At 38.2% G+C, this 144,179-nt stretch overlaps 4 protein-coding genes and 2 non-coding genes across 11 annotated transcripts; 5 read left to right on the top strand and 1 right to left on the bottom strand.

The window, feature by feature from the left end:
- Window positions 1-43,165: 43,165 nt before the first annotated feature.
- Window positions 43,166-63,899, top strand: LOC134852840 (uncharacterized). 5 transcript variants are annotated; one of them, XM_063868667.1, is made up of 13 exons: window positions 43,166-43,381; window positions 43,451-43,705; window positions 43,850-43,876; window positions 44,104-44,535; window positions 44,728-44,927; window positions 47,433-47,601; window positions 48,170-48,326; window positions 54,506-54,629; window positions 55,540-55,735; window positions 59,842-60,039; window positions 60,333-60,512; window positions 61,187-61,252; window positions 62,889-63,899. In XM_063868667.1, exons 1-13 carry the CDS (start codon window positions 43,177-43,179, stop codon window positions 63,056-63,058), a joined length of 2,379 nt encoding a protein of 792 aa, XP_063724737.1. In that variant the 5' UTR covers window positions 43,166-43,176; the 3' UTR covers window positions 63,059-63,899. The 5 variants fall into 5 exon arrangements, with proteins under 5 accessions (XP_063724737.1, XP_063724742.1, XP_063724741.1 ...); XM_063868672.1 differs by lacking the exon at window positions 61,187-61,252 and having other exon boundaries at window positions 60,333-60,438; window positions 62,917-63,899; XM_063868671.1 differs by lacking the exon at window positions 61,187-61,252 and having other exon boundaries at window positions 60,333-60,438; window positions 62,911-63,899.
- Window positions 63,900-66,675: 2,776 nt separating this feature from the next.
- On the top strand, window positions 66,676-113,309 carry LOC134852873 (DENN domain-containing protein 5B-like). The gene is made up of 19 exons (XM_063868712.1): window positions 66,676-67,059; window positions 67,346-67,479; window positions 67,657-67,822; window positions 68,120-68,369; window positions 68,891-69,058; window positions 69,671-69,804; window positions 70,113-70,318; window positions 73,718-73,801; window positions 74,225-74,401; window positions 74,974-75,055; window positions 75,166-75,668; window positions 76,269-76,937; window positions 77,423-77,588; window positions 77,792-77,983; window positions 94,229-94,352; window positions 94,691-94,832; window positions 95,480-95,752; window positions 97,025-97,227; window positions 112,526-113,309. Exons 1-19 carry the CDS (start codon window positions 66,978-66,980, stop codon window positions 112,704-112,706), a joined length of 3,936 nt encoding a protein of 1,311 aa, XP_063724782.1. The 5' UTR covers window positions 66,676-66,977; the 3' UTR covers window positions 112,707-113,309.
- LOC134852966 (vacuolar fusion protein CCZ1 homolog) lies at window positions 78,603-94,097 on the top strand. Its single transcript, XM_063868858.1, has 11 exons — window positions 78,603-78,917; window positions 79,280-79,425; window positions 80,938-81,054; window positions 81,360-81,494; window positions 82,198-82,341; window positions 82,826-82,968; window positions 85,639-85,807; window positions 87,749-87,937; window positions 89,249-89,396; window positions 92,738-92,892; window positions 93,459-94,097. Exons 1-11 carry the CDS (start codon window positions 78,853-78,855, stop codon window positions 93,614-93,616), a joined length of 1,569 nt encoding a protein of 522 aa, XP_063724928.1. The 5' UTR covers window positions 78,603-78,852; the 3' UTR covers window positions 93,617-94,097.
- Window positions 87,032-87,192, top strand: LOC134853729 (U1 spliceosomal RNA). The gene has a single exon (XR_010164364.1). It is a non-coding gene; the product is annotated as a U1 spliceosomal RNA (small nuclear RNA).
- On the top strand, window positions 96,417-96,578 carry LOC134853731 (U1 spliceosomal RNA). The gene has a single exon (XR_010164366.1). It is a non-coding gene; the product is annotated as a U1 spliceosomal RNA (small nuclear RNA).
- LOC134852905 (probable serine/threonine-protein kinase MARK-A) lies at window positions 101,928-111,724 on the bottom strand. Of its 2 annotated transcripts, none has more exons than XM_063868762.1 (5): window positions 111,345-111,724; window positions 109,645-111,018; window positions 108,747-108,875; window positions 107,407-107,609; window positions 101,928-102,210 (listed from the first exon to the last, which is right to left on the bottom strand). In XM_063868762.1, exons 1-5 carry the CDS (start codon window positions 111,505-111,507, stop codon window positions 102,061-102,063), a joined length of 2,019 nt encoding a protein of 672 aa, XP_063724832.1. In that variant the 5' UTR covers window positions 111,508-111,724; the 3' UTR covers window positions 101,928-102,060. The 2 variants fall into 2 exon arrangements, with proteins under 2 accessions (XP_063724832.1, XP_063724833.1); XM_063868763.1 differs by having other exon boundaries at window positions 109,645-111,009.
- Window positions 113,310-144,179: the final 30,870 nt, after the last annotated feature.

The following is a 144,179-nucleotide window of genomic DNA, read 5'->3' as shown; positions in this document are numbered from 1 at the left end:
CCAAGCACCAGAAGCTGTACCGGGCTCAACAAAGACCGGGAATTGTAACACTGTAAAAATGATAACGGGAAAGCCATTCGGCATATCGAGAATCGGGGCTAGAATAATGTCGATAATCACAGTGGGCGGCCACGAGGTAACCAGAAACTTGAGCGAACCGAGTGACCAGACAGTAATGCATATTGATGTGTACGCAGATTACTTGAGTCGTATAAGCCCACAAACGACTTCTAGAGCGCTGAGGGCACATACTCCCCGGAGCGAACCGAGTGACCAGACAGTAATGCATATTGATGTGTACGCAGATTACTTGAGTCGTATAAGCCCACAAACGACTTCTAGAGCGCTGAGAGCACTACTCACGAGAGGGGGCAGCAAGTCGGTACGTGATGATAACAGGTATACTGAAGCTTATGGTCCACACGAGGTGATGCTAAATATAGATGGGATTAACATCTACACCAAGACGATGATAACATGTGACGAAGACCTAATTGGGCAAATCTACGTAGGGAAAGAAGAGTTGAAAGTGAGATCGATTGGACACTGCGCCATGCTTGAAGAAGATGCAATGCACATCGGAACAGAGGCAGATGTGACAGGGCACGTGCTAGATATAAGTGGCAAAAAGACTCAGTTGCGTGGGTTGCTTGACACGGGAGCAGTCTTGAGCGTTATACCAATCGAAACTTGGGAGAAGATGGGCTTTGACAAAGGTGACTTGATAGACTCGAGAATACGGCTGTCAGCTGCAAACAAAGGGGCCCTACGGGTGCTGGGCAAGACGCCGATAATAGCCCTCAATTTGGGGGAACGTAACCTGTGGATGAGCTTTATCGTGGTAGAAAACCTAGATGAATCTGACTAATTCATTTTGGGCAGAGACTTCATCAGGAATTTCGACGTAACGATTGATCTAAATAACGCAATGTTCAGGATACGGAACCCAGATAGGAGGTACGCAGTCAAACCGGTAAATTTAATAATGGCAAATGAAAACAAAGCACCGGTATTCTTGAGTAGGAGGGTGAGGCTAAAAGCTAATGAAGCGGCAATCGTAAGTTTGAGGATGAAAAATTACAATGAACTAAGTGACAACAAGCAAGTGTGCATAGTTCCGAATCCTAATAGTCAAAGTGCTGCTGTTTTAGGAAGATCATTTTCGATAACGAAGAGCGGCCTCTGCGTCAGTGTCTTGTTGAATACCCTTGATATACCGATCACGATACAGAGAGGGAGGAAACTGGGATATGCTTTACCGGTTAAAACTCGATATGAAACAATTGAGAACTCGAAACAAAATGAAGTTGTTGATTGCCCCAATCACAGGGACAAAATTTGTATCTTGAGACGATTGCAGAAAATAAAAGATTCTTCAGGTCTTATTAAATCACTTAAGTCAGAAACGGATGATGGTCTTTCGAGCTGTTCGAACTTTCCAGAGCGACCCACACTAGATGAAATGCAAAATGAAAAACCGGTCCTGCCGGAGATTGAACATTTGAGGGGCAAACTGAAAGATGAACAGCTCGAAGCCATCAAGGACGTACTAGAGCGGAACGAAGAAGTTTTTTCGAGGCATAAGGCGGATATCGGGTGTTGTAATTTCGTTGAGCATGAAATAGAACTTGAGGAAAACGCGGTACCACACAGGGAGGGGGCGAGGCGCATGACCCCACACAAATCGGACGCGTGTAGAAAAGAGATCGAGACGTTACTAGAGTATGACATGATAGAACCATCCAAGTCACCGTGGGCATGTGGAGTAGTGATGGCCAAAAAGAAAGGCGACCAGTTGAGGTTTTGTTGTGACTTTCGATACCTGAACTCCGTCACGGTGAAGGATGCCTATCCCATACCGAGGATTGATGAGAGCCTCTCGAAGTTAGGTGATGCAAAATTTTTTACGACTCTTGATTTAGGCTCGGCCTTTTGGCAAGTACCACTAAGGAAGCAGGACAGGGACAAGACAGGGTTTGCCTGCGAGTTGGGTCTGTTTCAATGGAAACGGATGCCGTTTGGACTTTGCAATGCCACAGCCACGTTTCAGCGGTTGATGGCACACGCGCTGATAGGCGTAACGAAGAAGTATGGCAATCTGGTAATGTGCTACGTGGATGACGTGGTAATAGCGACGCCAACACTGGAAGACCACATTGAGAGACTAGACGAAGTGTTTGCATGCATGAAGAGGTCGGGGCTAAAGTGTAAACCATCAAAGTGCGAGATACTCAAGGATACAATAAAATACTTGGGTAGGATGGTAGACAAGCACGGCATCAGACCTGATACGGACGCCGTGGAAGCAGTCCTGACCTGGAAATCACCGAAGACAGAGCACCAGTTGATGAGCTTCCTGGGTTTCGCTAACTATTATAGAGAGTTCATCAAAGGATATGCAGACAAGGTATACCCGATGCAACAATTAATGAGACACAAGGGCAAGAAGTTCACGTGGAACAACGCAGCAGAAGAGTCATTCCAGAGGATAAAGAAAGAGCTATGTGAGGCACCAGTACTGGGTATGCCGACCGAGAAAGGGATGTACGTGCTAGACACGGATGCGTCGGTAGTCGCGATTTCTGGGATTCTCCACCAAGAACAAGAATGGAATGGGAAGACAGTCTTGAGACCAATAGCGTACGGGAGCAAAGTCCTGAGTGACACGGAAATGAAGTACGGAGCACCGAAAGCTGAGATGTTCGCGGTGGTTACCTTTGTCGAGAAATACAGGGCGTACCTGGGCAGTGAGCCATTCAAGTTGCGAGTCGACAACAGAGCACTGAGCTGGCTGAAAACGTACTCAATGGACCAAAGTTACATTGGGAGGTGGATAGTTCGCCTGGACGGATACAACATGATAATTGAGCATAGAACGCGAGATAAACATCAGAATGCCGACAGCTTGAGTAAGAAGGCGGAGTTCTATGAGAGACAAGAGCAAAGAGAAGCAGAAAGACCTGAAATCAAAGATGGCTTCTCATTCATGAACAAGGAAACGTACGACAGTCTTCCACTCACGAGATGGCTGGACAAGTCAGGCAAACCGATAGAAGATCATCCTGAATTATAACTCAAGTCGAAGATCGTGATGGAGACGCTCAAGGCAAAAGGCTATGATCTTAGCCAGGTGGAAGCAGGAACTGCACAGATAGATGATGACTTAATGAGGTTGCTCGAGAAACTATCAGATGATAAGCCAGTGATCCAGGAGAAGGGTAAAGAGAAACCGGAATTCACTATACTTCGGAGAAAAGAGACAGTGAACGATACTGACTCATCAAGAGGAAGCGTCACTGACAGCAAAGATGTCGTGCGGTCACTAGTTGACAAAATCCCCGAAGACATTCTGGAGCAGACCAAGGTTAGGAAAAAGAAAGTGACGTTCAAGGAAGATACTGAACACCTGGGACTAGGTCAAGAGTCCGGGGAGTGTTCCAGGTTCACGGAAGAAGGAACCGGAGAAGGAAAATTGTCCGGGGAGCGTGAAGGATGGGATGAAGACTCGGATGAGAGCAGCGAAAACCAGGACAGTCTGTGCATGATACTGGCGGAAGAGAAGACAAGGCACCACGACAGGGAGTTACAGACGGATCCATCTTCAGGAACATACAACATGGACACACAGGAGATGCGAGGTGGTGAGGAACTTGAGAAAATTGCGGTCGCAAGGAAACCATTCAGGGAACTATCATGCAACTCAAACATCAGAACGAATCTGGTGCCAGAAGATGATATGAAAATCGTGAAAAGAATGATATGCGTGAAACTGAGTGATGACATCCACAACCCTGGTGAGATGAATGGACAGATCATGGCGCTAAAGGAGCATGTCAAGGCAAGATATAGGCTGTCAGACCTAATAAGAGCCCAGAAGAATGACAAAATGACAAGTAACCTCTCCAAATGGATCCAGTCGGGGGTCAAGGAGAAGGGGGAACTTGAGGAAGACAGCTACAAGATCTTGAGCCAGTTCTACAAAGAAAAGAAAGACTTACTTTACCACACAGCTGATGGAGTGGTAGCGTGCAAGAGGAGAGATGAGGAAAAGATATTACACAAACACAACCTCATCATACTACCACAATTGTACCAGACAGAGGTGCTTTTCAGATCACACGACCAGATGGGTCACCAGGGGATAGACAAAGTACAACAAAGGATACTTCACAGATTTGATTGGCCGGGAATGAGAAAAGCTTGCGAGAGATGGGTGAATGCCTGCCTGGCATGTCTCCAGGTAAAAGACCCAAGGAAGATGAAGTTTCCCCTCAAGTCCGTTGAGAGCTCGGAGTTCAATGAAGTGGTGCAGATAGACCATCAAAAAATCTGCATGACAGAGTCGGGATACAACCAGATACTGGTTATAATAGATCACTTCACAAAGTTGGCGGAAGCGGTTCCGTGCCAGACAGCCTCGGCCGAAGAGACATGTGATCATCTGATAACGCATTGGATATCGCGGTATGGTTGTCCAATGACTTTCCAGTCGGACAACGGCAAAGCTTTTGTGGGGGACTTGACAAAAGAATTGATGAAGAGATCGCACATTGCTCAAGCACACTCGACGACCTATCACCCGCAGACCAATGGGTTGGTAGAGAGACAAAACAGGACACTGGTCAACATGTTAAGGGTGTACTGCTCAAGATACATGACGGACTGGGACAAATACCTGCCACAGGTAGTAGGAGCCTACAACAGTACACAGCACTCAACTACGGGCATCAGTCCTTTCATGATGTTGACGGGCAGGGAGAGAGCAATGCCTCTGACATTCTTTTACCCGGAATACGAGGGGAAAAGGACGTCGCCTCAGGCATACGTGAAAGAAGCGATCAAAAGACAACAGGAGTTGAACGAGCTATGCAGGAGGAACACGGCGCAAGCGCAAATGAGGCAACGCAGGAAATATGACGAAAAAATATTACGAGCAAAGCCATATGAAGTGGGCCAATACGTGTGGGTCTTCCAAAATGTCATACCGCCCAAGGGAACAAAGAAACTACTCAAGAAGTGGAGGGGACCATTCATGATAACGGAGGTTCATCAACAAGGACGGTTCTATCGCTTGAGTACTGGGCGAGCGGCACATTATGAGAATCTGAAGCCTCACGTCCCGTCCCCAGAGGATTGGTGCATACCGAAGGACATGGAGGGTCTTGAGTACCTGGTGGTAGAGCCAGCGTGTGAAGTGAATGAGAAAGGTACTCGAGAGAAAAATGATGGTAATGAGAACTTGAGTTTGGACGACAATGAAAAGATAGGAGTGGGGTCTGATGCAGGATCATTTGTAGAAGAAGACTGGAACGACCCGGAGCAAGACGAGGTGCCGAAGTGGATGGAGCCGGATCGACCAACACCACCGGAAACCAGGACTGGCAATCGTAAACGCACCGGCATGAGGTACAACAGGTACGGGGATGACTTCTTGATCGATAAGATACAGCCAGACAATTTGGGCGAGGAATTACTGAAGGCAGGCGAACTGGAAGCCGGAGAGGAATGGCAGGTCATTGACGATGGTGGTCATTATCCGCAGGAAGACCACTCGACGCCGGAATTAGAGACGGATCTCGAGCAGAGTGAGATAGAGAGGAGGGAGAACACGAACTTGAGGATACTAGAGTGGATGCCCGATGTCAAAGACGAGAACCACGAAGGACAAAGCATTCAACAAGTCGATGTATCAGCGGCAAATTACATGAAGACAGAGGACCCTCTTTTCGGATGGACGGCAACAGACAGGCCACTGGACATTCCTCAGGACAATTCAGACCCGACAGTATCGACGGGGACGTCGATAAATTTTTTTGTCCGGGGAGTGGGGGTAGGACTTACCCACACCGAAAATTTGATGATAAAGAAGCTCAAGGAAGTGAGAGAAACAAGCGAATTGGAACTGGAAGAAGAAGAGCCGGAGCCTACCATAGGTCGGAATTTCAAAACGAAATTTGAAATACCCAATGAGTACTCGGAGAACATCATGATAACGGATAGTGACTTCATCCTGTCAAACAGGACTAGCGCGATCTGCATCACGGTGGACATGAGTTTCAAATCAAGATTGGAAACTGACTTCAGAAGAGAGTACCAGAACGTGGAGTTTCTGTTCAGACAGAGACCAGGACTGGGAGGGATGGCAGCGCTTCCACCGTCAGTGGCACAAGTCCCGGGCAAATATCTGTGCTTCCTAGTAACGAGGGTCAATGACAGGAACACAATCGATCCCGAACACGTGATATTGGCATTAACAAGATTACGAGACTTCATGATTGAAAGAGGGATAACAGAAGTCTCAATGCCGGTGTATGACCCAAACAGGGGCAAACTGAGCCCGAGGGAATTGTACGCTATCCTACATGTGGTCTTTGCAGAAACTGAGATAATGGTGTATCTTCATAAGAAGTACTACTTGAGCATCGCCTGAGTCGGGAACATGGGGGTATCGAGTCGGGTGTGAGGGAGGAGTCTTGAGTTAGGTACTGGGGTGCGGCGCAGGTAAAGGGATCTTAAGATATGATTGGCATGACAATTAAATTTTAAAACGAGTTAACGGTGCTAAAACATAAAATGAATCTGCATGCTTTTGAGGGAATTCCAATTGAATTGTTTTAAGTGATATGAAAATGATAAGATTTTAACCATACTGGTAAAAGGGGGGTCTCTAGGTTAGGAACATGACATGTCAAGTTTCAATATGCTTTCTGTTTTCAGATCAAGTTTGAAAAACAAAGTTGAAAATCCAACTATACTCAAGCGAGAAACAGAGAGAGAAACCTTGATTGAACTCGCGATAATCGGCACTTACAGCAAGTATTTGCAAGGGAACATTTCGAGAGAATTCTTGAGTTGGGTAATTCTTGAGCTGGTAAGGTAATTCTTGAGCTGGTTAACACATACCTGTATACATCCCGAAGTCACGAAGAATGGCAGACCGATTATGGAAATCCGTGCCCGCGGCCCTGAAGAAGCCCACTCTTGCTGAGCTATACAGACGCCTGAGGGACTTGGACTACACCCAAATAGACGAGAGAATGGCGGTGATGCTGAATGCCATCCTCCAGTTGGAGGACCAGGGTGAGTGCAGGGAGTCTGCAACGGAGGCTGTCTTGATGATCGGCTACACCACCGAGGGAATATCGGACCAAGAACAGACCATATGGTTGTCTTGGAATGTGGATGGAGGAGTAAGGGGTTTTGACTTGGCAAGGAATCCTGGCCTGAATAACAATACCGAATATGGCGCAGGGGAATTCCCACTACCGACTAGGCCAACAGTAAGATCCACAAGCCAGAGCTCGAGTAGGGTGCCATCGATGTCACGAACGCAACAGACGACCGAGGCATATCCGGATCTAGGTGTTCTAAAGAAAGAGCTCGAGAAGACGCAGAAGGAAAAGAATAAGGCGAACCTCGATCGGGATCAGGCTCAGCTGGATCGGCAGAAGGTTCAGCTGGAAAGGGACCAGGCGGTCAACGAGCGAGACCAGGCTCTGAGGTTGCTTGAGATACAAAAAGCTGAACATCAACAGGAGTTAAGGGTGCGGGAGAACGCCGCAAATCGTGATCAACTGAGGTCGGAATTTGACAGAATAGAACAACGACAACGCGAGCTTGATGCACAGAAGGGAGCCAGGCCGAAGGAGCGAGTGGTCACCAGCTCGAGGCCAGAGTCACGTATGGAGGTGGATGAGGCCCCCAGAGCAAGAGCACGGTTCAACCTTGACCGCGAGGCCCGAGAACACATGAGTGAAGGGTTGGAAGTTTGGATACCGAATGACGCAACGTCTTCCTTGCGTAGCCTAGAGACGCAACCCATACGCCCACTGATGGATGTGGAGCTGCCGGGATATACCCCAACCTCGACCTCGAGTGACAGTCAGGTGAGCGGTGGCTCATCGCGTCTGAGAGAACTGGGCGAGAGATTGCGACAAAAGAGTCGCGAGAGTTCGGCAAGACCGGAGCTTCCCCCGACGTGGAGGGAACAGCCGGTTAGGAGTGTCGTGATCTTGAGTTATAAGAAGAATACAGAGGGGAGGTACCACAGGCACAATCGGCTGGACTGGAGTACGGAGCAGAAAGCTAGGAGAGACTGCTTTCATGATGCGGCCTGGGTGCAGTACTTGGCGCCACCCCGGGTACCAGAAGGTGCGGTTCATCTAATCGTAGGGGACAGCCTGGTGCGGGTGTTGACCCGGATCCGATCGCACTGGCAGACGGGAATCTTGAGTTTCGCTGGAGCTGCCACGCCACAGATGTTGGCAACGCTTGACATGCTGGGGATGACCAAAGTATACACGGTGACCCTGATGGTCGGGACCAACGATGTATCAAGGGGTGAAGCGAGGAAAATAACAAGGCTGCACGATAAGGTGAGCTGCCTTCTTGAGGAACTGAGGATTCAGATGGACCCCATCCTGTTGACGATATGTACTGTCCCCTACAACATGATGTTTGATCAGCACGCCTTGGAGATGAACGAGAAGGTGCGGAACCTAAACAAGGTGATAAGAGACATCCACCGGAAGAGTGTGCTCCCTGTCAGACTGTTGGACGTGGCAGAGCGCATGGAGAAAGAGGGATTCCCTGAAGACACCTCCAGTGATGGAATCCATTTTGATAGACCGAGGGGAGCAGAGTGGCTAAACGACGTCTTCCAAGAACACATAAATGCGCTGGAGGCGGATCTGCTAGAGACAGCCCAATTCACATTAGGACCACCTCCGAACCCACCATTCCTTGCCTCAAGGGCCTTGTCTGGTCGCTTGGGACCGAGAGTTGACACTAGAGACAGTTCAAGGAGCAGCCAGACCAGATTGCAGAGTGCCACGCCAATGGAGTCTGAGGAGGTGACGTCATCAACACCTCCAAGCTCGGCGATATCCTCAGTGGTAGTGGCAGAGAACAAACGGGAAAATAAGTCTATGGAGACCGCTCGCTTGAGATATCCTGAGAAGGTGAAAGAACTGGATCTAGAGAGTTTGGAATGCAGGCAAGAATTGGCGGAAACCCTGGGGATCGAAGGAGTGTCACACGAGGATTTGAACAGGCATCATTGCGTGGACTGGTTGAAAGCTCATGAGGCGCACTTCTCGAGAGCGAAGTTGATGGAGACCACAGACCTGACTGGAATTCCCACAAAAGCGATCATGGGACCCATTAACTACAGACCTCTCAAGCTGCTGGGGAGTCCTGGACTTATAGCAGAACCTCCCAAGCACCGAACTAGCATCGCCAGGATCAGGTTGGCAACCCCGGCACAGTTGAAGGTGGTAGACAAGCTACTCAATCCGGGAGGAACGGGATTGCCAGATGCCGCTTACGAAGGCTCGAAATTGGCGGAAGATCCCAGGTACGGGAAGCCCTGTGGGAGTACCCAGCTGGCCAAAACCCTGGCAGTTTATGATAGAGCAGATCCAGCTGCTGCGAGAGTAGTCATTTTGGCGGGATCAGATTTCGAAGGAACGTCTCCCAAGTTGTTCTGGCCGGAGACTTTGATATACTCTTTGCCAGGAGCTGAATTAAATCAGATGTTAACTCTGGTAGTGGCAATAAAGTCGGAGATGCCCTGTGAACCTGAGCTGCTGTTGTTTGCAGGGATGAATGATCACCTGCACGCGATGGGACTTCTTGAGCAACTAAAGGGCGATGAAATTCCGACATCAAGGAAGATATGGGAAGCCATTCAAGCGTTGTTTGCGGCGATGAATGAAGTGCAAGAGAATGTTGTCTCGAGATTCGGGTCCAAGACGAAGGTGGTGTTCACCACATCCCCTGGATACGCGAATATGCCACCCGCCCTACAGTTCGTGTACGCGGTCTTGATCCTGATAGCAGAAGGGAATGAATGGCGGATTCTAATGGCAGCTCCCAATCGGGAGTTGGAGCCGTCGAACCTGAGGCTTCGCAAGTCAGAATTGGCGGCGGCATGGGCGGACATATCTCATGCGCTGAGGGGCTTTTATGGACTAGCCGACATCCTGATCGTATTAGACGAGGTGCTCTTGCTAGAGATATCGAACTTTGCCAGGCAACTCAAGTTCAGCCCAGTCATTGGGGACGATCACCCGGCGATAAGCAAATTAACGGCCAGCCTGTGGTTTCGGAGTATGGATGTGAAGATCACAAACTCCACCAGCAAGTCTAGAGGTCCCAGTAACGAGAGAAGAAATGTGACCGAGACGGAAAAGCAATTAGGATCGTTGAAATATCGTTTGACTCAAGAGAATGGCTGGTGGCCATTTTTGACACCAAGGCTGGAGAACGCCACGAATAAGACAAGGGAGGAAGCACCACTCCTCGTGAAACAAGTCTGGAGTTTTCTAGAGAAGCAACTGGAGCTGGCCGAAGTAAGAGACATGACGGTGGCTAGATTTGTCTCGGCCGCCAATGAAGTGACGATTGGAGGGTTCTGGAGAGAGCACGCCAAAGGCGAATTGAAGACTCGGAGGGATTACGAGATTCTCAAGTTCTTGAGTCCTTGCTGGGAGAAGGAATTCTTGGCAGGAATATTCGGTACCACGGCGACTATCTTTGGAGCCTTCGTGCAGGAGATACTGGGCATGCCCATCAGCCTGCTCTTGGCCCTGTATTTGGTCTACCCCAGATACTTGTTCAACATGGGCCCAGCATACATGTTTAGTCGGGGAGTGGAGACACTTCGAGTTGATGGGTACCTGGCACTAGTGCTCTTGACCCATGGGGAATTGGTGTCGTTTCATCGATTAATGGAATATGGAGAGCCTCTGTCTATGGGGAGAGTCCACACGAGCATTGAAACCAGCTCCTACAAGTGTGCCGCAGGGTTGAAGACGTTGCTAGTGCAATACCTCATGATGCAAAATCGGCACATGACGGGTGAAGATGAGAATCCAACTTCGAGAGAAGAATGGTAGAAGACGAACAGAGGGATGCCTCTGCTGACGGACCTATGCCTGGCAATGAGGTCGGACCCAATGGGGATAATCCGGGGCCTAGAGGAGGTGGTGACCTGCATTTATGGTCCAGCAGTGACGTACGCGTTCCCAGACCCCCTGGTGACAACGTATCGTCACTCTGTAACGCACTTGAGCCTTATCAGTATACTGGATGGGACGGCGTTAAATTGGTGTCAGCAGGAAGTGCTCAGAGGGCGAATGAGCAACACGGTACTCTTTGGAAAGGTGAAAGATGCCGAGCTAATAGTGTACAACTTCAGGGGGCAAATGCAATGTAGAATGGGAGGCAAGCGAGAGGGTCCCATCGAGATGTATCCCAAGTTTTGGAACTTGAACCCATTGACGGCCGACGGACGAGAAGTCTTGAGAATCCCCGCCTGGAAGGAGTGCTTTGCACTAGTTAAGAGGGAGCTGGAGGCCATAATGGAGAAAGAGATCCTCCCAGCCACCATGCCTGAGTTCCCGATAGTCAGGAGGATGACCTTGGGAATGAATAGTCCCTTGGTAGTTCCCTCCATAATGGCGAGGATGACGACGGAGGAAATGCAGAAGGATTTCACTGATGGCTGGGACCCCCTGTTCATTGGCTACACGGCGGCGGTCTACTTCCATACCAGCGAGATGAAGGTAAATTCGTGGACGACGCAAGCGAAAAAGAGTAGAGGTTCGCAGCCCCCAGGGTATGAGGTGCGGAAGGTCTTGAGAACTCTAGAGAAGGAGGGACTTGAGAACATGTTACCCATATGGGATGATGGCAGGATGATCGTGATGGAGGGGCACGTCGCATTGGTGGACGACATGAAATTTGCCACGAGAAAATATAAGGCACCCTATGGCTTGGAACAGGTGGAAATAAGACAGGAGGGAACAGAACTAGATGCAGCAGGTCAACTGCATGTAGCACTGACGGAATACAAAAAGCTGGATCCTACGACACCATCACCACTGTCCGTGGACACGCCTGGAGACAAGAGGAGCGGACCCGTCGAGGACCGATTTAAGAATATTCTCGAGAGAAGGAGACATGAGTCAGAAGAAGAGAGTATGGATGAAACTCTCAGTGAAGCCGGTGAAGACATGGAAGTGGGGAATACGCCTGAACCAGGGCCATCAGGGGAGGAGATCACCACTCAAGAGCTGTTGAAAGACTTGAGCGAGGAGAATTGGGTAGATACTGCCACACCACCCCTGATTCCGTCCCCCCGGAAGGATCTGGAATTGCCATTGGCAAGTGAGACCTTCATTATGGGGATGATACTCTTGAGCTCGGAGGAAAGGGAAAAGAACACTTTCGAAGGGAACAGGGACATATTCCTGGGATCACTGAAGGACGATGCTTGGCAGGAATTCTTGGAAGAATTCAATCAAGAAGTGGGCAGCGAGACGACGCTGGACAAATTCAAGGAGGAACTGTGGGACACAGTCGTAAGATTTGGAGAACCGCTTCTGATAGGAACGGGCCTGGATGAGAAGGCGAGAAAAGAGCTACTGAGCAAGCTGGTAGAGCTGAGGAATTCACGATCGAAGACTAGAGAAGAAAAATGTGAGGACAGCTCTACTCGGAGACAAAAAACTGTAGATAAAATGGTTGATGATATAAAGAGGGATAAGGTTGGGACTAGTAATATGATTAAAAGTACTAATATCCTTAAGGCTCGAGCAGGGGGGAGGCAAGAGTTGGAAGGAGTGGATGGAGAGGTCGAATCAGTGATGGTAGCCACAACACCCTCAAGTAGAGATGTGAAGACTCGCAAGAGGAAGAGAGAAGTGGAAGGATTGGGTAGTCCTTCAGTGGATGCTGTTTCGGAAGGAAACTTGAGAGAGACGGCGCCCATGGTTTTGGCTCGATGCAAGACGGCGGCATACAAGAGCAGCTCGGAGCTCAGAAGACCACTTGAAGTAGAGAGGGAAATAGAGGTTTCCACCAGTTCGACATCGGAGGAAGACTTCAAGCCTCAGAGGATAAACGTGAAGAGAGGTTCAACGAACGGACAGACATGGGAAGTAGATGTCGGCAAAGAATGGATCTCGAAGGCACACCAGGCCACGGGCAAGCGAGTGACAAGTGATCCATTGGAAAGGAACAAGACGAGGAACACCTCCCGGACGTGGTGGGTGGCCCTTGAAACATTGAAAGAAATGGAGGACTGCTGGAAGAAGTTGGACAGTGGAGTAGCTCGCAAGCGACGTAATTGGGCCACCCAGCAAAAGGCCGAGGTTAATAGAATAGAAATGGTAAATCATCTGAAGAGGTCCTGGCAGAGTTTGTTGAAGGATCATTTTGAAGAAGCAATGAGGACACCCTCATCAGCACCACCATTAATGGCGAATCCCTTCGTTAGAACTGCAGGACAATTAATGTTCACCTGGAGTCTGGTGGGGATAGAGTTGGAAACACTGACCTCGTATGACAGGCTGAAGTTGGGAAGCAAGAAGCTAGATGTGTATCAGGCACTGATGCAACACGTAGCCAGGGACAACTCAGGCTTGAGCCTGGCCAGAAGAAAGGATGCCACGTGTTTCTTGAGATGGATAATGTCGATGATGTCTGATAGCACCATCCTGGCATGCCAACAGAGAGCAAGCGTAAGCAAAACCATGGAAAAAAGAGTCTCAACGGTCATCTTGAACGTGTATCAGAGCACAGGAATAGAAAAGGAAGAGGGTTCCAGACTATCCCTAGAGAACCATAGGAAGCTAGACGAGGTACGGAGGTTTTATAATAAGAAGTTCGAAGAAGAACATGATGTTCACCGTAACCTGGCCTCGTCAGAGCAGTACTCGAGAATCGGCGAGAAGGGGGAATACCAATATGTGTCTGGAGTGATGGGAATGGCCTACAACCCCTTCTTAGACTCGGAAGCTGGAGGCGCCCACAGGAACCATGAGGTAGCGGAGATGGAAATAGACGCGGTGGAAAAAGAGGGGCCGAGTCTGGGCCTGATTCTTGAGAAAACACCAGAGGTGGTGAGCATACCGCATTCAAACAAGAGAGTTGAAGTGAACATGGGCGATGGAAATGGCTTGTTAACCACGAACCTGGGAGTGGTATGGAAGCTATTAAGACCCTCCTGGTGTCCACATCCCCACGCGAGTCTGATCGAAGAAACCACCGAGCGAGTGAGGTTAGCACCAACGGAAGATGAAGATCTGGCAAAGTTGAGTGTGCTGCATAAGCTAATTTCACCTCAGATGCAAGAGCCAGGCGAAAAGACTAGTAATCCCGGGTCAGCAAAGAAATTGGAGCCGGGTAGCTGTCTGGATTCGACGTGTGGAAACGGAGAGCACACCTGCGATGGACGGTCATGCGTTAGAATACTGTCATTTCAAAAAGAAGACCTGGTCACTTGGTTCGAAGACATAACAGAAAGGGAGAAAAGTGAAGTGCAAATAGTAGCGGAGTGTTACGCGAGAACCACGGTGAATATAGCGACAGCTCTCGGATTCTTCTCGAGAATGTGTAGTGTGCAGTCACTGGAAAGACTAGAATCTGAACATCATTTAGTGACGGCGTTGAGCGTAGAATCATGGCCCGGGGTGTTGCAGGTGACTCAAAAACACATCCGGAGCTGGAAGGTTGGTCTCGAGGCGGAAATGGGATTTCCCATGAGCGAAGCTTATGGCTTGCCATTGAACGCGAAATCGCTGATAGGGTCAATGATGGCCAACTTGTGCGGAAGTCACTACCCACTGCACATGGTGATGGTGGAAGCATCCAGCCAGAGAGTACTGGTGGACAAGGCCTTCTCAGTGCCCAAGTGCGTGAGGTTGGCTCGGATATCGCATCACTCGCACAAGTTGTTGAGAAAAATCAGAGGGACAGTACCAAAAGAATTGAGAGATGACTTGAGTGAAATCTGGGGAGAAGAAATTTTGAAGTTGGAGAGAGAGAACACAAGCGATCACGAGAGACAAAACGTGATCGGAAAACCTGTGGGAAGTGCTCCAAACCTGGAAGATAACGACACGATGCATGAGAAAATGATGGAGCTTGAGCCTCTCTTGGAAGCCTCGGGGGAGCGTAACCTCAGGAGCATTGAAATCACCCATGGAGAATGCCCATGCCACTGTTTAGCGCAAACGGTGTGGTATCCAGATCACAAGAACCTTTGCCTGGTGTGGGATATGGAAGAAATCCGGTCGATCGGACTACCGGATCACCGACAGAAGGTGACGATCTTGGTAGTGAGTACGATCTTGGCTCTGAGATGGATAGAAGAGAATATAACGAAGTATCGGGAAGCGGGGACGCCAACGGCAGAGTCAATATACGCGATAGACTACAGTAGGAGACTCGAGTTGTTTGAGACTGCGTGCAAGGTATTCGCCATACCAACGGAAGTCAGACATGTCTGGAGCCGTTTGAGGTATTTCCCATGGTTTCGGGCGACGCTGACGTCCTGGTTGTACATGACAACGAAAGATCACATGAGAAAACATCAAAAGGAGTATCGACAGTTCCAGGCCGAGATTGGGCCGGAAGCTTTCAAGAGACCCCTGTTAACCCATCGTAATGCAATCACGAAAGGATGGAAGAGAGTGGGTAAGATGTCTAGAGACAATACGAAGGCGAGGGAATCGATACTAGAGGAGGACCTGGCGAAGAACGTGAGCTTGAGCCTGCACAACTCTTTTTGTTTGAACCGGGAATCTAGGGTGAAGGCACTACCCAACCAAGCAAAGAGGTTGCAAGAGCAAAGAGAATGGATGCGATCCTACGAGCAGCTGAAGACTTGGGAGGAGATTGTGATTAGCTCCGATGATGAAGAGGAACTGTTGAGACAGTTTGCCGTATCTAGTACTTCAGGGTGCAGTACCTCCAAGGCGAAGAGTGCAAGATGAGCAGGTGGCTCGAATGGATCTTGAGTCTTGAGAGGGAAAGGGGGGCTTGAGCGTGGATCCGGGTGAAACTTGGATTCACGAAAAAGAAGTTTTAACAAAGCAAATATTGTTATTAATATACTATATTTATTATATAAATCAAAATGCTGCATGACAATTTCCTGATTGAATAGGACAAAAGAAATTTTAAATGATTGGCTTGGAAAGCAAGAATTCAAGGGTGCAGGTGTGTGCAGATTTTGATTGCTGTTTAGCGATAGTGTGAAAATTTTACATGGCTGTGAATTTTGGGGTGTAGATAAGCTTAAGTCTGCTGCAAACTTCTGTAAATGACCACTGGCACTGTATCTTGAGTAACACTCGGTTTTCTGGGACTCACTGGCAGAAGACAGCACGCGATGAGGACATCGATCTCGAGTCCGGGGAGTATGTGCCAGTCGGTCATATTCGGAAGTTTTACCTTGAGAGAAGCAAAAAACACTTGATTTTGGAGTGAAATTTAATTTTTCAAAATTTCGAATGGAACATGTCATGCACGATTTTCTCGCGATAACTGAAAATCAGAAAAGAGAAGTCAGAACAATCGAGTAACAAGCGCGGGAAAGTTGCTAAATAAAACGGTGGGAAATTGCTATTCGCAATTTCTGTCACAGCAATAACCTAGAGTAGAGCTGTCCCATTCGAAACAGAGACAAGAGTATTCCCACGAACTGGATTATTGTGACTTGACTGGAGTACTATTCTAAACTGGACTAGAGTGAACCTTCGGTGGAAAGGTGGACAGCTTGAGTGTCCCAATGGTTCACGAGAAATTATAGTCTAGAGTACGAACTTGTTCTTGTTGTTAAAACTGACAAACATTAAACTCATTTTAATTACATTATTTGATTCTCGAGTTGATTACCGACTTGATTACTCCCAGTTCTTGAGCGTGCTACAATGTGAGTACAAATTTAAATTTCTAGAGTGTGTTTTATAATTGTTATGTTGAGGTAAGGCGAGTTTTAGGTTGATCCATCTGAAATGGATCAAAGTTCCACTGTCTAATAAAAAGTAACTTAACGGATTGTTCCAACCCGGTTTTTAACGGCGTTCATGTATTTTGGGTATCTAGAGACCTAAGTATAAGGACGTTCTTAATTCTAGAGTGGGGGGATAATTTTGGTAGTAGCCTTTAAGCTGTAACGAGTCGTAGTCTCATGTCACAGACGAACCGAATTGGCTCCGACTGAATTGAGGTAGAAAAACACAAGAGATAGTGTCCCTGACTCTTGAGCCAATAGTTATAGGGCCTATTTTTCTTAAGCCTCATGTGTGACTGCAGTAGACGAATGTTACAAGTTTTAACTGACCTATACAAAACTTTTTGAGCTAAACTTGAAAACCCCATTTATACTAGAGGTACTTACTAATCAAGTTACTCAGTTATAGAGCTCGTGCAGGAATGTGAGTTCCGAAATTAAGTTTCTTGAGTGTTTTATATTGTTATGTTGAGTTAGGGAAAGTTTTTAGGTTGATCCATCTGAAATGGATCAAAGGTCCACTGTCTTTTAAAAACAACTATACGTAAGATTCCGACCCTGTTTTTAACGGCGTTCGCGTGTAGAGCTGTCTTACGAGAGTAGAGCTGTCTTATTCGAAACAGAAGAAAGAGTGATCGCGAGTAAAGAAGAGATATATTAGTAGTGGACCAGAGTGAACCTTCGGCAAAAAGTGGACAACCGAAGTCTCCCAATGATCCAAAACCAAAACTTGTCCCCTGAGTTAAAACTGACCTATTCAAAACTTCTTGAGTTAAACTTGATTACCCCCCATTTATGCTAGAGTTACTTATTAATTTAGTAACTCAATTCTAGAGCTCGTGCAGGTATGTGAGTTCAGAGTTTGAATTTCTTGAGTGTGTTTTATATTGTTATGTTGAGTTAGGGAGAGTTTTTAGGTTGATCCATCTGAAATGGATCAAAGGTCCACTGTTTAATAAAAAGTAACTATACCTAAGGTTCCGACATTGTTTTTAACGGCGTTCGCGTGTGTAACATTCGCCCAAATATCACACAGCGACGGAGCGTAGAAAAAGTACCTATTGACGACTGGCAGGCGTCAGTTACCTTAATTCCACTCGTTTTTCACCGTCTCGACCTTGCCAGTTGATTTTCTGGTCTGTCTAGGGCAAAGTAAAAAGTTACTATTTTTAGGCCATCAGTCAAACGACTTTTGATCAGCTTTCGTTTGCATGCGAACACAACCACATAGCTGAGTCTCGGATCCTCAGACTACGTGATTGTCATTAAAAACACGGCTCGAACCACCTATTTCTATATGTTTTTGTGTGACAGTTTTATATTAAATCCATTGGAGATGGATTGACCTTTTCCTTTCTCTATCTACTCATGCTCTGAAATATTAAATAATAACGGTGTTTAATTCAGATCTAGGACATTACAGCAACTGTTATGGCTAGTTTACACAGTCCCTTCACATATAACAGTCTCTGGGGGACCAAGCCTCCGCTCCCGTGATTTTCTTGAGACAACACTCTTATCTCCTATATTTCGTGTCCCGGGAGGGTTCCGTGGTATTTCTCTTCCCCCCACTGAAGCCTCCGTCTCCACAAATATCCGTCACTAAGGTCCTTATCGTGTGTTATTGCCACGATAAGAGGCTCCGTAATTTTCTCGTCTCGGATACAACCGTTCGTCACAAAATATGGCGTCGTTCTGTTTTTTCTCTATTTTATTCAAAATGGCCGTCTTTTTTCTATTTCTCAGAAATGTTCTCCTTCAAATCGAAATTTTAAAAATAAAAATTCCAGAACATTCTGACCCTCCGTCGCAACACTTTTCTGTTCGTAAGGCCTTTAGTCACTTTTTTTTCCGTCGCGGGAAGGTTATACTGTGTCATCCGGCGGAATGGCACATACTCCCCGGACAAGTCTCCATCAATGTCCCTATTGATCGCACAACATCGGGTTATCGTCAAGTAGGTATCCAGTTTTCTGTAACCAATCTTACAAATCGCATAAGAAAATGAAATTTATCTACTCCACCTCAACTCACTACGTGTTCACAAATGGCATCGTACTACATCTCACTGCCTTTCAACATTTTCACAAAAGTTGCACCATGAGGAGTGTCCTAGATAAAATTTCCTTTCTGACTACTTACGTCATCTCGCCATAAAACTTCTTTTCGCTTCTGATTAAAAAGTGGGACGTGGCACGGCCACGCACCCGTTAAAATTAACTTAACTTCACTCACCAAGTATAATTAGTCATTTATGCGGTCCTTTCAATATTAAAACTAAGAAACTCTGTGGCTAGGAAAGTTATTGAGTTACCCACCCTTCTCGAGCGAGTTTACTCAAACTTACCATGTCGCCACACAGTGAATTTGTGTCTTACACAGGTTAAAAACTTCAGTCGGGAATAAATAGGTAAATATACTCACCTATGCTCCTTATATACATACATAGATAGTAGTAACTAAAATCAACAAAATCAACAATTTTAACAATTGCAACAATTTTCAAAGTTTGGTCTGACCAAACTAAATCAAAACAAAAAGTTTCACAAGTTCAATAATCAAAACTTGGTTGATTTGTTCAAGTTTTTACACACAAAGACAATCAAGTTTTTTTCTCCTTCTCTTCTCTTCCTCCGTCATCTTCATTCCATCATTTCTCCATCCTGATGTTCAGCGTCACTGTCTTCCAGAACTTTCTCTAACATGTCCAGAGAGTTGCGGGCCGTGCCCCAACCCTCCTGCTCCAACAGCCTCGGTTTGCAACAAGGTAGTAAGTCCACATTCACCTTCTGCTCCCGGTTCCTGCAAAAGCTGTTGTGAAGACACAGGCTCACGTTTCGTTCTAGGTCAGCTCTTAAGACCTCTTTCTTTTCATCTTCAGTAACACAAGGCGCTCCAGCTACTCGCTTCACCGCAGTGGTGACCGCGTTTCTATGCGTCAGGAAAGCTCTCTTATAGGCTCCTGGTCCTATGTCTAGCTGGAAAGATTGATAGGCTTCCGTGTTCCTTGACATGTGACGCTTCGCGCGTTCATACATCCAAGATGTCATCACTGCACGGAACCAAGGCATCAATCTTTGCCTTGACCATATTCTTTCAATGGCTTTAGGTATTCTCAGAACCTTGCAAGTGGTTCTGAAAAGATCCAATTCACTACTCATTTTCACGTTGCTCAGCTGTTCAGGAGTCGGCACGGCCGTCTCCTGCTCATTTGTGTCCGCATAAGCCTCCAACCATCTCACTGCTAGCATGGCGCTAACCACCACGATTGACACTTGTTGATTCTGATCGGGCAACCCCGTGGAGTACAACTCCTCCACGTCCCAGACTAGGATCAGATTCCCGCGTTTAGGGTACCACAACGTCTGCGCCAAGCAGTGGCAAGGATACTCCCCGTGGGTTCTCACTATGTTCCTTCGGGTTCGATACCCTGAGGCTCCCAGCAACGGTTCCACTTCCATCAGGATTCTATGTAGATCGTCTTTCTCTTCTATGGTGGGGAATTCAGTGGGTAACGCTCCACTCGCTTTCTGCTTCTGGAACTCACTCACGTTGCCTTCGTTCAGTATCATGAACTCTTCACCCACAACGTCTTGCAACTCGCCTTCGGATCTCTTCGGGACTGCCCGAAAGATCTTTGCCAACAAGTCATATGACCTCTCTGACATTCTGGCCAACCTCACGCATTTTGGCACAGAGAAAAGCTGGTCAACCAACACCTGTTGCGTCCTCGCATCCATCACCACCATGTGCGTAGGATACTTGCTATTGCAGTATGGCGCGGAGCTTGAACCCACCATATATTTTGAACCAGTAGGTCTGTGATAGGCTTCACTATCCCTCAGATTCATTTCATTCTCTAGGGCTTCTCGCCAGCCTCCAATCTTTTGCTCTGTCTGTAATGCTCCAGGGAATATCTCCACGCTGAGGGACGCCACTAGCTCATGGGCACGCTCCAAGCGCTCGAGCGATTCTATCGAACTCGTCATGCTACAAAATCCCAAGGCTGTGATCAGGTTTACGTCCGTCACCCCATGGCAGTCTGCGACCAATTCCATGGCACTCTTATCTGACATGCTTAATCTTCCATACAATCGTGCCAGTTGTCGATGCTGCTCGCTCAGCGTAATCAGGCAGTGTCCCACGTTACAAACATGTCCTTCCATCCCACTGTGTTGAGCCAAGCATGTGCCTTGCTCCAACCAATCACTCGACGTACCTTCCTCGGACAGCTCCGTGGACGGGTCGCTCTTCTTCTTCATCAATCTCATGCTTAGCAGGTGATGTATCATGGCCAGATCATGTAAACTCGCATCATCATCCCTTTCCAATATGACATCCGCGGTCATGTCCCAAATTAAGCCTGCGTTAGGATGGGGACACCAGGAAGGCTTCATGAGTTCCCACATCACCACTAGACTGGTTTTCAAGGGACCGTCCCAAGAACCACAATCAAAACTCACTTGCCCTTTTAGCTCGGGAATCGAGGGTTCGACTACTCGTTCCTCCAAAATAATTCCCAGCTTGGGTTGTTCCACCATCAGCATTCCGATCTCCTTAATTCGTTCAACCCAGAAGTTGAGCACTGTGACTTGCTCGTAGTCGAAGTATGCTTCCCTGGCTTCTTCGTTCACGAAGGGATTATACGCCATCCCTGGTATGCCAGACACGTATTGGAACGACTTCAGTCTCCCTAGGGTTGCAAACTCTTTTTGTCCTCTGACCGCTTCAATCAAGTCTCGACTCACTTTCAATTCTTTGTTGGAGTATCTTCTCACTTCTTCCAACTTGCGATAGCTTTCCATATCATTCGACTCCTTGTTTGGCACGGTCAATGGCATGTCCTGATATAGCTCTAGGAGTGCCCTAAGGAAGTTCCTTTCGCAATCAACTCCCTTTTCCCGAATGATCTTTATACATTCTCCCAACACAGGAGTGGGGATGCGATCCACCACAAACCTGACAAAGCAAAGGGCATCCTTCCGTTTAGCCCATGCTATCGCTGAATCGTCTTTTGAGATCAATGTTCGTAAAGCTTCCATCAATTCTAGCTCCTGTTCTCGTGATTTCGAGTCGTTGCTGGCTTCATACTCCGCCCTTTTGATGCCCATCAAGCACCAAGCCAGTCGTACTTGCAGATCAGTTCTCACGCAAGGATGAGCCAGGTATGCTGCTACAGTCGCAGGTGCATTCATCGTCTCATCAAAGTATTTCTGGAGGGCCGCCCTCCAAGAAATCTCTAGCAACTTTTCTAATCCAATTTCGTTCGCTTCTGATGATATTACTGTCCCATATTCTTTTCGATTGAAGTTGGAGTTCTCCGTAAGCCCCTTCAAGTATTCTTGCATGGCTCGCTTCTCGTTCCAAGCCATCAGGTGCCCTCTCGCGGAGTTCCTCGCTTTCAACATTTCCACATAACCCCCTGCCGGATCTCCCATGTGGACCGATTCCGGCACAGTTATTCGACTGTACTCGACCACGTCGAGTTGTCCTTCCAGTTTCAACTTGGCCATGTTGATTCGCGAGGGCCTGTAATCTTCAAGTCCTCCAGATCCACATTGACTGATTACTTCCATTTCTAACTTGGTGTCTGCCAGGGTTCGCGCCGTCTTCTTCGACCTTGTGGCGGTCACGGTCAGACCTGCCAAGAGCATAGGGGGTATCAGATTCTCTTTTTCTCCCCCTGTCAGCGTTGTAGTATCTCCCTGCCCGCTCTCGCCTGAGCGACCTGCGCTCGCTAAAGAGGTCACCACTGCGTTGGCTCTTGACTTCACCACTTTCGGGTTCATGGCTCGACTTCCTGTCTTCCCTTTTAGTCGCTTCAGCCCTTTCCTGGCTCGTCTGACAGGTAATTTCTTTGCAACATGCTGATCATCGGCACTGTCTTCTGTTACTGACTCGGTCAGCACATCCGACTCCATGGAGCTCACTATTTTCTCCAGGACCTCACGCATGATGGGTTGGTTCAATCCCACCTTCATTATGGACTGCGTCCCATATCGCCTTATCACGTCCCAAGATTTCTCCATGAAGTTTACTCGACTCCAGATTGCTCCTGTCTTGCCTTCCAACTCCATTTGATATCTTTCCCATTCTTCTTCTGGTAATGTGCTGAGGAACGATATCTTCATAGACTCTTCGATTTTCCTCCTCCTTGGCGATTCATAAAGCAGCTTCTGTGGATCCCTGCTTCGGCACTCTCTAGCCTGGCTTATTGGGTCTATCGGAGATAGATCGGCTGACGCCTCCTTTGTAGGAGACATGAAGGACGATGGTGCCATCAACAATAGACTCCCATCGACTTCCCCATCGTCATCTTCGCTGAACCGGTACTCTAGCAAGTCCCTTTCCAACGCTCCTAGATCGGTCTCTCCCGATTTCTCCGTCTTGCTTCCGGTCCCTTCATCGTTATCGTCCTGATCCATCAATTCATCGTCGTCCGCATCAGGTTTCGGCCTAGGTCCCGAGGGTCCTTGTCGTGCGTCTGCGCCCGAATCCGGCCGAGCCGGCACGGCCATGTCTCCTGCATGATAAAACAACTCATCATCGACCAGGAACTCTACTAACTCCTCACCATGTGGGGCCAGGTCCTCTATCGTTACATATGAGCCACCTCTGCTCTCACTTGCCACCTCCAGCATCACCACCTTCGCTTCTCCTGACCACTTCAGTCTTGATAAGTCGTCCGCGGAAGAATACACTTCATTCCACGTTTCAGCCGAGACCTCTGGTCTCCTGGAGGGTAGTGCTTTGATCTTCTTCCTGCTCCAGGCATCAGGAAATGAGAAGTCGAACGTGTGCGCGGCAGCGACGTTCCAGCTGATGAAGCGCGGCTCCATCCCTCCACTCCACTTCTGCATTCTCTTCTCCGCGTCACGAGCCGCTCCGATACGAGGGGCAATGATGGGAGATGTGACTCCCAACAACATCCTCCTTATCGGTGGATATCGATGGCATTGGTCCGGCAGCGGCCTGGACCCAGGAAGCCATGTCTGTTGATTCTCTTTTGCATGGGCATAGGCTCCCGGCAATTGAGGTACTCCCACAGCCTCTCCTGTATCTTTCACCACTGGTCTCAGATTCCAGAGTTTTGGGTTGAACTGGATGTGGGACAGATCCTCACGACCCATTCGGCATTTGAAGTGGTTGTTGAAATCCATCAACACCCAACCTGGCTCTGCTATTCTTCCGAACAGCCTATCATCGCTAGCCAGCTTTCTCAGTTCACTCTGCTCTACCCAATTCAGCACTGAACAATCCACTACTGAGACCAGGTTGACGTACAACACTGAATTCCTGTACGCTTTAACTTGTACATCCGGGAACGCAAAGGACATCACCGGTCCATAAACCACTGTGACGAATTCCCTTAGTCCGTGGACCAGAGCCAACGGATCAATCCGCATCATAACAGCTAAGTCTGTTAATAAGGGCATGCCACAATACTGTTTGCACTCGCTTGCGTTCGTCGCCACTTTGTCCTCTCCTGTTACGCTTCTGTTCTGTTGCAGGAGGTATTGAAGTAGGAGAGTCCTCCAGTCTTTCATCTTCCTGAGCGAGGCGGTTTCCAACTGTGCATTGAACTCACGACTGGGTCCCTGCAGTTGTTCAGGGTAACGCAATAGCACAAGCAAGTCTCCCAGCCGACCATAGGTCATGGCAATCAGGGTCAAGAGTCCATCCAACCTCAAATCGGCCAACGCTTGGGTAAAGAGGTTTGCCGGTCCTTTCACAAAGTTTTCATGACCAAATGTCACGTATAAGGCTAACACCAGGCCAATCGACAACTTCCTGATGTCTTTGACAAAACTTGCGATCAGGTTCCTAGATGCCCTCGGGTAGCACGTCGATAGGAAAGATGGCGTCCATCCCACTCCCATTCCGCCCAAGATAGCATCCGATCGTTCGTACTGTGCTTTCGTGGCCAGCACGTCCGCTTGGAACTTGTCCAGCGACATCGTATTCACGTCTTGCATCAGCTTCAACATCTTGCCTCCAGCCAACTCCCGGGCATCAAGTAGACTCTTCAAATACGCGTGTATCTCTTTAATTATTGCCGGCGCATGCTCAAACGCGTCTTCACCCAAGGTGCACAGCCTCGGTGACAGATACAACCATATGTTGTTGTGTGGCTTCGTACGCAAAGCCATTGCCATGAGGTCCTCCTCTGCTGACGTCATGTTCTTCCTGATCATCCTTCCCTGCTCGTTCTCTTTATGATCCATCTGCCTGAACCAGAGATCATCAGCCACCTGTTGTACTAACAGATGATCGTCACCTACCCCTGGTCTTAGCTTCAATAATCTTGCGAAGTTGGACAGCTCCAACCCCAGAACTTCGTCTAGCACCAACCGAGTTGTGCTACAATCTCTGAGTCCCTGTATGGCATTCGAGATGTCAGACCAAACAGCGGGGAGCTCAGATCGGTGCGGATAATAATTGTCCGGGTCCACCACTCTGTTTGGGGCAGGAATTATCACGTTATATATCCCCTCCGCTATCGTCGTGACCATCGTGTACACAAATTGAAGGGGTTCAGGCAACGCAGCGTAGCCTGGTGACAATACAAAGATCACCTTCACCACATTCATGGTGAACCGTTGTCTTGCTGCTGCCTCTACCTCGGCCATCGCCGAGAGCAGTGTCATGATCGCTTCCCCTATAACTTCGTTACTCGGGATCGATCCATCCGTCAGACGTGACAATAGGCCTCTGCTTTGTAGATGATCATTCGCGCCTGCAACCACTATCACCTGCGGCTCCATGCTGACCACTCTCCGTACACTTATCATCATGCCTATCGCCTGTCCCCAGTCCAGCTTAGACGCCGTTAAGAAAATCACATCAGGCCAGAATAGAGAACGGGGTGTATAGAGATAATCGGAGCCGGCCACAACCAGATACTTGGCAGCCTTCATGTCCAAGGGATCATACGCTGCAAAAAGGCCATCACCTACTGGGGCCTTCAGATTCCCATATCTCTTGTCGTCTCCAAACACTGTTGTGGTTCGGGGATAATCCCTAGAATACTCGCCCGGCGTCTGACCGGGTGGCTTAGAGAATTGTCTAAACATCTTGTGATGCTTGTTGCTGGGTTTGTTCTCCGTCTGAAACTTGCCTTTGCGCACTGGTGGTGTCCTTTCCCGTGCCCTATCTCGAACGTCGGTGAGCGACCGGGTGTTTAGAGGTCCAAAGGTGTTGTCATGAGGCAATCCATCCAAGTCCGCATGTCGGAGTGATGTCGAGGAGCTGAATTTCTCCTGCTCTGCTAGCAGCCAATCTACGCCCGGTATCCGATAAAGTCGCGACACTGTGGGACTTTCACCGCCAGTCATTCTCATCACATCTTCCCGACACGTCAGGGTATTCATGTTCAACTTCGCCGACATGTCCGTCTTATACTGACCCCAATGGCTAGGATCTGAACTATTCCAAAGCAACCTGCTGCCGGAATCAATTCCCTCCGCTGGCACGGTGCTTGTCGACGATCCTGCCGTCGAAGCAGGATTCGTCGTGGCAGGCGAATCATTCCTCCTAGACGCGGTCTGGGAGTTGTTTCTATTACTCTGTTCCACCGATCTGCCGAGTCGGCTTCCAATCGATTGCGGCCTGGGAGGAGGGGCAGTCCCCAGCCTGTCTCTCACATTTGAGCTCGGAGCGACGGTTACGGCTCCAACCGTCTCCGTTGCCAAGGGCCCTAGGCGGTTGGCGAGGGATTCGGGCACGGTTGCCCTTACTCTACTCCCTCCGGTCGAATTGGTCCGAGCCAAAGAACCGGTCGCCCTTAATTCTTGCTCCACTTCTCTCAACTGCGTTTGAAACACATCGTTGATCCAATGTCTCCCTCGTTGGCTATTGAAGTGCACTCCATCTCTGGTGAGCTCGATGTGATCAGTCATACGTAGCATGTTTTCAAGATCCAGGAGTCGCAACTCGCCAGGATTGTTCCTCACCAGATTGCGGGTCATTTCATTCCACCGCGTTACGTTGCCATTCATAAAATCCGCAGCTGTAGTACCCACCAAAGGATTTGGCGGTATCGTACACAGGATCACGAGCCTGGGTCTATACTTTTCCTTCAATTCATTCAACAGACACACCAACAGAGGTTCCCACTTGTTTTCTGGGGTTACGGGGGCTCTCGAGACGTCATTAGTCCCCAGCATTATTATCAATGTATCCAGACGATCCTCGCCCTGGAACTCCATCATTTTGATCACTTGAGCCACTGAGGCTCCTCCAAAGGACAGAGTGGTAGTCTGGCCATAGACGGAGATCTCATTCAGATCTCTCACCAGACTGTCTCCAATGATCAAATGGCGACTCCCTGGGGGAATCACTTGGTCGCTCGTGGCGGGGTTCCAGCTCATGTCGTTCAAGCAGGCCCGAGGATGCTCGGCTGGCACTTGCGTGAACTGATGACGTGTCATCAGGTTCTTCCTGATATCTACCACGCGAGACTTCTTGAAGACTCCACCAGGCGCAGAGCACGCTATCGTGCGGGTTGCCCGCTCAGAGCCATCTGATGAATGATCACGACGCTGGGAAGGAACGATCCTAGCCAGTGTCCGTTCAGTGCCTCTGTTGATCTCATCCATCGCGGCTCTGGCCACTTGGTTAAATGATTCCTGAAATTGAGGAGCTAGATAGGTGTCAGAAGGGTCTGGTATCGTGAACCTCTGACTCGAAGCAGACGGTCGTGTCTGCTGAGGAGCCTCGTGCCCCTTTGATGCATGCAAATCCAGAACCTCAGGTCCTCTCGATGCGCACAGCTCCTGCGCGGTTGTCCTGGGGCGTGTGTCGTTAGATCCCTCCGAGGACCTCATGCTCGCCAGGATTTCCGGTGACACTTGGCTCACCTTCGCCATATACAGCTCCTTCAGGTGCTTTATCTCATCCTCCTTGTAGGCCACCTGCAGATCTTCGAATTTCTTTTTCCATTCGTCTCTCTCCCGAGCTATGGTCCTGTACTCCTGAAGTTTGGCACACAGCTCACTCTGGTCCCTCTCCTTCTTCTCCAGTGTTTCAATCGTTTCCGACGTCTGGATCTCTATCTCGCTCACTCTCACTCTCTTCAGGGGAGGAGCAGCTGTTGGAGAGTCGACCGAGTGTGACGGGCCTGGCCCATCACGCTGTCTCTTCGCTCCGATTAATGGCTGCGCAGGTTGGACAGGTAAGGGCATCTCACCTAGCCGGTGGTCCCTTTGCTCGCCTAGTCCCGGCTCACGAGCCAGGTCGTGGCCGGACATTTCTCCGCGCCTCCATCTCATCAATCGGTTTCGGCCTCTCTCGGCGGTCCCGGACTCACCGAAGGCCAACATCAACACTACTTCCGTAGGGCGATTCCCTCGACCCTCTCTTCCCAGTGCATTGAGGAGTGCGACCACAAACATCGCCAACCCCGGGTCTTCTCGTGTGAAGTCACAATCGATCAGCCGCTGATAGATCTCGTCTAGAGTCGCTCCTAGACTCGCTGAGAGGAATTCCATGAGTTCGTTAGTATCTCCCATTTCTTTTCGTGTTGATTCTTCGTGTAATCTCTTCTGATTCAGTGTCAGTAAACAATTTCCGATCAATCAAGATCTAAAAGACAGGTCGCGACTTAGAACCATCATTTTAAGATGCAACATCAATCAATTCTCTAAAACTCTCCATTGAAATTCTCTTTTTCAATTCTGATTTAAAATTTTAGCACCAAGGTGGATCGTCCACCTTTACTTTTGTCAGAGTAGCATGAATGTACGCTGTCACCTTGATGACCTGGGGTGCCCCAGGTCTTTTATGACACTAACATAAAACATAACATCACAATAACATAACATAAACATCACATAAAAACCTAATCCCTAATACTGTACCTAAGACCTAACCTAATCTAAAACTTGACTCTAATTCTTATCGAGCAACTTAATAAAAACCACTTATCGCCGAGCGCAATTCTTAGCATATGCTCAGATAGTATTTTTTATGTAAGTAAACCTCTATGTCAGTCTCTGAAAATATCACATGCACAAGAGCGTACAACTCTCTCGGATGTAGCTTTCCCCTATTAGGATCGTACACTGGCAACGAGAGAGAGGTCACACCTCTCTCAACCAGGAAATCCCTAAGTCGAGTCAAGGCCAACACCAAGCTCTCCGGATTCACGTGTTGCCTATCAGTAGCTTTCGTAACCAAAAAACACAAATATTTCCCTGGTATCTGTGATGCAACAGGGGGCAACGCTATCACTCCTCCTACACCCGGCCTCTGTTTCCACAAAAACTCGATATTCTTGTACTCCCTTTTAAAGTCGGCCGCTAGTGCTGTTTTGAAGCTTACGTCCGCAGTTATCGCTATGGCGCATGTGCGTTCCGTGAGTATGAAATCGCTGTCCGTTATCACGATATTGTTCGAATAATGGTTCGGGAGATCAAAATACGATTCAAAGATTCGTCCAAAAGGTGGTTCCTTAGCATTCTCGCCCTCTGTCTCTAGTTCTCCGGTTTCCCTTGCCGATTTTAATTTTTTTATCATGAGATTTTCGGTGTGGGTGAGTCCTACCCCCACTCCCCGGACAAAAATATCCATCGACGTCCCCGTCGATCGCCCAAAGTCTAGGAGACCGAGGTTGGATTGTGGAACACGTAGAGGACCATCTGGGGCGACCCAGTTGGACTCGGTATTGTCATGACTGATGTATCTGACGCCATCTCTGTCGACGTCCTGAATCGTCAGGATCGTCTCTTTTGGATCTGTCGGCAGATCGTGGAGCCATTCGAGCACGCGCAAGTTTGTTAGTTCTTGCTCATGAGTCTGTTCCGCTTCTGGTTCGAACTCCACTTCCGGTTCTGATCGATCGTCGATCCAATCTTGATCCATATCGTTCACAAGGTCGATTTCTTTTAGGATTGCTACTTCGTCCAGCCCCACCAGCGAGTCTATGACATCACTCACTACTATCCGGTCTACAACGAAGTCCTCGCCATACGGATTGTATTTCTTCTGGTTTTTTCCCCTCTTACTTTGGCGTGTCTCCATAGTGAGCGGAAAGTCAGGCTGTATTCCTTTGTCAATTTCGGTTTGTTCTGGGCAATCCCAGTCTTCTTCGGCATATGGTAGAGTTTCATCGTCCACCTCTACTCGCTCAGTCAACTCGAGATCCAGTGGTAGATCACAATTGTCCACCATCTCATTCCCGTCGTTCTTGTCGCGAGTACCCCTTTCATTCACTTCACAAGCAGGATCCACTATTAAATAGTCTCCCTCTTGCATGTCCGCTGGGATGCACCAATCCTCGGACGAGGCGTTGTGTGGTTTGATATTCTCGTAATGAGCCGGTCTTCCGGTGCTCAGCCGATAAAAACGACCTCCTTGATGCACCTCTGTTATCTGAAATGGACCACGCCATTTCTTTAATAGTTTCTTGGTTCCTTTTGGTGGAACCACTTCCTGGAACACCCAGACGTAATCGCCAACTGAGTAGGCTTTTGCATCGGCTGTTCTTTTATCAAACCTCCTTTTTTGTCTAATTTGCGCCTGTTGCGTATTCCTCCTGCATAAGTCATTGAGGTCCTGTTGTCTTCTAATAACGTCCCACACGTACGTTTGCGGTGCTGTCCTCTTCCCTTCATATTCAGGGTAGAAGAACGTTAACGGGAGTGCTTTTTCATGACCCGTGAGCATCATATGCGGACTTATTCCCGTGGTGGAATGCTCCGTGCTGTTGTAAGCACCCATCACTTGCGGTAAGTGCTTGTCCCAGTCATCCATGTAGCGTGAGCAGTAGACTCTCAACATGGATACCAGTGTGCGATTCTGCCTCTCGACTAGGCCATTCGTTTGCGGGTGATAAGTGGTCGAGTGGGCCTGCGCTACCTGCGACCTTTTCATTAACTCTTTCGTGAGATCACCTACGAATGCTTTGCCATTGTCAGATTGGAACGTGATGGGGCAGCCATGCCTTGCTATCCACACGTTTATCAAATGATCGCACGTTTCTTCTGCCGATGCTGTCATGCAGGGTGCCGCCTCCGCATACTTCGTAAAATGGTCGATCATTACCAGCACCTGATTATAGCCCGTTGCTGTCATGCAGATTTTCTGGTGATCAATTTGCACCACTTCGTTGAAACCTGACGATTCTATTGACTGTAGGGGGAACCTTAGTTTCCTGGGATCCTTTGCCTGTTGACAAGACAGGCATGCGGCTATCCATTTCTCACAAGCCGTCTTCAACCCCGGCCATTCGAATCGTTTTTGTATCCTGTTATACACTTTGTCCACGCCTTGATGTCCCATCTGATCATGTGAGCGAAAGAGCAACTCAGTCTGGTACAACTGTGGTAACACTATTGAGTTGTATTTATAAAGGACCTTGTCCTCCTCCTTGCGCTTACAGGCTACGATTCCGTCCTTATTCAGGTACAACAAGTCTTTTCTCTTCAGGTAAAACTGCTTCAGGATTTTGTAGCTGTCTTCTTCCAAGTCTCCCTTGTCAGGTGCTCCATTCTCGATCCATCTTTTCAGACTGCTCGTCATTCTATCATTTCGTTGAGCCCTCAGGAGATCCGACAGCCTGTACCTGGCTTTCAAATACGTCTTCACCACGTTCATTTGCCCACTCATTATCTCCGGAGCATGAGCATCGTCCATCAACTTGACACACCATATCTTTTTCAAAGGCGTCGCTTCTTGCACAGATGGTTCCAGATTGGTACGGACGACCGTACCATGTGGCAGCAATCTGGTTGGGCGTTTTGAAACTGCTATCAGTTCGAGCTCGTCTGCGGCATTGTCTACCACAGTGCCCTCTTCATCTGAGGTGTATCTGTCCCTGTCTGGATCCTGATGTATTTCCCGGTCCAGCCCACGCTGCTTCCAGTCTACCAATAAGGAGTGGATCGCAATCTCTGACACATCGGAATTGGAAGTTGTTTCAGACGTGTTGTCCCAGGACTGGGGTCTCGAGTCACCACTTGAAACGACTGATTCCTCAACATCATATTCCAAGTTGTCTGAGATGTTTCTTGACTCCCCGGACAAAACTCTGTCCATCGGTCGCTTTGAACCCGACTCCCCAGACAAAATTCTGCCCCTAGGTGGTCTAGTCAACCTCTCCCCGGACAAGTCGTCCTGCACGGGCTCAAAGATGTCTGACTCATCAGAGGAGACGTCCTTGACTGGCTCGAAGGTGTCAGACTCCCCGGACATTGTCTCGTCCATGGACGAACAATCTGGGCTTGGCTCGTATTCCTCTTTTGCATCCGTGAAGTGCACTCTCCTCGTGAAGCTAGATTTCGATCTGATCCTGACTTCCTCAGTAGCTTGGTTTTGATTCGATGTTCCATATTCAGTGAACGAAGTTCTCAACAATACTTCTTTCGGCATCGAGGTCACCAGCTGGTTGACGATCGACCTGCAATCCCGTTCAACGCCTCGGCTGCGAATGGACACTGGCCTCTTCTCCGTTCTCTCGGTGACAGTCAACCTCTGCATGGTTTCCCTCCATTCACGATCATGCCTATCCACTTCCCTATCCAACAAGTCACGGAGTTTTCCCATGACGTCCGGCGCCACGTTCACCGTCTTATTCAATAAAGCGATGCTGTTTATACCCAGCCTGGTCAGTTCTTGCTGTACCAAGTTGGATCGGACTAGCAGATCCAACGGAACGGGTTCGCCTCTGGCTAAAAGCTTTATCTCCGCAGCCGTCTCCACTGGAAGGTCAGGGTGTCCAGGTATAGGATGTCCTGATTTGTCTAACCACCTAGTAAGTGGCAGCTCATCATAGGTTTCTTTGTCCAGAAAGGAAAACCCGTCTTTGATCTCTGATTGGTTAACTTGCTTCTCTTCGAGGCGCTCATAAAATTCTGTCTTTTTGCTGAGGCTATCTGCGTTCTGGTGCTTGTCACGGGTACGGTGCTCTATGATCATGTGGTATCCATCCAAGCGCACGATCCAACGACCAATGTAGCTCTGGTCCATCGAATAGGTTTTCAGCCAGGCAAGGGCACGATTGTCCACACGCAACTTGAAGGGAGCACTCCCCAAGTAGGCCCTGTACTTTTCCACAAACGTGATCACAGCAAACATCTCCGCTTTTGGTGCGCCGTACTTCATCTCAGTGTCACTCAGGACTTTACTTCCATAAGCTATCGGACGAAGAACCGTTCTCCCGTTCCACTCCTGCTCTTGGTGAAGTATGCCTGATATCGCAACCACTGATGCATCCGTGTCCAGCACGAACATCCCCTTCTCCGTTGGCATGCCGAGGACCGGTGCCTCGCAAAGTTCGCGTTTGATGTTTTCAAATGAGACTTGTGCCTCATCAGTCCAGGTGAACTTTTTGCCCTTATTTCTCATCAACTTCTGCATGGGGTATATTTTGTCAGCATACCCCTTGATGAACTCGCGATAATAATTGGCGAATCCCAGAAAACTCATCAACTGTGTATCTGTTTTAGGTGCCTTCCAGGTCAGCACCGCTTCAACCGCTTCGGGATCTGGTCTCACTCCATGTTTGTCAACCAGGCGGCCCAGATACTTTATGGAATCTTTGAGGATTTCGCACTTAGAGGGTTTGCATTTCAGACCCGCCTGCTTCATGCAAGAAAACACCTCTTCCAACCTTTCGATGTGGTCTTCCAAGGTTGGTGTCGCGATCACTACATCATCGACATAACACATGATGAGATTCCCATACTTCTTAGTAACGCTCGTGAGTGCCTGAGCCATCAGTCGCTGGAATGTGGCTGTCGCGTTGCACAATCCGAATGGCATCCTCTTCCACTGGAACAGTCCCAGCTCACAAGCGAAACCTGTTTTCTCTCGATCTTGCTTTCTGAGCGGCACTTGCCAGAATGCTGAGCCCAAATCCAACGTTGTGAAGAACTTGGCGTCTCCCAGCTTGGATAGGCTCTCATCGATGCGGGGAATCGGATATGCGTCCTTTATAGTCACTGCGTTCAGATAACGGAAATCGCAACAAAATCTGAGTTGTCCCCCTTTCTTTTTTGCCATGACCACGCCACAAGCCCATGGGGACTTCGACGGCTCGATCATGTCGTACTCCATTAACATCTCGATTTCCTTCCTACACGCTTCTGACTTGTTTGGGGTCATTCTTCTCGCCCCTTCCCTATGAGGTACCGAGCCCTCTTCTATCTCAATCTCGTGCTCTACAAAATTGCAACAACCTATGTCGGCCTTATGTTTCGAAAAAACGTCTGCGTTCCGATTTAGCACCGCCCTGAGCGAATCTAGTTCCTTGTCGGATATTTTACCCTTCAGATGCTCTATCTCAGGTAGGACAGGCCTATTCGCTGCTAACTCTGCTTCCGTCGGTCTCTCAGGAAAGTTGGAACAACTAGACAGCCCATCATCTGTTTCCGACTTCATTGAAAACAATTTCCTAGAAGATTTCAATTCAATTACTCTTTTCATTATACATTCTTGGTTCGCATGTAATGGACACTTAGTTACATCAAACTTCTTCAAGTTCTCCACACTCAGAAAGTCTGTGTTCAGAGGCAAAGCGTAGCCAAGTTTCTTTCCCCTCTGTATTGTCACTGTTGTTGCCTCTGTGTTCAATAACACACTCACACACAGTCCGCTCTGAGTGAGCGAGAAGCTTCTTCCTAAAATAGCCGAGCTTTTACTGTTTGGATTTGGTACCAGACACACCTGTCTGTCATTGCTGAGTTCATTCAAGTTCCTCATCCTAAACGTTGCTATTACGGCTTGGTTCGGTTTTAATCTAACTTTTCGATCCAGAAAAATCGGCACCTTGGCCTGATTAATTAAGATCTTATTAAGGGGTCTTTTCTCATACTTTCTTTCAGGATCCCTGATCCTAATCAATCCGTCATTGAGATCTATCGTGACGTCAAAGTTGCGAACGAAATCCCTTCCTAGGATGAACTGGTCGGATTCGTCCAAATTCTCTACTACTAGGAAGCTCATCCAAAGATGTCTCCCTCCGAGCTGCAGTGAGATGATCGGGGTTCGCCCGGTGACATAGATCGCTCCCTGATTGGCAGCTGCCAACCTGATGTTTGTCGGTATGAGATCCGACCTCTCAAAACCCATGTCGGTCCAAGTTTTGACTGGCATGACACTGACTACTGCTCCCGTGTCTAGCAGTCCCTTTACTGAAAGCTGTCTGCCTTGCACGTCCAGAACGTGTGCGGCCAGATCTGCCTCGCAACCAATATGCACAGCATCTTGCTCGAGCATCGCGTTGTGTCCGATTCGTCTGACCTTCAGTTCCTCTTGACCAATGTATATTCGGCCAACCTGATCGTTCGCATCAGTTATGTGAGCTTTCGTGTAGATATTGATGCCATCCACGTTCATCAGAATCGGGTAAGGGCCATGGACATCGATATAATGTCCGTCCACTTTCATCAGCCTCGGACCTCCCGTTGTGAGCAGCGCTCGCACTGCCCTGGAGTCCAGTTTGGGATCCTTCTCCTTCAGGTAGTCGGCATAGATGTCCAGGTGGACCAGTGTAATCTCGGATGGCTCGCTCAGGTTCTTGACCACCTGGTGCCCTGCGACTGAGATGATAGACATTATTTTGGTCCCTGCCTTCGTCATGCCGAAAGTCTTGCCAGATATAACGTTCAGTTTTAGTCCCTGTTTCTTGGGCTCTTTTTCATCTTCTGCTCTTGTCGTCTTACTCAGGACATTAAGACTTTCCCGAAGATCTGTGCTCTCCAGCTCCGACCTTACCCATTGCTCCACTTCTTTCGTGGCAAGGTCCTGTTTGACATTCTGCAGCGCTGTCCTTGCCGCCAGGCCGTAATCCACCTTGAGTGGACTAGACGACTCTGCTTCGAGGTTCGAGGCTACCACCTCGTCAGGCCATGTCTTAACCTTTTTGGTCGCAAAGGTGCTCGGTGTCGTTTCCTTTCTCCGAGATTCAGCCTCGTTCATCAGACGTGCTCGACTGGCCTTGACACCCGAAAGCGCCTCTTCGTGGCGGGGATGTTTCGCGTCCGCTACTGCGTCCCAAAATTGAGTACAATCCGACTTGAAGTGTCCCTCCAAATTACAGAAGAAACACCTCGGACCATATTTCATGATGAGCCCTCTCACGTACTCTTCATGATCCTCGTCGGTCGCGTCAGCGTCCTCGAGAAAGTAGCCTATGGCCTTCATGTTCTGTTTGTATGCAGAACACGCAGAAACGTGATGGTCCATCGAACCACAATTCGCACACGACCTCCTCTTGTCCATGTCATCGCGAGGTTTGTACCAACTGGAATTCGCACCAGTGTTTGTCCCGCTATAGTTGCCATAATTGCTGTAACGGTTTTGCGCCCTCGGTTTTATCAGTAAATACTCGCGTGACTTCATACGCAAGTCGTCGGGCGTGGGTACCTGGTCAAGCGACAGGGTGAAGTGAGTGGCCAACATCGTCTTCAACTCCTCACTCCTTACACCATCCATGAACTTCGAAGCGATCGCCAAGTTTCGTTCGGATATTCTCTCATCCGGGTTGCTCCTCCTCCTGAGCAATTCAAGGTCGTCCAAGAATTTATCTATTGATTCTTCATCTCTCTGACGCCTCTTCTCGAACTTCACCATGGCCTGGTGCCCTTGTACTCCAGAGCCGAAACGATTCAGCAGGATGTCGAATATCTTGCGAGCGCTATCCCTCTCATTGGCTCTTTTCGCCATTACACAATTTAGTGCAGTACCCTCCAAGTTGCTCGTCAGCGCGCTGCACTCTTGTTTCTTGGAGAGATTCTCTTCCTCAAAGTGTAACTTCATCACCTCTATCCAAGTATCAATGCAGCCGTCCGACTCGTCTTTATATGACTTTGGCTTTTTCAGTGTTCTTCTTGACCTCTCTCCTCTCTCGGTTGACTTCGAGAGCTTGGTGATGAATGTTTCAAGAGATCTGTTCAGAGGCTCAAACATCGAGGCATACATCGTTGTGTCTTGTGAGACTGTAGTCAGATCTGGTACTGAACTGACTTGTGGCACGGTTGGCAATCTTGTCTCCGGGGTGGCATCTGCCTCCGGTGGGACTGGATTTGTCCAGCCAGGCCTCTGCGGGGCTGCCCTTGGCCGCTCCTTGTTTCTATGTTCGTAGTTCGTTCTCGAGCCTTGCTGGGCTCTGGCACTGTTGCCCGTACCATCTCCAACATTCGCATGGCGTGAGCGCTCCCTTGAGTTGGAATGCTCCTGCCAACTATTCCCATTCAGGATCGCGTCAAGCTTCCGCATCATCAAGTCAGATTTGGCGTCCAACCTCCTTTCCAGGCCAGTCATCGTTTGGGCGTAGGTATTATCATGATCATTCAACAATCGCTCGATCTCTCTTGTCATCCTAGCCTCTCTTTCCTCTGACTCTTTGTTTGCCTGTGCCAGGCTCTCGGCCAGGCATTGATCGGTGTCACGAATCAATCGAGCCTGATCAAACCTCGCCTGCGACTTCACGTGCGTTAGCTCATCTTTCAAATTCTCTCGACCATGGTGAGCTCTCTCGTCAACTTGATCTATCCTCTTAGTCATGTCTCGCCTCAATTCATCCAGGCCATTCATCACACCAGCGAACATATCACTTATGTCACCAGCTGCCCCCAATGGCGGGGTTAGCCCCAGAGAAGACGAGGTCAGCTGCGGCGGTAGCCTAGTACTCGATGACGCACCGCCCTTTTGCTTGTGCATTGACGTCATCAGTCTGTCGAACGTTGATGATGCTCCCATCGTTATCCCATCTGACATAGGCCTGGTCGGCGAGGCAGAAGACGCCTCCCTGCTCATGTCGTTCCTTGGGCACGGTGTGAAGTTCACATCCGGATGGGTTATCTCCGGGTAGCCATCACTGGAAGTCAAACCTACAGTTGGTAGTGACGCCATGCGTTCGTCGTACAAGGACTTCCAACTCTTCTTGGCCTTCGAGAACGTCTGCTCTTCACCCGGACTCATACTCGACATCATCGCGTTGTTACTCTGTTTGGCCAAGGATGAGTGTGCACTTGTCAGATGTGAAGGTTCCCTTCTCCATTTATAGCTCTTAGTCTCTGACTTGGACATTCCCCTGTACAACACCTCCTCCCGAGGTTCGACCTCGGAACGCTCCGAGGTCTCCTCTGTCCTCTCGACTTCCTCTCGTTCGAGGACCCCGTCTGGCTCAAAGTCGGGTCGAATGAGCGTTCGCTCCCCTTCGTCAAAGGGATCCACCGGCGTTTCGCTCGCAGGCTCGGCCTCGGCGCTCCGCCCTTGATTGCCATCAAGGTTTTTCTCGCTCCTTAGTCTCATTTCGATCACTGAAAGATCAGGTTGACCTTTAGTCGATTCGTCTTCAGCAAACGCGTCGGAAGCGCTGCTAAACGAGGTTTGGCTACGCCTAGTTCTAAATTTCCGCGTGCTTCCCTTGCTTAGCCTGGGAATTTTAGTAGTCGATCCTAACGAGTCCCTGCGCTGCATAGTTTTGTACAAAATGAAAGTATTCGTAATTTGATGGCAATGCAAACGTACCACAAACAAGATCTAGTTAAATCACTTAACGCTGCCTACTCGATTCCGTCAGTATCAAAATGTCTCTTAGATCTCTCACGACTAAATTAGTGACTCAGCTAAAGTTACACACAGGGTCTACCCAGTATTGATATAATGCTAACTCAACCCGGTTGTATAGTATAACAGTATCACTAAGTTTCCACAAGATATAATCGACACACAAAACACAATCGATAATCAGATAAGAATATCCTACAGGTGACAGCGACCTTTTGTCAGTATCAATTTATCGCCACACAATTTATCAAGTCACTGCTTTGTTAAAATTAAACAATCTTCGATAAAAAGCAGTGATGATTCAGAAATAGATAAATAAAACTTAGTCTTAAAGAAAAAGACTTCCCCCAATCGGAACGATCCGAAAGAACGAAGCCCAGGACACAGTCTTCTCAAGTGGGTGTGTATTTGCCTAATACACCCACCGAGGTCTTCTTTTAGGTGTCCTGCGATTGCCCGAGCTGTCCTACTAAGTAGCTCAAGGCAACCTCTTGGTCGAAAATTCGTCAAATCTATGAAAAAGCTCTCCCACACCCGGACTGCTCCAAGTGCACGAGAGTAGGGAACAATTCTTCTTCTCAAGTGGGTGTGTATTTGCTTAATACACCCACCGAGGTCTTCCTTTATTTGTTCCCGGATTGCCCGAACTTTCCTATTAAGTAGCTCAAGGCAACCACTCAACCAAAATCACAATCCAAAAAAAAAATTTTGTTCGGGTACTTCTAATACACCCAATATAGAATCCAAAGTTGATCACGAATTTCCGGGTCAGAATGGATTCTTATGATCCTGATAAGCACGCCTAATATCCTAATATGATCCTAATTAAATGGATATTTTCCGTTTCCCAAATTGCCACAGAAGGTTTACTCAAGTCTCTTACAAGGAGGGTCGCTAGAAGGTTTAAGACACTCCGGAGGGTTACCTCGGAGGGTACCTCAATCACTCAAGTTACTTAGGAGGGTATCTTAATCACCCAAGTTACTTCGGAGGGTCCCCTTAAATTTACTAAGGAGGGTCAATAAGATGCTTAATACGCTCCGGAGGGTCACTTCGGAGGGTACCTCCAAAATTTTCAAATTTTCTGATCTCACTTGGAAGGTTCTCCTACTAGCTTCAAAAAGCGTCAAAATAAGCTAAGGGTTCTAGGGGGAGCTGTTTCAACTTCTTAGGGTGATCTCGTGGAAATTTTCCACTAAGGAGGGTTGCTAAAGGGTTTAGCTGACTCCGGAGGGTCACTTCGGAGGGTTCCCCCTAAAATCAAGAAAAAGGGTTAAATCACCGCAGTAAAGCCTCTGAAAGCGGTCTACCTGACTTAAGACTAGGTTGGCTGACACGGTCAACCTTCCCAGTTGAATAAAAAGATGTTTTGATAAAATTTTCTGCCGCTCGGAGGGTTGCCCGTTACTTGGACCCTCCGAACCAACAAATTCTAAAAAATTTTTCTTTTCCGAAATAATCAACCCAAAAACGGTTGCGATTCGGAAAAGTGGTCAAAAACGTCGACTTATGGTACCAAAATTATCCCGATCGGATAACTAGTCTTTGAGAAATCGCCAAAAACGCGTTCGTCAAAATGGCCTTTTTCACCACCTGTGTAGGATCTGAAAGACTTTTTTCGCAATTCCGGTCGAAAGTGCCTAAAAATACTTGAAATGAGCGTAGTAGCCCTGTACGGCACTGGAATAATGCAAAAAACCGGACCAAAATTGGTTTAGAAACAAAAATTTGGCCAAAAACTATCAAATTTGGACCCTCCGATTCCTTCCTTTTCCAAACCTTAAGTCGTTAGCTCTATCCACGGAGCTACTCGGAGGGTTATCCAAAAATTTCTCTAGTAACCGAGCACGTTATGCTAGCACGCTCCTAACGCAAAAAATTTTATTGCTCTAACTCTAAAAACTCAAAAAATCGATCCCCAAAACAGATTGACAAAATACAGAAAATTATCAAAATTTTGGTCGAAAAATTCTCGTTTTCCTAACTTCTACTGAATCTTTGCTCACGCGGTTTCTTTAATAAAGGGGATCGAACTACGTGGCTACTCTCTATATAAAAGCTTTTTGCCTATCGGAAAAGCTCGGATATCCGAAAATTTGGGGTTCTACAGTTTGGTCGAAAATTGGTAATTTTCGACAAAAAATGGGTGTTTCTTGGGTCTAAATAGGAGATAAGTAATATATAGTAAGGACAATAATCTATAAATAGTCGTTAATAAATAGTACTATACCCTCCTTTGCACCAAAATATTCGAATTAAGACCCTTAACTCGGAAATTTGTAATCGATGGAGGGTACAATCGGACCGCGCCAATCGTGCCCCCCACCACTTAAGTTTTAAGGAAATAGTACCCGAACGATACTAAAATTGCTTCAACGATACCCAACAGTCGTTGCGGATGTTGTCCTTGATGTCCCTGTTGAGTGTGGAACACGTTGATCAGCCTGCCACTCTACCCTCCGGTCACCGGCAAAATCACCATTAACGTGCTTAAACACTCAAATTACACTCGAGGGAGGGTACCCAACCCTTCACCAAAACACACAATCTCTCTATCAGAAACGATATAAATCAATCTGAAACAACAACAAATAGGAAGGTCAGATCACATCTCGTCCGGAAATAACATATAAACTGTCACTTTATGTTTTTTTACTGTTTTTGGTCTTTTTTGGATTTTTTACTGTTTTTTGTACTTTTTTTTGTTTTTAAATAATTATTTTTGGCTTTTTCTTGGTTATACACTATTTTTTGTTTGGTTTTACGCTTTCTCTTTAATTGTTTTTGGTCCTGGGACCTCAGGACAAGCGGGCTCTAGATTTCCCACCTAACCCTCCGACCCCCGGAATTTTCGGTGTTAACTAAGTTAAAAAGCTAAATCGTACTAGACGGAGGGGTACGCACCTTCCCCCTAGTACGAAAACGGTCATTAAGGCCTCTAACTCGGGCATACGCCCGGAGCGGAGGGTACGTCGCTGAAACGCTTGCTGATCATGATGGTTTCATGCCTTTAACAGGCCCACCCAGGAGCGCCATAAAAACGTCTATGTAACATTCGCCCAAATATCACACAGCGACGGAGCGTAGAAAAAGTACCTATTGACGACTGGCAGGCGTCAGTTACCTTAATTCCACTCGTTTTTCACCGTCTCGACCTTGCCAGTTGATTTTCTGGTCTGTCTAGGGCAAAGTAAAAAGTTACTATTTTTAGGCCATCAGTCAAACGACTTTTGATCAGCTTTCGTTTGCATGCGAACACAACCACATAGCTGAGTCTCGGATCCTCAGACTACGTGATTGTCATTAAAAACACGGCTCGAACCACCTATTTCTATATGTTTTTGTGTGACAGTTTTATATTAAATCCATTGGAGATGGATTGACCTTTTCCCTTCTCTATCTACTCATGCTCTGAAATATTAAATAATAACGGTGTTTAATTCAGATCTAGGACATTACAGCAACTGTTATGGCTAGTTTACACAGTCCCTTCACATATAACAGTCTCTGGGGGACCAAGCCTCCGCTCCCGTGATTTTCTTGAGACAACACTCTTATCTCCTATATTTCGTGTCCCGGGAGGGTTCCGTGGTATTTCTCTTCCCCCCACTGAAGCCTCCGTCTCCACAAATATCCGTCACTAAGGTCCTTATCGTGTGTTATTGCCACGATAAGAGGCTCCGTAATTTTCTCGTCTCGGATACAACCGTTCGTCACAAAATATGGCGTCGTTCTGTTTTTTCTCTATTTTATTCAAAATGGCCGTCTTTTTTCTATTTCTCAGAAATGTTCTCCTTCAAATCGAAATTTTAAAAATAAAAATTCCAGAACATTCTGACCCTCCGTCGCAACACTTTTCTGTTCGTAAGGCCTTTAGTCACTTTTTTTTCCGTCGCGGGAAGGTTATACTGTGTCATCCGGCGGAATGGCACAGTGTTTTGGGGGTATTTTGAGACCTAAACAGGGATATCGATTCGAATCCGAGTATTCGACCCGAATACCGAGTATTCGGCACTTCGAAGCCGAATCCGAATATTAAAATTTTGAAATCCGAATATCGAATCCGAATATTTTTTTTTTTGCCGAATACCGAATAATCCAGGGTCCACTGCTAAAAAACCCGAATATTCCGAATATTGGTTTACTGTTTTGTTTCACAATATTTTTCTGTTTTTTTTTAAGATGGCTAAGTGCGAGTATAGAAAAGAAAAAGGAGTGGCAAAATGGCGCGATTTTTACATTATTACGCAAGTCCCAGCCAATTCTACTTGAAAAATGCTATGTTCAATACTTTTTAGAAAATAACCAAATATCCGAATAGTTGTTCGAGTAGTAACATTTGGCCGAAGCCGAATCCGAATAGTAAGGGCACTATTCGGCCGAAGTCGAATATCGAATAGTTGGGCCGCGGCGAATAACGAATATCAAAAAATCCGAGTATTCGACATCCCTGGACCTAAGTATGGGGACGTTCTTATTTTTAAGTGGGGGGGGGGGGTATTTTGGTAGTGGCCTTTAAGATGTAACAAAGCTTTTGGTCTCATGTCGCAAGTGAACCGAATTGGCTCCGACCACTTGAGGTAGAAAAATACAAGAGATAGTGTCCCTGACTCTTGAGCCAATGGTTATAGGGCCTATTTTTCTTTAACCTCAGATGTGATTTAAGTCGGCGACTGTTACAAATGTTACCTTGTTTTTGTTTAATTAGGAAGCGCATTTTGAATTCAACAATTTGGTTGAAGCACCGTAAGTGCGAATCATGCGCTAAATGCTGGTTAAGTATTTCATACAGTGACGCTGTGTTTTCTGGGCGAAGTTTACTGCCAAATGGAACATGTATTCAGGTCATTATGAGTTGAATGGATACGATAAAATCAGTGGCAATGTCTGCTGATATCCAACAGTTTGATGAATTGAAAGTGGAGACAGAAACATTCTTACACAATTTTGATGACAATAATGATATTGTACCTCATCTAACAGCTTATTTCAAAAGCTTTCAGCAGGCTCTAAAAACCCGCAGACCACTGTCAGTAAATGCTGTGCTAAGTTTCAGAAAGTCAAGTTAGAGTTTTTCCGTAATGAATTGAAAACCTCTTAAGCTCTTTGTTTATTAATCTGAACGTTGTTTAGATGATTTCACAGACTTGATAGGTGCTCTGATAAAAATTTCAAGGACCGATCTGAGGAATTCCCTCAGTACCGAGCAGCACGCGGACCGACAAAAGCTAGTCAAAGCTATTTTGAAGCGCATGAAATCGTTGCAGTCTTCGAGCCTGAATGTAATTGAGATGGGTTTTAGTGCTCTTCTTTCGCAGACAAGTGTCGGAAAGTTTTACTCGTTTGGACGAGTAAGAATGACCTTCAATCTTCCCGTGGAAGACAGGGGTTTGTTGTATCGATAAAAGCTTATAAAGGGTGGAAAATTGTTTATTTCTAACGGGGAATGAGTACCACATGGTTATGAAACTGTTGGTCTTAACTAACATGTTGGTCTTAACAAGTTTATTGATTACAAACCTCTGTTTGTAGAAGGACTATCAATGAATCATGAAACTGGTAAGTTCGTCATTTATCTATTATCCACATGATGCGTTTACAATTAAACAGAGATATGAAAGGTATTGAGACAATTTTGTGTTGGATTCCGATTTCGCTCCAAGATCGGTGTTCGTTGTTAACTCTTCGAAAATTTCGCTGCGGTTTCGTGTTTCGGTCGTATGAAGATTTTTGCTGTGGTTCGATTTTGACCGAAAGTTATGTTTAATAGCTTATTTTTTGTCCAGAAAGAGAAAATTTCTGCAAATCTTGTGAAATATTTCTGGTAACATCCAGATACTACAGTGAAAATTTGCAACTCTTGTCCGATGAGCAATATAATTCATTTCTTTCTAACGAAACCGAAGTCTTGAAACTGGAACCTACCAAATTAAAACCAACGAAGAAGGCGAAAGTTAGCGATAGCGCTGAAGCTTTACCTAGAAGTAGCATTTGTCCACGTTTTTGTCGTCAACCTGATGATAACCAAACCATTGATTGGTTAGAATGGACCGACCTGCAAGTTCAATGCAATTCGAAATTCGAAAGTTTCAAACAAGACGGTCGAAGAAATACAAATGAATTGGTTGCAAAGAGTTACTACAACCTCGTTTTCAAGTTTGTACTTCCTGACATAGAGGTTATATACACGAATCCATCTGGACCAAATCCCGAGACAGGTTAAATTGAATTAGTTCAGCTAATTTGCACAAAATTTCAAATGTTTTACAACCAGTTTCCAAAGGCTTTTCGACTATTAGCAAGAAAATCATTGAAATTAAGTGAGAAGTAAAAAATCCTATTTTTTTTTTCAATTGCGCCAAAAACTCACAGGGACTGAAAAATTCCGTAGAATTTTACTTTTTTTTCAGCCAGTTTCCAGAAGCTCCCAGTCTTTGTCGTGTCTCCGGATTTTGTACTCGAAACACATACAAAACAGGACATAGATCCAGACGGATACTATTTGTGGAAATTAGCTTTCGGGTCGTTCGATGAAGACCAGACTATTGAGAATATAGTGGACAAAATGCTTATGCCGAGGTTCAAAGGAGTTCTGGCAAATGCGTTAGAGGTTGGAAGTTGTTTTTATTTTTTTTTTCAAAAGAATTATCTGCATGATTTTATCTGTAACGCTCTAAGAAGAGATGATATCGTGCTCGGAAAAGTTGTGTTACTAGCTAGCGGTACAAAATTTTTGAACGAACTCAGCTTGTTGCAAAAGTTCCTAATCTGGGTTTTCTCAAATTTTTGTGGCGGGTTTTGACGCGAACGATTTGTGTAGCTCTGAAATTAACTGGAAAATCTTTTCGACACCTCTTCGGCTATCCAAAATCCTCGTCAAATAAGTTGAACTCATTTTGTTGTTCCGACCATTGAAAATGGGGAGGAATTTTGTATCCGAGTGTTTCAGTTTTCTTTTTTGTTTTTCGCGCAAAATAGGTACCACAAATCATCATCGGACAGGATCGAGTTTTATATCATTTTAAAGCCTTTTTAGTTGTGAACCGGTTTGAAATTTTTGATTATTCGTCAATTTTCAAGCGAGTAAAGCAATCGAGTTCCGTTTGCTATATATGAAAATTAGCAGTTTAGTCTACAAAAAAACTTAATTTTTCTAAAAAGAAAACTAGATTTTGAAGATTTGCTTATCTCCTCTCTGGCAAAATTTTTTTGATATTTTTTGAAAATTTTTTCATGTTTTTTATATTTTCTTTGTGAAGGCAATTGGAGCCTTTTATGCTTAATTCAATAAATTTCTACGCGTTCGTATAGTTGCATCATCAATAGTTCCGAAAATTTTTTCATGTTTTTTACTTTTTAATTTTGTGAAGACAATTGGAGCCTTCTATGCTTAATTCAATAATTTTCTGAGCGTTCGTAAAGTTGAATCATCATACGACGTACAAAAAAGGTACTAGCATGGAAAAAAGTTATTTTTTTTTTCTTCTGAGAAGGTGGTCAGAAACATCATTGCTACTTGCACAGCAACCGGCTGTCCGTGGTAGTTTGTGAGAATGTTTGCTGTTTAAAAAATTTTGGTTATCTTGTGGTGTAATTAAACGAAGTGATTAAGAGTAATGGACGTAGTGAAGACTCTTATATAGGTCTTGCTGAGTTTTTTTGTTTGTTTTTTTTTTCAGGAAAAGTCAGTCTGTAATTTAGCAGATGTAGGTTCATACATATTGATGCATTTATGAATGCACTTAGGTATATATGCACTTTTTGAGTTCAATTGAAATTCATCTGCTGAAAGTGACTCGTGGAATACGAACGTGGAAATGGCGCGAAAAAACGAACGTTTTCAAGATTTTTTTTTTCGATTTTGAATTTTCAATTCAATGTTCATTTCACCGAAATCGAAATCAGCAACCCAATAGTGCGATGATGCCAGGGCTGTCAATTATGAATGCCCAAATCTTTTTAGTTTACGAGACACGACGTTTTTTTGTGATTTTTCAGAAAGTTTTCAGAAAACTCAAATAAAAAGTAATTCACAATATTTGAAATTCCCAACCCTGTAGTGGGTGCTGTCGGAGTACTCTCAAGGTTTGCGATTCTTGCCTCCAATTATGACTGCTCAAATTGTTCTAGTTTTTGAGATATGACATATTTTATGGTTTCTTTTTTAATTTTTCAGAAAACTTAAATTTTAGAAAAAATAATGAGATATCCTTTCTATTTGGGTTCTGTGAGGGAACTCTCAGCAGTTCTAAGTTGCAAATTTTGCGTCACGTTACGACTGCTCTTAGGTTCCGAGATTTAACGTTTGTTACGTCATTTTTTGAAATGTTCAAAGAACTCAGATATAAAATTTTTCACAAATTTTCAAGTTCTCATTTCTATAGCGAGGCTTTGTGAGGGGAAACCAGGGGTTGCGATTTTAAATGTGGTTGGCTCTAACTGTGCGCAGGTGTAGCTTGTAAATGTGACTGCTCAAATCTTTGTAGTTTTCGAGATATGACGTTTGTTATGATTTTTTTCGAAAATTTTTCAGATAACTTTTATTTAGAATTATTTTTAAAAATCTGAAATTCGCAACCCTCTAGTTGGGGGCTGTTATAGCACTCTCAGGGGTTGCGTATATGATCTTCAGGCAAGTATTTTTTGAGAAATTACGTTTTTTTTTGTTTTTTCAATAAAAAGTTTTAGAAAACTTAAATTTGAACTTTCTCAAAATTTGAAATTTCCAGCGCTGTAGTTGGGTACTGTGAGATTACTCTCAAGAGCTGCAATTCTTGCGTCCAATTGCGACTGCTCTATTGCTTTAGTTTCTGAGATGTGACGTTTTTTTATGTAATTTTAAAATTTTTTCAGAGAACTTAAATATAAAAACTTTACAAAGTTTTATGGTTTTTCAAAATTTGAATAAAGAAAAACTTGTATACAAAAAACTTCACAAAATTTGAAATTAAAAACCCTTTAATTGGGTGCTGTCAGAGTACACTAGAAGGATGGAGATCTTATTTTCAATATATGCGGTTTTTCATGCGTTGTCAAAAATTAGAATCACCGAGGTGCGTTACGCGCTAGTTATAATGATATGATATCTTTCTGAAATCAAGTTTTTGTTTTTCAGGCGATTGAAAGGTCGGAAATATCAAAAATTGGAAATACCAGCTCGGAAATACCAAAAATAGAGATTGAAAACGAAGGCAGTCATGATATGATTACGAGTTTTACACGAGATGCGATCTATCACGCTATTTGTTCTTTACTGCAAGATTTGAGGAAAAAACGACCGAGAGGTAATAGTAGATCTCTCTGCTCCTCTTGAACTACCTCATGTAATATTCATAAAATCCAGTGCTAAATTACAATCAATATTGAGGATTTTAATTCCAGCTATTCTAGTTTAAAATAGGTAAAAGTTAAATGTCTTTGCTAAAATAAAAATTTCACCGGAAATCATTTTGAAATTGTCAATTGGGATGGTCAACGCGCGATGTCTTTCTTTATAACGCATAGCGGCGAATCAATCCTTCTTATAATCCTTTCCAAATGAATAGCGGCAAGTTATTTGGTCTTTCTAGCGCGTTCGTTAGTAGAACAGAAATATCATCTTGTGCTTGGTGATTTAAACGCGCTTATGTAGGGGAATGTATAAACTTCTGTGTCTGGGAGAGGAGGGGGGGGGGGGGGTAATGGGGAGTCAAGGGTGAGTTAGACTGCGTGGTTTATAGTTTCGCTTAGTGTTGGCTGTCCAATAGAAACCTTGTTCTACAGCTATTCGAATTTGATAAGAATTTCTGAAAAGAAGCTGAGAAGTATTGAAAATTTAGTTGTGATATATCTAATCTGACAGTTTTTCTCCAGACGATGATCGAAGAAGAAGAAATGCTAATATTAGGACAAGTAGTGTTTCGAATGAAATGACAGCAGATGAGTTAGTTGGAGAGCCGCTTGAGAGAAGTAAGAAGAGAATATGGAGTTGGTTCCAGGAGATTTGCGACTCCATTGACTTGCAAAGATCGTAAGTTGTCATCCTACAAAATTTACAGATAGTTTTGATAGCTAAAAAGAAACGCTGGTCGATGTATAAGTATGATAGAATGTTCCGATCTCAGTTGTAACGGCAAATTGATCCTCCGTATCTGATATGCGTTGTGAAGCATTGGTGACCAGCAGTCATATGATTGTGGGTTCAAATCGCACGTGCGCTGCAATTTACAAGGTGAGCTTTTGTAAGATAGCAATAGCGTAGTTAAATTTAAATAACTAACATTCGGGCTAGGCCTCTGGCTTCTTAACTTGAAAAAAAAACATATGTTTATTGATTGGAGAAGTATAGACCTATAAGTATTATTTTCTCATCTAGTTTTTGTGTGTTCTAAAGTGACGAAAAAAATTGCACCCCCTTCCGTTGTTTGAGAGTCATCGGATGAAGAAAATAGAAACATTTTGAATTATTAAGCCTCCTTGGCTGAGTGTCAGTGCGTGAGACTCATATTCTCTAGGTCGTAGATCGAAACCGAGACGTAGCCGAATTTTTAGTAATTCGAGGCTTATTTCTACTTTTTCTTACTGCACTTTATAGAGCTGCTTTTTGCCGTGTTCTCGCCAATGTCTGCGAGGCGTCTCTGTATAGAAGAAAGGCAAACTCCACTATCGAACAGCGAAAGTGTAAAGGCCATGAAAAGCGTGACGGACTTCTTGTTAGCGGAATTTTATTATCAAATTTTCCAGCGAACCAAAAAATTTACTTTTTGATCCAATTTTTCCTAAATGGGTTGATTCTTCTTTTTAAAAAAGTGGCCATCATTATTCGTTTCGAAAATTCAAAAAGCTTTAAGGCCAGCTTTTTTACTTGAAATTCGAAAGTTGAAATTTTTTTTACAAAATATGTCCGTAATTTTCTGTGTGCTTGCATTCATTGACTCTCTTCCAACTGTCTGTTGGCTATATTTTGTCTTGATGTATTTTCGAACCCAAATTTTTAAAACTTCTTTATTTTTGTCTGTATTTGGAATAGAAGGTTTCAGCTTAAGCTTTACCTGCTTAGAGGTCACGTATTGCTTCGTTTAATTATTGAAAAGAGTTTCTTATGCGTTTGTGTGTTTCGAGAGGGGAGTGGGCTTAGTTGGAATCTTTTTTCTTAAAATGAGCTTTTCAAGACAATCCAGACAAGCATTTCTGCCGAACTTGGTAGATATTATTTTTGAACATACGGTCGCTTTTTTTCGAATTTGCGGTATTCTAGTTTTCTGTAGGATAGTTTGTCCTGGTATCTTAGTGTTGAGGTGTCATACAGCACTCAGCTTAACCTTTCTGTTAAAAGTCTTTTTGCAAGGCACATGCTTCAAAAATGCAGATGTGAAAACATAGTAACTCACTTTTAAGGGAAGCACAGGTTCAAAATATGAGCTTGAATTGTTTGAGGCATTCGGTTTTTCTTTTTTGTCTTAAGACGCGTTTAACTTTTTGAAGTGAATTATCAAGTGTCTCTGTAGATGAACAATTATATAGATGTGGTACGTGAAATGAAAAAGTTTTCGTTACTTCATTATTACACTTGCGAGAGCATTGTTCTTGTAACCGGGAACCAGGCTGTTTTTCCAGTAAACAACTTTGCTTACAAATCTGTATGAAATTCTGAAGTTGCTTTTTAAGTGAACTTAAGCAATTTCGAGACTCTTTCACCTTTTGGCCTAGAGGTAATGCGGTTGACTTGAAGCACTTATATAGGATTGGTAAGTGAAATGAAAAGTTTTCGTTATTTCATTATTACACTTGCGACAGCATTATTCTTGTAACTGGGAACCGGGCAGTTTTTCCAGTAGACAACTTCGCTTACAAATCTGTATGAAATTCTGAAGTTGCTTTTTTTAGTGAACTTAAGCAACTTCGAGACTCTTTCCCACTTGGCCGAGAGGTAACGCGGTTGCCTTTACACTAAGGTCTGAGGTTCCTGTCCCGTACGGACTTTTTTCTGTATGTATGAAATTCATTTTTAAAAAAAAGACTTCGATTATCTTGTGATTAACAAGCTTTATCAAGTCGGAATAAAGGTTTTTCTCCAGCGTGATAGACTTCTAGTTAGTGGAATTTTAAGATCGAATTTTTCAGCGAACTAAAATTTTTACTTTTTGATCCAGTTTTCCCAAAATGGGTTGATTCTTTTTAAAAAAAGTGGCAATCATTAATTGTTTCGGAAATTCGAAGAGCTTTGATGCTAGCTTTTTTTCTTTGAAATTCGAAAGTTGAATTTTTTTTTTAAAATATGTCCGTAATTTTCTGTGTGCTTGCATTCGTTGACTCTTTTCCAACTGTCTGTTGGCTATATTTTGTCTTGTTGTATTTTCGACACCCAAATTTTTAAAACGTCTTTATTTTTGTCTGTATTTGAAATAGAAGGTTTCAGGTAAAGCTTTACTTGCTTAGAGGCCATTTATTGCTTCGTTTAACTGTTGAAACGAGTTTCTTATGCGTTTGTGTTTTGAGAGAGGAGTGGGCTTAGTTTGAGTGTTTTTTCTTAAAATGAGCTTTTCAAGACAAATCCAGACGAGCCTTTCTGCCGAACTTTGGTAGATGTTAATTTTAAACATGCGGTTGCTTTTTTTCGAACTAGTGGTGTTCTAGTTTTCTGTAGGATAGTTTGTCCTGGTATGTTAGTGTTGAGGTGTCATCAGCTTTCCGCTTAACCTTTGTTTTTTTTGCAAGGCTCACGCTTCAAAAAAGCAGATGTGAAAACATAGTAACTCAATTTTAAGGGAAGCACATGTTCGAAATATCAGCTTGAATTGTTTGAGGCATTCGGTTTTTCCTTTTTGTGTTAAGACGCGTTTGATTTTTTGAAGTGACTTATCAAGTGTCTATGTAGATTAAGAAATTATGTAGATGTGGTAAGTGAAATGAAAAAGTTTTCGGTACTTCATTATTACACTTGCGAGAGCATTGTTCTTGTAATCGGGAACTAGGCTGTTTTTCCAGTCAACAACTTTGCTTACAAATCTGTATGAAATTCTGAAGTTGCTTTTTTGTGAACTTTAGCAACTTCGAGACTCTTTCCGACTTGGCCTAAGGTCTGAGGTTCATGTCCCGTACGGACATTTTTTCAAATAGATTTCGATTATCTTGTGATTAAAAAGCGTTATCAAGTTGGAATACAGATTTTTCTCCAACTGAACAACTTGTCTAATAAAGTCACTCTAACGTTTCTTAAGCTCGATTGATTCGTCAAGACAATCTATTCGTTATTTTTTCGCTATGAGTTGATGAACATGGTTTTTTTTTTCAGGTAGTATGGAATTAAATTTTTTTCTGAGAAATTCGAATTGTCGGATTTTGGTTTGTCTGTTTATAGTTTGTCGGCTTAGTTGTCACTTATGGGACTTTTTTCTTATTATTTATTACTGTAATTTGTTAAATTAATATCCCTGACGTTAGATGTTTTTTTTTCTTGGTGTTCCTGTTCGTTTTTTTTGCTTAAAATTTCTTTTCGGCCTGAATTGTTTCAGATCATGTTGACTTAGTTAATTTTTTGTGTTGCTTCAAAAGAACAAAATGATGCATTTTTGATAATTTCATGTAGTTTGTGTTACCAATTTTGAAAGCGATTTTTTTTGAGAAATCGGTGATTTTTTGCGCTGTCTGCAGGCTTCATCGTAGGTGCAAATGTTTTAAGACTTTTTCCGGTAAGTTGTAAGATAATAACCCTGAGCTTGTTGTTTTTTCGCTTTTTCGTTCAAAAGCTTTTTTTGACCTGAATTGTTTCGGTTGATGTTTTATTGGCTGAGTTACCTTATTTTGTGTTGCTTTAAATGAAAAAAAGATACATTTTTTTTTTGAAAATCTGTTATTTTGTGTTGCAAGATTTTAAGTTTTCCTTTTGGCGTTTTTTCCCGGCTCATTGGGCTTCTACCCATTTGTTGTCGTCCTTGTGGCCGCTAGGTGAATAACTCAAACTTATTTATTACTGGTGGTTATTTTTTGACTGTTTTCCCGAAAGTTATTTCCATTTTCCATGTTTTTCTATTGTTATTTCTGTTTATTTCTCTGTTCACTAGCTTGCAATGCTGCGCTAGCGCTGTATCACAGTTAGTGCGAAGCTCAGCTTCACCTCTGTCTTTGAACGTGGGTTTAACTTTTCTGAATCGCCAGCAGCAATTTTTGTTGTGTATTGGAGCCAACATGCTGGACTAAATTATACGCGGTTTTATTCTTTCATCTATGATTTCCAACGCGCTCTCGTTATCACGTTTACGCGCTTCTATTCTTTCATCTGTGATTTCATGTTTTATACGCGCTTTTTCAAGTTTTATCAAGTTTCATACGCGCTTTCATTCTTTCATCTGATTTCCAACGCGCAGAGCGGTATCAAGTTGGAATACAGATTTTTCTCCAGCTGAACAACTTGTTTAATAAAGTCACTCTAACGTTTCTTAAGCTCGTTTGATTCGTCAAGACAATCTATTCATTAAACTTTTTCAAGAGTTGATGAACATTGTTTTTTTCTCAGTAAGTATGAAATTAAATTTTTTTTTCGGAAAATTTAAATTGTCGGACTTTCGTTTGTCTGTTTATTATTCGTCTGCTTAAATGCCCTATCAGGGACTTTTTTCTTATGATTTATTTCTATAGTTTGTAAAAAAAATTCATCCCTGACCTGAGGTGTTTATTTTTGGTTTTCTTGTTCGTTTTTTTTTGCTAAAAAGCTCTTTCGGCCTGAATTGTTTCAGTTCATGTTGGCTTAGTTAATTTATTTTGTGTTGCTTCAAAAGAACAAAATGATACATTTTTTTTGGATAACACATGTAGTTTGTGTTGCAAGGTTGCAATTTTTAAACTAATGTTTAGTTGCGAATTGGGGTTTTTTTTTGCGCTGTCTGCAGGCTACATCGTAGGTGCAAATGTTTAATGATTTATTCCGGTAAGTTGTAATATAATAACCCTGAAGTTGTTGTTTTTTCGTTTTTCGTTTTTTCCTTTCGTTTAAAAGCTTTATTCAGCCTGAATTGTTTCGGTTTATGTTTTATCGGCCTGCCTAGTTAACTTATTTTGTGTTGCTTTAAATGGAAAAAAAGATACATTTTTTTGAAAAATCTGTTAGTTTGTGTTGCAAGGTTTTAAGTTTTCCTTTTGGCGTTTTTTCCCGGCTCATTGGGCTTCTACCCATTTGTTGTCGACCTTGTGGCCGCTAGGTAAATAACCCAAGCTTATTTACTACTAGTGGTTATTTCGACTGTTTTCCTGAAATTCTATCATTTTCCATTTTTTTGCATCGTTGTTTCTGTTTTTTTTTCTATTCACTAGCTTGCAATGCTGCGCCGGCGTTGTATCAGAATTAGTGCGAAGCTCAGACTCACCTCTGTCTTCGAAAGTGGGTTTTATTTTTCTGAATTGCCAGCAGCAATTTTGTAGCGTATTGGAGCCAACATGCTGGACTAAATTATGCGCGCTTTTATTCTATTCATCGATGATTTTCAACGCTCATTCGTGCCTTTTTTGAGCGCGGTTTTAATCCAAATTCCAATGCGTTAAATAATCATTCCAATTTGAATCGATGCAGCCTACTAAATTTTAATATTAGTTCGACCATTTGAAAAATGTGGAGGAACTTTGTTTTTTTTTGGACGCAAAATCAGGTACCACAAATCTTCATCGGATTGGGTAGTTTTTTTTATCATATCAAAGCACTTTCAGTCGTGATTCGAACGACATTAAAATTTTAAATTTGTGTTGTTTGATCTTTTTTGAAGCTACTAAGGTGAGCTCGCAGGATTACAATAGCTTATTAATGTTCAATTTAAGCCGTGAGAACTTATTTTTACTTGAGTAGACTTAATTTTTGGAGTTTTTAGCGCCAATTTGAGAATCAGAAACTTGAAAAATTCAAAAATTTTCTGCAATTTTTTTTTCTTTTTTCTAGTTGCTGTTCATTAAAAACTGTTTTGTCAATTGGGCTACTTTTTTATGGTTGCCAAATACGCCTAAGTTCATTTTCTTGTTCAGATTTTTTTGTCACATTTCGAAGAAAAAGCGACACTAATTTGAGAAAAAAATTTTTTGGTAGTTTTTGAGACAATGGTCGGAACTTTCTGTGATACTTGAACAGTAACCTGCTATCCTTGTTCTATATGGTCTTTAGTTATTTCTTTAAGTTATTTATATTTCAAAGTGTTTTTATTTTCAATGTTAAAATTCAATATTTAGGGGACGAGAGAGTACAAAAGATACGGTGGTTAAGCGAGAGAATTTTGGGAGGATGATCAAAGACGGAGTACACATGGGAATAATGACAAAAGAACAGGCTGAAAAAATTCTGTCAAAACAACCAGTAAGTAAATAGTGAGACATCTTAACCTTCAAAACGGGAAAACTAAAATGTGTCAAATTGCTACAAGGATTGGCAGTTGCTGTTCTGGAAACGACTATCCTGCAAAATTGTTTTGTTTTCAAAATTCAATTTGGATCTACTTAACAATCGCCCTATGGTATCTACTAAAGAATAACCACGCTTATAAATAAAAGCAAAAATCTGGCACTAGAGCGCTCTATTTAAAATTTGAATTTTGCGGCATCCTGATTGGTCGAAAATTCGACTAAATTAATTTGCTTAGTTATTACTACCTTTCTTGAAAGGGGGTGGTAATTGTTTAGTAGACCCTTCATTTTGTATACCATCTTTTTTTTACTAAGTTGCACGTACTAGGTTTACGGATTTTCGAAAAAATTTTGAAAACTTTGTCAATATTTTGGTCGACCAATTGATTTTCTGAGCTCTCCCAAACCACTAAAAAGACCTTAATTTGACCGAATAATCTGCGCCGCATGCAAATTTTTGAACAAAAGGCGTTTTGAGGCACTTTTTGGAAAATTTCGACCAAAAAATTGCGTTTTTTCGGCGCGTGCTCCCCTCAAAATTAGTATAGATTGGCACCGAAGGCTCCTTAAAAAATTTTTAAGGTCAGTCAGCCAAACATGGATATCTCAAAATGGTCGGCAGGGGGTCGAATCCCTGAGGGGCGAGGGCGTCCGCGCAATCCCCCCCTCCCCTCCCTAAATCTGCTACTGGATGTATTGGTTCTCAAAAGACCTTTCATTAGCTATCAAGCAGATTATCACATTGTTCAGCACAGTAGTTCAAGCACTGTCTGATTGTCTGAATTAAAACTAGAAGCATTGTCTTGAAGTTTTGCAATTTTTTTAAGAAAAAAAAACGTTTTTTGAAGTTGCTTATGTTTTAGATTGGTACTTTTCTTCTCCGATTCAGTACTTCACAGCCCGAGTGCAAGATTGCGGTGTCCATAATAAGGATGGATGCAACTCAAATGATAAAAATAGACCACTTCTCTTATCCAGTTTCACAAGCGCAAACCTTGGAAAGTGCGGCGTTTCGCATTCACAAAGAACTCAAGAAAACTGACGACAGCAGATGCAAATGTAAGTAATTATTTTAAACGTCATTATTCATAATTAACGACATGAAAGGAAAGTATTTGTGCAAGTAATCGGTATAATGGGTTCTCGGCCGCCGATGGTTGCATTTTGGATCCCCAGTGCTTGATTATTTTTTTGTTACTTTTCTGGCAGTGTAAGGCCTTTTTTGTTTTTTTTCCGCTCAAATGTTTACACTGTAGCATCGCCTTTGTATATGTTTTTCAATTAGTTGCGCTCCCTTTATTTCGCTATTTTTTAATTGTTTTTGTTTCAAAAATTGAATAATTAACAGCAGAAATTCAAAATAGATCAAAGAATAATTTTCAATAGAACATTACGTTCTCAAAACAAAATCATTCATACAGTGCTGATTTAAATTATCCGGACAAAACGAACAAACTTGAACTTTCAAACGCGTTTTTCTCAAATTGAGTTAAGATTAGACAAAAAGTGAAGAGAACAAAAGTTGCTTAGAATCTCACCAGAATTAATATGGTGCCATTTTTTCTCCGAAATTCTTAACAAACATTTTACCCGAAAAATGGGTCATTTTGGCTTTTTTCAATAAATCTAGAATTACGCTGAAATTACTTGGTTAATTGATGAGAAAATTATATCAGAGGAAGCCTCTTACGCAGTTCAACAAAGTTTAAGCAGGGTTAAATCTCCAAAAATTAGTATAAGAGAAAAATTTTTCACTCGATAGTCAATAAATGTGATTTTTACCATATAAAACCCAGAATCTCTGTTTAAAAATAAATTTTAAACAATTTGCGCGAATTTTTGGAGATTTAACCTTGCTTAAACTTTGTTGAAGTGCGTAAGAGGCTTCCTGTGTTATAATTTTTTTATCAATTAACCAAGTAGTTTTAGCGTAATTCTTGATTAATTGAAAAAAGCCAAAATGACCCATTTTTGGGGTAAAATATTTGGAAAGAGTTTCGGAGAAACAATGGCACCATATTAATTCTAGGGAAATTCTAAGCAACTTTTGTTCTCTTCACTTTTTGTCTAATCTTAACTCAATTTGAGAAAAACGCGTTTGAAAATTCAAGTTTTGTCCGGATAATTTAAATCAGCACTAGAATGATCTTTATTTGGAATGTGGATTTGGTTTTCAAGTGTCAATGAACGTAGTGAGGATACTTATATAGATCTTGATAGCCTTTTAAGTTTTTTCAGCGAAAAGTTCATATTTGATCTATCGCGGCTTCATGTTTGATTTTTTTTTTTTTCAATTCAATTTCATTTCGTAAGTGGAAGGGAAATTCAAACAAGCGAAATTGGCGCGACTAAACGTTGATGCGTTCAAGTTTGGACAGTCTAAGGTGTTTGGTTTTTACAATAGCGAGCTTAGTGAATTAGTACGAACTATCTTTATTTTCTAAACTAACTCGCAAATAAAAGTCCCCATAACTCCCTTTGGTGGCACTTTTGCTATAATCTCAATCTGTCAATCCATAGTTTTGGAAAATTCTTAGCATCTGATCTCTGCTTCATTTGTGACTAGTGTTGGTGGCTTGTTAAGCGTCCGTGGACGAGTGGTTAGTCCGTGAGACTCATAATATCTAGGTCGTAGGATCGAAGCTAAGTCGTAGGATCGATTTTAATAATTCGAGATTTATTTCTCTTTTATAGAGCTGCTTTTTTGTCGTGTTCTGGCCAGTTTGCCAAGCGCAGCTTCGCCTTTGTGTAAGTTTTAGAATCCTCAGCGGAATAAAAAAAACCACTTTGATCCAGATCGGCCGGTTTTTTTTGTATCACAAATGCGTCAATCGTACAAGATTCTTGATAATCAAACAGCTTCATTTGAAAAGTTGAAAGATGTATTTTTTCCAAAAAAAAACATTCATTCATTTAATTTTGGTCTTGTGTTCATTCGCACTTTTCAACTGGCTGATGGCTATGTTTTTGTGTGTCCTACGTTTTGATAGTTATTGCACAGCGAATCTCGTAGTCATTTGTGTGTAATTCTGGTACGTTTTTGATAGTGCTAGACGCAAACAAGTGCGTGGGATGCAGGTAATCGATCAAGAGTTCTTTTGAAATTTAAGAGAATTCCGGGAGGTCGGTTGCTTTAGCACGTAATTTTTGAACGCTCGAGATTTTGAACGCTGAAGAAAGGCACGAAATTTTTCGAATTTTTTTTTCAGTTTTTTGCTTACGCTATTTATTGAAGAGCGGCTGAATTAGATAAAAACTGCAAGAAGGAGGTAATTATTCCTAAAATGACGCTCGATGTTCAAATTAATTTTTTCTGACCAATTTATATCTTTTTTAAAACAATTTTGATTTTTTAACTAGAATAACAGTGAATAGTGTTTAAAATGGTACCACCCGGACCCTATGTAAGCTGTCTTTGAGGTATTCAAAATCGGAAAAAAACACGCCGCCTTTTTTCCTTCACTTGTGAAATTGTTGGAACAAAAACTTGTTTTTTTTGCAGGTTGCTTAAACTGATTAAGTGTGTTCGCTTTGCTGCAAAAGATTCGGGGAAAAACCCAAGCAATTGAACAAAACAGAGCGTCCCATAGCTATTTTCTTGTTCATGAGTTTTTCGGAAGTTTACATTACATGATATTTTTTGTGTGGTACACTGGGATTTAAATGCCTCTGTAGGTTTGGATATCAGTGTCCTATGAAATTAGAAAACCAAATATTCTCAGTTGATAAATGCGTTTTTCTGTTTTGGTCCTTCTTCTTTTCGCCTCTCTAAATTTAGCTTTTTTCACACAAGCAATGTTTTTTATAGTATGAACTATCTCTTTTTTTCCAACCTAAGTCGCAAGTATTGTTGCGAAACAAATTTTTTTGCGATAAAATGTGTTCATTTTGAAAGTGTTCATTTTGAGCAATAACCAGCTATTATTACAGCCAATGCTAATGATATTACAAGCCGAGGCTTGTTAGTTGGTAAAATTTTTTAAATCAAATTAACTGGTACTGCTAATGCGTCATAATTGGCGTGCGTCACTTAATAAATTTTGAAGACTCAAAGTTTTACTCATTCAGTTTTTCCCAGTAGCGTTATATCGGTCATGTTTTTGATTGTGTTTGCGATGTGCAACTTCGCGTCTGTGTCTATAATTGATTTTTTTTTACATTCTTCCAGACATTTTAATCCTATAATTGGTTTTAAAGTGAGGTTTCAGCTGTTTTCAAATTGCTGGCTTTTTTAAGTGCCAATGAATGAAGTGAAGACATTTAGTTTATCGTTCGTTTGTTTTTGTGGAAAACATTTCCAAAAGTTCTTCTCACTCAAATTGTTTCTTTTTTGAACTTTGGTTTCTTTAAGTTTGGTTTGAATTCACTTGCTTTGCGGAAAGAAAATTTTCGCGGTTCTATGCCAAAAGTGCAAATGGCTCGGGAGAAAAAACGAAAAATGACTCTGTTTCGAAAGTTGGTGTTAATATTTTTTCTTAAGATTACACGGCGGATTAAAAAAAGACTATTGACCAGTTTTCTCAAATTGGTTCACTTCTTTTTAGATAGTGGCGAGCATATAAAAGCTTAAATGCGATATATTTGTTTTTTTATTTAATGTCGAAGGAAATTAAGTCATTTTTTCGGTCTTCTGGATTTCAGTTTCACATTTCGATGTCTGATGTTCATCTGTTTTTTTTTCGACATAACAGAAGTTTATTTAGGTGACAACTCCGTTTACTGTGAACGTTTTAAGACCACAGCGTGTAGAGCCAGACCAGTTAAACGAATCTAGTCATGAAGACACTTAATTTTAAATCGGTCGAGTTAATGTGCAAGTTAGTACCCCTCAATTTGTTTCGGCGTATTGGTAATGAATAAAACAAGAAATTTTGTAGTTGCTGCAGATTGTTCATTGATTTTTTCATTACGATTCAAAGAGATGGTGAACGTATAGATGTCGCTATGATTTTTTTCAGGTAAAGTCTTAAAATTTTTTCAGGCTCAAATTTGATTTTTCGCGGTTAATCTTTTGATTTCTTTCCAAGATCACTTCTTTTCTTTTGTTAAAAGGAGGGCAAACTCCCCTATCGATCAGCAAAGTGTAAAGATCACCAAAAAACTAGTTTAATTAGATCGGAAATACGGCAAATAGAAACGGAAAACGAATGTTGGCTACGTTTTAGTATTGTTGCGAAACGAAACTCGACAACCGATTTCGGTTTTGGCAAATTACTACTCTGAAACGGCGAGCGTAGTGTCTTCTCCAAATCAAGAAATATATCGCGACGGAAATCAGTTATCGGAAGCAATTAGGGAAATGAGTCTGAGCGGCCTCAGTACCCCAGCATCAAGTAGCTTTTTTCAGAACGAGTTCAGTCCAGGTTAGTTATTTCTGATCCGTTTTCAAAGGCGTCCAATCAAATTTCACTACACCTCCTTGAAGTTAAGTTTAAAAACAATGGTTTTCATCCGGTTTGCATACGCATATTGTTTTAATGGGGAATATATTTGAGTTAACTAAAAAGGACTGAATGTATCCATAATATTAATTGGGGAAACTGTTGTTTTAGTGGGGGGATGAGCTGAGAAATATTGACTTTTTTTATTCAAGTTTCAATAATTTATTTTAAAAAATGTGTTAAAATTTTAAAATATATATTAGTTGTCGTTTAAGTGCTCAGCGATGTTTTAATGCCCTCGCCGATGGACCAACAGCAGATGAATATGAATATCAATCCAATGGGTGATAGAGGAAGTGGTTATACAGATCTGCATGCCATGTCTGACTCGATATCATTTTCGCCTCAAATAACACAAGTCATGGTAGCAGGTCTAAACCAGGGTGAGCCGCAAGGTAATTTGGAGTTCTTGAGGGATATGTTACAATCTCTAGCGTTGTAAATGAAATTTTTTTAAGACTGAAAGATATTTTTCAGTTAAATTATTAAGAGTAATGAACGTAGTGCATACTCTTATATAGGACTTGCATATTATTTTTGTTTTTTTTCAGGAAAAAGTCTAAAATTTGTTCATGCTCAATTTTGATTTTGCATAACGTGATCGACTTCTAATTTCGAAAATGGAATTAATTATCAGATTTCCCAGCGAAATGAAAATTTTACCTACTGATCCAGTTTTCTCAATTTGGGTTAATTTTAACAAAAAAGTGTCCATCATAAATTTTTTGACAAATTCAAAGAGCTTTAAGGCCATCTATTTTTTTCTTCAGAAGTTGAAGATTTTGGAATAAACAAGTCATTTTTTTTTCAATTTCCATCCGTTCAGAACTCTTTTCCAACTGTGAGTGGGCTATGGCTATTTATTTTTCAGTTTCCTTGTTTGTATTTATATGTCCTCTTGTTTCTTGGCCATACTTTCACTTTTGCGAAATGGTTAAAAGTTGGTTTCTCAGTATTTTTTTTATATAATCCAGTTTTTGACTTTTTAATGCAAATTAGGCAAAGCTTGGCTTTGCCTTTGTGTTCAAACGTGTCATCATCTATTGTAACATATCTTATCTTGGATCAGGAGTGTTTGACAATGACTCAACGTTTTTTCCGGATGATCTCGAAGGAGTGGAGCCATTTACTTTAGGTGTGTGATTCTTGCATTCTTTTTCTTTCAAAAATGTTTGAAATCCTTTGTGCTAAGAGGTTGCATTAGATATCCAATGAAGTTTTTAATAGTGGATGAACGTAGTTTAGACTCTTGCATAGGTTGTGGTGATTTTTTTGTTTTTTTTCTACGATATTCATTGCATTTTTTCAGGCTTGAATTCACTTATCACTGTATAACTTTTGATGTCTTTAAGTTCAGTTCAGTTCATTTCCTTTTCTAAACGGAATGCAAACTCTACAATTGAACAGCAAAGTGTAAAGGTCACGGAAAACGTGATTGAGTTCTAGTTTCCAAAGTAGAACTTATTTTTTGGATTTCCCAGTAAAATAAAAACTACCTATTAATCCAGTTTTTTTTTTCAAATAGGGCTAATTTTATCATAAAAGTGTCAATCATTATTTATTCTAGAAATTCAAAGAGCTTAATGCCATAAATTGTTATTTGGAAGTTCAAAAGTTGAAAGTTTTTGCAAAAAAAGCCAGTTTTTTTTCTTTTGTTGCGTGCATTCATTGACTCTTTTCCAACTGTCTGTTGACGGTGTTTACTGATCAAAGCAGAGCAAATTTTAATCACCGAATTGTATAACCAAAATTCAATTTAGCTGTATTGTTGTTTAATTTCAATGGGGGGGGGGGGGTGGGGGGGGGGGCTATAATGGGAAAACCTAATGACCCGGTTTTCAGTTTTCGGTCATCATGTTGTTTGAAATCAGGATTTTGTTGATCGCAAAAGATAAACAAAGGGCCAGGTTTTCCCGTTTTTCTGAAAAGATTCCCTCGAGTGAGTGTATGCGAAATGTGCTTTTATGCTTGATTTATGTGGAAGAGAAAGATTGAATCGTGCATTCTCTTGAAATACTTGTAGTGTATAAGTACGAACCTTCTTTTTTTCCAACCTAAGTCGCAAATATTGGTGCGGCACTTTTATGGTGGGGCACCTTTACAACTCTTTGATAGCATGTGCTTTGACATTCGAATAGTATTATATTAACAGAGTTGATGCATCAAAACCGAAAAAAGCTATTAGTTTCAAACAACATCACAATAATAAAAACTCGATTTTAGAAATTTTCAAACTCAATATGTCGCATTTTTTTTTGAAATGCATAATTTTTCATAATGTGGCTTTATGTTTTGCGATTTGTGACATGCAAAGTTAGTATGGGTGCCTTCTGTTTGTTTTATTCCAAATTATTAATTGCAAAAGTGAGTCTGTTTGTATGTAGTGTCGAATCGCATTGGCAATTTGTTAGCATATGTAATTGCTGTATTCGTGACTAGTATTTGTCGGTTGTTAAGATGGGATAGTGCGTTAGACTCTGAATTGCAGTAGGTCGCAGATTCGAACCCTACACGTAGCCGAGTTTTTGCTAAATCGAGGCTTATTTCTACTTTTTCTTATCTAACTTGATAGAGTTGTTTTTTGTCGTCTTCTCGCAAGTGTTTGCGAAGCGCAGCTTCGCCTTAGTGTTCAAAAATATAAAAACATCGCTGTAATTTTTTGTCAGTTTTTCTTAAGCCTGAACATTGGCCAATATTTTTGTATCGGAGTTAATGTGAAGCTCTGTTTAATATTATATACACCATGATTACACACCCAATGTCCATGTCAGAAAACAATATCGAGCCTGGAAGTGTCAGGTCCTTTGCCAGTGACAACGTGTTGCCCCCTGTTGAGTTTATTCTGACGCCTCCTGAATCGAACATCCAGAGTGCCACATTACAGCAGCCAAACGAAGATGACGACTCACCGGAAAATGTGTATCAATCTGCCGAATTGTGAGCAAAAGGTGCGGCACGTTTCTGAAACAGTATACATCTCTTCTATAACTTCAGACATAGCTCAATGTTAAGTCTGCGTCATGTTTTCTGAAGGGCAGATATGGAATTCTTTACGAGATTTGTTCATACGAAAAGAGCTCAATTGATAAATATTACACTGATGTGATGAAAAAAGACAGATAATGATTTTGAGGCCGAAATTTAAGAAAACTGTATTGAATAAGAGCGAATAAAAACTCCATTTTTTATTTAAAACTTGATTAAAATTCGAAGTTTCAAAAGGGAATTGTTTACTTTTGAAAAAGATTAATTCTGATTATAGGTGTTCATCGTACTTTTGCTATAAACTTTCATGCAACTCGGTGATGATGTTTTATTTTCTCTTCTGATAAAGTATGTGGCTTACATAGTCTCCAAAGTTGTCTGAACTCATCCCTCATAAATAATTATTCATCTGTTGCTGTCATCGTAAAAGTTTGTTAAATACAAATTCAAGCCTCCTTTCAACTGTACTTTCTTTCTTAAACATGACTTATACCGTTGCTGTCGCTATCAGTTTATACTATCGGAGTTACTAAAATCATTGATTGTCCTCAAAAATTGTTAATTTTGTATGCCAGGGGACGGTAAAAGAGCCCACAGTTTTTATGAATGTTTTCTTGTCTATAGCATATCTCTACCTTCTTTCTTTCTTGCACAATTTGTGATCATGTAAATTTGCTGTTTTTTAAATTTGGCGCTTTCCATGTGTATATCCATTTATTTTGGTACGTAGCTTTATTTTTGTACAAAGTGCTTCGGTTTCGAAAAGCTATTGTTTTGATTTGATCTGCTGAGCTGATTTATAAGAAACATTTTCATTCAAATTATTTTCTTACGGACTATTCAAGGTAAAGTTGTAGAAAGAGCCTCTTTTGTCACTTAACGGACTGAACAAAAAAATTATCGAAGCCTTTGTTGTTTTGTGCTTTATTAATAAGTCGAGTGAGGCAATGTTTAAAAGATTTCTCAGTCGCGATTAAAAGAAATCTCAAGTTTTCTTAGAGGAAATCAAAAGTTTTCCGTTCGAAGTCTCGAAAATAATGAGACGGGCCAAATGTTTTTTTTTGAGCAAACACGTTAAGGTCTTCTTTCTTTTAGGTAAAATAACAGAATAATCAAAGAGCATAATTAAGGAGAAACAAGAGATAGCGAGTTTGAAATGATTTTTCTCAAAGGGAGCTTAACCGCGGCTGTGTATTACTTAAACATTTATTTCCTCGGTGTCTAAAGCCAAAAAAAAATTTCGATGATCATGATTTATTATTAACTTGCTCTAAACATGCTTTGCTTTCGCGTGTATGAAAATAACTGAAAACTATCAGAAGTTTTTGAAGAAGATTTTAACTCTCTGGTATAAGTGAACTAAGTAAGTTTAAGCAAAGTTTATTAATATTGCATAAGAGAGGACAGTGAACGAATCCAGGGGGGTCACATTCTTTGCTGCCTTAATATTAAATCAATATTGATGCGAATGAAATTTTATCAAAACACAAACATGTAATCAATACTAACAAATTTTGAAAGACGTAAGTTTTCGTTAAAAAAAAAAATAGGTTTATGCTGAACATGAAATTTGGCGTTAGTCTCCTCTCTAGCGAACCATTTAGCACTGTTTTTTTTTAAAACAAAATAGTGTTTTCATTTTCACGCCTAATAGAGACTAGTTTGTTGAATTTTTATGCAGAAAGCTGAAATGACGCAGATTCCGTTGTACTAAGAATTCGGCTAGCACATAAAAAAATCACGGATCCGTAGAGTACCCATGCGGTGCCTTAGTACAGGTTTTTAAGAGTTATGAGTAATCAAGAGTGAAAAAGTAAAAAATCAAAACAAAACTTGACCACCTTTCTGGAGTGATTTCCAAAATGATATATTATATAGCCAGAGGGGTGATGGTTAAGTGTTACAATTCTACTACTAAGCAAATAATTCAATACGGAGGCCTGGTAAATGGGTGTACCTGTTTTTCTAATGTCAATTCAATTTTTCTCGTGCAGAAAAATATCATCAAAATGATATTTTTAAAGGAAAATATGACAGCGTCTCGGTCAATTCGCAGCGAAACAATTTTTTTTTCCGTCGCTAGCTTTATGCTAATAATCTTCCGAAGTTTTGTTTGCGGTCAGTGAATAATAAAGATTTCAGTAGTTTTGTAAACCAGTTTTTTTGCAAACGTTTTTTTTTCATATAATAAGGTCATGCCTTCCTCTTTACAACAAAACATTCTGCAGAAAAAAAATTGAATCAGTGTCTATACAGAACAGACGTTCTGGATTCTTGAATTTTTTGAGTGAAAACAGTTTAATTGCAAGAAAAACTTGGAAAAAAGTGTATGAACAAAATTTACAAAATTGTGCTCAGTTTTAAGGATACATGCATATTGGGCAACTCAGAACTAACGCACTTTAGCTTTTAACTCTAAATTGTTTTGCCTTAAAGAACCATTTGTTTGGTGCTATCGGGAAACCCATATTGAGTTGCGATTCTACCGCGAAAATATGACTATCGTATTCCTTCTAGTTTTTGAGATATCCAGATTTTAAATATTTATTTTTCGAAATTTAACTTCCTGATTTTTTTCTTGTTTTTTTTTCATGAGAAATTCTTAAAATATTGATGCGCTTAGGTATAATGCACTTTTGGAGTTCAATTAAAACTCATCTGCTGAAAGTGACGTAAATAGCACTTTCCAAATACGAAAGTGGAAATGGCGCGAAGAAACGCTAACGATTTCTAGTTTCGAAAGTTGAATTTATTTTAAAATTTCACTGCGGAATAAAGTTTTTACGATTTGATCCAGTTTTCTCAAGTTGGGTTCATGTTATCAAAAAAACGCTGGTCTTAAATTGTTCTGGAAAAACTCAAAAACCTTAGAGGGCATCTGTTTTTTCCTTTGAAATTCGAAAATCAGAATTTTTTTTCAAGAAAGTGTTTTTTTTATGTTTACTTGCGTTCATTACTCTTTTCCAATCTTCGATTGGCTATGTTTTATTCTAGCGAGTGTATTAGTACGAACTTTAATTTTTCCAACCTCACTCGCAAATAAAAGTGCTCATTTGATGGCACTTTTGCTGTAATCACGATCTGTAGTATTGGAAGTTTCATAGCATCTGTTCTCTGCTTTATTCGTGTCTAGTGTTTGTGAAATGTTAAGAATCCATGATGGCTGGTTAGTGGTTGCATCATCTCTAAGTCGCAGGATCAAATGCCGAATTTTTACTAATTCGAGGCTTGATTCTACTTTTTCGTTTCACTTTATAGAGCTGCTTTTTGTCGTGTTCTCGCCAGTGTTCTGATTTTTTTGTCGTGTTTGCAAACCCAGCCTCCCCGGTGAAAAAATCTTATTTAACTCAGTTATAACTGAAAAACTAGCTCATTCAAGTCTTCTTGAACTTTATATATGATAAAATAGAGGTTTGTGTGTGCGTGTGTTTGTCTGTGACCAAGATGAACAATGTTGATTCAATTTTATGGTTTTTCTTCATTTTTTGATTGCTTTGCTTAAGTCCGATGTGTGGTCGGCATATTTTGTTTTACTTGCACAGCAACCGGCTATCCTTGTCGTGTTTCAGATTTGGTGATGGGAAAAGTTGAATTGGAAACTAAACTAGTCGTTATTTAAATATTCATGAAAGAACAATTCCTTGTGGTTGTGGAAAAATCGAGTGTGGTTATGATGTAGGTGTGGAAAAATTGGGCTAAGGAAATTGGAAATTGAGCAAAGTTTCAAGAAATGCATTAAAACTTGGATGAATGTTCATAAGTAACTGTTGTTCCGATGCTCGAGTTCGGTGTTTTTGTCATTGATGGACGAGTCGTCTTGTATCTGATTGGTTCAATGGTTACTGAGCGATTCTGATTGGCTGAGAGGAGGCGTAATGGAGTTGAGTGTTGGCTTCTGTGTCGTGACTTGCCAAGCAGACTTCGATAAAAGCTTCTCATCAGTGTGTACAAACAAAGGTGAGACACTTTTATCAACAGTTTTGGATACAAATCCCGCGATGATAAAATTCTTTAATCAAGAAAATCAAAAATGTTCTTAATCGACAAAAGTGACTTTCACTGTAAAAAATACTAAGACTTTCACTGTGACTTTCCTTTAACTGTAAAAATACGATATCTTAATCAAGTTTGTGACTTTTATAGGCCGTATAAATTTAACTTTAAGTCCACTCGTCACGCAAGCGCCTTGAGAACAGCTTAAATGTCCATAATTAGTAATTTATTTGCCTCTTAATTGATCTAGACGGGAACAACAAAAGCAACAGCTGTGGACCTGTGGATGATCCCTGTTCGATCTGTGACGTCACGTTTCCCTCCTTAGTTCATTTTTACCCTCTCAAGAGAGCCAAATTCATCAATGCCCACTTCCTTCCTCTGGTGAGTCATTTTGTTTATCAGTCATCAAAGACAATTAAAGCAATTTATTGTGAAATTTTTCTCGGTCAATTTCAATTTTTTTTCATATGTAACATTTGAGCGTGTTGCTAAATGTTGCAAAAACAGACCTGATGAAAAAAAAATTGATAGTTGATCAAATTTGATTCGTCTTTGCAGGTATCGAGTGGTGTGCGTGTGCAGGCCAAAGATGTGCAATTCAAGAGTGCATGTGTTCTGACTAGAGAGACCGGAACCAGACTGTTCACTCACTCGCTAGTGTATTCCAGTCCACTTGCCAAGTCACCCCAATTCAATCAGCTCACACAGAGTGGAAGATTCACAGGTTGTTTATTAATACTATGAAGCGTTCAGGGTGAATTGGCTACGTCTAAGCTCTATTCATGACATGAATTTGTCTAAATTTGACTTCCGTGAACAAAGAGACCTTTAAGACATATGATCATCAACTTGTCTTCAAATAAGCTCCTTAATCGAAAGGTCGGGGGTTCGATGCTCACCATGAACTATGCTCTTTGCTTCAAATTGAGGCAACCTTAAGCCCAATGTTGACAGATTGTCATAAGAACCGCCCATACTATTAAATATTTGATTGTTTTTGTGCTCATATCAATTATTTCAGACGTAAGCTGTGGACTGTACGAGCAGAAATGTATCAGCTTAGTTTCTCAGTACCCTCTGCATGCATTCATGTCCAGATGTCTGGACTTCATAGCCACAGAACTGAAGACATCTTCAGCCTCTTCGTCAAGTTTGGATCTGTCTGGGACTGGAAAGGGTGGGCAAAGCGATGGAGATTTGATAGCTCCTAAAATTGTGTCGAAATTGTTATTGCCGGTTCAGTGTCAGTTGTCATCTTGGATTGTGTTCAAGTATGTTGTACATATTACTGTTTTTTTTTGTCACTTAGTATCCAGTACCGATAAACTACTATCGAGTTTTCCAATGTTACAAATTTACACTGATGTTGCAATTTTCATTGGAGATTTTGTTTTTATCCATAAAATGTTCTCTGAAAATATCGTAAAAGTTCATTGAGTTATTGTGTTATCACCCCATAACACTGTAATTGTTGTATATTGGCTGAGATGTTAATTAATGGGGGATCGTAATATGAATGACAGACCCTATTTTGCTTGTGAATATGTCTCTTCTACCCGCCCCCTCACCCACATGTCATTTTTTGTACTTGAACTTGAATTTTACAGTGTAATAATTGATTTGGCGAAATTGTAATTGAGTGTGTGTTTTTGCGTGTAATTACGTAATTATCCAAATACCATTTTTTTTACTATTGCAATACGTGGACAAAAAGTATAAAGAGAAATTGGCATGTGATGGGGAAATGGTGGACAAGCCGTGGATGTTTATGGTTTAGATAACTTTGATTTAGGAGCTCCTCCCACTTGGCAGCGTTCTATCTGCCCAACTGCAAGACCCAACTGCCCCTGTTCAACCTGTCAATCAAGCAGTCTCTCTTCGACGAAGTGGGTCTGGACAACTCCATCTCAATGCTGGCATGTTGTATGAGTGAGAAATACGTACTCCTCAAATCTGCAAGGTCAGTTAAAGTTATGTTATAATCTCGTTATTAAATGTATAGCTGGTTTCATCCCAGTTAAATTTTGAGTTTCCGGTTTTAAATTTCTAGATTTTGGTCAGAAGAAGATACGTTATAGTTGCTGGACAATTTTTAGATTTATAAAACTCGTTATTAATTGTATAACTGATTTCATCCCAGTTTAATTTTAAATTTTCGCTTTCATGTTTCTGGATTTTGGTCAGAAAGAAGATTGAATTTTTGAAACATTACAAACTGAATGGGCTTTAAATAAATCATATATTTTTTTATTTTAGTTTCTGCAATGTTCTTTTCAAGGTTTGCTTGAACAATTAGAAAAAACTAAATTTCTGAAAAAAAAAATGTTTTAATTCTTGATTTTCCTAATTTATTTTGAAAATTTCAGTTTCTTATAACGCTAATTTTCTTCTAAAGCTTCTTATCTCATTTTTTTCTTTACATAAATAAAGAGTTTTTCAGATCGGATCTTGTTAACTATTTCCCCCCTTTTAGACCTTTTAGACCTTCCCCCCTTTTAGATCTCATAAAGCATCTTAAAACTAGCATTCCTCAAATATCTAACTTATTGTATCACATTTGTGTTTGATCCAGTGCTTCGAAATTGGTGCCGGCTACTGAGTCCCTGATGGGGTTGCTCTATCCGTTCCAGTGGCAACTGGCATATGTGCCCCATCTGCCATCTGCCCACATTGAGTTTCTGGAGATGCCACAGCCCTACATTATAGGTGAGAATTCAAAGTTGTCTGATTTTTCATAGCTTGAAATTGAGATTTTAATCTGAAAAGTGTAAAAAATATATTGTTCATGATTTGATTGAATTCATTGTTATCATTATTTTCGAATATTAAGTTCTTAGTTAGAAACATTGATAGTAATTTTAATAAATAATGATTAACAGCATTTTTTTTATCGCGAATCGAATTTAAAAAATCAGTTTCATCAAAACCACAATTTGAAATCTGCCTGCCAAGGTTTGTTTTTAATGTTTATTGTTGATAAATATCAAATAATTTTAGCAATATATTGTTCTTAGGAGTGAACGTACAAGACAACGCTTACATCCTACAAAGTGACTCCATGGCGATAGAAGACAACATCAACAAAGCACTGTTCTGTGTGGTGGATCTGGACAGTGGCTTGATCAACTGGCCAGAGGATCAGACTCCCCTCCCGGACAAGCGGAGGCTGATTACCAACATACAAAATAGACTCACGCTCTACTACACTGGCAATCATCAGGTGATTTAGCGTTTTTAATTCTGGATTCTTTTCCAATTTCCGACCCACCTCGGAAAATTAAAAAATATGAAAATGCATCACCGCGAGTTTCACATAAGAAATTGGTTTAAATCTGTTATTTTGTTCATGTGACATGTTTACACTAACGGAGCGTAGTGTAATATCACGATGTCACTTTTTCAGCCTAAGTTCTCTTATGTTGTTCATCATCAGTTTGCGCCATCCTCTTTGTGAGAGTTGGTTCCACGAAACAGTAATTGTCGATCAACTGCTTCCATAATCGACGTTTTTGCGCCCTTCTGATTAGTTACGTCTGTTTAATATTCTTATTTTCATTGTTTTCGATCAAGCTCCAGGGCTCGTCAAACCAGAAAGGTTTCCTTCGTCCTTTGCCTACATTCTTCTGTTGGACTTCTTCAATTAGGATATCTCTCAATTCGCTGCCTGACGATCCTCGGAGTACGTGTCCTATATACATCATTCTTATCTTTCGTATCGTTGTCAAAAGGATGGCATGTTCTAGACTCACGCGTTTCAATATCGGGGAATTTGTTAAATGAGCAGTGTATCGTACTTTTAATATTCGCCGATAACACCACATCTCAAAAGCCTTTATGCAGTCTCTGATGGTTTTAGTGATGGCCCATGTCTCCGATCCGTATCTTATAATGCTCTAGATAAAAACGCGGAGGATTTTTAATTTCGTCTTCAGTCGAAGGTCGCCGCGGAATAGTTCTTTCCGCTCGAAGAACTTCTCCCTGGCTATGGCAATACGGCATTTAACTTCCGTGAGATCTGACAGATCTGAACTAAGATTCACTCCATGATATTTGAAAAGTTTAACTTCTTCGACTAGACTTCCTCCAAGCTTCAGGTCGATCGGTTCCATGTCAGAACCTGGAAAATCTAATTTCATTGATTTTGTTTTCTTGAGGTTTATTTCAATGTCATATTCATGACCAATGTTGACGAGTTCATCTGGAAGTTCTTGCAAATAATATTTCGATTCAGCGAGAAGAACGGTGTCATCTGCATAAAGTAGTCTGTTTACCACTTCTCTACCTATAGAAACACCTTTGTGCTTTGACAGCTTACTCATCGCATGATCAGCATAAGTGTTAAAAAGAACAGGCGATAGGATGCAACCTTGTCTAACGCCTCTCTTTATATAAATTTCATTTACAAGTGTCTCTTCGTCTTTCATTAATGCTTTTTAGTTCAAATAGAGGTTCACAATTATTTTTAAAGCTCTTCCATTTATTCCCCTTTCTTTCAATATCTCGATAAGTTTATGGTGGTTTACTTGGTCAAAAGCTTTCGTAAAGTCGATGAAAACAACGTAGAGGTTTTCTCTCCTGTTTACAAAACTCATCATTATGGTTTTTAGAGCACTAATGGCTTCTATTGTCCCTCTGTTTGGTAGGAATCCGTACTGTAGTTTATTGCTTTGCTAGTTTAGTATGGGTGCTATTTTTTGCAGCACTGTGATCAGTAAATTTTTTACAGTTTGTGCAATAATAGCGATTGTTCGATGTTCATCGCATTTAAGAGTTCCTTTTTTCTTCGGCAGCGCGATTATAAGCGACGTTAGAAAATCGACATTTAGTTCCCCGGTTTCGTAAGCATTTTTAACAGTCTGGTGTACAATACTTAAGGAGCTGTTGCTCAGGCATCGCAGCGCTTCTATTGGCACTTGGTCACATCCAACACATTTGTTGTTTCTCAGTTTCTTTAGAGCAGCTTGGAACTCGATCATGATTATTGTGGGATTATCATCAGTATATTTATCTTCAGGTTTCAAATGTTCTCCGTTTAACCTGTAGAGATGGTCAAGGTATTGTTTCCATCTTTTTGTAATATCTTCTGGGCTTGTTAGCCATTCTCCTTTGTCATTATTAATACCTTTCGATTTCGTAATTTGTTTTCTTGTAAGATGTTTCATTCTCTTGTACATCGAAAAAGTATCGTTTTCGTCTTCGAGTCTTTCGATTTCGAGTATTTCTGAAATCATGTGTGCGTTCTTCGCTTCTTTACATTGTTTTTTGATTTCTTTGGACAGTTTCTTGTATTCTGGATTTGATGAAACTTTTTTCAGCTCCTCTCTTTGGCAGATGAGTGCTATGATATGGTCTGTCATCCAGGGTTTTTTTAGGGTTTGTTTCAACGAGGCCTCTGGATATTGATTGAACAGTATCTCGGAGTTTTCCCCAGTCTGGGTTTACTGTTCTTGCAAGCGTTTTGTCAATGTTTTCGGAGCACGCTTTTTGTTATCTCCTGGTTCTAGAGGAGGGTTCTGAAATTGGGTCGAGGCACGTTTTTCTTATTGCGATTTCTACATAATTTTACGCCAAGGTTATCACAAACTAGATTGTGGTCTGTACCACACAGGCTTACTAATTGGTCTACATCTTTTAAGGGCCTTGTGAAACCTTTGGTTAATCATTATATAGTCTAATTGTTTTCGAAGATGGCCATCGTGTCTTGTCCAAGTATGTCGTCATCGGGTCTTATGCTGTTACTGTGTAAGATGAATTAAATAGCGTTTTAATTGCTTTTTTTTCATTCAATGCTTAGTTAATGGCAAGTTCTTGTCTTATATATGGGATTGTGTAGGGTTTGTTTTTTTAGACTCTTTGGAAACTATTTATTTTGGTATCATATGGCTGCTCACTTATTTTGGAATTATATGAGAAATCAGAATAAACTCGAAACTAACCAGCTAAATTTGAGATAAAGAATTCATTAGGAATGCGATTTGTGTGAAGCTCTCCCAATAAGCGTCAAATCTCTTACTTTAGCAGAGAAGCCATTATATTATGGTTTTGGGTGAATTTTTTTTCGTTGAAAAATAACTGATTTCCTTCGCATCAGTAAAATATATTCTAAAGAAAGCTCAAAAGTCATCTCCAGATCTCCAGTTTCAGCTGGGCTACTAGTGTTTGAATCAGACGCATTGAATGTTTTTTATTTTTCAAGACTTCGTTTTCTTTTTTATTTACTTTTCTCTTTTTTGCCTTTTCAGTGTCGTTTTTGCCGTTTTCTTGCTTCTGTACGCAAAAGGAAGCTTGGCCTCTGAGTTTAATTTGTTTTATTGCAGCATAAAAAAATTGGTTTGCATTTGGGAAATTGTCAAATGGGGCTGAAAATAGCCAATTTACCTTCGCAGTGTTCTGTTTTAATTCGAAAACAATGTTATAAGAATTGCAGTATAAGAAAATCAATCGGAGCTCTTGGAAAAATCCTTGAATTGATCGACGCCTCAGTTCTTTAGCAATTAAAGACAATCATTAAAATTAATCGAAAGAGTTTTAATATTTATGAACATGAGGAAAGGACGACCATCCTGTTTATGAACTGCAACTGTTCAAGTTAATCTTCATGTTTGTTTTTCTGTTTCAGTTCAAGTGTGATTTCTCCGAAGAGGTGCAGACGCTATTGATGAATCAGATCATCCGGGAGACTGTTCTGGAGTACATGTTGAAGGTACAATCTCAAACGCTACTCGTTACAAACATAACGTCGATGTGAAATCGACTGCAAAGTTGGGCTCCAGCCTTAATCGGGAATTTATTTTTTTCCGTGCTCCTCCAATTCCAAATGCACTTGGTCTTCATCTACAACCTTGCAAGATAAATGGTTCATGCGCAAAATCTGTTGTCACAAAATGGCGTGCGCAAAATGGCTCAAAGAATCTGTTTTTATCAATCCAAGCTATCGCTATTTGTAAATGATTGCACTGTTAAGTTCCAGACTGTCCAAAAATTGTTTTTTTTTGTTGTTATTTCCTTTTAATAGGTCATATCTGGCTGCAACAGCTAAACCACTGCAATACAGCAGATTGTCGAATGATTAAACTAAATCAGAGTTCCAGACAGTCCGAAAATAGTATCTTAATCCTTCTTTCAGCTCATCTCTGGCTACAACAGCTACACAACTGCAACCCAGCAGAGTGGCTCCTCTCAATTCGATCACATGGCCTTCTTGAGTGAGAGGGCGACCTCGGAGGAGTCGAAGTTCCTGAGTGACTTCGTTCAGACTCAGATGTTTGTCTCATTTTTGGACCATATGAGAACTACAAGGAAGGTATGATGATCGAAATGTATTATTTAATTAAGGAAATATGCATGTGTACGTCAAAAAAGCATGCGGAGACTAGGAAAAAAACCCAGGATATCTGGAACACTAGGATATCTTTGAGGACCACTAAGAAGCTATGACGAAACTGGGTTGATACTGGTTCTGTTATTTGCGAAAAGGACTGAAAACTTGTTTAACTAGATATCAAAGCCTAGATTAACCCTCTGCCCAGCCAATCACGCGTCACAAAAAAGTTTTTTTTTCAGGATATAGGAAGGTATGATATTCGAAAAATATGTTTTTTTTTAAGAAGATACGCTGGTGTTAGTCAGGGGTACTAACCTATTAAACCACGATCACTTGAAATACGTGTTGATGTTTCGAAAAAAAAAGAACCACGTCTTGATATTTCGAACAAAAGGAGTTCAGTTTCAAATACAAGAAGCAGAAAGCTATCTAATAGTTGTGTTAGTTCGTCGTTAGTAACTAAATGGTTGATTTATACAATACTGTAACATTAATTTGTTATCATTTGAGCTTATTTCAAGAGTTTTCTAGAAAACTTGTGTGCTTTTTAGGGTGGAAGTTTCTACTCGGTGTTCAAACGCCGCCTTGAAAACCCACTGCCCCATGACGACCAAGCGTTTGTTCAACACTGCGGTGAGTTGTCAAGGTTATCTCAAACTATTTCGCTCTTTTTCCTCCCGCGCGCTCACCTGTGAATTTTAAATCGTGTCACGTTTTTCTGACTAAAATATTATTTATTTCAGTCGACGAAGTCAACACTATTATGTCATCGTCCACTTCCCAAACAGTCGTGCTATGCAACACCCCAGATAACTTCACAGTGCTAAACAAAAAGCTAGAAAATCTCCATCTTATCATACCAGAATCAGGGTCCGAATTCCAGGCACCATTTCTCAAGAGTCCTAAAAGCGCATCTGGGTCACCAGCTACGCCCAAAGGGCATTCGGCCGAAAGAGAGAGCAGCCGAACGCCAACTAATACGAATCTATTTCCAGCAATCAGTCCGTCAATACACGCACCTGCAGATATTTCAGCCTTCAATTTCAAAAATCCAAAGAAACTCATCGAAGAACTTTTAGACGAATGTAAAACTAAGACGAAAAAGTTATTGTTGGTGAAACTAGGAAGAGAAGTTGAGAATCTGGGAATCCAAGAGTCAGTTTCACTCCAAGAGGAGAACACTCTGATTAAGAGTTTGTGTGATTTGCTGGATAGAGTTTGGAGTCACGGGTTGGCTGTGAAAAAGGTAGAGAAAATTCATTACAGCATAAGGATTTCACTTTATAAAGAGTTGATGAACGAACTTCAGATTATTATATGGGTCGTGATGATTTTTTTTCCCAGGAAAAATTTTATAACTTGTTCAGGTTCAAATGTACTTTTTAGCGGTTTGATTTTTGATTTCTTCTTAAGTTCAGTGAATTTCTATTGTTCAAAGAAAGGCAAACTGCAAAATTTGAACAGCAAAATTGTTAAGGTCACGAAAAACGCTATCGACTTTTAATTTCGAAAACAGAAAATAATTATCAGATTTACCAGCGATACAAAAGTTTTTCGCATTGATCCAGTTTTCTCAAATAGGGTTAATTGTACCAAAAAAACGCCGGTCATAATTTATTCTCGAAATTCCAAGAGCTTTAAGGCCAGCTGTTTTTTGAAATAAAAATTTGTCCAATCCTCGTACAAGATTCAATATAAAAAATGATAAAATCTATAACTCGAGCTTGACGTGAAATTTAAGTTTTGATATTTTTTTCACAATGAACTGTTTGGATGTTATCGTTGCTATTTTTGTTGCTAAAAATTTTCGAAAACTCAAATAAGATGAAGTAATTAATGATTCTAGGGTCACTCGCCATTATGGTCACATCTAGTCGAGTTTGGAAAACGACAAATGCTCCTCTCAACCCCCTCGCGGACTCCCAATCGGAACAATCTGTCATCCGCCGGATCCCTCCCCGTCAGCCCTAACACGGTCCGCGCCGAGCCTCGAATGGCCCAAACCCCGACTGCCGGAGGCCGCCACCCTTCCAGCCAGTTGTCGATCTCAACCCCTTTGCAGACGTTTAAAATCAAATTCTACCAGCAGAATCTAATGCAGTCAATACGTATTGTGCAATCAATGGTCGAATTGAAGACTGAAGCTAGTAAAGTTCGAGCTTGGATTCGACTTGCAATTGAAAGAAAAGTTTTAGCCTCGCATATTAAAGAATTACTCGGCGATGAGATTCTGTTACGTCAGCTTTACAGACCGAATTCGTTTTTCCTTTTTGATGATACTGAGTTTTCACATGTTGATACGATTACGCAACTGACCTACCATCTTCTGACCTTGAACGCAGTTGATTTCTTTTCATTCACGGATAATTTTCCAGTGTGTAAAGTGGCGTATAAATTGCACGTTTGTCCAATTCCGAGGATTAACGAGAACCGAATCACGATTATAGTGACTGGCAGTTTGAACCAAAGTGAGAAGTTGTATTTGCAGTCGGATAATAATGAGTTAGCTTTCAAGGTGAGTTGGTTTGAGTTGTTGCTCACTCCTCGTGATTAGAAAAAAAAACGAGCAAGAACTTTTATTTCATTTTTCCCCACGGAAATCAGTTGACGCCTATAAACGTCATAAGCTCGAGTGATTTATCATAACAGTAAATAATTTAATTCTGAAATGTATCTAAAATTTTTGCCTATATTTATATACTTCATTCAGGTAGTTTAGATATAGCTTTTCAACTGTGAGCAATGCTGTTTTAATCGTGTTTCGATCGATATTTCAAAACATAAAAGTTTCAGAAAATTTAGACGAGTTTATAGTGAGGATTTGTTATAGAGGGAGAACTGAAATTGTTATTTTCTATTTTCTTTATCCAAAAATCTGTTCGAAATTGCTAATTGGAAGACATTATTACTTAGAAGACAAATTTTTGTTCCATTAATTTATATACGCGCTCGAACAAACTATTCTCTAAAATTCAATCAGATGTTTTTTTTTGTTTTAAGTGTGACAACCTGGGCCGTCTGTTAACTGTGCGCATTGGCTGTGAGGGAACGTGTAAGACATCCAACTGGTTTATGGACACTCTCCTAATAAGGAACAGTCTCACTGGCCATATATGGAAGTTCCCCTGTGCTCAGTGGATTGGACTGGGAGCTGAGGACTCGTCAGGTACGGTTTCTAAATTTATTTCTTTTTTCGAATCACTATTCTGGTCAGGTAGCAAAATAGTGGTTACAAATATTTCTTCCCTGGTTATTTTATTTTTGCTGCTTGTTCGCTTGCGTTTGCAAGATGAAGCTTAGGCTCTGTGTTGGAAGTCAGTTTCGGCCAAGTTGATTTTCTGCTTACTTTTCATTGTTTGATTGTTTAAGGTATGAATCGTACCGGTGACCTGTCAGGAGAAAATGACGGAGACTGCACTCCCCCACAGTATGGGAGCACCCCCTCCACCTGGGGAGATGCGTTTGCATTCAGGGGGGCACTGGACGCCAGGGCCACCAAGTCAGTGGCTGTGGAGAGGCTGTTGTTTGCAGAACTGCTCAGTCGTAACCTGAAGGAGTCGGGTTAGTTTGTTCATCACTTGCTTCGCTTTCTCAACCGTCCCTTTTCCCTATGCCATTTTTTTCTCAAACATTTAAGTTCAAAATTACCACTTGGTTAGACATACATGCTGCTACAAAATGAAATTATAAAAATGAATTAAAAGATACTAATATTGGATTAAATGTATCTCGAAAATCTATCTTATCTGGATTAATTATCTCGAAAAGAACTAATCTTGAAAAGATCTATCAAAAGCAAGTTTTTCGTGTATTTCTATCAAAAATTTTTCTCATTTTTGTTATGATAACTTTTTTTAGGTTTAAATTTTCTGTGTTTGACTTTCGTCAACGTGAATTGAAAATGTGCATGTGGCTGGATTACGCAAATACAAGCACGTTTACTTCTAAACAACTTCGTAACAGCAATTATTACATTGAAAATCTGATGTTTATGTACAAAAAATGGCATTTGGGAGGAAACCGTAGAATATGGTCTTTTTTGTTAAAAAAAACATTTTTGAGGAATCAGGAAGCGTTCGCATGAAAATGTATGAAGTAGGTATCAAATAAAAAGTACCGAGAATATTTTATCTAACGGGGAAATTTTTCTTTTCATTTGTTTTTAATGAAACTGGTGAAAATATGGTGGAATAAAACCTGCATGCTGGAAACGGTGTTACAGGTTATCGTTGTAAACAATTTTCTTCTTTTGATCATTCTAAATTGATGTTGAGTTTTTAATTCTTTTAGATGTGCAAATGAATTTATTCAAAATGGTTCACAGTCTTTTCAAATTGAAAATTACTTAATTGAAAATTTATTCGATTCTCGTATTCTGATTTGCAGTTACTCATAAAGTATTGGGTCGTGTTAATTGAAACTATTCCATTATGGCGAATGAAACTCCAGTCAACTCTTTCGTAAACTCCACCTACCCCGAACTAGTCAACTTCAGGTATTTAATCTTTCCTTCAGATTTTTTGATACCGGTTTTTAATAATATAAAACACATTGTAGTTGTAGACAGTAAGACATAGAAAAGTGTCAACCACAGAAAAGATAAATCTCTACTCAAAACTTCAAGTGAACCTTTTTTTGGTGACAATTTTTTGAATTGGCTTTGTGACGTTAATGCGTTTTGGCGCTTGCTTAAACTTGATGCTTAAATGTAAAAAAAAATTGACCTTAATAGAAAATGCTTCAGATGGTGAGCTTATTTTTTTTATTCATGCAGGATAAAAAGTGACGTACACGGCAAACAAATGTATGCAAAGGTGAAATGATAAGTACTTCACCACAAATCCCAATTAATTTCAGTATCCTGAATGAGCTGTACGGGAACAAAGAGGGAAGGGAGGACGAGAGGGTGTTCCATTTCATGCCCCGGAGTGCCACCAAGTCACACCAGATCAATGTGGTCGGACTGGCTCAGGCCATCATTGGGTTCACCAGGAACTTCTCAGGCAGCTTATTTTTTATCTGTTCATGAACTAAATAAAAAAACAGTTACGTAGGAGTTGATTTTATAAGTGTTCATGAACTAAATAAAAAACGGTTACGTAGGAGCTGATTTTATAAGTGTTCATGAACTAAATAAAAAACGGTTACCTAGGAGCTGATTTTTCTAGTGTTCATGAACTAAATAAAAAACAGTTACGTAGGAGCTGATTTTTCTAGTGTTCATGAACTAAAAGAAAAACATAAAATCAGCTGCTATGTAACTGTTTTTCTTTTAGTTCATGAACACTAGAAAAATCAGCTCCTACCTAACCGTTTTTTATTTAGTTCATGAACACTTATAAAATCAGCTGCTATGTAACTAAGTGTTCATGAACTAAATAGAAAAACAGTTACGTAGAAGCTGATTTTATAAGTGTTCATGAACTAAATAAAAAACGGTTACGTAGGAGCTGATTTTCTAAGTGTTCATGAACAAAATAAAAAACGGTTACGTAGAAGCTGATGTTTCTTGTGTTCATGAACTAAATAGAAAAACAGGATTATGTCTCAAATGGCATAATTCCCAAATGGCATAAAAATGAAAAATTTCCCAAATGGCATAAATTTCATGCAACAGTTGCATTGAAAAAGTCGAGAGCAACTTTTTTGTGAAAAATGTGAGAAAATTAGTCAAATTGTCAATTCAAATTTTGATTGACATTTATCTGGAAAAATTGTAGAATTTTTTTTATCAAAAGCGAAAAGATTGCGGTTATTGATAAGCTTCTTGTGTTCAAACGCATAAAATTTGTTTGGAAGCAATTAATTCCAAATATTGTTCACATGTTTTCGTTTTTGGCAAAATATTAGAATAAGAAACTGAGAGAAAACGTTTGACTTACAATGAAAACTTGGAATTTATGCCATTTGGGAAAAATTTCTTTTTTTTATGCCATTTGGGAATTATACCATTTGGGAAGTTACCGAAAAACAGTTACGTAGAAGCTAATTTTATAAGTGTTCATGAACTAAATAAAAAACAGTTACATCGAAGCTGATTTTATAAGTGTTCATAAACTAAGTGGAAACATTTATTTAGTGTTTTTCGTTCGATTTTTTTTTAGGAAAAGACTTAAAAATTAATCACGCTCAAAATTAAGGTTCGTGTTTTTGGGTCGTGTTTTTGGTTAGTTTATTTCAGTAAACCAACTTTTGCACCCTGCTTCATAAGCGTAAAGTACCGCAAAAAAATGTTAAAATACGGTATCAGTGAAGTTAGCCGGATTTTGAAGCGAGGGTTCTGAAAGATAAATATCGATTTTTTGCTATGAAGTGGCTGTTATGAGCCCATGTTCTATCTTTTGCCTCAACGATAGCTGTGAATCGGACAATTTTTATTAGTTAAATATCAATAAAGTACTTGGATGATTTTACTTGGTCGAGCTTCTGGAGAACGCGTGTGGCACAAAAAAAAAGTATTCGAAGAAAAATTGGAATAAATTGAGAAAAAATTAGCTGTGTGACAACTGTTATAGACGAATCAGCAGAAGTAGTGACGACAGAGAAGAGACGCCAGTATTACCTCAACCCAGAGCCAAACTTCTTCATGATTCTAACGATGAGTGTACCCAGAAAAGACACTAATGCTACAGGTGTTGTAACGCTTATAGCTAAGAGATTTGTGAAATTTCCTGCAAAAAATTGGGGTTCAAGTTAAACAAAATATTTTGAACATATTTGTTTTTCACGTGATGTTTTTCGTAATTAATCGCTGAATATTGCTTGTTTAGCTTTTACGTACATTTTCTCAATGTGATTTAAGTTAATAATTGTTAAAATGTTATAAAAACTTTTTTTTATTATTTTTAAAAGTAAAGTTTCTTAAAAATCGAAAAGACGCAATTATGTAATTTTTTTATATGTCTCATAAGTGAACATGTTATATTTTTTGGTTCAGGTGGCCATAGTGTGACCCAGTATGACCATGGCAAAGTGCCGGACAGAGTATACGGCAGTGTGTTGAAGCAGGCATACAAGGCATTCAAGTTTTTCCACGGAAAATTCCAGAACATTCTAGACGAATGTGGCGAAGGTGTGTCAAAAATTAACAGAAAAACTCTTTGGTTAAAAATTTAGTTCTTGAAAGTATTCATGATCCTCAGAAGTCCAACGGAGGTGAACCACATGAGAAAATTCAGATGCCAAAACCAGGGGCGGATCTGGTTTTTTTCGGAGAGAGGTGTCTCCCAAGTCATTATGAGGACCGTGTTTAGACCAAAATGTCTGCACCGCAGGAAAAATTTTTCAAACCAGATCATAAAAGGCCGCTTTTGACATTTGAAAAATTTTGACCAAAAAAAATTGCGTTTTTTTCGGCGCGCCCTCCCCTCAAAATTAGTATATATTGGCGCTCTTAGACAAAAGTATTAATGTAATGGGGCCGGTAAGCAAAAGTATAAGCGACTTCTAGTTTCGAAAGTAAATTTTAATTTTCAGATTTCCCAGCGGAATAAAAAAATTAACGTTTGATCCAGTTTGTAATGTAATCAAAAATTGTTCTTGAAATGCAAAGAGCTTTTAGGCCATATATTTGTTCTTTAAAATTCGAAAGTTGAAGTTTAAAAAATAGTTTTTTTGTTTCTTTGCGTTCATGACTCTGTGTTTCAATTTTGTTTTAATTCGCCCCTGTTTCAATCCGCCAGTGTTTTAATTTTGACAAATTGTTAACCGCTCCTAATTGCCGTCAAACCAATTCAAAAATAAGGCTATCTTGATTCTCTGACTCTGTTTCTCAGACAAACTGCGTGCGCAGCTAAATTTCTTCACCTCCTACTTTGAGCGACTGGACTTCGCCTCCTGTGACGTGTTGACCATCTTCGAAGGCATCAAGTTCCTCCCTATAGACAAAGACACATACCTCAGGGTGCAGTCATTCGCAGGTGAACCATAGGGAAAAATGTAGTTAATAAATTAGTTTTCATGACGTACGGCTTTAAATTAGAAGATTTCTTAAAGTTTAGATGCTGTTAAAGTATTTTGATCAATTTCAATATTGATTACTAATCAATATTGATCTCATTGTCTCAAATTATAGAAGTTCAGAAATATAAGGGTGCGGAAATACACCTTAAGTGAGCTGAAATACTTCAGAAAAGTGCTGATTACATTAGAAATGTGCTGAAATAAACTATAAGAGTGCTGAAATACATTATAAGAGTGCTGAAATACTTCATAAAAAGACTGATTACTTGAAAAGTGTGCTGAAATACACTATAAGAGTGCTGAAATACATAATGTGCTGAAATAATTCATAAAAAGACTGATTACTTAAAAGGGTGCTGAAATACACTAAAAGAGTGCTGAAATACTTTATACAAGTGCTGGTTTGACTAAATGATGGCGTTTGTTTATTTGTGTTGTTAGGGTCCCTGGAGCACGAGTTGTTCACTGAGATCGGCTTCTCTGGAGTGGAGGTGTCCAGCTTCTTCATGTATCTGGACTTCCTCATCTGGAGCAGTCTCAACCAGACAGACACTCAAGTACTCTATGAACACATGGTCAAAAAGGTAATAAAATCATGATTAATACCTCTCATTGTTAGTTATTTTGTTTGAAAAATTGGTTCTCATTTTGATTCTTTGTAATACAATTGAGAAAAAACTGTTTCTTTTGTTTCTTGAGTATGTAAAGTAGCAATTAAGTAATTCATATTGCCATTTAAATATACATTTCTATTTGCTGATAAATTTAACTTCTGCTATTCGAATAGTCAATTTGACTCATTTACAACAAACTTTTAGTATTTAATTTATTTCCGTGGTCTGCAGAGTTTAAATGTGAAAGTAATTTGGATGAAGAAAATATTCAATTTCGCAGTTCACATTGCATAGTCAATATTTAGTGGATTTTTAGGGTTAATGGGGGAATCGGTTATCAGTATTATTGTCGTGCTGTTTTTTTTTTCAGTAAAATATTATCTAAACTAACGAGCGTATGGTTAAATTACAAATCCACTTTTTTTCTAACCCAATTCGAAATGAAGTGCTAATTTGATGGCTTTTTCATACATAGCTTTGGTAATTTCAAAGCGTTTGTTTATCAGCACTATTGGTAGCTAGTGTTTTGAGAAATATAAGAGAACATAAAGAAGATGCAAGAATGTGAGACTCTTGTCTCCAATTTGGGGATTCAGTTTGGGGGGTCATTTCTTTTCTTTTTCAAGGCTTTTTTCATTTGTTTTTTTTTCGGTTTTGTTATTGCTCAAATGCGATATTTTTTTGGGCCCGACTTTTGATTGTTAAGAGTAATGAAGGCAGTGAGTACTCTTATAAAGGTCTTGGTGTTTTGTTTATTTTTTTCAGGAGTTTGTTCACGCTCAATTTAGATTTTTCGCGGTTTGAATTTTGATTTTTTTTTCAAGTTCACTTAATTTCCTTTTTTAAAATAAAGACAAATCACCGAACAGCAAATTTGTAAAGGTCATGAAAAACGTGATCGACTTCTAATTTCGAAATTTAAATTTAATTATCATATTTCACCAGCGAATTATAAATTTTACCTATTGATCCAAATTGGGTTAAATTTGTCGAAAAAGCACCAATCATAACTTGTTTGTGAAATTCAAGCAGCCTTAAGAGGATGATTTTTTTTCTTCAAAATCCGAAAGTTGAAGTTATTGAAAAAACAAGTCTGTTTTTTTATTGTTTCCTTGTGTTAATTTTTTTCCTTCTGTCGGATAGTTAAAAGAAGGCAAATGACGCTTTCAGAAAACAAAAATTCAAATGGCTCAAAAAAACTTGACTGTTTTAGTTTAGAATAGTTTTATGAAAAAGGGTTAATCATGAAAGGTTCCTGAAATGGTAAGTGCCTTAATATAATTGATTTTTTGAGCCTTTTCATTTTTTGAGTTTCGGAGAAAAAAAACATCATTTTTTTCTGTTCCCTTGATTTCTGTGATACTGATTCTGCTGGCTGTGTTTTGAGTTCACAAAACTTAAGGAATAAATATGATCGTCGCTGAATTTGCCTCCATGTTTTCAGCCTAAATTTTTTTAAATAATAAAGTTTAAAATTATTGTTTCCAAACTTCATAAAATTGTTTTTTCATTTACTCGCTTAACAATTTTTTTCAATGATCTTGGTAGATCATATTAGACGCTTCAGTGTATCTCGAGTCGTGATTTTTCTGTGAACTCGTTTGCGATAACCGTGAAGAAATAAATGCTTCAAAAAATTAGTTTCAAAAACTATTTTCCGTTCATTTAAATTTAAAACTTTATTATGGCACTTATTCGACCAAAACGAAAAGATAAAACAATTGATAAGAGGCCGGTCGATTTATTTTTGAAAAGGAAGGTAGTTTTCTCTCTGAATTTTTTTTTGTAAACTAATTGTTTGTTTGACTGAAAAAGCCGAAATGATCCATTCTTGGGGTAACATTTTTTGGGCCCGAGTTTTGCAAAACAATTTGCACCATCTTAATTCTGCTGAAATTCTAAGCAAGTTGTGTTTATCATTTTTTTTAACCTAAAGTCAACCCAATTTGAGGAAAACTTGTTTTAAATTTCTAGTTTAATGCGTTTCGTCCGAACAATTTAAATCAACAGTCTGAAAACGCAAAAATTCAGAACTTGTTTGTTTTTTGTTGGAATCCAGATCCAATTCAATAGGTTTTTAATATGATATCAATTACCGCGAATATCAATTACGTTTTATCAATTACCGCGAATATAAAAAATATAAGATGTCTGGAAAAAAATACTGATAAATAACACATTTAAATTCAACGACAGAGCGACAATTTGTAAAAGGCGACAATTCGTAACAAAGTTTTGGCAAGTAGATTACGCTTGCTCCGCTGCTTTTACATCCGGCACGAGGGTTTTACTGCGCATGAATCAGTGTTCCCGCTTAATTTTCAGTTGCTAATTGTCACCTGTTACGATTTTTCGCCTGTTACGAATTGTCGCCTGTTACGAACTATCGACTGTTGTGAAAATTTATCATGCTGATATAGGTTTAAGACCAAGTTAACATCAGCTCCAGTAAGCAGACCAAATTAAGATAGTTCTACTTCAACCAAATGTCGAGTTTGGATCAAAAATGGCTAACGCTGTGGGTAAAATCCTTGATTCTTAATGGCAATTTCCAACATAAAATCTTTGTCTTGTCACCAACAGAATTATAATGAACTAATTGGGGCTGAATATGTTGATTTGATTGACCGTTTTTAACAGGTCATCCCGGAAAGTCTGAAGAATGAACTATTGGTGACTGACTCTGTGCCCACCTACACTGGTCAGTTTGTGCACCCATCCTATGGACCAGAAGGGGAGGAGTTTGGGGATATAGGCAGTGGCATTGATCAGTTCCATAATGTACCACATGCTGTTAGTGGCGACGCAGGTACGTTGAATGTTAAGGATTCCATTTTTTTTTGGCAAAAGCAAGGAAATATCCCCTGGCTATTATAGTTCATCTCTTTGATTTTATCTGAAAGCAGATCTGAAAGTTAGATGAAAGCATATTTAAAATGCTTTTGATGTTCTAAACAACTATAAAATATGCCAGTGTAAAAATAGAAACAGAAAAAAATTTCTTACATGTAAAGTTACCATGTGAGATGTGAATAATTATTTGAGATTTTGCATTTCTTTTTTTACGAAGAGTTTCGAACCTGGTGAAAAGCTCTTCCCTCAAAAGCAGTTTTGGGGAAGACTGTTAGCTTGGATTTTCAAACAGTCAGAATCGAAATCTCGACTTTCAGCGCTAAGCAATTTTAATCCAAATTAACTGGTAGGATGACAGGGAAGATTTTAATTTCGTAAATTGAGTGGGGGGGGGGGGGCAGATGCAATCAAGTTAGTTTGATATGCCAATTAAATTTTTTAATCCGGTAAAATTCAAATATGCCTTTACGTAACTGAAAAGAACCACGAGAATCTAGCCAGATTCAGCCCTTTTGGAGTAAAACTTTTGCATAAAACAAATGGAGTTTTCCCATTTTTTAGGTATCTTTTAGTACAGATCAAACATTTTAATTTCGAGTTTGATATCTTTATCGCATTCTAGCAATCTGTCATTTTTTTCAAGGCCCTGTTTTTGCAAAGCGATCAACTTAGTCTTAACAAGATTCAATTGTGGTATTAATTTAGCCTAAATAGTCTTTCTTTTCAATCGTTTTTCACTGGTAACCTATCACTTGTTCATGCTTATCGCAATCAATTTGATGTTTCACTCTTGGTATAAAACTGTTTGCTTAAATCGACCAAGAGCAGCTCGAATAGTCCAATAATTCTCATTGGCTATTTACAGAAAAAGGCGTTCATGCAAGAGTTGGATAAAGCTTCATATCCGAACATGTCCATATTTGGTAATTGGACCAAATATGGCCATAACTTAGTTCTGGTTTTTGTTAGGCTTCACGGTGAACTATAAACGTCGAATAAAAAACGGTTCTTTAATGCGTGTGAATGTGCTAAAAATATTGGCGTCTTTTTAAATAGCAATAGGCGTAAAAAGTTGATGGAATTTCTTACAAAACATAGTTGGAAGAAGGTAACCACTAAGTTATCCAAGTGTAGAACGTTATATAATTTTTTGTTGGTCAGATGTTTTGGAACTGTTTTCATACTTACCTGGCGCCGACCGTCCTCCGATCATGTAGAGAGGTGGTCCAGGGTGAGGCTTCTGCATTGCACTGCGCGGAGGTTGACCTCTGCGATTTCCCCAAAGTGGGAAACTCGGACGCACAATTTCTTAGTGTAGGGACTGCGTACGCGCTATCCCTTTCAAAGCTGAAGTTGAATTTGAATATGCTGCTCTTTAAAGGTTGTTATTGACCGTTGTATTCGAAGGACTTTTCAACCTGCAGTTTTTAGCTGCTCGCTTTGTGACAAGTTGTTAGCTCGATTCTCATGGGTTCCCGATTTATCAGTTTTTGCTCTTAGATTAAGCTTGCTCATAATTTTTTTTACTTTGTTTTTGCGCTCAGTATAGTTAAAGAGATTCGGGTTATAACTTAACAACATGTGATAGTTGGAAATTGGGCTCTTTTCCAGTTCCCCCTTTCAAATTCAATTTCGAAAAGTCTATTTAACGTTGTCATAATGCAAGGAAGTTTGGTGTAGTGAACAAATCGACAATTCTGAACAGATTAGTTCTTCATACTTTACAGCGTAACATCACGCATTTAGCCATAATAACACGTAAAACAAACATAAAACTCGGTATTTTGAAAAGGGGAAAACTGGAAAAGAGCCGGAATTTGTTTAATTGAGTGCCAATGGACGAAGCGAAGATATTTATTTATGTCCTGTTGATTTAATTTTCTTTCTTATCTTTCAGAATCTGTGCGTACAGTGTACCTCGGAAGTGGCGACTCGTTTTCAGCCACGGGTGGAAAAGAGAGTAAATTGAGAGCCAACTGGCTGGTCATCTACAGGTCCAAGAACATGTGGGTGTGTCTGTTGATCGACAAGGCATCCAAACCAGAACTGAAGTTGGATTTCTTCCGGAGGGTCCATGGGTTTCTAGGTCAGCACATCACTTTGACTCATTCCGTTTTTACCACTTATAATAAAAATAATAATGATAAAAATTTATTCGTTTTTTACACAAACGCAGCGTAGTGACTTATCACGAAGGGAACAGACTCGATTTTTTTTTACCCAACTAATAACAATAAAAAATCGCATCTTGGAAGAACACCAAAAAAGCCAGTGGCTCTATTTTCTCTCCCCCACCTGCAAAATTTTACAAGTAATTAATTGTTCACATTGTTCGGGGGGGGGTAGGAAAAAGAGCCGAGACAGTTAGCTGCCTATTGATTTGTGTCTTGACATGGGCATCGACTTTGTTATAAAGAGTCGTTTTTATAAAGGGACTTAAGAAAACCAAAAATATTCGTTGTCGCATAATTAGTCAGTATGTCAATTTTTACAATAAAAATCGAACGTAGTGAGACAAATTTTGAACTCTTACCAGTAAAAGTTCCAAGGTGAGGGGGGGGGGTTGTCGAGGAAAAGCCCTTTAGGTTCTTTTCCAGTCCCGCTTTGATTTTTTTTCGATTTTCGAAATATGAAAATCTACTTTGAATGATTTTTCATTTTAGAAATTGCTTTAAAACGTCTCATCGTGAACAAGTGAACAAATTTTAACAACATTTATATGTAAATACCGCGTCATCAATTTTCGAACGGCCTTATTTTGTAATTTTACAAGGCGTTTGGGAAATTGGAAAAGAGCCGCCATTTACTCACTGATGTCGTGTCCTTTATTGTACCTGTTATTATGTCAATACATGAGTTAATGTTTTTAAGTGAGCTTTCATGACAAGCCTTGTTTAATAAGTTACCTAGATGATCTAGATGAACAAAAATGAGAATTGTTTTTGAAACAAAAAAACCTAATGAGTTTTTGAATAGCTGTAACCACCTTCCTCCTTTTTGTATGGGGCTGAAGAAATTCGTTAGTAGGTAGAATATTCGAATATTTTTAGCCTTTGGATTAGTCCTTTATAGAGGTGGATATTCGAATAGTCAACTTTGCTTGTAAACATTACCCAGTCCAGAAAAGTTGCAAAAATGCATGTAATTCTTAAGCAGGTATTCAACAGGCGTTCTCCGTCAAGAGCTGAACAGGTCGTATTTGGTCCTCGTTTTTAGTATTAGCCCCCGGTCCTGCTCAGTGCAAGACCAACCGTGGGGGAGGGAGATGTCATGCATTTCGACGCAATCGTCCCACCTTGAGGAGGCGGATGACACTGGGACCCCTCCAACCGTGACTGAAGTGGTCCTTTCCCTTGTGGATAAATATCGTCTTAATTAAGATCTTTAATTGTTTCAGGCCCTGGACTGTCGTCTCTCTCTGATGACGTCGTGATTTCTCTGGATCGACACAAAATGACGCAAAATACTGGAGGTAACGGGGGACCACAGATGCATCCACAACTAGTCTGCTACATTTACTTCAATAGAATGAATCTGGCCACCAGGACAGTGTAGTTAAATAAAAGAAGATTAAACAAACTGCAGCTGGTTTCTTAAAGAGTCAATGATTGTAATGATGACTTTTATATAAAGTTTGATGATGTTTTTTTTTTTCGTTTTTTTTTCTAGGGAATTAGAATTAAAATTTGTTCGCACTCAAATTTGATATTTTTTCCGGTTTAAGTTTTGTTTAGTTCTTTTTTTTCCTGCGGAATAAAAATATATTAAGATAACTTAGACTCCAGCTGATTTTTTAAAAACTTGAGAAATCTCGGCTCTTTTCCACAACCCCCTCCCTACTGAAATTCAATTTAAAAAAATATTTTTAACTATGTCATAATGCAATGACAGAGTTAAAAATATTTGATGGAAGTTTGAGGGGTAAAAAATTCTACTGGCAGTGATGTTCATTTAAACAATTTCAATTGCAAGGATGGTACTTAAGTTCAGGTCTGATGTCAGTTTCTCTATTTAAAGTAAGTGTTGGGCAAAAAGGTGATTATTAAAATAAATAAGTTAAGAAATAAGCTGAAAATTGCCAATTAATGAATTCTTTAATTTGTTCGTAGGTAAGTGAACATTTTTACACTTGCAAAGCAAAGTGTATTAGTACGAACTTTCTTTTTTTCCAACCTAAGTCGCAAATAAAATTGCTACTTTTGGTGGCTTTTTTGAATCGGTAGGCTGCGGTAGTAGTATGATATCATGTGCTTTGGCATTTGATTAGTAAAAAGTAAACTCAGCTGATGCATTTTTATTTCATCAAATGAACCGAAAAAAGTTATTTGTTTCAAACAGCACTACAATGATTGAAAGCTCGATTTAAGAAATTTTCGAGCTCAATGTAGCTCGCAATTTTTTTTGAAATGCTTAATTAATCTTGCGGAGCGAGTGTGATAGTACGAACCTTCTTTTTTCCAAACTAAGTAGCAAAAAAATGTGCTACTTTTGGTGGTTCTTTTGAATCGGTAGGCTGCGGTAGCAGTATATTGTCATATGTACTTTAACATAGTAAAAAGTTGACTCGCAATTGTTTTGAAATGCATAATTTAAATATAATTTGGCTTGACGCGTTCCAATTTATTACATGCAAAATTGTTTCTTTTTTGTATTTGGTGCTCTTCTGCGGTAGCAAATTGGCAATTGATTAGCATATGTAGCTTGGTTATTAGTGGCTAATTAATGGGGAATTTAAGCATCCGTGGGTGAGTGCTTGAGACTCAAGCTTGCGAGGTCGCAGATTCAAATCCTTCACGTAGCCGAGAGTTTGCTAATTCCAGGCTTATTTCAACTTTTTATTTTACTTGATAGAGTTGCTTTTTGGTCGTGTTTTCGCAGCGCAGCTTCGCCTTTGTGTTCATAGATAATTTGGCTTTATGCTTTTCAATATATTACATGCAAAATTGTATCTTTTTGTGTTTGGTTTTAATTATACTGCATCGAATTGGTAATATCTTAGCCAATGTAGCTGCGTTAATGGTGGCTAATTTTTGGGGATTTTAAGCATCCGTGGCTGAGTGGTTAGTGGGTGCGACTCAAATTTGCTAGGTCGCAGATTAGAACTCGACACGTAGCCGAGTTTTTGCTAATTTGAGGCTTATGTCTACTTCTTATTTCACTTGATAGAGCTGCTTTTTGATCGTGTTCTCGCAAGTGTTTGCGAAGCGTAGCTTAGCCTCGAAATTAAAATTTATTAGAAGTCTCGGCTCTTTCCAACTAGCCCCTACCTCCCCACTACTGAAATTCAATAGAAAGTTTTTTTAACTTTGTCATAATGCAATGAAACTTTGCGTTGTGAGCAAACCAACTCTTGTGAACAGATTTTTCTCTACCACGTTTTACAACGTAACATAACGCTTTAATAGAAATTTTATAACACATCATTGTAACTAGTTTTAGAACAATGAAGCAAGTATGTTATGTTTAGAAGGGTCTGCCGCGAAAGATGATTGTCAGAAAATAAATAGTTATAGAATCAAATTTAAGTTTAAAAAACAAATTAGCGTGTATAAACATTGAGTATGCGCTTATTTTTCTCCAAAAGGCAACTTGATGGAAATTTGAGTGGAAAAAAAGATCCTATTGGCAGTGATGTTTTTTAAACAGTTTCAATTGCACAGATGGTACTTATTTCATGTCTGATGTTGTCTTTTTCTCGATTTAAAAAAGTATTGGGCAAAAAATTGATCACAAAAATAGATAAATTTGGAAAATAGCTGAAAATTGAAAAGATTTGAAATCTTTATTTTGTTCATAGTTAAATGGCCTTTTTTTTTTTTTTTAAAAAGAGTGAAAATTGTTTATTCCTTTCAATAATTGCTCCGACCATTGAAATTGTATTTGTATTCGGGTGAGTTTTTCTTTTTTCGATGCAAAATCAGCTAACACAAAAAATCATCAGACTGGCTTGAGTGATATATCTTTCTAAAGGCCTTTCAATGGTGATTCGAACCACATTAAACATTGAGAAAAACTGGTTTGAAATTTTTGTTTTTTCGTCTAATTTAGCAAGTAAAGCCAGCGAGCAGGTTTCTTTACGCTTAATGAAGCCGTTTACAATAGCCTTATTATGCTTATTTATATTTTTACTCGAGTAAAATTAGTTTTGTATTTTTTAACGCCATTTTGGGAATCAAAAATTCAAAAAAAATCTGCAATTTTAACATGTTTTTACTGTTTTCTTTCTAGTCATTTCTCATCAAAAATTGATATTCAATTTGTCTATTTTACAATGGCTCTCGAATACGCCTTTGTTGTTGTTTTTTGTTCAGATCCTATTATCACACCACTCAGAAAAAAACTACACTAATTTGAAGAAAAAAAATTATGTGTGGTTTTTAAGACTAGTCGGAACATTCTGTACTACTTGCAGAGTAACCGACTATCCTTGTTTTAAATTGGCTTTCAGTTTTTTTAAATAACTACCGATCTTGCGAGGGACGTTTATTAGTAAGAACTTTATTTTTTCTAACTTAACTCGCAAATAAAAGTGTTCATTAAAAGTTTTCCTTATTTGGTGGAACTTCTGCTATAATATTGATCTCTAGCATTGGAAATTTCTGAGCATCTGCTCTGTTGTATTTGTGGCTAGTGCTTATGATTGCTTAAGCGTCTGTGGCTGAGTGGTTAGTGCGTGAGACTCATAATCTCTACGTTGCACAATGAAACCGATGCTTAAATTTTTTTTGCAAAACGCCGCGTAAAAGCTTTTTGAACATTTTTATTTTGTAATTTTACGAGGGGATGGGAAACTGGAAAAGAGCCGATAATTTTGATGTTATTTTGTGTGGATTTAAATGGACATCTCTGTTAACTGATAATAAGTAACAATACTGTCCTGTAGCAGAGCTCAGAACGCGGACAGATCGAACAGTGCGAACAGACTTGCTTCTAGTCATGAGCTGATGCTGCAGTTGTGTGATCTGCACAATGACCTCAACAATCAACCTATGCATTCTTCCAGGGATCCCAACAAACAGTCCGAGTTTATCGAGAGACTGGGTTTGCCTTTTGTTTTTTTCTATTATTCGGCCTAAACGGATTCTATTTTATTATGAAAATTGAACCATAATGCTTGAATCTGATTGGTTGAAACCTAATCCAGCAAACGAAAAAAGGATTTGAAAAATAACGGGAAGTTCAGTTAAAATATATGTTGTTTTCGGCCGTACTGCGGAAAAAAAGACCCGTGTTTTCTGTGATAAAACCCAAGTTGTATCATTTTTGATATAAAGAAAAATGGATGATAATGATTGAATTTTTTGATTGAAAGGTAATCTGAATATAAAATTGCAAGAATATTATATCAGTTAACGTTGGTAATTTTGTATTCAAATCTTCTCGACTGTGACATATAATGGGTTAGTTTGGTGTAAGGTTTTCTGATACGGCATTGAACTTAAATTCAAAAGGGACGTATTGTTTGATTCCGTAATTTTTATTTTCGCAAAATCTATTTTTTGAATTTTCCGTCGATGAACTGATCAAATTTGTCCCAAAAAGTTCGAAGACCGTGCGATGTTTTTTTCGTGTTTGAAATGTATTTTTTTCCATTTTGTGTATTTCAGCGAAGAACAACCAGGGCTACTGGCTGTACGGCAGAATCAGTCACCAGAGAGAAGTTTACATGGTCATCAACAACAAAGAGAAAGCACTGAAGGACGTGTACGAAACAATGGCGTCTATTCTAGAGACAGAATTCGGAAATTTATTCTACGCCGTCTAGATCATTCTAGAATATTCTCAATTCTTGAATTTTCTCATGTGGAAGTTTAAATTATTATGGGATTTATTGGAGAATGTTGTGACGTGGAAGTTCTAATCTAAATTATGAATACGAGCAGACCAGAATCGTCCGCTATTTTTGAAGAGTCCATTACACCCTATGGAAGTCGCATTGGAGTTTACACTCATATCAGCAATTATCACAATTTTATTGTTATCTTCACTTGGGAGTTTATTTTTGACAGGTCCCAGAACCAAACAAGGAAATAAGTTTCTCTTGGTTCTTCATGATATTTTGAGTTACCTTCAAAAAACTTTTCGGAAGCTTATGGCCAACTTGCGAGGAAATTTCTGCTTGAAATAAATAGCGTGTTGAACACTGTTTCAGCTGCTGTGAAATTGTTCTCTTGAAAAGTTAACTTTATTGTCAATTCTAATTTTTGAACTACTATGTTTGCTGATCAATTGAATAGATATTTATATTTTTCAACATATCTTTAATTTATTATTTAGAAATATCGTTTTCATGTTTTTATTGAGTTAAATTGTTAATTCAATCGTTTTCTTGTGGCCCATTTTTTGACGGTTAAAAAGTTTATGGAATTGTGTTTAGATATTCCAAATGTTGTCCGCAGCAAATCGCCAGCTACCCCTACTAGAGGTCGACGTCCTTTTCTACCCCAACCAGCTAGATCAACAACCCCTGGATCGACACTTCCGTCTCCTGGTTCATTCAGGTTCAGATATTTTTGATACTTTTTTCGAGAAACTGGCTCTACCACCTGTAGGATTGAAAAGCTCGCTTGGATTAATTAATCATTAATGAACACCATAAGATGATAAAATTGGAAAATAATGATTGGTAAAAGATTGGCTCACAGTCGAAAAATATCCGATTAATATTTAAAAACTGACATTCAGTCTAATTAAACTATTCCAAGCACGATGAAATTATTGATGCTTATGTCATGGGACGTTGGCAGTTAAAGAGCTATAAAGTGTTTTTGTCATAGAAATCCATCTGGCCTTTGTCCTTATTTAAGGAAAGCATCAATAATTGATCATACTTGTTTAGTGTGTCATTCAGACGGAGTTCTCTAACGCGGTTGACAGAAAATTTGACAGTTTTCGCGAAGCCCAAAACGAGCAAACTGCAAGAGAGCCTGGGTAATGCGGTCAATGATTTGGTGAAGGCTTTACATTTTTACCAGAACAACGTGAGTATTTGGCTCATTATTTGAGAAGGTTGGTTGCGGCGTAAAAATATGGACAAAACAGTATCTATTTAGGAGCTTGGATTTTTTTTTTGAAAATCAAGCCCCATCGAAGAAAAAACTTTACATTCGCTGTCCGTCTTAAGTTTAGATAAGGTACTATAGCAAAAGCATCATAATGCGATAAATAGTTAGAATCAATAACTAATTGAGTATTATTTGACGCAATTTTAGATGAGTTTTTGCGTCTTCCTAGTGATGTACGTGCCACAAATGAATTGAATACGCTTATTTAGATCGTGTGGTTTTTTGGAAAAAGTCCTAAAATTAGTTCGCTCTCAAATTTGGTTTTTTTGCGGTTTGGTTTTGGATTTTCCTTGAAGCTTATTCCAAATTAAATTACTGAATGGAAAGCAAGTTACACTACAATTAAAAAAGCGCAAATAGCATGAAAAAAAAACGTGGTTGACTTTTTGTTTCGGAAATGGATGTCAATTTTAAGATTCTGAAAAAAAAACGTTTCTTTTTTCTCAAATTATTATAAGTTTTAAGTAAAATCTGAAAGTTGTTAATCTGAAACAAACGCGCATTAACGATGTATTTTTGTCTTTGAAATTCGGAAATTAAAACCAACTGAAATATACGTTTAGGATTCCTCGACCGTGCCCCCGCCAGTGACTACAAATAAACCCCCTCAACCATCCTCAGGGTTCTCCAGGTTCTACTCGCGTGCCTACTCCGAACTAGCATCGCCCAAGGGCCCCTTCGGATCAACCGACCACCAATCATCAAACACCACTCAGGGTGTACCCACGGCGGGTAATGCGGCTGGAGGTGGAGGGGGTGAGACTTCTGAGGTTCCAGTGGATGAGTTGACCAAGTTAGTCTGTGGGCCTGGAGGTCTCATGAATGCCTTGTTGCAGGTAAACATTTTTGTCTTTATGGTTTTTAATTTTTTGTCTTTGTGAAATAATAAATGGTCGGAAAAAAGACTTAAATTGGGATTAAAAAACAGACTTTCATGTAATTTTCATTTTTTTTCAGAACTTTTTCTTTCGATGTCATTTTAAGAACAAAAATGACAATTGTTCGATTGGTGCAATTTTGTTTGTCGATGACAGCGATGAATTTTAATTGTAGTAATTGTTTCGACATATACTGAACAGCAGAATCTATGCTAATTTGTTTTGCAAGCACACCAAGTGGATGCTTGTATTTTGCTATTTCAATTGATTATTAAGGCCTAGAATTGTGATTGGCTGTCATTTCTCATTGACTTGCATGCCGGAATCAAAAGTCAGTTTTTGATCTAAACATTACCATATTTGGTAATCTGACCAAATATGGTCATAACTTAATTCTCTCGTTTAACGCAAGAGCACATACGACTGTCTTCAAATACTAAATGTATGATGATCGAAGTTAGAATATGTCAAACGAGTTTTCACATTAGTGGCCAAAAAAGATATTTCTTATTGAACGGTTAAATTGCGTCTACTGCTATTAAAAGAATAAGATATTACAGGGTCGCTGTTTGTAGAAGGTTCGATCGCTATACTTTGTTCGAGGCTTTTCGATGAAAATTTCATACTTACCTGGCGCCGACCGTCCTCCGATCAAGCAGAGAGGTGGTCCAGGGTGAGGCCTCTGCATTGCACAGCGCGGAGGTTGACCCCTGCGATTTCCCCTAAGTGGGAAACTCGGACGCACAATTTCTTAGTGTAGGGACTGCGTACGCGCTATCCCTGTAAATCTTATCTGAACATCTTTGGTATTGCAAACTAGAACAACTTGATATCCAGGTCATTTCGGGACGAGGTTAAATCATTGTCTATTTAATGAGAGCATGAAAGTGGTTACTATTGTGAAATAACAGAAGATTCATTAGTAAGATATCTTCGAAATGTTTAGAAAATAGATATGCTTACGAATTTCCAAGCTTCTTAAGGAGCAGGTCAATGATGGACCGAATGCAATTTTTGTGCCCAGCGCTTTCTCCTGTTGCTATTGGGGGGTGTTAACTCGATACTGCAAAATTTGAGAAATTTCTAGAAGTTTTGGGTGTGCAAAAAGTAGCATTTCAACATAACCGCAATAGATCTTCTAGTTTTCAACTAAATTTAAACAAATTCAAAAAAGAGCTATCTCTGAGAAAATGTAAAACGTATTAGATTGTGAAAAAATTATCATTTCAGGTGTTCCATTACGGTCTCAAGTCCCCCACCATGTTCCGATCGGTACATGCGTGGGATTTGTTCATCTCGTTCAAGGACGAACTGGCGGCCAAGACCCAGTTGAGTCCGATTGAGAGTGACGTGGCCATGGCCACTAGCAGATTCAACAATACACTATTTGCGAAGGATTTGAAGTTTCATATACTCGCTTGTTTTGCACTCAGGTTGGTAATAGAAGTCGGTAGTCATTAGTTTTTGAACACAGCACTATTCGCTGCTACTGAGCTCCAATTAAGTGTTAATGAAAATTGTAATTTTTCGCGTTTTTAGTTCGTGTGGGTTTCATAGGGAAAAAAATTCAACTGGCTTTAAACTTTTGGTTTCTATTTTAATTACTTAGTTCATTGACTTACAAACATAAATGCATGAGTGAACACCATTGTCACAATTAAAAATCGTTTTAATGTGAATGTAAAATTTTTCCTTGCCTTTTTGAATTTTGGTTCTCATAAGTTCCAGTGAAATGAAAAAATTAGCTGCTTATCCGATTTTTTTTTAATTAACTGCTTTTAATTTTGTTAGTTCTTCACTACCCAATTTTTTTGCAAGTTAACTTTTGTGTTCAACTCAAATTGATTTGCTGAAGTCAAATTAGGCTCCCCAATAATTAAAAATTAAATGGCGCAAAACAAAACCTGATTTGTTTTGAGTTTCAAACCGGAATATGATTTCAAAATTTTGCTAAAGAATAAAAAAGAGTTCCATTGATCCAGTTTTCTCAAATCGGCTTAGTTGTCTCAACCTGTGTCATTTTTTTGAAAAAAAGCTATAAATCAGTTTATTTTTATTTTTTATTTTAAAGAGTATTTTTTTTTCGGTGTTCTCGAATTTAATGCGCATGCAATCATGCAGTTAACTGTACCGCGTGTGATCCAGCTAGATTTGTCTATTTAACGTGCATGCTTTGCTTATTGATATCTGTGAATCAACTATGCGTGGAAATCGGTCAATGCAAGGTGAAATTACAAAGTTTGAATCAAGTGTCCCTTGCCGAAGTTGTCTTTTGAATCAAGTAAATATTTTGAAGTTATTTGGTTTTCTTTCTAGGCATAATTTTCTTTTTTTTCGTCGTTTTTAGAGCTTTCTATTTACATTTTTTGCATGTGATTGTAAAGCGTAGCTTCGCTAACTGTTTTTTTGGTTATAATTTTGCTTGAAATTGAAATAACGAAGAATTGAGCACTTATTATCCAATTTTGGATTTTTTATTTATATAAAAATTCGTATGAAATATATCGTTTGGGAGATTTCGTATGCAATTTTTAAATTTGGTTCCATATATGCTATTAGTTGAGTTAGTTTTGCCTGCGGAATTGTACTGGTCTTCTAGTATGTCCACTATTAAGAGTCGATGAACGTAGATCAGACCTTTATATAGGCCGTGATGTTTTTTTTCAGGCTCAAATTTTTTTCGGGGTTTGACTTATAATTTTTTTTTTCAAGTTCAGTTCAATTCCTTTGTTAAAACCCGGGAAAACTCCACTTTCGAACATCGAAAGTGTAAAAATTACGAAAACGTGATCGACTTCTAGTTTCGAAAATGATATTTAAATATCAGGTATCCCAGCAAAATGAAAATTATGCCGATTGGTTCTTTTTTTTTGAAATTCGCTTAATTTTATCAGGAAAGTGTCAATCATAAATTGTTTTAGACGTTCAAAGAGCTTTAAGGCCATCTAGTTTTTCGTGTTAGTTCAAAAAGGAGTTCATTGACTATTTTCCAACTGTCTGTAGTCCGTTGGCTATGGTTACATATGCGAGCTAATGAGAAAAGTGTTGCATGGTGATTCGACGTTTTCTGTCCCAACTCGACAATATAAATGTTCCATTAGGTGGAACTTTGCTGCATAGCATTGGCAATTTATTAGCAGCTGTTACTTCTTTTTGATGAGTTTTTTTTTTCAAGCGCCTTTGGCACAGATACGGGAGTGTGAGACTCCTAATCTCTATATAGTGTGTACATTTCTGGTTTTTTGCATAAGTTTCATTTTTCAAGACATACCTTTTTTTCATTTTGTGAGTTTTTAGAGCTACGTTTTGCCGTTTTCCGGTTTGCGTTAATGAAAAAAAAGCTTCACGTCTGTTTTTCAATGATAACTCTGATAGTTTTGCAATGTTTGAGTCGCACAACAAATCGAGTTTTTTGCAACGTATATTGCACATTTCTGTAGTCAAAATCTAAAACATTTCAATCATTTATTCCAAAATATCAAGACTACATACTAAGCCTAATAGCGTTTAAATGACCGTTCTATAATGTTCGCTCAATTAAAAAGAATTCAGCTATGCTTGTTGTATGGCAATTTCAGCCAGCTGGACAGCAGTCAAGACAGTGATTCAGGAAATCTAAACGCAAAATTGCCAAATTTTCTCTGCTCGATAACCCAAATTTCTCCCTTCAACAAATTACACAAGCCATTGCGTGAGGCAGACCCTCACGAGCACTCGATCCGGGTGGCCTCTGTTATGTTCTCAAACACCTCAAACCTTTTAAACTTGGTTACTTGACTTATTTGTAGAAACTTTTAGTGTCTGATAGTTTTATCCCTCAATTGTTGAAAAGTTTCAAGGTAATCACCCTGCCCAAACCTGAAAAGGAACTATTGTGCTCCGCTGTCAAAATTTTAGAGAGGCTCATCCATCCCTTTTTAACAGAGCACCTCCTAAATGCCACACACTAACACTGGTTCCGCCCATTCAAGTACACCACATCCGCACTCTCCACCCTTCATTTTTCATCACTGATGATTTTAACCTTAACGGCGCTCTCTCACGTACTGTCCTCGCCACACTTGACCTTTCAAAGGCTTTTGACATGGTATGTCATAGAACACTGGTGGAACTCATTCATGACACCGCTGCCAAGAGATATACTTCTTCGCTGGCTGAGCAATTATTTATGTGGCCGTCAAGTCTTCTTTTTTTATAACAATCAACTATGACCCCATAGAATTGTTCACTGTTGAGTTTTCCCGGGCTCTGTTTTATCGTTGAATCTTTAATTTGACGCCCTCCGCCCATCGAAAATGTTCGCCTCACCTCATACGCTGATGATTTCCACCCCCTCGCCCAAAGCCCGATGTTGAAACAGCATCGCACTCATTAAATGGTGTATCTCCTCCACTTATTTAAGTTTTTCGCTCCCCGTAAGCTAGTAACTGCGTCCTCTAATAATCTGTTACCTTGCTTTTGCTTTACAACAAGGATTGTTTTACAAAACTCCCTGTGTCTTTGTAAACAACGAGCCTCTCCGTTATTTAAAATCCAAAATTTTTATGGGTTATTTTTGACCCGTCTCTATGCTTTGCAGCTCGCTGCAACAGATCTACTGACAAGACACTTGGCAGAATAGGAGTCTTGAAGGCATTAGTAGGTTCCTTTTGCGGTCAGTCTAAAGAAACCTTACTTTTAACTTAGAAAGCCTTAAGTCGCTTTATGTTAGATTATCCCTCCCTAGCCTGGGCGCACGACGCCAACAAAACTTCCATTAATAACCTGCAGCTCATCCAAAATTTAAGTCTTTCGCTTAATCACTAGCTCAACTTTTACGAGCTCCACTACCAACGTGCATAGTGAAGTCTAGATCCTGAACTTTTTAAACCACCACTCTCTTACCTGCAGTCTTTAATCTCCTTGTACCGTTTGCATCACCCATCTCGTTTTTATCATGCTTACCCCACGCCAACATCAAGTTCGACAACTCATTTTAAGTGCTTTAAAAGACGATCCAGGCTACCTTTTAACCGATCAAAACCCGCCACTAAATCTTAACGACTCAGAAGTTTCCTCTTTCGTTTTTAACCGTCAACCCATAAGTTTCTCCTAAAACAAAACCATACCAACCTCGTAACCAAGTTCCTCGGCCCCTCTGAACAGTTTTTTCCCAAAAGAAAGAATCAAAGACAATTGACTTTTAATCAGCAGAGTGGAATCCAGTATTGTCGAAAAGTTTCTTTTGCAAGGCGTATTTCCTCTTCAGGCTTCTCTTGTTATTTCTTGGTTTCAGGATTTTGTTTGGGAAATACTAACCTGTAGAGATCAGAAGTCATCAAAAGATGTTCTCAAATATTTGAAGTTTCTGTGTAATTATAGTAAATTTGAACAAAACAATCCCTATCATGAATCGAGCTTGGTTTAGTCCGGTGGCAGTCAATGTGCTTAGCAAATTCGTCAGTATTATGTTTACAATTTTCAAATAATGTTCAATCGAGGTGAATGTTTTCATCCACTCGGTCTGATACGTTGTGTATCATTATCAGTCGAGATTAACGAATTTCTTACGAGAACGCCTGGCGTATATCGATCGGCGCAGAACAAAAAAGCGCACCTATAGCCAGCCGTCAAAGAGAGAAATTTACATCAATCCTAATATTGAATGTACTTCTTGTTAATAAATTGTTGGCTTCGATTTGTAAGATTAGTGAGTATAACGTTGCAGAAGCTGGGAGAAACCGAGGACGAAAACAGCGAATCTTGCAAGGCGCTTCCTCTTCTGCGCCCTAAATGAAACTGGTCTGCCTTTGTTAATATATCACCCTAGTTTTAAATATTTATATAATTACAACGTTATGAGATCCTTTAATTTCAATTAATACTCATTATTAGACTAAATTTAATTCTAACTGGCGAAGTTAGTTGAATTGATTGGTGGAGATTTTCTATAAAATATAAATTTTTTTAACATTTGCTCGGATCATTAGTTTTTAATGTCAAATATTAATTCATTTGTCGAATAGGGGCAGTACAACTAAGTACATCTGTGCCGGGAAACAAAATAGTTCAACAGTGCCGAAAATGAAAACTTTGTTCAACAGTGCCTAAAATTTGAACATATTAAGTGCGGCAATCAAGAAAATTTGCAGTTGCAGACATTTTGGCACCAAAATTGGAGTGATTTTCTTTGGCACTGTTGAACGCCCCCGTTAAATATCATCGCATCAGTTTCAATATTTCCATTGAATCAGACCACAAAATATAGTTCAGTAAACTAGATGGGTTCACTTGTGGAATATTTTGCCCACTATTTTCGCCGCTCCTTTTCCATCACCGTTGGTCTTCTTGGTTTTGAGTGGCTTTTCTAGTCGCACTTCAACTCCATTTTCAAGCACAAATCCATTCTTCAAGTAGTGCTCTACGCAATGCGATACCTGAACAAACAGAACAAAACATGTGATCAAATTACCATCGTGAAAGCTCAGAAGAAAGACTGAGGTGAATGACTTCTGCTTTTTGCAAGGGTTTTGGAGGCAACAAATTTAAGGAGTTTTCGGTGGACTTTATCTTTTCAGTCGAATTGATTTATTAGCCTAGAGTGATTTTTAGAAATTACGAAGAATTTTCAAGAGTAATGAACGTAAAGAGTACTCTTATATAGGTCTTGATGATTTTTTTTTCAGGAAAGTCTTAACATCTGTTCACGCTCAATTTTGTTTTTTCATGGTTTGACTTTGATTTCTTTTAAAAGGAAGGCAAACACCAATATCGAACAGCAAAAGTGTAAAGGTCGCGAAAAAACGTGATCGACTTCTAGTTTTACCTATTGATCCAGTTTTTGCCATTATCCATTATCATCGGGGCACCATTATTTTTTTGGCGATTTCAGGTATTATCGAGGGGATGTTTGATAATTATGGTTGTTCCTTCACCCATATTAAAACCCTTCGAACGACGTTAAAAACGACATTAAAAAACGAAAATAAAAAATTGTCTGAAAATGTTTTCACTGTCGAGAAACACACGTTTCAAGTTTATGATGTTTAAGAGTCGATGAAGGTAGTTCAGACTCTTATATAGGTCGCAAGGTTTTTTTTCCAGGAAAAGTTTTGAACATTGTTCAGGTTCAAATTTACATTTTCGCGGTTTGAATTTTGATATCTTTTTAATTTCGGTTCTTTTCTTTTTGTTGAAGGGAAGGCAAACTCCTCTATTGAACAGCAGAAGTGTTAAGGTCACGAAAAAAGTGATCGATTTCTAGTTTTGAGAGTGTAACTAATTTTTCAGGATTTCCCAGCGAAATAAAAATTCTACTCATTGATCCAGTTTTCTCAAATTGAGTTAAATTCATCACAAAAGCGCCATTCGTAAATTGTTCTAGAAAGTGAAAGAGCTTTAAAGGCATATTTTGTTCATAGAAATTCGAAAGTTGTGTTTTTGTACCAAAAGAAAACAACTGTCTGTTGGCTATGATTAGTATTTTCGAGCGAATAAAGTGAGCGAGCAAGCAGGCTTTTTTGTTAGCCAAATTAGTTACTCTAATAGTAATCGGATTGATACACCATATTGTTGTCCTTTCAGCCCTGATTCGAACGACGGTGTAAAATTCAAAAATTTACCCGGTGTCCAGAAAAACTGGATGATAATTTTTGAATTTTCAGTTCAATTTCGAGCGCGTAAAGAGAGCGAGCAGGTTTTATTATGGTAGGATAAGCCGAGAAACTTATGTTTTACCCCAGTGCAATTTTTTTTCCGAAGATTCTAAACGCTGTCTTGGCAATAAAAAAAATCAAGAAGTTTTTCTATAGTTGATTTTTTAAATTGTTTTTGTTTTTCTTGTCATTTTTGGTCAGGAAGTGTTGCCAGTTCGCCAATTTCACTGTAACTGTCGAATATGCTGAAGTTCTAGGCTTTCGTCAGATTATTGCATCTCGCCACGCACAAAAAAAAACGACACACATTTGAGGAAAAAGAAACAAATTCTAATGTAATTTTTTCTTAGAATTTGATTCGAACATTCTGTGCTACTTACACAGCAACTAAATATCCGCGTTTTTAAACTAATCTTATAATGTATTTCAACTCAATAATTTGCTACAGAGTTCGCTTCTGTACATTATAGAAAACCGTTTCGTTAAACTTCAAGAGTGTTAAACTTCAAGAATTCGAAACCATGACTACGAAACGGTTTTCCATAATGTACAGTAGCGAACTCTGTAGCCAATTATAGAGTTAAAATACATTAATAGATAACAGTTAAAAAACGCGGATAGTTAGTTGATGTGCAGTTCTCATTATCTTTTTATCTTCGGCTTTATCTCCCTGTTTTATGGAGCAATGGGGAAAACAGACCGCTGGCGTTTGTAAATCGCAACTTTCAATTCCATTTACCCCAGGATATATAATTTTTAATTTCAAAGTTGAATGACTCAGTTTTGTATTTTTGCATTTTGAGGGTCCCGTGTGCCGTTTTTACATAGCGAAGTGCAGTTTTGCTTCTGTGTAAAAAATTTGTTTGTCTTTTCTGTAAAAGTAGCGAACCTTGGTTCATCTAAGTTCGTTCTCCATTCGCTTTAAAATATATAAAAGACTAAATATATAAAATATAAATGTAAAAGAGTAATAATAAATTGTTTCCAATCTAATCTAATAAAAACAAAAGTATGTATATTTTAAATTCATATATATTTTTGCTTTTATTAGATTAGGTTGGAAGCAATTTATTAGTGCTCTTTTACACTAGCCAGCTTGAGAGCGTAGTGTATTAGTACGAGCCTTCTTTTTTTTCCAACCTAACTCGCAAATAAAAGTGTTTTTTATAGTGTTCGCTTATTTGGTGGCTTTTCTGCTTTAACTACGATCTAGTATTGGAAATTTCTTAGCAGCATTTATCTGTTTTATTTGTGGCTAATTTTTGTTAGTTAGTGAGCTTCAGTGGCTGAGTTATTAGTGCGCGAGACGCATAAGTTCTAGTTCGCAGATCGAATCCAAGACTTCTCGATTTTTTTATGGTTTATTATTGCACTTCATAGAGCTGCTCTTTTTGTCGTGTTTTCGCCAGTATTTGCGAAGCGCAGATTCGCATCTGTGTTGTTTATAATTCCGGATCTGTTCGTTTTCACCCTGTTTGATCGAAACAGTGAATGACAACCAGACCAGGCACCAAAGGTTTCTGCTGGCAGCAGAATTCGGCCTTTAGAGCAGAATGTTTTATAGAGCAGCAGAAAGAGCAGAATGTCAATCCTTCGGCCTAATTTCATGTTTTTCGAATGATTATTTGTAGTATTTTATATGAATGCTGAAATTCTATTTCTCAAAAATACCAAGTACCCATCTAACCAAGCTGTTAACAAAATTTTTATTTCTCAGATTGAACAAAATTAAACATACTGATCGATGCACTACTTATTACTCTATTATTTTATTAAAATCACTCTTTTTCTCAGAAATACAAACTACGCATCTATGCACTACTCCACTAACATACAGTGCTGCTAACAAAAAATGCCCCATTACTCAGAAATTACAAAAGAAGCATCTATTCACTGGTTACATGTCAGTATTTAGACAACCGCGTATTCAGACTGGTCAGTATTTAGACAAATACTGTTTCAACCAATCAGAATCGAGACAAAGAAGAAATTAATAAATAATTATTATTTATTTTGGATTATTTATGTCTTTTCTCGATTCTGATTGGTTCATACAGTATTTGTCTAAATACTGACGAGTATGAATACGCGGCTGTCTAAATACTGGCTGCACTCCGAAATTATGCCCCCGAATAGCTCTGCTCAACTACAAGAAATTTTTTCCGATTTTTTTCTTGTTTTTTTTTGTGTACAATCAATCTGCAGACCTTGGTGAGTCCATTTTTGGATTTTTTTTACATCAGTCGAACTTAATGAATACCATTTCTTTAGTCGGCTTTTGTCGTTCATAGAAAACCGTTTTATAGTTATCTTATCGAATATTTGTTAACTTGCTCTTTCTAATGTCTTTAAGTTTCGGTTTCTTATTTATGTTTTTTGTCTTAGTTTCAACTGAGCTGACCTTGGTGAATCTCAATTCTTTTTCTCTTCAACGATATCGATAAAAGTCAATCCGACGATCATTGGTTTGGCTTTGTTTGATAGGACCTACTTTATATTTCATTTCAATTTTCCATTTTCAAAATAAAACAATTCCTAATTTTCTTCTTGTCTTTGTGTATAATCAATCAGCTGAACTTGGTGAGTCTACTTTTGGATTTTTTTAAATCAGTCGAACTTAATGAATCCCATTTCCTTAGCCCGCTACTGTCGTTCATAGAAAACCGTTTTATAACTATCCTTTCGAATATTCGTTAACTAGCTCTCTCTAATATCCTTAAATTTCGGTTTTATTGCATATGTTTGTGTGTTTTGCGTGAATTGAGCTGACCTTGGTTAATTATTGAATCTCAATTCCTAAGTCGGCTACTGTCGTTGATAGAAAACCGTTTGATAGTTATCTTTTCGAATATTTGTTAACTTGCTCTTTCTAATGTCTTTAAGTTTCGGTTTCTTATTTATGTTTTTTGCTTTGTTTCAACTGAGCTGACCTTGGTGATTCTCAATTCTTTTTCTCTTCAACGATATCGATAAAAGTCAATCCGACGATCATTGGTTTGGCTTTGTTTGATAGGACCTACTTTATATTTCATTTCAATTTTCCATTTTCAAAATAAAACAATTCCTAATTTTCTTCTTGTCTTTGTGTATAATCAATCAGCTGAACTTGGTGAGTCTACTTTTGGATTTTTTAAATCAGTCGAACTTAATGAATCCCATTTCCTTAGCCCGCTACTGTCGTTCATAGAAAACCGTTTTATAACTATCCTTTCGAATATTCGTTAACTAGCTCTCTCTAATATCCTTAAATTTCGGTTTTATTACATATGTTTGTGTGTTTTGCGTGAATTGAGCTGACCTTGGTTAATTATTGAATCTCAATTCCTAAGTCGGCTACTGTCGTTGATAGAAAACCGTTTGATAGTTATCTTTTCGAATATTTGTTAACTTGCTCTTTCTAATGTCTTTAAGTTTCGGTTTCTTATTTATGTTTTTTGCTTTGTTTCAACTGAGCTGACCTTGGTGATTCTCAAATCTTTTTCTCTTCAACGATATCGATAAAAGTCAATCCGACGATCATTGGTTTGGCTTTGTTTGATAGGACCTACTTTATATTTCATTTCAATTTTCCATTTTCAAAAAAAAAACAATTCCTAATTTTCTTCTTGTCTTTATGTATAATCAATCAGCTGAACTTGGTGAGTCTACTTTTGGATTTTTTAAATCAGTCGAACTTAATGAATCCCATTTCTTTAGTCCGCTACTGTCGTTCATAGAAAACCGTTTTATAACTATCCTTTCGAATATTCGTTAACTAGCTCTCTCTAATATCTTTAAGTTTCGGTTTTATTACATATGTTTATGTGTTTTGCGTGAATTGAGCTGACCTTGGTTAATTATTGAATCTCAATTCCTAAGTCGGCTACTGTCGTTGATAGAAAACCGTTGTATAGTTATCGTCTCGACCATTTGTTAACTTATTCTACTTTTTAGCCTTATTATATATAATTTTTTTTGTCTTGTGTGAAGTGATCTGACCTTTGTGAATCTCAGCTCGTTCTCCCTCTCCACCTTTCCCAGTCTCCACTGTTTGGCCTCTGGGATGAAAGTGATGTTCAGGTGTCGCACTGTTCCCTCCACCCTCTTTGAGTAGAAAGTGATGGCGAAGTTCAGTCCGTCCTTGCTCCTACTGTTTCGAACTATGTAGCAGCCCTCTTTCTTCTGCTCACGCAGTTTGTCCTCTAGATCATAAAAAGCACATTTTGGATCTACTTAGCAATCCCTCCCCGCCCTATGGTACCTACTTAAGAGTATCCAACCCTATGAATAAATAGAGTAAATTAGCACTGAGCTTCCTATTGATAATTCTAATTTTGCTGTTTTCTGATTGGTCGAAAATTCGACTAACCCAACTTACTTAACAATCTCCCACCCTTTCTGAAAGGGGGGAGGGGGAGATTGTTAAGTAGATCTCACATTTTAAATGAAGGTATATTGGGGTTAAAATATCTGAACATTTTAGAGAAATTGATTATAAAGCACAAAAATGAAGTGGAGCTTCGCAACACTTGTGATAAATCCATCACCCATGAAATTTTTGATACTCCTATTTGTTGCGTCCCCCGAAGCACAAAAACACATTTTTTATTTTCGCTCTTCAATTGAACTGTTAAGAGGTAACTAGGCCGATATAACGTACGCCGAAACCACTGAAGCCCTAGAACTTTTAAAGCCTAAGCAAAAGATAATCTTAAAAACGGAAATTATACAAAATCTTGAAACTCAATTGCCTGATCTATACAAATGAAGGCCTAAATTGCGAAATCTCCTGAGCTTTTAAGCAAAGTACATGCTTTGGAAAGGAAGTTGACAAAAACTCATCATTGAAGCTCATTTTAACTTGAACGTTTTTGTTTTTGCTTTAACTCAAACTTATGTTGATTTTATCCTGTAATTTGTATGAACACTACCTATGATTTTGTATAATTTACTTTTCATTATTTCTTGATTTTTTTGGTTTCTGCGGTGTAAATGTTTTCTACTGTCATGTTTTTTCGGCTTAGTTGCTTCATAACAAGTCGTTAGAAGTGCGTAAATTTATTTTTGTGCTTCGGAGGGGGTGGAGTAAAAAAGAGTTTTTGGTTCAAGGGTTGTCTGTCCACGTTTCGTCTGCTTAGTTACCATTTGATTTAACATGCGAGCTGGCAAGAATTTTGTTATATTATGAATAAATGTTTTTTAACCCAACTTCTTGGTTGTTTAGTAACATGGGTTCTCCACTTTATGATTTGCTAGTGTTTGGTATCTGTAAGCGTCAGTGGAACAGTCGTAAAAAGCACAGCGTAGCTTAAAGTTTGTGATAACCATTTTAACCATACCTGCTTCTTTGAGAGTGATCGTCATGTCAAAGTATGGTTTGTTCCACAGATCCTGATAGGGCATGAAACCATCGCCCAATGAACTCATTATGCCAACACTCACAGATCTCGCACCTTGTGAGCCAGAACCTAAAAAGAAGGAAACGGATCTACTTAACAATTGTCCTCCCTTTGGTACCTACTTAAGAATTGCCACCCCTATTAATAAAATCAGTAAATTAGCGCTAGAACTTTGTATTGAGACTTCTAATTTTGCTGCAATCTGATTGGTCGAAAATACGTTATAATTATCTACTTAACAATTGCCGCCCCCCTTTCTTAAAAGGGGGGCAATTGTTAAGTAGATCCAAGGAAACTTATTACTCTCCAGTTTATGAACACAGTTCGCGCGAAATCGGAAGTAATTTGCTTACTTCTGCGAATCATAGATGATCTATCAAAGGCTGTGCAGCCTGTCTAAGGACAGTCAGTTTTTTTTCAACTTATTAAGTAGATCCATTCTTAACGGATTTTTAAAAAAATGTTGAGCGATTGTCTTTTTTTGCGTCTGAGACTTACTCGCCATATCACTATTTAAGTCAATGTTTGTCAGGCTAATTTCTATCAACTAAGCCGATATTTGTCAACTGATGGTTACAAGAGATCACTTAACCTCCGGTTGCTTTCAAACCACAACTTAAATTGTTTTTAAACAAGTGACTGATCACCAATTATGGCAGAAACTCCATTCAAAACACTTCCTGTTCTTGCTGTTGCTAAATATTATTTTTAATTCATATTATTCCTTAGTGTTCGTGTTAGTTTTTGTATTGATAGTTGTGTAGAAACAATTTAAAATTTACCAAGGGGGTACTCTCCGTTTGAGTTTCTGCTAAGAGTTTAGTAGATGTATAAATACCTGGCAGTGGATTGTTGTTTGGGTTTGGGGCTGATGGTCTTCTAGTTTGCTGTGCATTTTGGGCCATGGCCGTTTTCTGAGGCGGCTCGAAACGCGAATTGTCAAATGCTGGTGGATCTTCAACAACGTTATAAAGGTTTGCGCAGACGTTAATACTGTTGGCAGCCGTTGATGTGGGCGTTCCATTGTGCACCGGACTCATCGGAATGAACCCCGCACCTGTGAAATTGTGTCCCAAATTCAACTGATTAAATGGTTGTTCAAGTGAGTTTTGCCCGTTTTGTGATCGGTTTGTAAAAACGGTTGGACCAATTTGACCTCCAGGGACATTTTCATCGTCGCTACTCTCAAAACTACCCCCTCCGTTTCTCGGAGGCAGTTGAACTCTTAATTTTTCGCTCTGATGTTGAAACTGTTGTTGTTGCAACTGTTGTTGTTGTTGTTGATTTTGGTGTTGTTGTTGATGTTGATTTAGGACTGATTGTGCATTCTGGTTTTGGAGAATCTTTGACTGTTCATGCAAGTTGATCGGTTGATGGCCCATGGTTTGACGTCTGACGTTAGAAGGGAGATTTTCAACAGGACTTGTCGATGCACTTGGACCTACCGTTGCCGACCCTCCGCCAATAGAGCTTGAAACCTTTTGGATAAATTTTTGACCTTGAGAACTATCGGTTTGCTGCTCAAATTTGGCGTTTTCAAAAAGAGCAAAGTTATCTTGGAAGTCGCTTTTATAATTTTCACCCATGTTTAGGTACTCTAAGCTATGATTCCAAGACGTGTAATTTGGCGGGGGTGACAATTCGCCATCTTTTAATGGGTCGAAATATTGGAGCATGCGTTCGGTCTGGTTGTTATGAGTCGTCGCAGGTTTGTTCACGCTTAAAACTGTATTATCTATGTTTGGATTATTATGGGACATTAAATCATAATTTGATTGCGCCTTAGCATTAATGGTCCCTTGACTTGAATTAGTTCCGTTGTTCATGTTGTTTGTTTGCGATGGAGGGGCATTGTACGTTTGGGCAGTAAATCTAACACCAACCGAATTATTAGCGGGAGCGTTGCCGGCCAGGTTTTGGGAAAAATGAGGTCGAACTTGTTGACTTTGTACCGCGGGATTACCAATAGGTGCCTGGTACTTTTTTTGTGCTGGTTGTATTGGCAAATTTGATGGCTTTTGATGCTCAGGTAAATTTTGTCGGCTCATAGAACTTTCGGCTTGGTTGGCTCTCGTGTCGGCTGCTTTTGGAATTCTAAGAGCAAGCACTTGACTTCGTTCCAGTCCAATTGAATCGTATATTCCGGGCTCCTGTGCATTATTTTTTCCGCCTGCTTTGTTGATATCTTCATAAGGGTCATCATCTGTGATGTCTTAGGTACAATTAAGATAGATGGCTCATTCGAAAAAAAAAAAACGAGAAATCGAGTTCTCTAACCTAAATCAGAAACGGGATATCTATAACTGTACCCTCCTATGGTACCCGCCAATAGAGGCGTTTGAGGGATTAGTGGGCGGATGGCAAAACTTCAAAGATTTGAATTGAACGGAGGTTAAGTTCGCTCACCGTATGAAAAAAATACTTCCGAATCTTGAAAATGACAGTTAGCAAAAAGCGGTTTAGCAAACTATTCGTTACTTTTAAGAACGGGGAATTTTTTCTATTTTCTCAAATGGGACCCATCTATTATATTTGTACCGAATGGTTTGTATCGATATACACGGCCGCTGTCAGTTGACAACAGTCGCCCATACAAATTATCGCCTTCGTCAAGACTCGATTGGTTGTGGACAGCATATTCTGTAGGTTCATGTTCTCCGATACTCAATTTTGGGCCACGAAAAGCTCCATTGGAGTCCATAATGTTTTATAATATTATAATTATTAGTTTGTAGACAAATTGTTAGTTTGTAGAAATCGGACTAGTATGAGCTTGATAGTCTTTTTTTGCGGACTTATTCGTTGATAGTTGATCAAAATGCGCCGTGCGAGTTTTGACTTGTGTATAAAATTAATTGTGTGTTAGTTTTAACCTGGCTGGCAAAGTAATTTTTTCGTTAGTTTATGCATTTTCTATGCTTTTGTAAGCGTAATTTTTTGAATGAATTGAATTGCAATTGCAAACGCATTATCGTCAGTTTTTTCAGATTTTCATGTTAAAAACAAGTGATAAATTTTAGCTAATTTAAGCGGCTGGTCATTTTCTCACATGATGACTGACCTTCTATAACAAAGTATAAGAGTTTTTGTGAAAGTTATTTTAATGCACATTTAGCCGAATTGATCAAATCAAATCTATCATGGCTTTTAGAGAATCATTGTAAATACTTTTTATTTTCTAGGTCGCAGGATTTTTTAAATTTCTTTTGGCTGGAAAAATTTTTCATGCTCTATTCTGATTTTGATGTAATTTCAAGTTTAAAAGCAACCATAATTACGCTCTCCAATTACGGAAGTTCACATAGCTCGAAAAGACCTGTATAAGTGGTTTTTGATCTATAGATTTCTAGAGGAATAAAAAAAGTTACTAAATTGGCCCAGCTTTCTCTATTTAGGTTAATTTCTATGCAATTCAAGATTTTTGTAGCGTGAATTTGGGAATCAAAATCTTCAAATTTAAAAAAATGAAACTTTGAATTTTGAATGATTTTTTCGCTTTTCTAGTCATTTTTCAACAAAAACTGTTTTCAATTGGCCTGTTTTACTATGACTGTCGAAGTATAAGATCTGTTTTTTCGTTCAGATCTGTTCATCACGCTACGCAAAAAAATGACACTAATTTGAAAACTTTTTAGTTCTTTTTTAAGACTATGATCGGAACATTCTGTGCTACTAGCCAAGTAACCGGCTATCCTTGTTGATTTTTACCTTTCGCTTAGGGCTCACAAACTGCACTTATGGGTGGACTGTTTGTGTAGCAGTGAGACAACAGCGAGAATGTTCGACCAGAGCTCCTTCTTCAGAGACGAATCACTGAAGCCATACTTTGTCAACCTACTGAGGACATTAGCCCCATACAACTTCGACCAGCTGTCTAAAACTATACTGAGAAATCTGTAATTTTCATTTGTACTACCAAGTATTTGTAAGTCGCTTATTATTTTCGACCATTCATCAAGTGTTAATGAACGCTGGGAATTCCTATTTATTTGGGTCGGGCTCTTTTAAGGAAAAATATTTAAAGCTCTTATTTTCAAGCTCATGCGTTTTGCGTTGAGTTAATTGTAACTGCATAAGTTTTTTTTTGGTTTTCCTGATTTTGTTAGTACTCGTCTAATATACTGTTGACTGTTTGAAAATAACCTCTGAAAACATTTAGATTCTATAGTGTTTCTGATGCTTAAAATATCTAAATTGGGACAAATATGAATCTAAAATTGCAACCCATCGCGTACTTTACTGAAAGTTTTTCTTCTGATCACATTCAAAGTTTTATTTATGCAGAAGCAGACTAAAAATGATCGTTGAAACATATTTCATTACTCTCTGCAAAAGTCGGAACAAAAAACTGAATTACTTTTGAATAAACTAGATTTTCTATGCATATCGTGTTATTCTTGCGTTTTGTCAGTTTTTAATAATTGATCTGTTGTGATTCACTGAAATTTGATTCGTTTTGGAAACAACAGATATCAATATAATTTTTTACGCTTGCGATTAGCAAGCGTTATCAAACTGGAATATAGATTTTTTCTAGTTAACAACTAGTTTAACAAAATCAGTGAATCACTTGCTGACTATGCTGCTGACTGACATGCTCAATTTCTTGAAAATTCAAATTGAACACAACGGGGTTTGCTTGTGCTGTAGACAATTTTTATTGTAAGTGCAAGTGTTGTTCATTCTAATTTCATGGGGGGGACTTGAAAGATTTTTCTTGTGATGAAAACAACTTTCATTATAGTTGCAATTGCAAGTGTTTTCCATTGTTGTATAAGGTGGGACTTTATAATATACATTTTTTTAAAAATAAGTGTTTTTTTTTCGGCTCAACTTGTCTGCTCAAAGATTGTCGGTTTTGTTTCTTTTCTTAAACTTTGTTCCGTTTTTGCTAATTTAAAACTCAAGTGTCTGGCATGGTTGCCTGTAATGAACTTCTATCGAGACATGAAAGTTTATATGATCTATTTTTTTTAAACTTTGATTCGTTGTCGGTTTTTTGTGTTCTTTTTTGTTTTTGTTGTATTGCAAGTGATGCGAAGCTCCGCTTCGCCTCTGCGTTAAAAATGGAAATAAATTATATCCCTTAATGTTCCAGTTTTTCCGCTTTCTGTCTAATCTTATTATACCAAACAGAAGCTACTTTGAATAATTCTATTCACCAGCGGATTTCCGGGGGCGGACGCCACCCCTTTCAAGGATTCGATCCCCTGCCGACCCAACGGACCATTTGTACTATTTTGATATTTTCATTGTTTAGCTGGTGGACGCTAAATTTTTTCTGAAGGCGCTTTCAGCGCCAAGATATACTAATTTTGAGGGGGAAGGGTCAAAAGTGATATCTGAGAGCCCGGAAAATCAGTTTGGTCGACCTTAAAATCCGCCCCCTCGATCAAATCCTAGATCCGCCCCTGATTGTTTCACTGATATATGTATGCAGCTGTACATATAACCTATTTGCATTGTCTCTTCAAATTCGAACTACTTTCATTTGATTTCACCAAATCTATAAACCTCTCTACCCTCATGCTAACTCAATGATTATTAGTTTAAAGTGTTTAGTTATTTTTATTCGGTACGAAGCAGTATTTTTAGGTGCCAACTCTATTTTTAGCAATAAAAAATGTTTTCTATGATATTTGTCTAAAGCAATCAATGTAATTAATGGTTCTAGTAATTTAATAAAGTCAGTATGCCTTAGTAATTTATATCTTTTAAAAAAGTGTTTTAACCCCTGATGACTTTTCTGAGTATTAATGATTGAGGTGATTAAAGTAGTTCCGTTTTTTTTAAGTTCTTCATTAATGGCGTCAATTTGTTTCTTTGTTATGTATCAAATCTAGTCTCATAAATGTCGGGATTGAATCAAACCACACGTGATCTAATCATTTAGCAGACCACGGCCAAGTTAAATCGAAATATTGACTGAATTTTTAAAATAAGTAATGTGGGCTTAATCGTGCAACTTTTTCATTTTAGAGCCTCCTTTTAATAGCCTAAAACACAAACTACAACATTTTGAGAAATGCTGTGAGCCATGTTTATTCGATCGTTAGCATGCTTTTGAGGTAGCAACCGACACACAAGGCTTCATATTTAGTTGATCTTCTAGTCATGACTGTTACTTTTTTAAAAACTCTAGTTTATAGTAAGTGGTTGTTAGAGAAAATTTTGAAAAGGTTTAGTCAAATAAAACCTTGTAAAAAAGAAGTAGGAAAAACGAAGACTTAATATGGTTATTTAGAAAATTAAATCAAGAATTGCTTAAATTTAAAAGTTTTAATTGGTCATAAAACAGCGTGAAACTCAATGATGGTGAAACTGAAAAATTTCAAATTTGTTAGAAATTTTTTCAAGCTCATTTATGTTTGGCGTGTTTTGTAACGTCAGTTGCGTTTTTTGGTTTCATTGAGCCTAGAAACCTTATTTTTATTACACGTTTTTCCATGACGGCCAGATAGCCAATTTTTTGGTGCGTCAAAAACTGAAGTTGCACCATCAGGATATTAAAAGATTAACAAATTTCAATCGAAGTGAAGCTTTTAATTTGGTCCCAAAAGACTGCTTAAACTATCAAATCTATATTTGGGAGTTATTTTTTAACTTAGCTAAAAGGAGTGTTTGAAAAAATTGCAAGCGTTGGAGGTTTTAAAAAAACTGAATACTACAAAGGGAATGGGTGAGCCACAGATGTTTGATGTTTATCAGAATTCCATACTTTTGTGCTCAAAACTATTTAAAAATTCAGATTTTAATCTAACTGAAAATAAAATTTGAAAGATCCATGTCATTTATTTTTGTGCTTGAAATCTTGCTTGAGATAGCTGTAAGACTTTTGGATATTTTCAATTTGTTTTCTCCCGCAAGAGATATTTGTGCGAATTTCTCTGAAAGAAAATTCAGAAACATCGGTTGTCTCTTGTGACTAATTTCAAAATCAATTTTATACATGAAGGCTCTGAAGCAATCCTAAATTGTGTAAATGAACGCTGTGAAGTCAAACAAATAAGATAGTTAAAATAATGAATTCAGCTGTTGCACTCTTTATGGCGACAACTGATCGACGCTTTCAAAGCATTTATTTCTCTTTAAGATTGATCTTAAGTTTTTTTTCGCCATTTTTTTCAAAAGCAATTTAACGGAGCTCCGAAACTGAAATGTTCTTGGTGAAAAATGAGAAAATCAAACACGTTTTTAGATAATCACAATAAGTGCACCAGAAAACGTCAAACTTAGAAAAATGGCCTAAGCATATACTTCTGTTTTATGAAAACTTACTGAAACTGCAGCAAGTTTTGACAATTTTGGGTGACTACCCGGGCAGATGTTGTGATTTTCTGATCAAATTTTTATGAACAAAACTCAGTATTTCTAGTCTGTCGCGACCAAACTTGGGAGTTTCGCAACCTAAATCTTGTGTTTCCTGAATTTAAAGATTTAAAGATCAAGATGTAGCGTTAGTAACAGGCGAGACATAAGGGCAGTTGTCTGTGACCGGCGCGAACAAAAAAAAATTTAAAATGAACCGGAGCGACCTAAGGAAATGTATCCGTGACTGGGTAGAGTTTCGCGACCGTTGTATTTTTTTTTATGTTATAAAGATACATCATGCAACTCATTTTATACTTGATTCATTTACCTCCTTGTATTGCATCGGGAACCTTGATTGGGCTACTATCGCATCTGGGAACCCTGATTGAAATCATGCGCAGCTTCCAATTCCACGAATTTCAGCTTTTTGCGTTAAATGTTCAGACTATACTACCACTGATTGCCAGACTATTGCAACTTATTTGAAGAATATACCGTAAATATTTTATGAAGTTTTTCACGTATTTAAAACCCTGTCCAAGCGATGATTTTTAACCGCGGCTAGTAAAACCTGAATAGTATTTGCCGAATTTAACCCAGCGGAAATTCCGCTCAACTCAGTTTAAACATACTTCATACATACTTTGTTCTGTGTTACTTGACCCATTGATGTTTTTACATTTTTTAGTTTCTTGATTTGGTAGATCAAAAATAAAACACGATCGAAACCTAATCCATTTTAACGAGAAAGTGCCAAATTTAGGATTCAATTTTTTTGCCAATTTTTTTTGCTTGAGATGTTAAGTTTTTAAAGAATCTAAGTTGTCTCGTGTGACCAATTCTAAAGCAAAACATAAAAAAAATAAAAACACTGAAGCTAAACTGAAGAACAATGTAAACAACGCCTCGAATAGCAAAATGGTTTTGTTTATTTGAAAGAATCCCCGCTGCAATCATTGTCTTTTTCAATTTTCTCTAAACATCCGTTCTAGTGGTATCTTTTATTTGCTAAAGTTTTTAAATTTGAAAAATTACCAAAGTTTTGACCTTTTCAACGCAAAAACAAGCAGAGATGCTGAACCTATAAACTGATCAACCGGTAAATTGTTTTCTCGAAAGTTTTGTCTCGTAACTTTCATCATTGAAAGCTTCTGTTAAATAATTCTTCGTTTTCTAGCTAAACAGCTTGTATACATTCTTTTTGAAAAAGGCCGAAATTCTTCAAACTAAAGAAAGTTCAAGTGTAGACAAAAGCTGCCCCTTTTTCCGTCAAAATTTATCCGCTTACAAATTCATTTCAGTGTGAAACAATCAAATTAAAAATTATCCTTCATATTTAGAAAAACTTACTTTTCTTGAAGCTATTTGCTTTAGGAAAGAAATTGAAGTATTTCAAATTTTCATAGCATCAAAATTTTACTGAGAAAACTCTAACTTTTTTGCAAAACGAATCAGTCTTTCAAATACATTAAACAGTTCCCAAGCTTCATAGCTTAAATTGATTGCTTAGAAAAACCAATTCACTTCATGGAACCACTTGAATTATTTGAGAAAACTATTCGAGAAAAAGTTCAAATTGCAAACCAGTTCACTTCGATTGACTTCAGTTTTTTGCAAACCAATTCACTTCATGAAACCACTTGAAATAATCGAAACAAAAATTTGAGAAAAACTTCAAATTATCCCGAACCAATTCGATAAAAGAAGCATTTTGAAGTTTCTTAGAGCGTGATTAGCTGGCTTAGAAAAACTCTAAGTTTTATTAACAGATTCGGTCTATGGAATAGATTGAACTGTTTCATAATTTCATGTTTTGAATTGCTAGCTTAGAAAATATAATTTTTGGGCCATCCAATTCGCATGATGAAATAAATTCAATGGTTATCGTAATAGCTTGCTTAGGAAAAATCTTTTTTTTAAAGATTCGCTCCAAAAAATGTCGAACTTTTTCAACTAAATTTTTATAGCTTCAATAGCTTGCTTAAGAACAAATTCAACATTTCACAAACGATTTGCAAATGATTTAAATAACTTCCAAAAAATAATTCGGTCTTTGAAACAACTTAATATATTTCAAAAGTCCATCGCCTTAATGGATTTGATAGACAAAACTTCAACTTTTTGCTATGTGTTTCACTTTATAAAATAAATTGAGATGTAACGAAATAAAGTTTAAATAGCTGAAGTATTTTGGTTTCATTCTGAAGTAACTTAATTGTTTTTGCAGATTTTTATCACTTGAATAGCTTGCTAAGAAAAACTGACTTTGTACAAAACATTTGCTCTAAGAAACAACTTGAAATATTTCAAACTTACATAGCTTGAATTACTTGCTCAGAAAAACTTAAGTTTTGCTTCATCCATTTTGCATCAAAAAATGACTTGAAATGATTTAAATTTTCGTAGCTGAAACAGCCTGCATAGAAAAAAGATTGAATTTTGGCTATCTGATTTGTTTCAAAAAATAGCTTGAACTACTTCTCGTAATTATAGCTTGAATAGCTTGCCTAGAAAACTTAAACACTTCGCGAACCGATTCGGTCTTTGAAATTCAGTCTTTGAAGTTTGGAATTGGTTTACGACAAGGCTTAATGTGAATTTGTCCAAAGTTTCATTAGTTTCATTACTCAAATACCTTGATCAAAACAACCACTAACTTTTTGCGAGCCATTTGATCATTGTATCTAATTAAATCAACCACCGGCTTGCCCCTGGACAGTAATTTTCTTTTTATTTTTTTCTTTAATCGTTAGACTAACTCAACCAAAAAAAATATGTATATTTTTCAGTTAGAAATTTATTTCTTGGAAACATATAACTTTTTTGAAGTTCGGACCTTTTTCAACGCTTTTTTCATCTAACTTCATGTCAAAACGATATCAAAACACATTTTAAAAAAATCGCTTCACTAGAGTTTTATTTTTATATTGCTTATTGTTTTCTGCTCACAACTCTATAGTACCATAATCAAATCTCGTCATAAACAGGAGCTGCTAGAAAAGATAACATATGAATAATTAATTTGAATAGTTTAATTTAGAGGAAACTATTTACAACTAAATCAGTTCATAATGAAAGCTTCGAAAGAAATTTGAATTCGTTTGTTCTACTATTCCAATGAATATAAGTTTGATTAGATTTGACAGAACAAAAATTTTATCTCCTCAAAAACTCGCACTTCTCCAAAACATAGACAAACATTATAAAAAAGCTGCAATCAAACATAAGAGAATTCGATAAACGCTATACTTGTGTTATTTCCAATTCATATTCACTGATGGTTTTTCAGAAAACTTTAACGGATCGAATATGCGGGAAAATTTCTCAATCGTATGAAACAAGTAGTTTTATTGGCAGTCGCGTATCATAAATTGAAATTGATAGTTCCCATTTCATTATTAAGATAACTGTTGAAATCTAAGAAATATTTGATTATGATTTAATTAGATCAAGAAAACTATAGGTTCCTTGAATGATTTGTTTTTGTACGAATAAAATCGTTACATTTATGTAGATGATTTTTCGTTAGTTCACTCTCTAAAAACAGCAAATTTAAAAAAGTAATCAATCAGACTTTGGTTTAATTTTTCTTTGACCGCCATCCCTTGTAACGATTCAGAAAATTCTTCTTTTTGGCTTTCTTATTTTCTACTTTTCCTGGCTCTTCTTCCAAATGGTCAGCGTTTGTAGATGGGAAGAAGAAAAACTTTCTCATGTAGCTTTTGAAGCAGGGATTTTGCTTGGCGAGCACTCTCTTGTTGCTTCTAGAATCCTTACAGTTCATTATTTCTTCAGCCACATTATGTATGACAACTAGAATAAGTTGCATCAGTTCAAAGTCATCACCATGCATATCCAAAGTTTTCTTAAATTCTTGTAACAGGTATGACCCTTGAGCTTCCGGCTTACGCATACTAGGGTGTGGAGCGTCCGATGAAAAGACTGCCATCAAGTCCGACTGCTCAGGAATTATTATTTTTTTCCTGCACGGATCGCTCTCGGCGTGATTTCCATCTGAAATGGTCGTAATTGTTTACTTAATAAACAGGGTATCGATTGTGGCTTCAAAATGTTGAAGCTAGCTGCTTATTCCAATCTCCAACATAGTAAATACAATTTTCAAGGACAGTTTTTTTTTAAACTACAGAACTTTATCAATTTAAAAAAAACGCAACAAGGACCATTGCGAAGGTGTTTTTAAGTTTTGCACAATTCCTCTCAAAAAACTGACCAGTCGAATTTTGTTGATTTCAGCCGACAAGCATGTAAAAACATGGTTCAAAAAATTGAGAAAATATATTTTCCTTTGTTAGAAATTTTTGGTTTAATCGATCAAAAACTTAACCAAAACCTGTAACAATTTTATTTTCGAAAAATGCTCGAAATTGCTCACAAAAATTGCTAATACAAAAATAAGCTTACCAAACAAAATCACAATGCATATTAGAGTGTTATCGTCTTCTTTGCATTGGTCTGAAGATACGCAATTTAGAAAAAACAGTCGTTTTTGAAAACTTGGAACAATTTTTTTCATGCTTCACGATGTTTGGTAGAAAAGTTACAGAAAACAAAAACATGAAACAATTCCGCAAAGCTTAACCGGAGTACTGAAAACGTGTGACTTTGGGTTTGAAAAAGATTTTAAGGTTTCTTTTAAACTAACATTAAAAATAAAGTTGGAAAGCAGCTGTGCAAGGAGAGATCTTGCAACCAAAACAAAGTCCTAAAACATGCAAGAATTGAAAAAAGCGGGATCGCAGTTCGTTTAGGGAGAGCATGTAGTTTAAAATGATAATAGATTTTTTTGTTTTAAAACAAACTCAAAATTTTAGAGAACAAGGGTGATGGGAAAGATTTCAATTACTACAACTGGTAACTTACCCAAAAAAACAGGGTGGAAAAAATGCTTCAGACAACTGACAGAATTTGGAATATACAGAAGCGTGCAATTGTAATACAAATTTTTTGAAATATTTTTTAGAAAACGTGAATTGTTTCAATCTCTTGTCATTATTCTGTAGCCGGGATTTTAGGTATGAGAAAATAAATTGTATGCAAAATTTAATCATATATGGCCAGGGATTTCGTAACGTCTTAAAATCAAATCTATTAGGAACACCTCGAGAGAAGAAAAGAAAAAATTTTGTTTTTGACTGTTTTTTTCCTAATGTATAATTTAGTGCAGAAATGGTGTTTTTACAGCCATATTTCGAGTGCCTAAATCAAATCTTGCTCAATACATTGCTTAAAACGTTGCTTTGAAAGGTTGTTTTTGTAATATAAAAATTGACTCACAGACAGGTTATGAATTAAACAAAAAAATATTGATTTTAGATAAAAAACGTATACATAAAACAATCAAAAAAGAAAAAATTTGGTATCTGTATTAGTTTGATAAGAACTAACAGTTACATTTGGAGCTTAAACACACTCAAACTTGTGTTTCGTTAGTTTCTAAATTTTTAAAGTTTTTTTTTTCAAACCATTCCAAACGAACTTTCGATGAACCCGACATTTTGAATAGATTAAAATCGAAGAATGCGTTAGATCTTAAAGCTGGTTAAAACCTTGAGGCTCACAAAGTGACTCTTTTCTTACTAAAGAAACTGACTTATTTAATGATAATTGTTTTTGTAAATGACCCATTCTTCATAAGTTTCTTGTTCTGTGTAAGTTCTTTCTAAATAATTTGATGGCAGAAAAAACATATACTATTAAATATCAAACCAACCTTCAGAGAAACTGTCCTCTATTTCAACGCCATGATCAAAAACATCGCCTTGGCAAGCCTGAAAAATGACGATCTTTGGTTTCCCCGCCCAGTTTTTGTTCATAAATTTCTGAACAATTTTGTTTGTCTTTATTTCCATTATTGAGTCTTTCCTGTGGTCAGTACCAAAAACAACTCCTTCTTCACCGTGTGATGATATAACCAGTATCAAGCTGTCATGATTTCCCTCATTTTTACCGACATCATCTAGAATGTCCTCCATCTGTTGGTCAGTTAGATTGGTTGTACTGTCTCCATTTGCTGTTTTAAATATTTCAAACTTCTTTCTTCCCAGAAGTTCTTTCAAATCTTTCTCATCTTTTTCGGCTCCGCCTCGAAATTTTAAGCCCGTGTTCTCCTTGAATTTGAAGTTGTTTATCATTACGAACAAACCAGGTTTTTCCGGGCTTAAATGATAAATATAATTGGCGCCCAGGTTTTCCTTGATCTAAAAAACCAGCACTTATGAAAACTAATTATGGACCTAGAACGTTCGAAATTTTTTATCTCAATATCTGAAAACAGCGAAGATCTAACCATGATTTTTTGAAAAATCAGACTAAATTTTTGATGTTTTTGAACAAAGTATTTGATCACTACGTTCGTTTCAAACTTTGGTCTACTTTTGCTAACCGTTTTCCGAATTATGTTAGGTGTTCCATTTAGCCCAGATGTTTCAATTGTCGCATTTGATCCAGAGAATGAGCTGTCGATACCTTTCAACATATAGTATGCATATAGTGAACCATGATTGAGAGCGGGTGGATCATACTTGGATGAACATTGGGTATTAAATCATAATGCTCACCATGTAATAATTGATCAGCAAGGGTCCACATGTAATAGTCCTAATTGTCACCATGTATTGGTTTCTAACTAATAGCCCCAATGTTGAGATTCGGTATAATCTGAAGCACTCCTAATGAACGTTGTGGTTACGTGTTTTGCTAAATCTGGAAGAGATTTGCTAATCTTTGATTAATATCATTTTGTGTGTTTCTCTGTGCTGTTTGTTGTTTACTCAATTCTTCTCAAAAGATTGATTCAAATTCAAATAACATACGAAAACTTACACAAAAAGTGCTGGAAAAACTTTCGGTAAATGAAAGCGATTATACCCCGATTGACTGGGTTCCAAAACGGGACAAAATCTTGCACTCAAAATACGGGATAGCGTTAAATAAAACTTGTTGTACATGCAATTCTCTATTAGATCATTTAGTTTCAATCACTATACAAAAATTAATGTGGGTGGTTTGTGTGTTTCAGTCTACTCGCGGTTGTTTGACATTTGAATTTCTGCATCTTGTTTAACTGTTTTCTTATCGAAAACAAATTATTGAAGAATGACGACTCGTCCTTGTCAGAATATTGCCCTCCTGGTTGGCAAAAGAATTGCCATCTCTATTACCTTCGTTTATTTCTGCTAAACGAATCACACCTACTATTGGCCTGTTTTATCATCTTTTGAATCGAATGACCTGAAAGCGTGTTTTCAACATCAAAATTATCTTCAGAATAGTCATCATCAGCTTTCGGATGGACCCAATCCACGCTCTGTGTTTTGTTGACTTTTCCCGATGCCCCACCTAAACAATCATCTAAATATAGGACACTGGTTGTTTGTGAAGAATTGCATTCGTATCTCCAAATCGTCATCATCATTTGGGTCCAATTTTAAGCAACGGCGTTGTCATTGCTATCATCAATGTGTGACTCGTATGTGACTCCAATGTTTTCTGTTTTAAACAACGAGCCAGAAGCCAGGTTGATTCGAGGTTGCTGATGAATCAACATCGTCTATGGAGTTTTTGATACAACCTTTGCCGATTGTTTCCTGCACTCAGAGTACATACATTAATTAATTTTACCAATCAATTTAATTAAAGTTGGTCACTAATGAGTAGTGGAAAAAAGAGCAAGTGGTCTCTGCGTTTTCTGTGTTTTTGTGGTTGCTAAATCATGTTAACTTGGAGGTCAGGTGTGATAAAACATGAATTGAAGGTGGGAGTGACATTAAAAATCATTCACCTTTGAAAAAAATTCACAATAATTGGCCATCACAAACAAATTTCGACCAACGAAAAAATTTATTCAACAAGAAACTATGCCGACAAAAAAATAATTTCCGCCGATAATTTTGTTCAAGTATACCTACATATTTTAGCGATACCACAAATAAAGTATGCTCAAAAAAATTTCGCTCACATAAATTTTTGGCCGAAGAAAATAATCTTTTGGGCGCCATAGAGGACGTACTATTTGTCATCAAAAGCTGGAAACGAAGTTTTTCGTCAAAATGACAGTTGGCAGAATGTGTGAATCAGATGCTACTCCACTGTTTTCTGTGTTGATCAACGAGCCAGAGGTCAAGGTGCCTCGATATCGCTGATGAGGCAACATTTTCTGTGGAGCTTTTGATAATATTTTGCCAATAGTTTTCTGCAGTCTGATTATTAAATTGTAAGGTTACTGATCTAATCAATGATGTATTGTGTGGCTGGAACAAAACTACGAGAATGGTTTTTCAGTGCATTTATTTTTGTATTGTCGTTGTGATATATTCATAGGCAACAATTCTCCCTTGTGGTAGTGAAACATGTTTACCAGCACATCCTTGAGTTGTTCAATTTTTCCAACTGAAGCGAAACTCAGGGGTAAATCAATTTTTTCTGTGTTCGCTCTCAGCTGTGTTCTATGTTCGCTTTCAGCTGTGTATATATCAAGTTGTATTAGCGCAAGTGAATGGTTCATCCGAAGTTGGTTCGGCTTTGTTTTCGCTTTCAACTGTGTATGTATCAAGATGTATTAGTGCAAGTGAATTGTTCATCCGAGATTGGTTTGTCAAATCTGAGTCGATACTAAATTTTGGACAATAGTCAACCGTATAGCAAAGTTCACTGCGTGATTTCTATTGTTTATCAAATACTGAGACTCGCGATTTAGAAAAAAGCAGGTCAAAATAAGATGATCTACGAACTGGAAAAATCTTTGCAAGTCTAAAAAGGAGTTGATTTGCGGTTTGCAACCCCCAGTTGCTTCCATAAGATGCAAAATGATCAAAACAGCCTGCATTTTTTTTGAACATTACAAAAAACAATAATCTCCAAATCATAAGCTCATCACCAACTTCAAGCCAAAATTGTCATTGAAAAACTCGCTCATCAGGCTGTACATTACTAGAATCAACTAGTGCTCTAGATTTTACCAAACCTAAACTTGCGCTGTTTCGAAATTGTCTAGGTCCTTTTGCAACACGTTCGATCATGAGACTTTCATTTGCATCTTTTTGCCTTGCATAATTTTTTCCGCAAATAAAAACCCAGATGATACTTCTCATAAGCACCTCCAAACTGAAAAGAACTTGAACCGTTAATACACACACTTGCATCAATAAACCATAAGTTTTTTACCAACCAATTTTTTCTCACGTTTATTTTGTTCCTATTGGCAAATGTGAGTGGAAAAAAATTGCTCTTGAACGTTTCTCAAATCTTGTTTAGCAATTGAGTTGTTAACATATCAAAAAGCTGCCCTCAAGCAGATAAACAGTTTTGTACAGAACTCAAAGACTCAACTACTGTTATAGAATTTGTTAAAGACGCAAAATCAACCTGAATTGCACTAGGTTCTCAAATTTGTTTTTTTTTGTGTAGCGTATTTCTTTTTATTTGGTTTGGATAGACTGTTTAACAATTGTGAAAATTTTTTGGGTATAATGAATTGATTTGTACAGCTCCACTTATCAAAATGAAATTTTTTCTTCGATTTCTAACGCAACAAAATTGCCATGAAATTTTCATTAAAAAAGTTTCTTTTGTGATTACAAATCTCCATGATAACATACAAAGCATTTTAAAGGAAGTTTCAGAAGAATATAACAAATGTGAAGTGGAAACGGTAGAAAATGAGTTGCATTGGAAAATTTCAAAAAGAGGTGTTTTTGCGTGTTGTTCTTCATCAATTAACACCAGAGGGCGTATAATGTATGTTGCACTGCAGCCTACCTAACATATCTTATTTGCTTCCGACAAACTTTGTTACTCAAAACTACCTTTAAGCATGGGATCCAATGACGACCACCATGTTTCATATCAATTGCACATGCTCAAAATACTAATGGGGTTGACTCAAATTACAATTGTGATTAAAAGTGCATTTGTGCAAAAGATAAAATTTATACAACGCTTCCTTTTTGAATAAAATTGTTCAATTGAAAGCATTAAAACTCCAAAGTAACAAGTTTTATGTAATATCATGTTAGTAGTAGATGTTGGAGCTGAAGTGGGGGGGGGGGAGCATGGCAGACCCCATGTATTAAGATACGTTATAGGTTTCCGGTCTGCCATGCTATGTATTTAGATTTGGTATAGAGTCTACAATGTATTAAGATATGGAATACCAATGGTCAGGTTTTATGTTTTGTGTGATGGTAAGATAATTGTTAGAAAAACGTAATTTTTTTGGTTTTTGAGTGGAAATGTCTAATTTTTCCCAAAAGTGTTGGCGCGTGTTAACTAATTTGTAAATATCAAAGGTTAGTTACATACGTGTAGGTTGTGTAATGAAGGAATTTTATTGGTTTTCTGATAAATAGTAAGTCAATGGGAAGAGTTTTTGGGTAAAAAACTTGGAATTTTAATCAAAAAAATTGAAAACTTCAAAAATATCCAAATTACGATAAGATTTGTTATAGCTTATCTAATAAAAAGTTTTTAGATACTTTTACTTTCTATTTATCTGAATCTTTTCTGAAACCTACTGAATCTTCGAAAAAATCCAAATTTTTGAGAAAAAGTTGCAAAATTTCAAGTATTTGGAAAGAGTTGCAAGAATTTCAATAATTTGGAAAAAATTGCAAAACTTTCAAGTTTTTGGAAAAAAAATTGCAGAAATCTCATAATTTTGGTTGAAGTATTGTTGCTTCTTATCTATATTTTGAACATTCTTTTACGTATAGATTTTAAAAATAAGCTCAGACGTTATTTTAATTGGCATCATGTTGAGACAATGATACAAAATTTTGAATAAAAAAAGTAAGTTTTTCCACAGTTTTTTCTCAAATATTGAAATGCGATAAAGTTTACCTTAATTTGAGCTAAAATGCGGGTTATTTGATGCACTATACACTTAAAAAAAAGCTCATAATAGCAGAATCAATACTGAAATTTTCGGAAAACAGTGAAATTAATCGTAATTTTCGAGAAGGTAAAGTAAAAATTAATCAAACTTACCCAAAATTTTCCATTTTGAAACTTTTATTTTGGTAACTAACTGGCTTTTTGTCCAATTCAGGGAGAATTTTAATAGGAATCTCAGTTCAAATGAACATTAAGAGCACTATTCCACAAAAATTCTAGATCAAACTCCATGATTCAACTCCTCCTCATTTTTTTCTCAATGAATTACCCAAATTTGCACAACAATTACAACTTGTGAGAAATTTTTCAGGTTATTAATTACAAGTTTCAGATCATTGATAAAAAATGATTCGTTAACTGCTAAAATTGACAAAAAATGAGATAAATTTTAAGTCTTTAAATGATTTTCTCAACCTCATAACTGTATAAAGCTGTTTTAAGTCTGAGTTTTTTTTTAGAGTAAATTTTTAACTAAGAATGATGTATATCATTATCTTGAAATTTTCAAACTTTAGCAAAAACATACATTTTTTCATTTTTTCCAGGTCATTTATCAATTTGTTTTCTGAAATCATCAAAAAAAAAACAATAGAAAACCATAATTCTTAATAAGTCAAACCCCATTGTCTGCTTAAAAACGCTCTACTCTATGAACACTTTTACAAGCACTAAACAAGAAAACTTTGAAATAGTAACTACACAAAATCTTTCAATTAGTCGATTTTTTAAAAATATCCAAGTTTTAGGATTTTTGAGCAAATACTTACCTTCTCATTTGCATATGATATGCCTTTTTTCTACAAATTTATCACATCAAAGTCTCCGCAAGCTCGCAACCAGGGGAGTTTTTTACTGTTGATTAAAGGTTTTCGGATCGAGTTCCATCGAAAGTTTAGCAACAATTGAACTCGATTTTTGCTGTCTTTACCATCAATCAAAACCTTTGAATAAAAAAATAAAGGACAGTTCAGGTATTCTGATGAAAACACTGTATAATTTCTGATTAAATTTATCACAATTGCTTAGACTTTTCAGATCTAGTAAAAGCTAATATTCAGAGTAATTTTGTATGTTTTTTAGTAAAAATTATTAGTGTTACCTTCTCTTGAAGTGTGTTTGGAGACTGCTGAGCACATATTATTAACATTATGCTGACAATGCTTCTTCTTGAAATTATTAGTGAGTTCCTCGCTGCTATAAGTATAAAAGTTACAGTTAGAAAACTTCAAAACACCACAGGTTCTACGATGTCTTGATGCGTGTAAGCGAGTGTGTTCTCTGCCACATTCAAGACATGCAATTCTTTCGTTTCTATTCAGTGACGACATCTCAATAAGTAAGGAAAAATTAAATGGGAGATTTAAAATGTACAAAAGTTTTTGATAAGATGAGTTGAATAGCCTCAAAAAATGAATATAAAAAAAATAAAATAGCAAATATTTTAACCAGTTGTTTTTAATGTGAAAGAAAATCAGAATGGATATGCTATTTAGCCTGGCTGAAACAAAAATCATCCAATCTAAACATGGTGTTTTCAAAAGTTTTGCTATTAACCAATCAGAATCGAGCATTAATTATATAGATTTTTTATCTTTTCTGATATCAACCAATCAGAACCGAGCTTCAATAGTCATGAAATTTTCAACAAAGTTAATGTCAACCAATCAGAATTGAGCTCTTCTTTTCATGAGTTTTTTAACAGTTTTGTTATATTTTGTAGATATTGAGGATACTTTTACAGGCAGTATTTGTGGTAATAACCAATCAGAATGAAGTATTCACAGATTTTAAAAAACTTTGTAGATCAGAACCAAACTATGTTAATGAAACTTCCTAATCAATAAGTTTTATTGAAATTTTCCAACATAACTAAGATATGAAATTTGATACCTTTGTGAGATAAATGAGATTTCTTGTCTGGTTTATATTGTTTTTTCGATATTCAATTCAAATTTTGAAATTTCGATCAAAATGTTTTCGATTTGTTCTATTTCTAATCAGTGAAATAAGAAACTACCAAAATATACTTTTTTATCACTTCCTTTTTGATATATTGTAATATAAACAACCCGAATTCTTTAAATTTGGAATATCGGTTAAAATATATTCTGACAAATCTAGATTTTTTATTTGTATCAAATTCAAAACAGTAATCGAAATGATGTTCTTTATCTCCAATTTTTGTTTCATACATTCTTGTTCGTAATTTTGTTGAAATAGGACAAAATTTACCTACATTTTGATGGGAGCAGTAATTAATTAAGTTTATTTGTGATTTCTTAAACAAACACTGGAAAATAAAATGATAATTGGTGAGTGTTTTATGTCAGTTTTGATGAAATTGTATGTTTTGTCTGTTTTTTCCTCAGATATTATAGCTCTAAATATAAACTTCAGTGAGAAAAAAATAGTTTTGAACCAAAAATATTTCAATTAACAAAATGCAAAACATATCACAAAGCATTACTGAGATTCACAATTATCAACAAACAAAAAGTTTCCCAAAATTTGGGACAGTTCTTTGAATTCGTTCAAAGGTTAGTTGACAGAGGCAACTTGCTTCAACACTTCATTTTCCTTGGCAGTGAAGAGTCGAATCTGAATGTATGGAGGCTTGTTTACACTGTACTTCTTGATTGTGACACACACCCTCCTCATGTTGTATGTTGCTATTTCATATACTCTATTACAGATGTCGAGCTCCTGATCCATAGTTGATTCTTTGCCAGATTTTGCTTCATATATAGGTACGAGTCCAAGGTTTTCAGCATCGTGAATCAGAGTATTCCGGATTGCCGATATTGCTTCTGCTTTCATTCAGTTAGATAGACTTGTTGAGACTTTTCAAATTGTCCCAAATCATTTATTTTTAATAGTTGAAATCACGGTTCCAAGTAAAATTTCCCCTTGTAGGATTTTTGGAACCAAACAAATCTCCCAATTTTTTTTTGATTTTTAAAAAAAAAATTCAATGTAGTTGGGACTATCAATTTTTCTTGAGTACATTTTTGAAGAGCAAAATGATCAGATGAGGAGAAATGGGAGAAATGATTTTGAGACAAAACGAAAATGGAAGTAAGCAGTATGAGTCATATGGAAGTAATATCAAATATGGAAGGTTTTGTATGAACTTTACTTATTTTAAGCAACGGCGTTGTCATTGCTATCATCAATGTGTGCCTCGTATGTGACTCCAATGTTTTCTGTTTTAAACAACGAGCCAGAAGCCAGGTTGATTCGAGGTCGCTGATGAATCAACATCGTCTATGGAGTTTTTGATACAACCTTTGCCGATTGTTTCCTGCACTCAGAGTACATACATTAATTAATTTTACCAATCAATTTAATTAAAGTTGGTCACTAATGAGTAGTGGAAAAAAGAGCTAGTGGTCTCTGCGTTTTCTGTGTTTTTGTGGTTGCTAAATCATGTTAACTTGGAGGTCAGGTGTGAAAAAACATGATCTGAAGGTGGGAGTGACATTAAAAATCATTCACCTTTGAAAAAAATTCACAATAATTGGCCATCACAAACAAATTTTGACCAACAAAAAAGTTTATTCAGTCAAGAAACTATGCCGACAAAAAAATTTTTAAAGAAAACTAGAACAAAATTATCCGCCGATAATTTTGTTCAAGTATACCTACATATTTTAGCGATACCACAAATAAAGTAGTTTCAAAAAAATTTCGCTCACATAAATTTTTGGCCAAAGAAAATAATTTTTTGGGCGCCATAGAGGACGTACTATTTGTCATCAAAAGCTGGAAACGAAGTTTTTCGTCAAAATGACAGTTGGCAGAATGTGTGAATCGGATGCTACTCCACTGTTTTCTGGGTTGATCAACGAGCCAGAGGTCAAGGTGCCTCGATATCGCTGATTAGGCAACATTTTCTGTGGAGCTTTTGATAATATTTTGCCAATAGTTTTCAGCAGTCTTATTAAATTGTAATGTTACTGATCTAATCAATGATGTATTGTGTGGCTGGAACAAAACTTTGAGAATGGTTTTTCAGTGCATTTATTTTTGTATTGTCGTTGTGATATATTCATAGGCAACAATTCTCCCTTGTGGTAGTGAAACATGTTTACCAGCACATCCTTGAGTTGTTCAATTTTCCAACTGAAGCGAAACTCAGGGGTAAATCAATTTTTTCTGTGTTCGCTCTCAGCTGTGTTCTATGTTCGCTTTCAGCTGTGTATATATCAAGTTGTATTAGCGCAAGTGAATGGTTCATCCGAAGTTGGTTCGGCTTTGTTTTCGCTTTCAACTGTGTATGTATCAAGATGTATTAGTGCAAGTGAATTGTTCATCCGAGATTGATTTGTCAAATCTAAGTCGATACTAAATTTTGGACAATAGTCAACCGTATAGCAAAGTTCACTGCGTGATTTCTTTTGTTTATCGAATACTGAGACTCGCGATTTAGAAAAAAGCAGGTCAAAATAAGATGATCAACGAACTGGAAAAATCTTTGCAAGTCTAAAAAGGAGTTGATTTGCGGTTTGCAACCCCCAGTTGCTTCCATAAGATGCAAAATAATCAAAACAGCCTGCATTTTTTTTGAACATTACAAAAAACAATAATCTCCAAATCATAAGCTCATCACCAACTTCAAGCCAAAATTGTCATTGAAAAACTCGCTCATCAGGCTGTACATTACTAGAATCAACTAGTGCTCTAGATTTTACCAAACCTAAACTTGCGCTGTTTCGAAATTGTCTAGGTCCTTTTGCAACACGTTCGATCATGAGACTTTCATTTGCATCTTTTTGCCTTGCATAATTTTTTCCGCAAATGAAAACCCAGATGATACTTCTCATAAGCACCTCCAAACTGAAAAGAACTTGAACCGTTAATACACACACTTGTATCAATAAACCATAAGTTTTTTACCAACCAATTTTTTCTCACGTTTGTTTTGTTCCTATTGGCAAATGTGAGTGGAAAAAAATTGCTCTTGAACGTTTCTCAAATCTTGTTTAGCAATTGAGTTGTTAACATATCAAAAAGCTGCCCTCAAGCAGATAAACAGTTTTGTACAGAACTCAAAGACTCAACTACTGTTATAGAATTTGTTATAGACGCAAAATCAACCTGAATTGCACTAGGTTCTCAAATTTGTTTTTTTTTGTGTAGCGTATTTCTTTTTATTTGGTTTGGATAGACTGTTTAACAATTGTGAAAAATTTTTGGGTATAATGAATTGATTTGTACAGCTCCACTTATCAAAATGAAATTTTTTCTTCGATTTCTAACGCAACAAAATTGCCATGAAATTTTCATTTAAAAAGTTTCTTTTGTGATTACAAATCTCCATGATAACATACAAAGCATTTTAAAGGAAGTTTCAGAAGAATATAACAAATGTGAAGTGGAAACGGTAGAAAATGAGTTGCATTGGAAAATTTCAAAAAGAGGTGTTTTTGCGTGTTGTTCTTCATCAATTAACAACAGAGGGCGTATAATGTATGTTGCACTGCAGCCTACCTAACATATCTTATTTGCTTCCGACAAACTTTGTTACTCAAAACTACCTTTAAGCATGGGATCCAATGACGACCACCATGTTTCATATCAATTGCACATGCTCAAAATACTAATGGGGTTGACTCAAATTACAATTGTGATTAAAAGTGCATTTGTGCAAAAGATAAAATTTATACAACGCTTCCTTTTTGAATAAAATTGTTCAATTGAAAGCATTAAAACTCCAAAGTAACATGTTTTATGTAATATCATGTTAGCAGTAGATGTTTGAGCTGAAGTAGGGGGGGGGGGGGAGCATGGCAGACTCCATGTATTAAGATACGTTATAGGTTTCCGGTCTGCCATGCTATGTATTTAGATTTGGTATAGAGTCTACAATGTATTAAGATATGGAATACCAATAGTCAGGTTTTATGTTTTGTGTGATGGTAAGATAATTGTAAGAAAAACGTAATTTTTTTGGTTTTTGAGTGGAAATGTCTAGTTTTTCGCAAAAGTGTTGGCGCGTGTTAACTAATTTGTAAATATCAAAGGTTAGTTACATACGTGTAAGTTGTGTAATGAAGGAATTTTATTGGTTTTCTGATAAATAGTAAGTCAATGGGAAGAGTTTTGTTAATTGTAAGTCAATAAGATTTGTTATAGCTTATCTAATAAAAAGTTTTTAGATACTTTTACTTTCTATTTATCTGAATCTTTTCTGAAACCTACTGAATCTTCGAAAAAATCCAAATTTTTGAGAAAAAGTTGCAAAATTTCAAGTATTTGGAAAGAGTTGCAAGAATTTCAATAATTTGGAAAAAATTGCAAAACTTTCAAGCTTTTGGAAAAAAAATTGCAGAAATCTCATAATTTTGGTTGAAGTATTGTTGCTTCTTATCTAATTTTGAACATACTTTTACGTATAGATTTTAAAAATAGGCTCAGACTGTATTTTAATTGGCATCATGTTGAGACAATGATGCAAAATTTTGAATAAAAAAAGTAAGTTTTTCCACAGTTTTTTCTCAAAATATTGAAATGCGATAAAGTTTACCTTAATTTGAGCTAAAATGCGGGTTATTTGATGCACTATACACTTAAAAAAAAGCTCATAATAGCAGAATCAATACTGAAAATTTCGGAAAACAGTGAAATTAATGGTAATTTTCGAGAAGGTAAAGTAAAAATTAATCAAACTTACCCAAAATTTTCCATTTTGAAACTTTTATTTTGGTAATTAACTGGCTTTTTGTCCAGTTCAGGGAGAATTTTAATAGGAATCTCAGTTCAAATGAACATTAAGAGCACTATTCCACAAAAATTCTAGATCAAACTCCATGATTCAACTCCTCCTCATTTTTTTCTCAATGAATTACCCAAATTTGTACAACAATTACAACTTGTGAGAAATTTTTCATGTTTTTAATTACAAGTTTCAGATCATTAATAAAAAATGATTAGTTAACTGCTAAAATTGACAAAAAAATGAGATAAATTTTTTTAAAACTTTTATTCGATATTGTCTCAATTTCAACAAAATCTTCATCAAAACTGATGGTTATCTCTCTGTTGCCTCTGCAACATAATTTTTTTCATGATTTACTGAAGAATTTTTTTATGTTTTAAGGCTATTCTTGCTTTCTGTTTAAACATGTTTTCGCTATTGAACACACTTTACAAGAAAATTTAGTCAGAACTGGAGAATTTAGGAGGAAGATAGTATCAATTGAACGAACAATTTGCTGGCAGAGATGAAATTAGAACTGATACCGTCTGATTATTAAAATTATAATGGTAAATTTCTTCCCCGAGGTTCCCTTGTTCAGTTGCTACCGTAAACTACTTAAGCAAAATTATAACTTTTGGGATCAATAACTATCACTTTTCTTGCAAAATAATTATTAAATCGCTTTTTAATCTTAATTTATAACGGAAGTTTTCTCAAGAATATGCAAGTGAAAAAGAATTGGTGCTTGTTAAAATATCCAAAAATATATGTAAAAATTGAGAATATAAAGGTGTATTTTTACGATTGAAGATCAAATTAAGAGCAGCTCTATTAGTTATAATCTGAAAACCTCCGGAAATACGCAAGAGAACCTAGTTCCTAACATCTAAAATACCTAAAAACTTCTAAAAGAGCGCGTCTCAAAACATTGATTACGCAAAGAAAATCAAGTTGCAAACTGGAACAGTTGTATAGTTTTCCGATTTTCTTAAAGCAAAAACTCTATAGTAAAAATAATGAAAGTAGATCTTGAAAGCAAGTTTTTGATTTATGCTTCATGTATCATCTTCCAAAAGATGTCGAATTGGGTTTACGTTTAAAAAATTATCCTCAAAACATCTGATTTTTTATATGAAGTACCTAATTTATCAAATGATAACAAACTTTTCTAATGATTTACGCATAAAAATAAATCTTTGAGAATTTTTATTTCGGATTTTTTCTCAAGATATATTTTATAAGCTAAATTTTAGTAAAGATATACTTGATAATCTAAGTTTCTTCTTCAACTACTATCTACCAAATTAATCCAATTTGAACAAATTTTCACTTGAAAATTGAATTTTAGATGGAAAATGTGTCGTTTCAACGAAAATTCAACAATCCGAAGCAGAATTATTACCATGAATCTTTTGCTAAAAGTCTTTAAATGATTTTCTCAACCTCATAACTGTATAAAGCTGTTTTAAGTCTGAGTTTTTTTTAGAGTAAATTTTTAACTAAGAATGATGTATATCATTATATTGAAATTTTCAAACTTTAGCAAAAACATACATTTTTTCATTTTTTCCAGGTCATTTATCAAATTGTTTTCTGAAATCATCAAAAAAAAAAGAAAACCATAATTCTTAATAAGTCAAACCCCATTGTCTGCTTAAAAACGCTCTACTCTATGAACACTTTTACAAGCACTAAACAAGAAAACTTTGAAATAGTAACTACACAAAATCTTTCAATTAGTCGATGTTTTAAAAATATCCAAGTTTTAGAATTTTTGAGCAAATACTTACCTACTCATTAGCATATGATATGCCTTTTTTCTACAAATTTATCACATCAAAGTCTCCGCAAGCTCGCAACCAGGGGAATTTTTTACTGTTGATTAAAGGTTTTCGGATCGAGTTCCATCGAAAGTTTAGCGACAATTTGAACTCGATTTTTGCTGTCTTTACCATCAATCAAAACCTTTGAATAAAAAAATAAATGACAGTTCAGGTATTCTGATGAAAACACTGTATAATTTCTGATTAAGTTTATCGCAATTGCTTAGACTTTTCAGATCTAGTAAAAAATAATATTCAGAGTAATTTTGTATGTTTTTTAGGAAAAATTATTAGTGTTACCTTCTCTTGAAGTGTGTTTGGAGACTGCTGAGCACATTATTAACATTATGCTGACAATGCTTCTTCTTGAAATGATTAGTGAGTTCCTCGCTGCTATAAGTATAAAAGTTACAGTTAGAACACTTCAAAACACCACAGGTTCTACGATGTCTTGATGCGTGTAAGCGAGTGTATTCTCTGCCACATTCAAGACATGCAATTCTTTCGTTTCTATTCAGTGACGAAATCTCAATAAGTAAGGAAAAATTAAATGGGAGATTTAAAATGCACAAAAATTTTTGATAAGATGAGTTGAATCGCCTCAAAAAATGAATATAAAAAAAATAAAATAGCAAATATATTAACCAGTTGTTTTTAATGTGAAAGAAAATCAGAATGGATATGCTATTTAGCCTGGCTGAAATAAAAATCATCCAATCTAAACATGGTGTTTTCAAAATTTTTGCTATTAACCAATCAGAATCGAGCATTAATTAAAGGGATTTTTTATCTTTTCTGATATCAACCAATCAGAACCGAGCTTCAAAAGTCATGAAAATTTCAACAAAGTTAATGTCAACCAGTCAGAATTGAGCTCTTCTTTTCATGAGTTTTTTAACAGTTTTGTTATATTTTGTAGAAATTGAGGATACTTTTACAGGCAGTATTTGTGGTAATAACCAATCAGAATGAAGTATTCACAGATTTTAAAAAACTTTGTAGATCAGAACCAAACTATGTTAATGAAACTTCCTAATCAATAAGTTTTATTGAAATTTTCCAACATAACTAAGATATGAAATTTGATACCTTTGTGAGATAAATGAGATTTCTTGTCTGGTTTATATTGTTTTTTTGATATTCAATTCAAATTTTGAAATTTCGATCAAAATGTTTTCGATTTGTTCTATTTCTAATCAGTGAAATAAGAAACTACCAAAATATACTTTTTTATCACTTCCTTTTTGATATATTGTAACACAAACAACCCGAATTCTTTTAAATTTGGAATATCGATTAAAATTTATTCTGACAAATTTAGATTTTGTATTTGTATCAAATTCAAAACAGTAATCGAAATGATGTTCTTTATCTCCAATTTTTGTTTCATAGGCTCTTCCATTGTTTTTTTTTACCGATAGACCATTGAATCTGACTTAACTCTTCTAGATAGAAACATTGTTGATAAAACTGCCAGTACTCTTCTGTTTTGAAATCTCCTCTCCATCTTTTTAACAAAACTATTGAATTTTCTGTGTTTCATAACAAATTAAAACTTATACAATCTCCATCAACGTCATCTGTCCACCACTCTTTTAATTTTTTGAAGTAGTTCAGTCTTGAAATCTGATAGATGTTCATTTCAGACATTGAAAACGATTTTGATAGAAACATATTTCTTACTGAAATAAGCAAATAAACTTGAAAAAAACTTGAATTGTTGTACCATTTTTCATTTATTTTGTAATATCAATCACCAAAAAATGTTTTTTTTCCTGATTTAGAGTCTAATAAGTTTTAAGGAAATTCTTGTAGCCAATCAAAACCTCAAATTAAGTAAAAAACATTGAAAACAACCAATGAAATTCAGAAAATCGAAAAAAAATAATGATAATGTTTTCAACTAAATATACATTCTTGTTCGTAATTTTGTTGAAATAAGACAAAATTTACCTAAACTTTGATGAGAGCAGTAATTAATTAAGTTTATTTGTAATTTCTTAAACAAAAACTGGAAAATAAAATGATAATTGGTGAGTGTTTTATGTCAGTTTTGATTAAATTGTATGTTTTGTCTGTTTTTTCCTCAGATATTATAGCTTTAAATATAAACTTCAGTGAGAAAAAAATAGTTTTGAACCAAAAAAATATTTCAATTACCAAATATGCAAAACATATCACAAAGCATTACTGAGATTCACAATTATCAACAAACAAAAAGTTTCCCAAAATTTGGGACAGTTCTTTGAATTCGTTCAAAGGTTAGTTGACAGAGGCAACTTGCTTCAACACTTCATTTTCCTTTGCAGTGAAGAGTCGAAACTGAATGTATGGAGGCTTGTTCACACTGTACTTCTTGATTGTGACACACACCCTCCTCATGTTGTATGTTGCTATTTCATATACTCTATTACAGATGTCGAGCTCCTGATCCATAGTTGATTCTTTGCCAGATTTGGCTTCATATATAGGTACGAGTCCAAGGTTTTCAGCATCGTGAATCACAGTAGTCCGGATTGCCGATATTGCTTCTGCTTTCATTCAGTTAGATAAACTTGTTGAGACTTTTCAAATTGTCCCAAATCATTTATTTTTAATAGTTGAAATCACGGTTCCAAGTATAATTTCCCCTTGTAGGATTTTTGGAACCAAACAAATCTCCCAATGCTTTTTTGATTTTTAAAAAAAAATTTCAATGTAGTTGGGACTATCAATTTTTCTTGAGTACATTTTTGAAGAGCAAAATGATCAGATGAGGCGAAATGGGAGAAATGATTTTGAGACTAAACGAAAATGGAAGTAAGCAGTATGAGTCATTTGGAAGTAATATCAAATATGGAAGGTTTTGTATGAAGTTTACCTATATGGAAACCGCGTAGGCATTACTACTACTACATAAATCCACTAAATTCTGCAAAAATCATTCTGCTCAATGACAGCTGCTATGTGTCAAGCTCTTCCCAGTTTTCATTCAGATTATAATAATAAATCCTTATTTTCTGTTTTCAGTGAACTTTACGAAAAAAACATAGTAAACCAAGATTATGGCGTGTCTACTCACAATTTTTTCTGTTCCTTGGAAAGTTGCAAGTTTAAATTAATTTTAATAGGAACCTTTTTTTAGCAGATTCTTCAGAGATTAGACAAATATCAATACATATATCAAGAAATTGATTGTCATTACACTTTGTACGAACACGGATTCTATTCAAGTATTGTCAAATCAAACTGGGAAAAATTCAATCAGCGTATTTGCAGTGTTCAGCATAATTTGCGATGGAAAGGAGCTATAAAAAACACCAAGAGTATCAAAGAAACGACTCGTTCGGAAAAAGTTCAAAAAACATTATCTAAGTTCTAATCAAAACTTGCATCTACGCAAACTCTGGGCTCAACTTTTTAGACAGAATTTGAAAACTTAAAATATGAATCTGATTTGTTCCAAATAATTGATTGTTTTATTGATGGTTATGGTTCTGTAAACAAGGAGCGTGTCAATTTTTTTTTATTTTTTGAATATTTCTTCATAAAAATCATGTCAAAGATAATCATGTTTCATCTTAAATGCTTTCCAACGAACAAATTTAAGTTATTTTCTACAAGATGTAAAAATTGTAATGTTTTTTTGACCCGTATGCTAAAGTTTTGGTGAAAATTTTTTGCATGATGCAATTTTTTTCTTGATTTCTTACAAAACATATGCAAGAACCAAACTTAATTTTTCCTATGCAAAAGCAAAAATGCAAAATTTTATTGAAAGAAAAAATTTGTTCAATCATTGCCAAAAAGTTTGAAAACTTTTGTTTTTGAGTGCTATTCCTTATCTTAATACATTGTTTTTCTGATTTTCTTGATCAACATACATGCAAAAAATAGATTTTCGTATGATCAAATGTAAAAGCAAGAAATTTATTTACTTTAATTGTTAACAGTGCAAGAAAAAGTTGTACAATAACTTTTTAAAAAACAAAAACATTTAAAGAAAAATTTAATAGTTTGCAAGTTTCTCTTTGGTTTTTTAAAAAGTTTTTTAAAAAATGTTAAGAAAAAAACTGAAAGTTGCAAAAGCATGTAATGATGTTTTCATCATGTATGCAAAATTTGTGATGTTTTTTTATCAAATCTGTAAAAAACGATCTCAAAAATTTTAGAACAGGAAGTTGTTTTATTTTTTTACCATCATGCAAAAGTTTTGAGTTTTGCGAAGCGCAAAGTTTATATGATTCTTGCAAAAATGTGTATTACAAATTTTTCCATAATCTCTTACCTTATCTCTTTGTTCCTATCTCTTTAAAATAAACATACTAGATGCAAAAAAAGCTAAATTATGAAACAAGAGACAATAACCAAATTATTTACAAATCAAAGAGCTGTCGAGCAGCTGAGTTCTCAAAGTTATGCAAGTTTTTAATGGAGCGCAAAACAGGTCTTGCCTCCATCGCCGGTGGTTGTCTTGGTGGTTCGCTGACTGGAGTTTTTGGTTCAGAGAACCCCTCATCCTCTTCGATAGTAATTGGGTTCTCGACAGATCCCTCTTCCTCCCAAGGAAAGAGGAAATCGTTGAATGGTTGTGCCACATATCTAGAGTCAGGAACCTCGGGGTAGTTCATTCCCACATGCTCCGACACTTCCTCCATCATTTGCATGGTTCCAAGTTGCTTCTCTGTGATGGGAACTTGTGTCATATGATGTTCGTTGAAATATCTTCGCATCACCTCCACCATGTGCCAGACTTAGATTGGGATGCTCATTCGTGCTAGAAAAACTCCAGACATTGTTTCTCGCACTTGGGTTTACACTAGATCAGGCAAAAATTCTACCGAGAACATAGGGTTGCTGTTTTGCACTGAGAAGATCATTTTGAGCAATAAATTGAGCAATATTTTGAGCAATCATTTACAGTTGAGAGGGAATTAGTTGACGGTAGTTAAGTTGAAGTTAGAGTATTTAAGCTGAGAGAGGAGGTAGTTGATGGTAGTTAAGTTGAAAATAAAATGATTTTCAGTTTCAAGAAATGGGTACCTTCAACTCGAATGTGTGGTTATAATCAATCAGAATTGAATTTCTTTATTTGGACTCAGGATTGGTCGTGTCCAATCCGACTTTAGCTTCTTTCTATGGAATTCTTGTATAAAAGTCGTGTCCAATTGGAAACAAAGTTCCATTTTGGGTACTTTTTACACATTGTCGTTTCCAACCACAAAAATTTTTGTGATTGGGATTAAAAATGTGTAAAAAGTACCCAAAATGGAAATTTTTCCAATCAATCACGTCTTTTAAACAAGAATTCCATAAAAGAAAGCTGAAATTTGATTGGACACGACTACAATCCAAATAAGGAAAATCAATTCTGATTGGTTATACCCACACATTCGAGTTGAAGGTACCCAATTCTCGAAATTGAAAATCATTTTATTCTCAACTTAATTACCATCAACTACCTCCTCTCTCAGCTCTAATTACTCTAACTTCAACTTAACTTCCGTCAACTGCTTCCCTCTCAACTGTAAATGAATCGATCTTTTTACTCTGTACCTTTTACTCAATTTATTGCTCAAAATGATCTTCTCAGTGCAAAACAGCAACCTTATGTTCTCGGTAGAATTTTTGACTGATCTAGTACAAATCCAAGTGCGAGAAAGAGTGTCTGGAGTTCTTCTAGCCCGAATGGACATCCCAATCAAAGCCTGGCACATGGTGGAGGTGATGCGAAGAGATTTCAACGAACATTATATGACGCAAGTTCCCATCACAGAGAACCAATTTGGAACCATGCAATTGTTGGAGGAAGTGTCTGAGCATGTGGAAATGAACTACCCCGAGATTCTTGGCTCTAGATATGTGGCACAACCAGTCGGCGATTTCCTCTTTCCTTGGGAGGAAAAGGGATCTGTGGAGAACCCAAATGCTATCGAAGAGGATGAAGGGTTCTCCAAAGAACTCCAATCAGCGAACCACCAAGACAACCAACGGCGATGGAGGCAAGACCTGTTTTGCGCTCCATTAAAAACTTGCAAAATTTTGAGAATTAAGCTGCTCGACAGCTCTTTGATTTGTAAATATTTTGGTTATTGTCTGGTGTTTCGTAAATTAATTTTTTTGCATCTAGTTTTTTTTATTTTAAAGAGATAGGAACAAAGAGATAAGGTAAGAGATTATGGAAAATTTTTTAATACACATTTTTGCAAGAATCATATAAATTTTTTACTTCGCAAAACACAAAGTTTTTGCAAGATGGTAAAAAAGTTAAAACATTTTCCCCTTCTTAAGTTTTTGAGATCGTTTTTTACAGATTTGATAAAAAATATAACAATTTTTGCATACATGCTGTGTTTTTCTTAACATTTTTTGCATATTTTTTTAAAAATCAAAGAAAAACTCTAAATTATTAAAATTTTCTTTACATGTTTTTTTCTTGCACTGTTAACAATTAAAGTAAATGATTTTCCTGCTTTTAATTTTGATCATAAAAAAATCTATTTTTTGCATGTATGTTGATCAAGAAAATCAGAAAATCAATGTATTAAGATAGGGAATAGCACTTGAAAACAAAAAAGTTGAAACTTTTTGGCAATGATTAGCAAAGTTTTTTACCATAAAATTTTGCTTTTTTGCATTTGCATAGGAAAAATAAGTTTGGTTCTTGCATATGTTTTGTAAGAAATCAAGAAAAAAATTGCATCATGCAAAAAAGTTTTTCCAAAACTTTAGCATACTTGTCAAAAAAGCATTACAATTTTTGCATCTTGAAAGAAAGTAACTTCAATTTGTTCGTTTTAAAGCATTTAGGATGAAATATGATTATCTTTGACATGATTTTTCTGAAGAAATATTCAAAAAATAAAAAAAAATTGACTTGCTCATTGTTTACAGAACCATAACCATGAATAAAACAATCAATTATTTTGAACAAATCAGATTCATATTTTAAGTTTTCAAATTCTGTCTAAAATGTTGAGCCCAGAGTTTGCGTAGATGCAAGTTTTGATTAGAACTTAGATAATGTTTTTTGAACTTTTTCCGAACGAGTCGTTTCTTTGATACTCTTGGTGTTTTTTATAACTCCTTTCCGTCGCAAATTATGCTGAACACTCCAAATACGCTGATTGAACACTTCCCAACTTGATTTCACAATACTTGAATAGAATCCGTGTTCGTACAAAGTGTAATGACAATCAATTTCTTGATATATGTATTGATATTTGTCTAATCTCTGAAGAATCTGCGAAAAAAGGTTCCTATTAAAATTAATTGAAACTTGCAACGTTCGAAGGAACAGAAAAAATCGTGAGTAGACACGCCATAATCTTGGTTTACGATGTTTTTTTTCGTAAAGTTCACTGAAAACAGAAAATAAGGATTTATTATTATAATCTGAATAAAAACTGGGAAGAGCTTGACACATTGCAGCTGTCATTGAGCAGAAGTATTTTTGCAGAATTTGGTGGGTTTATGTAGTAGTAGTATTGTTTTCAATGTTTTTACTTAATGTGAGATTTTGATTGGCTATATGAATTTCCTTAAAAATTACTAGACTCTAAACCAGGAAAAAAAAACATTTTTTTTGGTGATTGATATTACAAAATAAATTAAAAAGGGTACAACAATTTGAGTTTTTTCAAGTTTCTTTGCTGATTTCAGTAAGAAATATGTTTCTATCAAAAGCATTTTCAATGTTTGAAATAAACATTTATCAAATTTTAAGGCTGAACTACTTCAAAAAATTAAAAGCGTGGTGGACAGATGACGTTGATGGAAATTGTATTAGTTTTAACTTGTATAGAAACACAGAAAGTTCAATAGTTTTGTTAAAAAGATAGAGAGGAGATTTCAAAAAAGAAGAGTACTGCCAGATTTATCAACAATGTTTCTATCTAGAAGAGTTAAGTCAGATTCAGTGGTCTACCAGTAAAAAACAAAACAATGGAAGAGCCTATAAAACAAAAATTGGAGATACATAACATCATTTCGATTACTGTTTTGATTTTGATACAAATACAAAATCTAGATTTGTCAGAAAATCTTTTCATCTATTATCCAAGTTTAAAAGACTTCCGGTTGCTTATATTACAATATACCAAAAAGCAAGTGATAAAAATGTATATTTTGGTAATTTCTTATTTCACTGGTTAGAAATAGAACAAATCGAAATAATTTTGATCGAAATTTCAAAATTTGTATTGAATATCGAAAAAACAATACAAACCAGACAAGAAATCTCCTTTATCTCACTAAGGTATCAAATTTCATATCTTAGTTATGTTGGAAAAATTCAATAAAATTGATTGATTAGGAAGTTTCATTAACATAGTTTGGTTCTGAACTACAAAGTTTTTAAAAATCTGTGAATACTTCATTCTGATTGGTTATTACCACAAATACTCTCTGTGAAAGTATCCTCAATATCTACAAAATATAACAAAATTGCTGAAACATTCCCGAGAAGAAGAGCTCAATTCTGATTGGTTGACATTAAATTTCTTGAAAATTCCATGACTATCGAAGCTCGATTCTGGTTGGTTGATATCAGAAAAGATAAAAAATTCCTTATAATTAATGCTCGATTCTGATTGGGTAATAACAAAATGTTTGAAAACTCCATGGTTAGGTTGGATGATTTTTATTTCA

The sequence above is a fragment of the Symsagittifera roscoffensis genome, chromosome 8 (assembly GCF_963678635.1).
Source record: "Symsagittifera roscoffensis chromosome 8, txSymRosc1.1, whole genome shotgun sequence".
NCBI classification, from domain to species: domain Eukaryota; kingdom Metazoa; phylum Xenacoelomorpha; order Acoela; family Convolutidae; genus Symsagittifera; species Symsagittifera roscoffensis.
The sequence above is the reverse complement of the archived record's forward strand: the minus strand, read 5'-3'. Positions and strand labels throughout refer to the sequence as shown.

Coding starts and splice junctions, on each gene's coding strand:
- LOC134852840 (XM_063868667.1), top strand. CDS start 43,177: ATGGATACGATAAAATCAGTGGCAATGTCTGCTGATATCCAACAGTTT. Junction 47,602..48,169: donor GAGGAAAAAACGACCGAGAG/GTAATAGTAGAT, acceptor GTTTTTCTCCAG/ACGATGATCGAAGAAGAAGA. Junction 60,513..61,186: donor AAACCAGGGTGAGCCGCAAG/GTAATTTGGAGT, acceptor ATCTTGGATCAG/GAGTGTTTGACAATGACTCA.
- LOC134852873 (XM_063868712.1), top strand. CDS start 66,978: ATGGAGTTGAGTGTTGGCTTCTGTGTCGTGACTTGCCAAGCAGACTTC. Junction 67,823..68,119: donor ACAGAGTGGAAGATTCACAG/GTTGTTTATTAA, acceptor CAATTATTTCAG/ACGTAAGCTGTGGACTGTAC. Junction 94,353..94,690: donor CCGTCTCCTGGTTCATTCAG/GTTCAGATATTT, acceptor ATACTTGTTTAG/TGTGTCATTCAGACGGAGTT.
- LOC134852966 (XM_063868858.1), top strand. CDS start 78,853: ATGGCGAATGAAACTCCAGTCAACTCTTTCGTAAACTCCACCTACCCC. Junction 81,055..81,359: donor AAAAGACACTAATGCTACAG/GTGTTGTAACGC, acceptor TTTTTGGTTCAG/GTGGCCATAGTGTGACCCAG. Junction 81,495..82,197: donor TCTAGACGAATGTGGCGAAG/GTGTGTCAAAAA, acceptor TCTGTTTCTCAG/ACAAACTGCGTGCGCAGCTA.
- LOC134852905 (XM_063868762.1), bottom strand. CDS start 111,507: ATGGACTCCAATGGAGCTTTTCGTGGCCCAAAATTGAGTATCGGAGAA. Junction 111,019..111,344: donor ATATCGATACAAACCATTCG/GTACAAATATAA, acceptor ATTGTACCTAAG/ACATCACAGATGATGACCCT. Junction 108,876..109,644: donor AAACAACAATCCACTGCCAG/GTATTTATACAT, acceptor CCTTCTTTTTAG/GTTCTGGCTCACAAGGTGCG.